The sequence below is a fragment of the Lacerta agilis genome, chromosome 2 (genome assembly GCF_009819535.1).
Source record: "Lacerta agilis isolate rLacAgi1 chromosome 2, rLacAgi1.pri, whole genome shotgun sequence".
NCBI lineage: Eukaryota > Metazoa > Chordata > Lepidosauria > Squamata > Lacertidae > Lacerta > Lacerta agilis.
Genome location: NC_046313.1, coordinates 59201424 through 59345602, shown reverse-complemented (window position 1 = coordinate 59345602; position 144179 = coordinate 59201424). Strand labels below are relative to the sequence as shown.

Here is a 144179-nt window from a genome sequence, read left to right as displayed (position 1 = left end):
GGAAGCAACTGGCCTCTGCGAGGTCGCAAAGGGACTTACTGGGAAGGAGGTGTTCGTGGAATTGGCTTTGTGCACAGCCCGCTGATTAAACGCAAGCGGAGAACCAGCAGGGCCCTGATTCACATCACGGACTGGTACCCAACTCTGGTGACCTTGGCCAGGGGCAACTTGTCTGAGGCAGACAGTTTGGACGGCTATAACGTGTGGCCAGCGATCAGCGAGGGCAAAGAGTCTCCCCGCGTGGAAATCCTGCATAACATTGACCCTCTTTATAACCATGCTAAATATGGCTCTTTGGAGAGAGGTTTTGGCATATGGAATACGGCAGTGCAGGCCTCGGTGCGGGTAGGAGACTGGAAGCTTCTTACTGGAGACCCTGGTTACAGTGACTGGATCCCGCCACAGACTCTGACCAACTTCCCAGGGAGCTGGTGGAACCTGGAGCGCCTGACGGACGGCCTACGCAAATCCGTCTGGCTCTTCAACATCACCGCTGACCCATACGAGCGCTACGATCTGTCGGACCAGCGACCCGACGTGGTGAGGGCTCTCCTCATCAGACTCGTCCGTTACAACCAGACGGCCATTCCGGTCAGATACCCAGCAGAAAATCCTCGCGCCCACCCGGATTTCAATGGTGGTGCCTGGGGTCCTTGGGCGACGGAAGAGGAGGACGTGTGGGAGGGAGGACACGGAAAACTGAAAAATAAAAACCGGAAGAAGAAGTGCAAGATCTGCAAGCTGCGCTCCTTCTTCCGGAAGCTGAACACCAGGTTGATGTCCAACCGCATCTGAGGGAGTAGGTAGGGGTGGTGCCAGACGCAGCCTCAAGGGGGTGCAGTTCCAAATAGAATCCATGGGACAGTTTAATCCCCCCCCATACCTAGTGCGTGAAATGGGTTGGGATGCTAGTCCACTTCTTTTCCAGTGGAAGTAGGGCCCCTCCAGGTGGCCTTTTTATTGTGCATTCATGATGGTTTGTACTCATGGTGGTATCTGGGGAGTTATATGCAATCCTGCTTTCAAACGGTTTGCACCTGCAACAGTTTTGGGGCGGATGGACTGCCTTGTTTCCAGTAAGCGCACGTCCCGTAACTCCCTGCTGAAATCCTGCAACTTTTTATCCACAAATATTCTGTTTTTGTTTGTTTGTGTGGGTCCTGGTTTTCTTGCGCTATAGTGCAAGAGTGTCCCTCTAGGTGGCAATAATGCACTAACATTGGGGAAGCACTAATAAAGCGGAATGTTGCGTGAACAGTCCAGTATAAACCCACCACTGATGTACTATTATTGGATCAATGACATGTTACGGAAAGAAATCCCGGTCTGGAAGGGCCTTTAATAAAGTTTGACCTAACCCACCTCACCTCCTTTTTTCTTCCACTCTAGATACTGTCCACAACAATGCATATTTTTACTGGGAAACCCTCCAGGACTTGTAATCTCTAATCTTTGAGAGCCTGCTTAGCCTCAGCAGGTTCTGGAGACTGTCCCTTCTCTTCCCTTCCTTATTTCAGAATGTTCCAAACCCATAGTTGTCAAGTGTCATCATGATTAATGAATGTGTGTGTATCATAGTTAATACAGTACCGCTATCCAGCAGCAGTCACGCTGAGCAAGGTCTTATCCACTACCCAAGGACCAAACTAATTGTACTCAAAATCACTGAAAGGTGTTTGAAAATGTCTGCAGCTGCTCTGTGTATGCATCATGAAATATCATAAATAATTTTAACTTATGTAACGCTTTTGTTCTGCGAATGCGTCTGCAGGCTCTCCCCTCCCTCAAGGCTGCAGCCCCAGCCCCCGATCACTTCAGTGCATGTGGGCGGTGATACAGAAGACCTAGGACTGTTATTTTTATCAGAGAGAGAGAGAGAGAGAGAGAGAGAGAGAGAGAGAGAACAGAGCTCAAACCGTGTGAATATTTTACCCGAAATATACATAATGCCTATCATCTCGTAGGCAGGGACATCAGTAAAGGGTGTGTGAGCACTGCAGGGATACAGTGCGCAGAAAAAATGTAAAATGACTGAGCAATATTTACATACTGATCCAACTACCGCATCATTTATGGAGAGAGAGATGTTTCCACATGTATTTATTTAGCCACTAAGTACAAGAGATTGAGAGGAAGCCACAGCTCTTACGGAGCTCCTTCAACTGCCCGGGTTTTCTTTCTCTTGGGCATGCCACAGGATTTTCTTCCTCTTCCCGCATCCTTCAGTTCAAGGGCTTAAGAGCATTGGCAAAAACTGCTTACATAAACCACTCGTGTTAAAAAACTTAACATGAGCAAGATGTATAAATATAATTAGTTCAAAAATCGTTAAACAAAGCCTGCTGCTGCTAAACTTTGGGAGCAGTTGCTTGAAGTCAGTGCTTTTTTCCTTTGGTGAAAATAAAACAAAATGAGGTGCCGTTATACGTCTATTGATAAAAGTGCTTGGGGTGTCTGCACAAATTGGGTGCCGTGGGCAGAAAAAAAGAAAACAAAAAAGGGATGGTACTCTGTAACATCTGTCACAGAAATGCCCTGCTTAAAATGTACCTTCTTGCAGTGCACAAAGAACTTGCGGTATTGCTACAAATGTAGTGAGGCCTACTAGTATAGCCTGCTTTAAAAATATGGACTTGTTAGCATGTTAGCCGTGATAGCAAAATAAACTCCCCTATATTTGAAAGCAGACAAGCAGACATTGAAGGCAAATACCGGTAAGAAATGGCCATCATGTATTACAGGTACTTGCAAGTAGAGATGGAATGATCTGTCCATTTCTTTCCAATCTTAAATTCAGTTCATACAATTTGCAGGGTTGTGGGGTTTTTTTTAATCCTCATGAAAATTCTTCACCATTTTAATGCAAATTTCTTCTAATAAATACACTTTTTTTGTATTTATGTGCATATTTTTTGCAAGCAATTTCTCCTCATATAGTGCATTTTGTATTTTATTTTTTCACCAGTACATTAATTTTAATGCACATTTCCCTCTTATATCTACATTTTTGTATACATGGATTGGTTGGAGAGCTGCATCACAAAATTAGGATAAGTGCAAATTTTGAGGGATGGCTATGTTTCAGTTCCCATACTTCTTCAGAAAGTGGGAACTGGATAGATTTGACTTTGAATTTCTCCCCCTTCCCTGCTTGCAAGTTTCCAGCAGCAGTGCTTGATTGGGCTGCTGGTCTGTTGCACAGGAAGCTGCCTGTTACCAACAGCATTTGTCCATCTAGTTTGGTACTGTCAACAGTGGCTGGCAGTAGAGTCTCGGGGTTCAAGGCAGCAGCCTCTCTGAGCCCTGCCTGGAGATACCATGGAATGAACTTGCTTGCTCCAACAAGACAATTCTTTTGATCTTAACATTTCAGAAGGAGCAATGTTGACCCATTCAAGAAGGCATCAAAGCCTGCAAGCAGCTGAAACGAATTCAATCACCACAGGAAAACAAAAATTAAACTATTCCCCTCTTTCACCTAAGGATCTGTATGCATGTAAACCAGGGATTGCTAATCAGTTCAGGGACCTGATTGTTCGCTTTTCGGCCCCCCTGAGACCCACTTCCCCCTGATTTTGGCTTGGCTCAGAATGTACATGTAGGTCTGTCATCCCAATGTAAATAATACCAGAATTGTTAATGTGGGATAACCAGCCCCATGTTATACATGAAAGGGTTAATACCATAGAGTAAGCTGTTTGCCAGGCTTAGCTATGTTCACTTCCCCTCACCTTGGGAGGAACTAGGTAATCAGGCCTTCCCAGTCAGCCTGAGAAGATCAGCATGTGAGGAGGCTGGAGTTGGTTGTTCCACATGGTTCTCATAAGCCACTCTTGGGTTCCCATACCAATAATTTAGGAATTTTCATCACTTTGTAATGAAACTATGTTTTACTGCCTGGGCAACTTTCTGAAGCACATGAATCTGACATTTGAAGAGTTTGTAAGTAGACCATTTATTATATTATATTATATTATATTATATTATATTATATTATATTATATTATATTATATTATATTATATTATATTATATTATATTATATTATAATTATTTATTATCAAATGTCTTTTTCTTATGCCGGGGGAAGGGGGGAACTTTGGAAAGAAACTTTTTAAAGGGACATTTTGAAAGGGCACATGCCTTAAACGTCTAGCAGCCTTTTTTCCACACTTTGCGGCATATTTTGTGACTTTAAATCTCTGCTAGGCTCCTCTCACCCAACAGTACTTGCCCCCAATTTGGCTCTTGGTTTCCAGGAAAATTCTCCTTGATATTTATACCGGCAGTTAAGACATAGGGCATCTGCTTTATACGTGCCTAGTTTGTTCATCATTTTATCCTGGGTGGGCACTTCAGGCTTGAATGTGGCCCCCCCCAGATCTCTCTGTTTGGCCCTTTGGACTCTTCCCAGTCCACACCTTTTATGTCCAGGCTACATGCTTCAGTGGCCCTGCTCTGCACTCTCCTCAAGTGCCGTTGTCTGGCTGGACTGTGTCCTTGAACTAGAACAACACTTATAGCTTGCTAGGATGGTGGAGGAAGGCAAGTGTATGTGTGGTATAGCTGTATGTGGAAACCTTTGACTTTCAGTGTACAGAGGTAAGAGCCATACTCTGGCTCCACCCACTTCTGCCTCTGCCCTCACCCACCACAGGCCAGTGGTGCCTGGTAGGCTGCCCATGAGGAAATGTGGCCTTGGGATGAAACAGGTTCCTTACCCCCGCTTTAAACCACTGTTTATTGAACAAACTATGCTTAAAGCAAAGGACATTCAGCGGGTTCTTACAGACATTCAGAGTACTGTAACTATCGCCTGTTTCATCATCCTTGGCCCTCCTTCCTCCCTTCAGCTGTTTCTCCACTCAACATTTCTTAAGTCTTCACGGCACCAAACTGATGGCATTGTCTCACCACATCACCATTTCCCATGTCACTGGTCAGCCGTGAGAGCGAGGGTGTGGGAATCTTCTCTGCAGTCTTTGGCAGTTATTCTCCCCTTCCTCCAAGAAGGAAACACCCACAGAGTTTGCGGTTTTTAAAAGCTTTTCTTTTCCATTTCTCTGTTCTAAAACCATAGTTTAGTTTTGCTTTTTTCCTTTCCCCAACCAACAATTGGTTGTTACTGGGAATGCATGCTTTGAGTTTAGTAACCCTCACCTGTGTTGGAGCCACTGCTTATCTGTCTCCTATTCCTCTACTGGGGTGGGTGTGTGTGTGTGTGTGTGTGTGTTGAAAGACTGCTAGCTCAATCACTTCCTAGTTTTCCAGGTTTTGAGACAAATGTCTTTACTAGCCCTACCTGGACAGCCCAGGGATTGAATGTGGGACCTTTTCTGTGTACATTTAAGTACTGTAGTTTAAACCATTTGTTGTAATGACTGCCAGGAACGGAACCTTATTTTGCACCACCCTCCATGATCAACACCTGCTGTTTCGTTTTGTGCCTCACGATTGAAGCAGAAAGTTAATGTGTCCCCCCCCCCATCTTTCAAAACAGGACTCTGCACTCTGTGCCTTTGCTCTGCAACCCATATGGGCAACCCTTGGTGTTTATATTTCTTTCTCTGTGTTAAAATGCAAACATTTTCCAGCTGCACAAGTCTGTCTGGTAGCATCCCAGCCTCTTCCCAGCTTTGCAACCCTGCAGTGCTGAGCACCCAGATTTTTGAACCCCACCCCACCCTAACCATAGAAATAAAACATACTCAGTAAGTCTCTTTTTTTGCAAGGACTTTACTTGCATGAGACAAACGTAGCTTCAAAAAACTAATCAGGAGCAGATGTTGCATGAGATATAAACGGGGGAGGAAATGTGTGTGTATATTTGTCACATGCAGGTGTGCTGTGGAGTTAGCAGCAGCATCAGTTTTAGGGAAAGTGCTCGCTAGAGGAGCTGAACGCTGAGAGCCGCTTTGCTTTACAGCTGCTCTTGCTTGTTGGGCGATGAAACAATCAAGACTTAAGCCATAGATAGAAAGGTGCCTATGTTCATACAAGACGCTAAGTCATGGTTAAGGGCAGCAAGCCAGCAACAAACCATGGCTTATATTCACAAACAAACCATAGTTAAGGTACTAACCCATGTTGTATTGCATTCAAATTAATTTAAACAATGGCTTAATGCGATGTGTGAACCAGGTTACTGGGTCAGAGCAACTGGTCCACCTAGCTGTACAGTGGAATTGAGGCTGCTGTCTTTCCTAGCCCTACCAAGATAGCTCAGGGATTGAATCTGTGTCCTTCTCTATGGAGAGAACAAACTCCTTTTTTATGTTAGCAGGGATCATTATTTGTGGATTGTTATCTTGAGAAAACCCTTTAATCTTCATGGTGTAAGAAAATTGTCTTGCACCTGCCTAGCAATGTGGACCCCTCCTTCTGATGTTGCATTTTCAAACACAGGCTTTTGATACTCACCTCGTCATGTCATTGAAAACAACCATAGTATGAGAGATTGCCCTTCGAAGTCTGGTGCTGAATGTCCTATCCTGTTTTGAGGATTGCTATCAATCGGTTCCTTAACGTAGCAGGTGCAAGTATTACTTGACTGCAGCTTCCAGCAGAGGCGGATTTAGGGGAGCACGACTGGTTGGCTGAGCCAAGAGGGTGCCGCAGCAGTGACTTAGAATAGAGCGCACAGGGCGCTGCTGAAATTTGAAAGCCCAAACTCCACCACTGCTTCCAGGGATAGGAAACCTATAATAATTGTGCTCAGGGGTCTCCTGAACTCAGAACATCTCTTCGGTTAGTGGACTATGGAATGCAGGTGCTTTAAGTAATATTGACTGCATCATTCTGGGACTTCCTGGACCACTGCAATGAGAACTTGGTTTCTCACCAAATATCTCTCAGCCTCACTTACAAGACAGTAGCATACATCATCTGACAGACATCACTGGAACGTTTATGGGGCAAACCGACATTGGCTGGCAAGGCCCTCTCCATTCTGCTTCTTTCCACGTATGCCTTTTTTGTGTCTGGAGACCACGTTATGTGTCCGTATGTGCACCACAGACGGGGGTAGGCTTTAAAAGCAGTTTCCCATGTGAGCTGCATTTACATTTACACAATGCATTTTACATTTTCTCCCCACAGGTTTTAAATGGTGTAGTGTGTGTAGGCGAAAGCCCTGCTGTGAAGTTTGAAAAATAGATATTTTTGTCACTAGGAAAATGAGGCCTTTTATGACTTGTCAGCTCTTGGATGAGTTGTGTGAGGGTCTTTCCCCCCCTTTCCTTAAAAATAATAATAATGAAATAACATGGATTTAAAATCTGTCACTGAAAGCTGTGATAGTTGGCAGCATTTATACTCTGTAGCTTTAAGTTTGCCTCTGAGCATTTGAGCAGAGTGTGGGTTTTTTTGATGGTGTTCTGAATAAATGCCCTTGGTAATCAATGATGCAGATTGAGAGGAGACAATGAATACAGTCCATCATTTACTAAGTGGCAACTTACCCTGTTCTGCAGTAAGCATGTTGTATACTGCTCATCTGAAAAGTCGTGTAAATGATGTGGTGCTGACCCAACATATACACCTGATCAGCAATGCCAGCCCACTCATGAGGCAAGGTTAGGCAACGGCTTCAGGTGGCAGGATTCATAGGGGCAGCAGATCCCGATAGAGATCTTGATCCAGCCATATTGTTCCCAATGTAGATCTTCACTCATGCCTTCTACCCTGGTGGGAAAGGGGTGCCATTTTGTGGTTCACCTCAGGTGCCAAAATGTCTTGGGCTGGCCCTGCTGATCAGAAACCCAGGGCTGAGTTTATAATAATATAATTTTTATTATTTATACCCTGCCCATCTGGCTGGCTTTCCCCAGCCACTCTGGATGGCTTATGAATTCAACAAAGACTTGACTCTTTTTTGCTAAATCTCTGGGAACTTAAAAGTATATTTTAAAAAGAGTTATTATATTTACCAGGCAGCCCAGCCACACAGAGGTGTCTTATGGTGGAATCTGGCCAATGAGCAGCATCTGATCATACATATATCATTTTATTTGTATGTCACCATTTCACAGTTCATACCATGCTCCAGGCGGCTTACAGCATGAGCAAAATACGTAACTACAAAAGTAAATTTAACAATGAAACAATAAATTTAACATTTTAAAAATACAAAACTGAACTGAACAATTTCAACACAAATCACTATAAAATCTAAAATAAAGATACAAAAAATCTACAGAAACAATCCCCCGCCAACAATCCCCCCCCCAATACCTCAGCCCAAGAGTCTGTTCAGCAGTGCAGCTTTTGCAGCTGGAGGTAGTCAGGGCACTGTCCTCCCAGGCCAGGTGGAAAAAAGCAGGCAGCAGGTCTTCCCAGACTCACAGCCAATATGGTCTTGGCAACATGATTTTGGCATGGAAGCCTGAAAGTGGGATGATGGGTGTTACTGCAGCTGTCTCTCTCCTTGGCTAAGCCACTGTCTCTGATAGTCCCATTAAGGCCCAGCTTGGACACGCTGTTCTGACTATCACTGCGGTGAGCTTGGAAGGCTTTGAATTCTTGGAGGGAGTCTGAAATTGCCTAAGGGAGCTGTCTCTGAAAGTGGCTGATTTCTTTCCTGCCTGGTGTCAATCAGTAAAGGGCAGAGCAAATGAGAAAAACAATTAAGTTCAAGGGAGCTTTGTGGAATTGCAGGTTTTCAAAGTGAAATGGCTCCTTTTGAGTCTGCAGAGCCATCACCCAAGATGCACTGCAGCCGTATCCCTGCCTGTCCCTGTCGCTGTTGTCACTTCTGGAATGTTCTGCACCAGCTTCATCACTCTATCTTCTAACAACTACAGTATACGCCTTCTTCATTTCTGTCTCAAATGCGTATTGTGTGAGCAATTCCGACCCCCCTTCTGAAATTAACACAAGATATTCTGATGGTTGCCTTGTCTTAAGATAATGGCACCGTTTGGGTGATTGACTTCTCTTTTCTCTTTCCTCCACATTTTCGTTTGATCCTTTCTCATCCATCTCTCAAATGTTTGGTTTCCAAGCCTGCTCCATTCTTTCTGCTTCTCTGGTCTGAGCTGCAAGAGAGATGCTTTGCAGTGAAAATGGAAGCTCTCCTTATACCAGAGGCTGACTCTGTGGCTAGAGAGGGGATATCGCCCTCTTTCATGCCAGTTGGTGAGGATTTATTTCCACAAGCTTCTAAGAAATCTAGATGCAGTGGAGCAGCTGATAATATATAGGAAGGAGAGTAGGATACCAATGCCCTTGTGGCAGTTTCAGCACCACAGAATCTGAGCATTTGCTGCTAGAGCTGACAGGCAATTAATTCTATGCTGTATTTTGGGGTGAACTTCAGATGCTATAAATTGGTATATGAACATAAGGAGAGCCCTGCTGGGTTAGTCCAAAGGCCTGTCTAGTCCAGCATCCTCTTCTCACAGTGGCTAACCAGAGGACATCAGTACTCTCCCCACTTGGGATTCCCAGCCATGGAAGATGCTTGCACAACAAAGGAATTAGTATAAAGCTTAGCTCTGTTCTAATACTTTTACCTGTCAAATATCAGATGCACTGAATGGTGTGAATGCAACTCCAATGTACGCCGACAGTTGGGCGGAACATGCGACTATTCTCGAAAAATGCTGTGAACTATCTAGCAGCATAATCTCCCAAGGCAACTAGCCCTAACTTTTCCCCTACAAAAAATGTCACTGCAGCCAGGAAGCTGCAGGATGCAATGCACAGGGAATTCACTCATTTTTTTTTTCAAGTTAGTGTAACACAATCAGTTATGTCAATTACCCAAGAATGAGAGAGTTGAAGAGGAAGAAGCTTATCGCATGCTGGCTAGTACATAAATTGAAACCACAAAGGATGGCACAACCTTTTACTCTGGATGAATTAATCCAGATTCACTACCTTTTCTGTCTCCATGCAAATGGCTGTTCTCATGCAGATTCTAACTCCTCCTCCTCCTATGGACTGAAATGTATGTGTTGGTGAGGAAGGAAATCCACAATTTTAACTCCATATTTTGAGAGTTCAAAACAGGTTTCAAGGCAACCGACAGGTGTTAATTTATGTCTGGTATGTGTGCCTTTAGATGCTCCTGCCATTTTATGCTCTCTGCATATACATCATCTCTTAACAACTCAGCCATACTTTCGCTCTGCTACCATGACAAACTCCTCCGTACTCTTATAACTTTGCCGGGAGTGAGGTGGGGGTGGATGCCAAAAGTGTATAAATAAAATGTACAGCAGAATGACACAGTATTCTTTAGTGACAGATTTATACATCCACTTAAAACACACTGCAGTTTGTCCTGCTTCTTATCAAGTCTGAAGAATAGAAAGCATAAGCCTCAATCACATCACTTGAAGTTGGAAGAGCAGCCACTTAAGATCTGGGTGTTTATGGTACTTCCTGGCTTGATCAGGTGCAGCAGGTATTCTGCACATTCTTCACATTTGACATTGCTACAGCTCCTCTCTCTTCAAGGAACTGTCAGCTTATTCCACATATACATCAGAGTGACATTTCCTATTTACCCGGTACAAATTCCATATCCCGTCCTCTCTTTAATGAGGGTTGCAGCGCCCCCTAGTGACATCTGTGATAAAAGATGTCTCTTGTTGGGGTTTGCGCAAGATTTGCAGCTGGCCTTCTAGCTGTGGGCATTTATCCATACGTGCAGCCCCCCCCCCCCAGCCTTCAAAACTCTTTCTCAAACTAGGTAGCTTTCAAAAACCATTTAAAAGTTTCTGTGCTCTTTTCCTTGAGAGGAACTTCCTGATTTTCCCTGCCCACTGCACACCCACAAAGTCCCTCTTACCATTTCAGCACTAAGTGGGTTTCTTTTCTTGCTTTTGGGAAGGCTGACAGCTCAGTGGCTGAGTGCATGCTTTGCAGGGAGAAGTTCCCAGGTTCAGTCCCTGGCATGCCTAGAGTGGGCTGGAAAATGTTCCAAGTCCTGTCTGAAAACCTGGAGAGCCATTGCCTTTCAGTGGCAGCTGGATGGATCAGTGCTCTGACCAGGTATAAAAAGGCTTGCAAATAGTACAGGAACTCTGCATTCCTCTGCCCTGAAATGTTGCTTATGCCAGCCAGGTTACTAATATTACAAACATTTCTGAAACTGAGAGCAGCTCAATGTTATAAACTCGAAGTGACTAGCATGAGTTTTGCCAAACTGTGGGAGGCTGGTCCATGGGGTCACGAAGAGTCGGACACGACTGAACGACTGAACAACAACAATATATATGAAGTAAATGTTCATAAATGTACCAAGCAAGCACATACATACAGTAAATGTATAGACCACATGTCTGAGACCCTCAGAAAAAGTCCTGAAACCATTTGTCTCTTCCAAATTGACCTCAAATGTGGTTGAAGGAAATGGGGAGCTTCCCCATTGTCTCTTTGCTCACAAATCCTGTCTCAAAGGCACAGTTAAGATATGAATAGGGTGAGCCTGTGACCTGCGACCTGGATTCAATAATTGAGTAGTTGCGTGTCGAGACCCCAAAGCCGCCCTCCCGGGAATGAAATAAAAACACCAGGACACAGAATATAAGGTTAATGTGATTGGGTAAAAATTTGGCCACAACTTTATTGGTTACAGCATGTGAGCGGTATTGGCTTAGGCATTGAGTGGACCTGACTATATCTGACTCCTGCCCGCAGAGCAGGAAGTCCAGTAAGGGTAAACCACTGATAAGGGGAGCCCCGTCGATTCAGACCAACTCGAGTTCCCCTTGGGTTCCAATGGGGTCGTGGCATGGCCCTAGCCCCGCCCCGGGCTTCGGACAAGATCCCACACCCCCGGATTCCTTTAACGGACTACCCTTAAGCTTGGAGGGGCAGGCGATGGCCCGGCCTCCCCTCCCCCAACATTAGGTCACTCAATGCCTAACCGCCACCTTACAAAGTTGTGACGATTGCTAAGTGGTAGGCGAAAACCAAATGGCCCAGCCAATCTGCCAAGTGGAAAAATTCCTACCAGGCCCCCGACAAGGGCAGGCGACCAACCGAAGTCCAAAGCAAGGCCATAGGGTGAAACCTGCCTACAGGGAAGGGAGGGAGGGTGGGAGATCCGAGGAAGCGAGCCGAAAGGAGGTCTCTTGGCTCGCGCCTCTCCTTTTGAAAGGGAGCCCCCGGCCACGCCCCCAGCCGGCTGATTGGCCAGTTGCCTGCTGACGCGGCCGGGGACTCCTCCGAGCAGCGAGGGACAAAGTCCCCCGCCCACAGGAAGTGGGGAGAGCGGCTCTGCGGTCCACCGCAACTCCTCCCCACAAGGAGGTGGAGCGGATTTGCGTGTCGAGACCCCAAAGCCGCCCTCCCGGGAATGAAATAAAAACACCAGGACACAGAATATAAGGTTAATGTGATTGGGTAAAAATTTGGCCACAACTTTATTGGTTACAGCATGTGAGCGGTATTGGCTTAGGCATTGAGTGGACCTGACTATATCTGACTCCTGCCCGCAGAGCAGGAAGTCCAGTAAGGGTAAACCACTGATAAGGGGAGCCCCGTCGATTCAGACCAACTCGAGTTCCCCTTGGGTTCCAATGGGGTCGTGGCATGGCCCTAGCCCCGCCCCGGGCTTCGGACAAGATCCCACACCCCCGGATTCCTTTAACGGACTACCCTTAAGCTTGGAGGGGCAGGCGATGGCCCGGCCTCCCCTCCCCCAACATTAGGTCACTCAATGCCTAACCGCCACAAGAGTCCCGAAAGGGGCTCGCCGCCACATACCCTCACAGCTGCAACCAATACTTCAATCCCTCCGCTATATCGGCCAGCCAGAAGTCATTTTCCTCATTCAGAAAGGTGTAAGCCATCATCTCAAAACAATGCCATCTTGCTGTAGGTATAGTGTGTAAGCCATCATCTCAAAACAATGCCATCTTGCTGTAAAGTATAGTGTGTAAGCCATCATCTCAAAACAATGCCATCTTGCTGTAAAGTATAGTGAGTAAGCCATCATCTCAAAACAATGCCATCTTGCTGTAAGGTATAGTGGGATGCAGAATCAACCGGCCACCCAGCATGTGCACCTTCTGTGCCACTGAACAATTCAAGCGTTTTTTTGGGTATGATCTGCTGCAGCTGAGGAACTACTACCAGGCCCAATGCGTCTCTCCAGAAGCTGCGATCAAATAAGAGTCATTTTGGAGAGTTCATTGACATAAAGCCCAAGTCCTTTTGATGTTTGTGAGCAAGTCCAGGCCTTTTCGACTCAGCAAATAGTTTTCACCCAGGCGCAAAACCAAAGCGTCGGTTGGGGGGGGGGCTTATGCCTCAGCCCTGGCCGTCACAATTGGCAACATCTCCTTCCACCGCATCCCAGGCCTCGAAATCCAAACAATATGGATGTGTGCAGGAAAAACCCCAGCTGGCACCACAAGCCACTGGCAATTGCCCTCACCCGGGCCCAGTGGACGATACTGCAGCCCACAATCCAGATCTCAATGCACTCTGAATCTGAAAAGGAAAGAAATAACAAGACGGAATAAGTCACAGGCCTGTTTAAATTCCGGAGCTGCCATGGATATAACCTTTGAATACATTGGATCACCATTGCCCCAGGTTTTTCATTCTGTCTGCTGTCAACCCCCAGTGGGCAGCGGTTGTAGCGGCCTCAATCCTAGAAGAGTGAGCAGCGAGTTCCCTAGCTGGAAGGCCGCATGCTTCAATGGCTCTACGCATTACACGAGTGAACTTCTGACTGGTTAGACTGGATCCATCCTCATTCACTAGGAAAGGGCCAGAACCACGGGGCCTAAGATGGAGATATCGTTTAGTATCTTTTACAGGGCAAGGGCCGCTATGCTTGATCCCTGACTGTACCAGCTGCAAATTAGTTTCTGGGCCTAATTCAAAGTGCTGGTTTTGACCTATAAAACCTTAAACAGCTCAGCACCACAATACCTCAAGGACTGCCTCTCCCCATATAAACCAATCCAGACTGTAAGTTCATCATTTGAGGCCCTTGAAGTGCCATGTTTTCTTTTTCTCTCTCACACATACACCCACAAAGGGGGACCAGAATACCCTTGTTTCCTTTCCGAATGTCTGCAATTTCAAGCTTAGACATAGACATACATTCCTTGGCACCCTGGAAGGACGTGTAGCAAATGAGACGGCTTCTGAAATGGCCATTTTGTACAGTATTTGGAAAGCAGCAAGCAATGTCATATGCTGTGCGCTGTTTAAAGCAAGACATTTAATTAAGATGCAATAAATCACAAAGCAGGATGAATGGCTGGTGGAGGGGGAATCCTCAAAATTCCAGGGCACTGAACCAAAGACAACAAGTCCTTAGGGCATAAGCTGTAACACCACAGGGGGCTATTTCAAAAGCCTCACTCAGCATGCAGGCGCTACCGAAGGCAGTGAAATTTGCCTTGAGCACAACTGGCAGAGCAGAGAGTGAGCAGCAAAACACCATGTGAGGTAATGGAAACCTGACTAGCCAGAAAGCAAAGGAAGCCCTCGTACACTGTAGATGAGCTTTGCAAGGCACATGGAGGACTAGCAATTCTCAGCACATAGATGTAGATCTGCTCGGCAGTGACAGACAGAAGAGAACAGAAGGTAGAAGCTAGAACAAAACTGGTAGCTAATAAAACAAAACAAAAAAACCAGCAGGGCTGTGATGTGAAGGAAGGATCAGGCTTCCCATTAGCATAATGATCTTTTGCTGCATGTGTGCAGGCAGTGCAGGCTCCAACTAACTGTCTGGGCAGTGAGAAAGGGGCATTAAATGGAAGAATATGACCTGGAGGTGAGGGTGGTATTTATTTATTTATTTATTTATTCGCTTGATTCATTAAATATCTATACCACCCTTCATCACAGGGTGGTTTACAATATAAAAGCACAAAAATGCATATCATCGTAACAAACAAAAACAATAACCCTACGACATGCAGTTTAAAAGGGCATAGGATGCTAATCAGCCCAAGGGCTGGTTGCAGAGGAATGTTTTGCCTGGCTGGAGCTGAACCTCCCTGGGGAAAGCATTCCACAAATGGGAGCCACCGCAGAAAGGCCTGTTCTCTTGTTGCCACCCTCCAAACCTCTCATGGAGGGGTACGTGAAGAAGGGCCTCAAATGTTTCGTTAAGAGGTGGCTTGGCAAGCACCTCTGGAGAGACTGTTCCCTATCCACAGCACCAACACTAAAAATTCATTGTTTGTTTATATTCCAAGTAGAAGAAGCCCAGGCCAGATGTTAATATTCTGAGAAATACACAATGCACAATCCTCTCATCTTCCTCTCATACAAAGATACAGAATGGCATATTGCTCTGTTGAGTGGAGAGACTAGAGATGGGTTCCAAAGGCTGGCATAATTTCCACCAAGTCATCCGCTGCACTTTCAATCTCCCCAAAGAGTTTGGTTTATCTATAGCTTCATCATTCTCATAGTGCTTCTCACTTTCAGCACAGCAATGAGTAAGATCCAGATGGCGTAAGGATTTTGTAGGCAAACACAAAAAACCATTATGAATTCTTAGCAATGATTCCATAAAGCCAGCTTTACAGGAAGTGAGAGTGATTTTTAGCCCTGTGAAGGCATTTAGCGAGTGGGTTGTGTGTGTGTTTGCATGTGCATGTGTGTGAGAGAGAATTGGTGTCATGCCTGCTGTCCCTACTCCCAGCCTCCAAGTGGCAAGCTAAAAGTCTGAAGATAGGCTATTGTGACGATCACCCAAACTTAGGATTGGCATAGAAGGAGTTAAAAGGAATAACCAGTAAGAACCTTTAGGGGGCGGAGTTATGTGGGCTATATAAACCCCTCTCAGCGAAGGCAGGGGGTCTTTTGGGGCTTGTCTTTTGTCAGGGTCATGGTCTTTGTCTTTGTCTTGGGGGCTTGTTGTGGGTATTGAGAGGTTGGAAGGAGGGTGGCAAGGGAAGGAGTAGGAACAGGGGTGGGAGAAATCGTTGGGCGCTGTTGTTAACAAGAACATAACCAAGAAAGTACTGTTTATTCAGAAACCACATGCTTATGTACCAAACTTCAAATAAAACAGTTTTGTTCCAATATTCTCCTTGACTGAACTGAGTGAAGTAAATACCAGACAGACTGGTTGGTGGCAGCGGTTAATTAACAAAGTGGTGAGTGCAGGTATCAACGGACCGTTAAACGTCTGGGGGACCTGTGCAGGTTGAGCGAACCGCCACAGCTATGCATGTACAGCCATGTGTGGATTGCTCGTACCTGCCGTAGGTTGGAAGGAGGATGCTTCTAGATGCCAGTTGCTGGAACCCATAGGAGTGGAGAGTGCTCCTGTGCTTGATTCCTGCTTGCTGGTTTCCCATAGGCTCCTGGCAGGCCACTGTGAGAACAGGAGGCTGGACTAGACAGGCCATTGGCTTGATCCAGCAGCCTCTTCTTACATTCTTACTGCTGGTGACTGCCTCAGTAGGCCTAGCAAAGTTATCAAGTACAGTGGTACCTCAGTTTAAGAACAGTCCGGTTTAAGAACGATTAGGTTTACAAACGCCGCAAAACCGGAAATAGTGTCTTGGTTTGAGAACTTTACCTCGGTCTAAGAATGGAATCTGAATGGTGGAAGGGCACTGGCGGCAGGAGGCCTCATCAGGGAAAGTGCGCCTCGGTTTAAGAACGGCTTTGGTTTAAGAACGAGTAACAAAACAGACAGTCACAGGGACAAAAAGTTTACAGAGACAAAGTGAACAAAAGCCGAGAAAATCTCTAGAATGGGTAGTTATAGGAAAAATACAACAACTTAACATTAAATTGCTTAACGCAAAAATATAAAGCCTTAATAAGGACTTAGATAAGGATTTTCCTGAACGAAAATAAACCTGATGGGTTGCCGGCTAAAAAAAATCCCGTTTCACCGAGATTATCAGTTTCCTCAAAGTAAATTAGACTTGAAAGAAGGTATAGGAACCTAAGTAACAGAAGCCCAAAGGCAAAGGTTTGAAAACCTCAGTTGTAAAAATTCAAATACTGCAAACTCAGGAGAGGTTTGAAAACCTAAGTAGTAAGAACCCCAAAAGGGGCAAAGATCAAATCTAAGCTATACTAGCTTTTATTTAGAAAGACTCAAAACTTGGGCTATATAAATTCTCATGATATGGATGCTGCTAAAGGTCGGCAAAGACTGCTAAAAGGTGTTCCTAATCACGGGTTTAAATACAAAATGGTTGTGAATTTCTTAACCTGCCCCTTTAAGAAATTCACAACCATTTTGTATTTAAACCTGTGATTAGGAATACCTTTTAGCAGTCTTTGCTGACCTTTAGCAGCATCCACTTGCACCCCAGGAGCTTCTTACCACTTGGAGAAGTGGGTTATTTTAGTTTAAAGTTGTATGTATGATTCCTATTCCTGGATTGTACACAGAAAATTCTGTGTGTTCTTTTTCTTTTGTTGAATACCTTGTATTCAAAATTTGGTCCTGAAAATCTCCTGCACTGGGGATCTTAAATAAAGGGTTTTTCCCCCCTCTGTCTGGAGATGGTCACCTCGCAAGTGTGATGTCATGTGCTGTTGCTGAACCCCTTTCAGGTTAGATTAATCTGAATATATCTATGTGTATTCCAGAATCTATCTGGACCATACCTCCTTGTCAGCACCTTCTGCAAATGAAAGCAAAACCAAAGAGCTTTAATCTCCTTAAAGAAAACCAACAACACCCCACCATCTTCTGTATTCTAATCTCGCTTACATTTCACAGTGCTTCACTGGGCCTGCTGAGTGTGATTAATCAAACAATTCTCCCCATCATTACTTCTTCATTAGCCTAATTTTTCTCAATGGCTGAGGCTCTCTCATTTTCAGTCCAGTTTCCAAGAAATGCTTCTCCGCTCCCTCCCCAGCACTGCAGGAAGAGCCTCGCTGCCTTGAGTTCTCATGACACATGTCATCACTCACTCAATCAGAAACAAGACATGCTGTCATTCGCTCACCTCAGCCGTTCTCTCCATAGCCAGTTTTTGCAGGCAATGTGCCGAATTGAAAATCCCACCCCCTCCCCCATACCAAGAAGCTGCTTACATAACTTAGTTTACTCCTTTTACAATGAAAAACAGCCTCCAAAGCATCTTTCTAATTATGTGTTCATTTATGTTTCATGAAATCAGGCCTGGCTGTTAGAGGCTCCTGGGGTTGGTACTGCAAAAGCAAGAAACAACAATCATGAAGGCAATTGTATAATCAGGTGGTTGGAGGATAATCACAGTTGCTCCTGGTTTTCTAAAGCAAACATAGGTCACTCAGCATCGTTTTTTAATGGTTCAAAATGTGGAAAGTAAAGAAAGGGAACCTGTAGTTCTCTGGATGTTGTTTGACTGCAACTCCCATCATCCCTGACCATTGTCTATGCCAGGGGTCCCCAAACTAAATGTGGCCCGTGGACGGTCTGGGAATCAGCTTGTTTTTACATGAGTAGAATGTGTGCTTTTATTTAAAATGCATCTCTGGGTTATTTGTGGGGCATAGGAATTTGTTAATATTTTTCCCCAAAATATAGTCTGCCCCCCCACAAGGTCTGAGGGACAGTGGACCAGCCCCCTGCTGAAAACGTTTGCTGACCCCTGGTCTATGCTAAGGCTAATGGGAATTGGAGTCCAACAACACCTTGACAGCCAGTGTGGTGTAGTGGTTAAGAGCGGAAGACTCGTAATCTGGGGAACCGGGTTCGTGTCTCCGCTCCTCCACATGCAGCTGCTGGGTGACCTTGGGCTAGTCACCCTTCTTTGAAGTCTCTCAGCCCCACTCACCTCACAGAGTGTTTGCTGTGGGGGAGGAAGGGAAAGGAGAATGTTAGCCGCTTTGAGACTCCTTAGGGTAGTGAAAAGCAGGATATCAAATCCAAACTCTTCTTCTTCTTCTTCTTGAGGGGCCAGAGGTTCCCCACCCCAGCTGTAAAGAAATAATTCCCACATTGGGTTGATATTGTGGCAATGCTCTAACCTCACCTTTGAAAGTATCCTGAAACCAGATTAGCTCCAGGCAGACACCATGGACTTGAACTGATGCAATAGTCTTTTCCTTCCCTCCAGGGGCCCCTTGAGAATTGTGTGGCTAGGGATCTATAGAAAAGTTAGGGAAGTTTTTAATGTGTGATATTTTTGTATCTGATTTTTGTTGGAAGCCGCCCAGAGTGGCTGGGGAAATTCAGCCAGATGGGCGGGGTACAAATAATAAATATTATTATTAATACTTACAATACATAGCAAATTCTTAAATTGCCAGCCTTGGTAACTCTAAATGCAGAAAGGTCATACATACTACAAAAAAAGAAGAAGTATTAGTATAGAGCAAATATTTAGCTGGCCTTGAAGAGGGAAGGAAGAGACTCCCTCTTGCAGATCAGCGTGCAGGATTGTGAGACTCAGTGTCCCGTTGTAATGTGTGCGCCTGTGTAAATGTGGGCATACCTAATTTTATAAGGGACAATCTCCTGGATTCAATTAGATTTCCATTGTGCTACCTCAATAGGTGCTCAGCCATCAGTCTCTTGCTGCTGGCAATGGCATACTTCTTTAGTTCAGATTTAGCGCTGATGGCATTAGACATAATGTGTCTCTGCAAGGGGCTGCAATTATCTGCCAAGGTATAAGCAGAAAAGTATAGACCGAGGCAAACTCTCCCAAGATGATTAAAATCACTTCCCTAGCCTCCATCCATCAGCTTGCCTGGCTCTGTCTTGCAAGTTTCACACGGCAATTTGGTGGAAGGGGACAGCAGAGGAGCCTGGCCTAGTTCTGGCAGGTGTCTGCGGACCAGAATGGCAGTGGTTTTCTTTCACTATGCCAATGTTTTGTTTTTGTCTAATCATGAAAGCGAAAATGTTGAAAAAGAGATTGAAGGCATGTGAAACAGCTTTCGATATACATTCACCATGGTTAGTTGGTGGTCTCTAAATCTATTTTTTTATTTGTTTTTGTTGTACATAGATACTGTTGGAAGTTGTTTTGATGTTTTTATTGACATATAAATATTTTATAAATAAATAAATAAAATACCTTTAAAGCACACCACACTGGCTCTATTAAAGCCCTGTCCAATAACTCCAGGTATTCATATAGTTGTGGGGGATTGGCTGGTTAGAAAAATGCATTTGGGGTGTGTGTGTGTAAGTTGATTGCAGCAGCAGGAGTGTGGGAGGCCTGATTAACACTTTACCTCTGGATTTACTAGTCCCCCTATTCCCCTTCCTGATTGGTGGAAAGCCCCCTTTGCTCCAGACTGACACCGCAGTCAACAAATTCACACCCATCACCTACAGCTTTTCACTTAAACAACCACCACCACACACGACAAATGTCGGGAGACTGAAGAGCAAGCATAGGCAAACTCCGGCCCTCCAGATGTTTTGGAACTACAATTCCCATCATCCCTAGCTAACAGGACCAGTGGTCAGGGATGATGGGAATTGTAGTCTCAAAACATCTGGGGGGCCGGAGTTTGCCTATGCCTGCTGAAGAGCAACCCTGCAGTCTACATTGCAGTGTTCTCACACACTACCCTATTTTAGACCCTCTCCTCAGCAAGGTGGGTATGGATCACCAACATGGCAGCCTCAGATGCAAAGGCTTCCATTGGCAGCCCCAGGCAGGGCCCCCGTCCCTGAACTTTCATTTAAAAAGTGAAGTACAGTATGTCTCTAGCCCTCTTACAAAGAAAAGGTGGTTTGCAGAAGAAGAGCTGGCCAGAGTGGAGTGACAGCTCAACTGCCCTGCTCGCTTGTGATGGAAGGTATGGGGTCTGTCCTAGGAATTGAGTAGCTTCACTCATTCTGGGGTCCTGTGTTGGTTATGCTGGCGGACGTGTCCAATGTGTTGTGGTTTCTGCAGCCCAAGCAGGAGCCTCTGTGTTGGTGGAACCCCCTCCCTCTAGCAGAGGCCAGTGGATGGGGATCTCTGCTACATAATCATTCCCTCCAGCTGGAAGGACCAGGGGTTAGGACTGCAGCCCAAAACACTTTTGGTCTTGCATGTGGTTGCTGGTCTATTTTTTACTGTGTGGGGCTGTTGATAAGTGATTTGTTGTCTTGTTTGTAGTTATAATCTGCTTTTACCCGATTAGGATATATGTGGTATTTTTACATTATTGGTACTGCAGTCTTCATGAGAGTCATGTTTTTGGCTATTTAGCAATGTGCCTGAATTTTTTCCAAGAAGTTCTTCTTGATTCAAACATTTCTGGGTGGATCACGAGGCCTCTTGCATCCCTTTAAAAGGGAGGAGGGAGCAAGAATGTTCCTTTCCATCCCCTTGTGGTTTCACCAGTTTCCCTCCCTAGAAAGATGTGTGCTCCTAACTTTCATCAGTGGAGTGTATGCCTCCCATTCATTTTTTACAAGTTGGATGTAAATTAATGTGGCCACGTGTCTTATTTGACAGAGGACAGTCCTATATTGGAAAGGCTATCAGAGTACAGTCCTCTGTTTTCAAGGAACCCTCTGTTGTCCAATCCAAGTCCTTGCTAAAAAGAAAGAAAGAGTGGAGACCATCATTAGCCCCTGGACAGCAAACAGAGCCTTCCCAATATAGTATGGTTTATTTCTATTTAAATTATAGTAATTATTTATAAATCTGCATCTGTACATATAAATTAGCACATGCAAATGTTATATAAACCTGTGCCATGTGCCTCTTTTTTGATGATGTGTTTCCTCTTCCTGGACAATGTGGAAGTTGTCTCCTTAGAGCACTTTCCCCCCTGGAAGCAAAGCAATAAGGGTCTTCTACTGTTTCTAGAAGGGCTAGAGAGAGCAAAGCAGAAAGGGAAAAGTCACTGGCCAAAACAGTCATTTGTACAAACTCTTCCAGGAGGGGCCAAGACGTCACCATCATGCCATGTTTGTGAGGCATCTGCCTAATCACTGTTGGTAGACAGAATGCTGGGCTCCTGGATCCATCGCTCTGACCTAACGCAGGAAGTCTGACATTCATAGATTCCTAGACATTCTAAGACCTGTGTTCCAAGCTGGGCCTCCTGCCATTTGCTGACAAATTGTTCTCAACACTATTCCATGCCATTTAAACAAACATCATTCGTTAGTCACTGCTGAGGTAACAATGTCGGGAATGCAGAGAAACAGAATCTGCTTTGGGCTTTAGATATATGCAGTTTTGATGCAGCCTGGCCCAGCTTCCCCTTTTGCAATGAAAAATAATAATTAGTTCTCCACTGTTCAGTCAAATGTTCTTCCCCTATGCTGGTGGACAGGAGCTTGATTCTTCTATGGAACATGTCATCTGACTGAAGTCTGTTGGTGGATGGAGTTGAAGTGTATTGTGTGGAGGAATAAAAAGCAGGTGTTTTTAGGAAGATGGCAAAAGTACAATTAAATGGAAAGCCATTCAGGATTGCCTTCTCCCCCATCTTATTCTTTCTGACTATCCTCCTCCATCCACTTTAGCATCCCACCCCACTCTGGTCCACTCTCTCTGCCTCCTTCTACCCCTGCTGCAGAAAAGCACCGTGGCTTGGGACTTGATTTCAGCCTGGTTAGTTTTGTGGCTTTCCCCCTTTACTTTACCATACCTACAGAATGGGGTGCAAAACCTCTAAAAAAGAGGTGGTGGTTGAGAGGAATCTCTGCAACAAGTCCACACTAGCAGTAGTTTGCTTCTTAGCATTACTGAGAATAATGCTGGCTGCTAACAAATTGTCCAGAATTGCTCCGGTCACTATGACACCTGCAGATGGTTGAGAATGGAATGTGAGTGGCATGATTCCTTAGTGATGAAAGCATTTTGGATCAGGCTGCAACTGCAATGGCCTGTCTGCCTTTCACCCTAGTTAGGTTTCTCTGTGTGTCTTCACTTAAAGAAATAACTCGGATCAAAATTCTGTGCCAAGGAAAGGTGAATTCTGTAAGTAGCATGAAACATGTCTGTTAAACCCATGTGCATCTATTTGCTGATTTCCCGATTCATGTATGGGATAGGATGGAAGTTTATAAAGGTATGTATGGTGTGGAGTAAAAACATTTCTCTCTCTCCCTCATGTATCTAGTATCATGATACTAGAACCCAGGATCATCCAATGAAATAAATTGGCAATAGATCTGGGACGGGCAAAAAGAAGTACTTCCTCACACAATACGTGCTTATTTTGTGGAATTTGCTGCTGCAAGGTCTATTAATGACCACTAGCTAGGTGGCGTTGTGGTCTAAACCAATGATCCTAGGGCTTGCCGATTGGAAGGTCGGTGGTTCGAATCCCCGCAACGGGGTGAACTCCCGTTGCTGGGTCCCAGCTCCTGCCAACCTAGCAGTTCGAAAGCATGTCAAAGTGCAAGTAGATAAATAGGTACCGCTCCGGCGGGAAGGTAAACAGCGTTTCCATGTGCTGCTCTGGTTTCGCCAGAAGCGGCTTAGTCATGCTGGTCACATGACTCGGATAAACTGTCTGCGGACAAACGTCGGCTCCCTCGGCCAGTAAAGCGAGATGAGTGCCGCAACCCCAGAGTCAATCGTGACCAAACCTAACTGTCAGGGGTCCTTCACTTTTTTATAGCTAGGTTACATGGTTTCAAAAGAGAATTGGGCAAATTCATGGAATCATAGAATTATGGAATTGGAAGGGGCCACAAGTGTCATTTAGTTCAACCCCCTGCAATGCAGGATTCTTTTTGCATGGGGTCAAACCCACAACCCTGAGAGTCTCATGCTCTACCTGAGCTATCTGGTTGGAAAGATAAGATTATTAATAGCTACCAGTGCAAGTTCAAAGGCAATATGCCGCTGCGGCTGCAATCATGTGCACACTTACCTAGGAATAAGTTCCATTGCATTCAGTGACAGATCCTTTTGACTACACATGTACAGGACTGCACCATTAATAGCAGTTGCAGGACAGCAACAATAGGAGAGGGTGATTACTTCCATTGCCTCTAGCAAGGGCACTCCTTCACACTTGGTATTCTATGTCTGTTCGTCATAGAAATGTGGTGTTATTCAAGGAAAGCTGTCTAATAATAGAACCTCTACTGTTCCCTTTATGGGTTCAAAGATTACACCAGACATTGCCCACACATTTTCAAGCTCAACTCGTGACATCATGAGATCTAGAATTTTTTGAAAAATATTAAAGGTCAAGAATGTTGATTTCTGCAGCCAGTACAATGCTTTGCATCATTTCCGGTACTTTTGAAACACCACATAGCTCTGAGTATAAATCTCTGAGTTGGTTGTCATTGTTTTATGAAAGAAATATTTCTTTATGTGCAAGCATCTGTTGAGTTAAGAGGTCTGGAACTCTTAGAGATCAGAACACAAACTGAAACCATGATTGTTAAATGAAGAGGTTTATTTTTTAGTACAGTGCTTTGCTTGCTCACACCTATAAGAGACTGGTGTTCTTCCTTCCAGAATTCTCTGCAAGCCCTGGCATGGACAAGTCTATGCTGCTTAGCTCAGAGCATTTTGGAATCCTGATCTGGATCAATGAATGGATCTAACATAGGCAGTACAGCATCTGGGACATTTAATGGCTGCAGTCTCTGTTGGAGCATGGCTCCCACTGAGCATGATGAATTCTTGTCTCTTTTAAAGCCTGCCAATAAGATAGCTTGCTGGGAAATGGGGGCACTTTGATTTTAAAATACAATATAAGAATGAGAAGCCCAGTAGTAGAATTTAGTATCTGAAGGAAAAGGAAATAACTCCATATTGGTTGCTCTTTGACTGTGTACACACCCATTTGTAGCGCAGAAATGTCATTTTTCTTGCTATTTTCATGCTCATCCTCAAGATGCTGATTTCAGTATAGATTGACTGTAGATCCTGCCATGCAGACAGTTGGGTGTGGGTACTATGGAAAAAACCCTGTTTGAAAATTCTCCTCTTGCAATCTTGGTATACGCCCACCAACAATATCATTGGGCAGGTGAGGATACACTCCCCATTAGTGGAGACTACCAATTATGCTGTGGGTTATGATGCAGAATCAATCTGCAATAAGCTTTTATTTTTGCAATGAAACCAGTCTGTCAATATGTTTTTTTAGGAGGGAAAAACAAGCAATAGGTCTAGGTTGTGTGTGGACTAGTTAGGGGGGGGTTGCTCAGTTTCCATGGACTCTAAAATAAAATGCCATGTGTGCACATCCTATGATTACACACCTTCATGGACGGAAATGCTGAAAAATAATAATATGAAAACTAGAAATAAGCAAGCATTTGCCACACAACTCAGGACAGTTAATATAAAATAGTCCTCATAAGCATTACAAAGATGTGGAAAAGCCTAAACATATTTAATATGTTTGTTCCTGTGTGGGCGACCTTTTAATATGTGAAAAGGCTGGCTCATTGCATTCCCAACTGCTAGAGAGGGAGGATTTCGGGGTTATTGGCAGAACATATGGCTCTCAAAATGTAGGCATACTTTTCCAGCATCCTTAACTCAGCCCACACTCCATATAATCACATCCACACAAGGACTGATGTCTGCTAGGCAACCTGTCCTTCCATCAGGATGCTTTTCCTCAACAGCAGCTGCATATAACTAACTACTGTATCATGCTGTTCTTGTTGTTGTTTTTTCTCTCTCTCTTTCTCCTCCTCCACTCCTCAGGAAATGTCCCCCCCCCCTTTCCCTTTTTCTAAGTTCCAATGGCAGAAACAGAAAGTGCATGAAATCTGGGCCAGACACCCTACTGGGAATAAAGCTCTGTTGCTGCTTTCCAGAAGGTTTTGCAGATTCTGAATTAGTTTTAGCTGCTCCCCCTACAGGAATTGGAAAAATTCAGACTGCTTTATACTTTATTTATTCAAAAACCATTGTGTATCCCTTTAAGGCACCCCATTCTAATGGTCCTAAGTAAGACTCACAGGTGCCTCCAGAAGCAGCCCCATATATCTCCCCCAAAAGTAGCTGTGGCTGAAGGAAGCATAACGTTCCTTTAAACCTTGAAAGTATTGCAGTTGCCTGGGCAACGCAGCAATACCTGTCTTTCTGGAGAATAAGATGCAGTTGCCAGGGCAACAGCATCCTGTCTTTCCAGAGACCATCCTGTAATGTGGAAACTGCAGTTTCCATAGTAACCTTTTTGCCCCAGTTAATTCTCAGTTGCTTGACTTAATTTGCCTATATATATATATATATATATATATGGTCTTCTCCTTCAAGTCATCTTCTGTTTTCTGGCTAAGGATGCAGTTTTCACAGTGACAGAGTCAGGGCGTTAGAGAGCTGCAAAGTAGCAGGCGAAGCAGGTGTTTGGGAAGCAGTTACCCAGGCAACAAAACCAGGGCGTTCCAGAGGTGGTTGCTATGGAGAACTGGATGCTGACGAAGGCTTGTGAGGCTGAGAAGACAAATTGCCCTCATCATTATCTCCAGGCTTGTCAATCATACATATTCGCTTATTTACCTCTGAGAAGGCGAGAGCGCTAGGAGCGAAGAGGAAAACGAGAAAGTGTGTGCTCAAGAGAGGAGAGGTGTTTGTGTAAAACTTCACGCCAGGGGAGGCAGTCACCATCCAGGATGGCAACCATCACCTGCACCCGGTTCACGGAAGAATACCAGCTCTTTGAAGAGCTGGGGAAGTAAGTTTAAGACAGATACAGTGTGTGTGCTTTGGGGGCAGGGATTGTACTGGAAATGAATGAGAGTACTGGACTGAGGAGTTGGGGGGGGGGATGGAGGCATCAGCCAGAATGGGAACAGCTGGCATCCCGGGGGGAAAGGGGGGGGGAGAAAAGGCAACGGAGTGAACAATAAAACAAACTCGCAGGAGAGCAGGGAAATGTAGGCTTTAAAGAGGGCAGGAGGGGGGGCTTCTAGGAAAGGAGAGCCAGTCTTGGAGCTGGCAAAACATTTTTTTTCCAGTCTGCTGATAAAATAAGGGTTCCGTATTCCTCCACTTTTGTAAAGCAATGAGATCAGTGTGGGAAGTGTTAAAATCGCTTGCTAACATCGTTCGCACTTGCTGTGTGTGTATACTGTACTTGTGTTGCTATCTCTAGTTCTGAGATGAACCAGCGGAAGAGGGCAAGGGCACTAGGATCCTGGTTAAAATCATTACGCTAAGTGCCACTTTCTTCTTGGGGAAGTTGATGTGCTTGATTTGCCTTCTAAAGAACAACTTTCCGGGGAAGTCGCTGTCTTCCCAGGGAATGAAGGACTGGTGATTTATAGAGCATCCCTGGGTTGCAGTTGCCCCGTTGCTTACATTCCCGTAACCCTCTTTTCAGGTGAGACAGTTTTAGAGAGAACCCTGAAACCTGTGTGTAAAAACACTCACAGGTATGCAATAGAAACAGAATGAGAGAATGCCAGTTGGGTTTTTGAGACTGTAATGAACAGTTGTGACAGTGTATAGTTTTGCATATTAAACCACATCTTTGCATGCACAGCTAGGTTTGCACCTCTCTTTTGCAGTCAGCTTGCATATCTCTTGTTCCGAGTATGTTTGTGTGCATATGACCACATGTGTGAATTTATATATCTGTTTCACTTTGCATATGCACTTCACTTTCATTAAAGAACCTGAGAATTAACTTTACATGATCAAGTATCTTAGATGCCTATCAGGCAATGCATATATCGTTCATGTGTCAGTAGTGTGCCTTGTATATGTGTGTATCTATATCTATAGATATGTAAATTGTTCATAAGAACACATTTAGATGTTCAAGACTGGAAGGATATCTCCTATAAATGATCCTCGAAGAGTGAGCGTTTATGAATTTTTGTGTGTTTATGTGCTTTATCTCCACACACGTTGACAATCCTAAGTGTCTGTATAAATAAGCCTTTGTTTGAGACCCTCTCGTTTGTGCTGGCATTTTTCTGTCTTTGCAACATATTGTGAATACGTGCCCCTGATTTGAATATGTAGGTGTGTCTATTTGCTGGCATTCGTGTTTCTCCAAGTCCACACAGTGGTACTTTGCATACGTATAAATGTTTGCGTGCAAGTACCTGGAATTTTGGATGCATTTAGTTGCATTCATGGCAAACAAGATTCAAGAAGGGGTGGCAAAGGAAATTTGACTCATGTGTTAACACATGTGGTTTAACACATGCAATTTAAAGCGGGGAACAGGACCAAGTGGGATAAATTCAGTAAGAGTCAACTCCACAGAAGTTGAACCCGTTTAAACTAGCAGGGTACATGTACCCCTCTGATGTGTGTGCACATATGCATTTGTGCAGGGAACATATTTAGGTGTGGTTCACCAGACATTGCATTTATTTCCACAAACATTTGGGCTGTTGAATCATGCATAGGTGGTGGAGTGATGAGTCAGTGGCCAGATCTCTGCAAAGCTTTATTTGAGTCCAGAAGATGAGTGCGATTCCTTCTTAATTGACACCTGGGAAAGACTCAAACCTATTTTTTCGGGAAGCTTTCTAACATTGCCCCCAGCCCTCATGCAGGCGCTATTTTGAGGGGTGCTAATGGCTGTGAGTCTGTGAAATGTTCACAAGAGCCACTGAATTGGATGGAGAGCTTATAAGGAGCAGTGTTTAGATGGTTCCTGGCTCAGAAAGATGGTTGCAAAGAGAGGGTACAGTGTTCCAACAGTGTGAGAATTCAGTGGCAAGGTTAAAAATAAAAAAGCTGGCTATCTTTGGTTACCTCACAACAGTTTGGTATGGTCAGCATCCATTACTGACTTTCCCCCTCACCCTCTTGGATCCTGGCTCGTTCCCTGTCGCTTCACCCAGCACTTCACTCAAACATTCCTATGGACAGAAGGGTGTGGCGGAACTTCCATTTTTCCTCCTCTGTTACAGCTTAGGAGGAGATGGTTGGTGCCACACAGGACCCCATGGAAGGCTGCATGTGCCTTTGGTTGTGAAATGTTTTTGACTGTGACGCAGGGAGGAAAGGATAAGTGTTGCATGGAATATGTCTCTGTCTGGCGGATCTGCCCAAAGCTCACTTCAACTACTGTTTTCCATAGTCCTTTGAGCAGTGAGCCACGTTGTTAAAATGTTTTCTGGATATTGCATTACATGTTACTCAACACGGTTGCAAGATGGCCACTTCCTCAGGAAGAAAGCCAAAACAAGTGGGATTTGCTGGAGAGGTTTTGTTTAACTTGAGGCACGAGGTTATGTATATCTTCATCTTAAGATATTTCAGAGCGTACTCTTATGTAGGACACTGTCAGAGATTGTTTTTACTAGACATGAAGGGGCTTGTTTGGCGGGCACCTTCTTCCAAACACAAGCAAACCCCAAGAATGTTATTTGCATCTTAAAAGCTTATCCATGCGTTTACTGAGGCAACTCATGTCCTATTCCTCAAACTGAACTATTCACAGAGGATCCACTGGTATGTAAATTATTTGTTTCAAGAGATTATTTTGAATACCGGGCTACTATCAATAAATTTTGGATACATCATCGTTAGCATTATTAACATGCATTATGTTTTTGTGGAAATGCCTAATGTCACACACCCTTCTCATATTGAGTAAATATGTAACAAAAATATAGCTCTTTCAGGGAACACCCCCACCGCTTATTATATTCTAGATTCACACAATGAAGAAATAATGGGTTTGCAAATCCCACCAGGATAAAGATGGCAGCACCAAGGGGGTAGACTTGGCATTTCTCATTCTCCCCACAGCGCTCCTAAAACATGGCTGCTTGAAAGATCTAACACACCACTGGCTATATGGAGTGTATGTTAGTTGGAAGATGTGGTGTGTGGAGGTTGCTATTTGTGTTATATAAGACAAAGGCACTCCAGGATGAGAAAGCAAAGTACATTTTGGCAGACTGCAAGCAATGAAAAGGAACTTGTGAGTATACTGCCCCTGGTGGAGACAGAGTGAAATGCCTCTGATTATGTACCTTTCCAGGGTCCTGTGGGGAACAAAGTGACTTGAGAAAGGAAAGATATTCAGCATATAAAATATTGTGGTTTGATATTTATGTTTGTCTTAAATTGGACTGAAAATCATTCTTGGAACATCACTGTCTCCAGGTGGGATTCAATTGCATACTGGCAAATTCAGGTTCCACAGTGAGAGTTGATTGGGAGCTCTTGCACAACAAAACCATGTCCCCAAAGGATCAGACCTTTTGCGTTAAGGAAAGTTCAGAATAACACTTGGATGCAACATCATTTCACCTCCCCGTAAACTTATCAGGCTGAATGTATAGTAAACAGGTTGTGTGGAAGCACCCTTGGTTGAAGTAATTTTTTTTGTCCAAAATCAAAGCAAAATAAAAATCCCACCAATCCAACATATTATTCTTATTCTTATTAGTAGCAGTAGTAGTAGTTGGAACCAAGCAACCCTACTGTTGGGCCATGGAAAGAACAATTTTCAGAATTGATATCAAGTAAAGGTAGCCAAAGTGGTAAGGTACATCCAAATTTGAATTCAGTCTTAATCATTGGAGAGGCTTCTAGTATATTCATGAGACACACAATAACTCCATCAGATACTGAGGGCAGCTTTTCAAGTGCCATATGATACAGAACAGTTGGCAGAGAAACATTAGGGTCTATCTTTCTATCATCTATCTATCTTTACCTGGCTATGTTGAATGGTTTTAAAGTCATTAAAAGTTAACCATTAAGAACATTGTTCTGAATTAAGATCTGATCAGTAATGGAATGAACTTCCTAGGAAACCTGCAAGTCTTCAGAATGCTGAATCAGCACATCTGAAACATCACCCCCCCAAGGGCACTGTGCTTTGTCTCCTCCTTGATCATTGCTGGTGCAAAGAGTGTAGTAAACACAGATAGCTCACAAACTAAAGTGTGCCAGCAGCGCCCAATTCTCCTACAGGTTGATAACTCTTTGTATCCCTTCCTTTTGGGTTATACCAGCAGTGGTGAAACTACCCTTCGGTCCCTTCAAGCTCTGTAGTTCCAGTTTGCAATAATATCAATATATGGTTAAGACCAGCATCATGCATCTATTCTAGATGCACATATGGTCCAGCTCCAAATGGTCCACATGCACTGTACGAAAGCACAGAATAATGAAAGAGCATGGAATTCCATATCATTAGCTCCCAGTTGTTGTCACCAGCAGAAATGCACACCTTTTATCCAGTAAATCAATATTTAAATTACTGTAAAAACACAAGAGCACCCTTATGTTCAAGGGCCTCTTCAGCATCCTCTTTCCCACAGTAACCAACCAGAGGACTATAGAAAACCCAAAAACAGAACCTAAGAGCAATAGCGCTCCCCAGCTGTTCTTCCTTTGCAACCGGCACCTGGAGGTGGGATATGGCCATCATGACAACAATAGCCATTGATCCCCATTTCCTCCATGCGTTTCTCTGATCTACTTTTAGAGCTATCTAAATCAGCGCCCATCAGCACATATTGTGAAAGTGAATTTCGTAGTTCAGCTATGAGCTGTGTGAAGAAGAAGCTCCTTTTGTCTGCCCTGAATATCCCGACATTCAGATTCATTTGCTTGACCTCAAGTTCTAGTATTATGAAAGGGAGTGAGGAATATCTCTAGAATACTAACAATAATTTCTCTATACTGTACTGTACATACTTTATACACAACTATCACGTTCCTCTATTACTCTCCTGCCCTCCCCCCAATCTATATAGCCCCCAAAGTTGTAACCCTTTCTCATGAGGATCATTTTTCTTGCCCTTTCCTATGCCTTTTCCAGCCCTACAGTGCATTTTTGTGAGATGCAGGAAACAGTAGTACACAGTATTCCAAGGTGCAATCACACCATAGGTTTATTTAAAGGCATTGCAATCTTGATATTTTTATTTGCGGTCACACGTGCAAATCCCTGTCCACGGTGCCCATCCCTTTCACCAAAACATGAGACGAGACCAAGGTATGGGTTCAAATTGGCCACAACTTTATTAATTTCAGAAGTAGGAGAACTTGGCATAGGCCTCGGCAGGCAACCCTCTCAGCCCGAGAGCTGAGGATATGCAGGATGTAGAGGCACAGTGGGTGGGGACTGTAAAGCACACACTTACACAGCATGCCCAGCCACTGGCCCTGGTTCGGGAGTTTGGCCTGTGCGCCGCCTCCAAGAAGTCAGGGACTCCCGAATTTTGCCCTCTAACGGGCCCCGCATGCGCCGCCGCTTGGGAAGAGGAGCATGGCCGCTCCCTTCCCCCAGATGATAGACTAAAGTTGTGACGAAATGCTGCGGGGGAGGCAAAACCTGCCAATGCAGGGAAAATTCCTTCCCGGTCCCGAATACGGCAACCATCTACGACCACAGCAGCGCCCGCTGACCTGTAACGCAAGAAATTAACCTGCAAACAAAATAATTATTGACTTGATGACCGCAACCTACCGCAGCAACTATAAAGAGAAAGTTGAGTTAATTACAGGGAGGGGGGGTGAACCTGCGGGAGAGAAACGAAAAGGGGGGAAAACAGGCAGCTCTGCCGCTTTTACCTGGCCCTTGACCCCGCCCCCGGCACTGTCCTTTGTCCCATCCTGGCCGGAGGCAGGTCAAGGGCTGACCTGACCCAAGGGGAGTGGAACCTGCCCAGGTGATCCCGCCCGGTGCCGCAAACACCGCCCACCTGGAAAGGGAGGGCGGGAATTGTTGATCCTTTTCCTAATGATCTCTAGCATGGAACTGTCCATTTATTCCTACTTTTTGCTTCTGGTTCTTTACTGAAGCATAGGAGGGCCTCTTCTCCTGTCCCAGGACTACTAAGCTTTCTCAGGAGCTTTTTGGAGAGGGACGTTGTCCAAAACATTTTGAAAACCTAAGTGAACAATGTGCACTAGATCACCCCACTGGCACTCTAAAAAAAAAACTCTGAAAGGTTTTAGAATGGAACTTACAGTTGTAATATTGAACATTTACTGAAGCCTGAGGCAGGAACTGGAGAACATATAAAATATGAGCCTGGAGAAGCTCCTTATAATTTGGTTTTGTTCTCTCTCTCTCTCTCTCTCTCTCTCTCTCTCTCTCTCACACACACACACACACACACGATCTAGTATCTTTTAGATTCTTTAAAACACGATATTCAGGGGGGAGGTTACGTTTTTATTTGTAATATCATTTTTTATTTCTTAGCTTTTGAAAACTGCATGATAGAGTTAATTTTTTTTTTTTACAAACTATGTCTTCAATGCAGTTTTCTAAAATTCAAATGATAAGTTTCAGTAAATTACACTTGTGATGTAGGGGGAAATGGTTGTAAGGTCTGACTTAATGTCATCTGTGGAAAATGTAATGTCATCTATGACCTTTTTGTATCACATATCCTCTATGTTAAGAAATAACAGGGGGGGAGACCATTTCTTGCGCTGTTCAGCAAGGAGTTTTTCATTGCGTAAAGTGTTATACAACTGCTTGGTGCTTTACAGCAGGATTTTTTTTTTAATATCAATCTGAATCCCTCTTTACAGAAATTCCCTTTGAAGGAATTATTCCTGTTACAATAATCCACTGGTGTGTTTGGCAGCATTATCTTTTCGATGGCCACTACTTTTTAATTATACATCTTGCCACTTAGCAGAGCCTTGGATTGCGCAAGGTCACACTGCTCCCATCCCTAGAACAAAACTAGAAGATAGACTTTCTTTTTCCTTTGAGGCACGGGGAATGGTGAAAATTTAAAAAAGCAGGGAAGTGCTGACACCACACCAGGAATATCCTTCTCAATGCTAGCATTACTGAGTGGGTCTAGTTAAACTGGCCTCCCCATCCCAGGAATGAGAAGGCAACATTTCCAGAATTCACTTTTCTTGCATCACTCGAAAATTTAATAGTATGGTCAAAACCCCAGTAGTTCCTTGACCTGGTGACCTCTGAATGATTTGGGCAGGGCGTTGTAGTCCAAAACATTCAGAGTGCAGCAGGTTGGGAGAGGCTGCTCTTATCATTAGCGAGGCGGGGAAAACTAGCTTCTCTTGGGGGGGGGAATGCCATTGATTGATCGCTCTGAATGCACGAGCTGATACCTGATGGAAGCAGATGTTTCCCACCCTAATGTTTGTCATAGAATTGTAACAATACTCAGTCCCAAAGAGGGTTGGGGAGGGGGGCAAAGAAGTTGGAGAAGGGGCATAGAAATGAAGAGGGCAGGGCTGGGGGGAATCGGAGAAAGGCAAAGAAAAAGAGCAGAACACCTCTGACTGAGTTCTTTGACTTCAACCCCCCCCCCCCCCGTGAGCAGGCAAAAGGAAGGGGCTGAGTGGAATTATCATGTGACAATATATAATCAGGCCCTTCATTCCCAGAGCTGCAGGGGGAAAGAAAGGATTTGCTGAACAAATAAGAAAGGGAGAAATTTCCCAACCCACACTTTTCTTTCTAGAAGGGAGATAAGCCGTGGAAATGGTTTGGAGGAGGAGTGGGAGGCAGACAGGCAGGCAGGCAGGTGGCCTCACAGGCTCACAAGTGTGAAGAACTGTGGGGAAGGAAGCTCTTTTTGCCTCAGGGATGCTGCTGCCTGTGTGGCAGGGACCTGCATGCACTCAGAAATTAAAATTAAGGCAGAAGCTGCTCTCCTCCCACTGACAGTTGGCTACTTCCCCCAAAGCCTCTTCTGATACGCAAGTTTATTCAGGAACATGGTGTGCCAAAACCTCCTTTGCCACTTTTCAGACAAAGGGAGCTTAGTTATCTTGTTTCCAGTAGTCAGAGTGCATGTTCTTTGCATTTATTTCCAGTTTGTCTTCAAAGGGGCTCAACATGGTGGACTTATGTCCCCTGGGATTATGATATATTTACAAGAGGCTGGGCAGACTGAGACATAGTGGCTGGCCCAAGCTCGTCTAGTGAGCTTCATAGCTGAGTGGGAACCTGAGTCTGGTCCCCACTAGACTTAGGACTCATCTACACTTGTAACACTAAAAATGAGTTTTTAAAGGGTTATGATAATGACGTTCTTTTAAAACGTCAATAATGCATTATTAAAATGTGACACCAGAGAGCGCTGTAGAGTTCTCCCCATGAAATAAGTGGGTAGGCCTTGTAGAAAAGGAAGCAAATAAGAAATCAAGATGCCTTTTATGTTAGAATGATATCAACAACATTGTTCTAAGAATGTTTAAAGAGTGAGTATAGATCCAGCCCTAGTCTACCACCGGGCCACAGTGGTTCTTCAGTTATAAACTTTGTGGCCTCCATCACTTTAGGCTTGCCAGAGATACAGGCCCGTAACTGGTCCCCTTGGTTTGCTCAGGTTGTGCCATGATGATGAGAGGGTGCAGTTCTCAAGTATGGTTCTTCAACAAATGTCCTGCATGGCATTGTTGTTATTTATTTATTTATTTTGTATTTTCATTTTCATTGCCTTGTTCTTTTTTGTCTGGGGTAGGCAAGGTAGTTGCTCCCAGGTGTTGTTAGACTACAGCTCCCATCATCCTTGACTACTGGCAGTACTGACTGGGGCTGATGGGAATCTGAGTCCAACAATGAGTTGGCTACCCCTGCTTTAGTAAAGCACCCCAGGAATATGGTGGAAGGGCAGTATAAAAATATCACACAAATGTAAATATGAATATATATTACACTGTAGCAGAGGGAAATATATTGCACATCCTCAAAGCATGCAGGCATTCTGGAAATGTGTGACCCACATGAGAAGAGCCTCTCAGGCCTCGCTGGTACACTTACATCCTCACCTCCCCTGTTTCAGGAATGAGAAGTTGGTGGTGCAGGCTGCATGGACATTGCTGATCCTGAACAAAGAGGTACCGGTACAAAATCAGCACTTTCCAAACACCTTAGAAACTTCTACTTCACGAGTGGAGAACCTTTTTTAGCCAAGTAGCCACATTCCCTTCTGGACCATGTCCTGAAGGCCACATGCCAAGGGTGGGCAGGGCCAGAGGCAAAATTAGGCAGAACAAAAAAGGAAGTAAAATTTATCTTTGTACAGTAGGCCAGCTGGCTTCATCACACACACCCTCTCTATTTTGCATCCCGGCCAGGCAAAAGGCAGTTCAGTGACACATTCCAGTCAAGGAGGGTGCAAAGCAGTGTTGGTGCCCTGGAGAGAAGAGGGTGTGTGGCTCTGGGGAGGGTGTGGGGAAGAGTCCTGAGGACCAGATAGAGAGGCTTGGAGGGCCACAGGCCTGAGGTTTCCCACACCACATGAACCTGCTTCTTGGAAATTCAACCATGAGTGTCAAATGCAGGTATCGTGACCTTGTATAGATAATGTATTTCAAGCATTTTTTGCTTTCAGACAGCGGGCTTATATTCATGACACCATCAACGGCAAGGCATTTATAGCATTGGCTGAATGTGTGTGTGTGTGTTTTGCATAGTCGTAGAGAGCTGTTTTCCTGTAGAGCCATGAGCCATAATCGTATGAGTGGATCAACACTGCTGATTATTACCAATGTTATCTTTCAGTACTATGACTAAAGCTGTGCTTGCCAAATTAAACCAAAGCTGCATGTAGTTCAACATTCAGTTTCCAACAGTGGCAAACCAGATGCTACTGTGTGTGTGTGTGTGTGTGTGTGTGTGAGAGAGAGAGAGAGAGAGAGAGAGAGAGAGAGAGAGAGAGAATGGACTTATTGGATTTATGGGGAAGAGGCACTTCCAAGATGCTCATCTACATCAGCTGTGAAAAGATGCTTTCTCTATATGCAATAGTGGTAACTGGTTCACATAGAATCATACCGAATTATATTGAGGAAGGGAAGTGTGGGTGTAATAGGAGTGAAGGGGATTTTATGGATAACTCTGGACCAGCCAAATTTGGTGGCAACTGGGGATTTTCTCCCAATGCAAATAGCAGGTTCAGAATGGATTTTCCTCAGGGCTGCAGCTGGGGAGGAAATTGTTAAACTCCTCTCCACTTATCATAGACTTGTAGTGATCCCAATAATTATCAGCCACCCTAGTGGGTGTCATATGCATTTTTTTAAAGAACAAAACCAAAGTTGTATTTAACGGCAAATCTAGTTTGGTCTTTCATCTCTGCTCTCTTCTACAGACCGCCTTTGCATGATCGTAGTGAAGGCTGAATGAAGGGATATATTTGCAAAGGGAGGGGGCTCATGTGAGCACTACTTGCTGTCGAGCTTTATGCGTGTCTGAATGCCAGCAGGGACGCATCACCCACTCAACCACCTACATGCAAACTGAAATATGGACACAGTGAATCCCAGCCATGGTACACAGAACTCTACGCAATATGCTCTTGCACACATTTCCTTCTGGTTCCTTCCTGAACATGTGCACACACAACCTTTGAAAGAAAAGAGAAAGACAGTTCCAATCTTACTGTATAACAAAAATGGAAGAGTGTCGCCACATGGCTCCCCATGGAGGGTTTGTAATGCCACATCAAAATCCTGGATTTGCATGAAGTCAGGGTGTGGCAGAGGAGCATAAGAGAAGGCAGATTGCCCAGCAGTAGTGGCCATGGCATGGGAGCTAGAAGAGAAGGTCACTGAGAATGGGAAGTGGTGGAAGAGGTCTGAATGGATATGGAATTTAGGGTTTTGTTTTTTTTTAAAGTTTTAACAAGAAGAAATAGCAGAAATGGATACAACACAGAAACTAACACCAAGAAGCTAATGTAGACTCTTTTCCAGTTCCTTTCTTGCTGTACTGAAACCTTGTTTTAAATTGCTAAACTTCTGACAAAGTTTAAAGCTGCCATTTTCCTCTCAACATCACTCCGCTCTTCCTCCGTTCTTCATACTCAAACATCTTCCTCTTTCTTTGTTCAGCTGCCTTACATGGGAGAGATAAAGCATGCAGAGCCCTCAAATATTCCACAGCACTTTCACACAAAGTATATCATTCCTGATATATGAAGTTCCAGATTCAATGTAGAACAGATTTTTTATTAGCAAGCAAACACCCATAATATGTGCAAAATCCACCAATTGAACCGAATATTTATTTATTTTATTTACATGCCGCATTTACCTTCCACGGATCTCAAGGTGATGCACATGGTTCTCGTCCTCCCCATTTCATCCTCACAACAACCCTGTGTGGTAGGTTAGCCTAAGAGATGGTGACTGGTCCAAGGTCCCCCAGTGAGCTTCATGGCTGAGTGCAGATTCAAACACAGCTCTCCCAGGTCCTAGTCCATTGGCTTGACAGTGAAGTGTAAAGCAGGGCTGCGGAACAGAAGACTAATTAGTTGTCTTTCAGGACTAATTGGGGAGGAGTGAGGGAAGGAGACCCTTCCTGGCAATACAGAAGGCCTTTGTGGATACTGTATATGTATGCCTACATATATGTATGCCCACATGGAGAATGCCTGGGCCACAGGTTCCTTTGTTGGTGCCCCTTGAGAACATTGATGTCTCAAGCATTTGCTCCTGAGCAACTTGTGAAGTTGTGAGGTGGTCCTGCATACAGTACAAAAAGGGCAAGCTGAATATTGCTCACAAGGAGTGAGTGAATGTGTGTGTGCGCTGCATGTGTGGAATGCATTGAATGCCTAGTGATAATGAGAGCAGTAAGCCAGAGAGAAGGGAAAATGCAAAAAAAACCCTACAGTTTCAATGAAGCTTGCCTATCCCTTTCATTATATCTGACCTGTTCGTGGGGGAGTGTCTCAATTTTAATAGAACAAGGTTACACAATTGTACTGCACATCATGGTCTTGTGTAATCCATATGAGACACTGGTTCCCCTCAAACACACATAATACTCAGAGAATGCTTCCTAAGCCAGCCACTTCCTCTCCCCTTACATACACCCATGCACATTCCTTTGTTAACAGGCACCTGCAGTGCTCAGATTGCTGTGTGCACACTTCATCCAAACATCTACCTTTCACCTGCCACCTCTGATTTCAAGCTACTTGAGTAAGGAGGAGCTTTCAGTGTGACTCCCCACCTAAACAAATTGGATAATGGTAGGCATAGGTGTGATTACGTGACAGATCTAAAGGGTATGGGAGTTTCCCCATCAGCAATTTTCAATAATCTTCAAATACACCTTTAACAGTTTGTATTATTGGCAGATTCACAGCATACATTTAAAGTACACCCAATGCACATATAAATGCACATATAAAGCACATGTCTCCCCCTAAAGATTCATGAGAACTGTAGTTTGTTAAGGATGTTGGAAATTGTAGCTCTGTCTATGAGTGAGGAAACTACAGTTCTTCGGAGGAAGCCGTGTGCTTTAAATGTGCATCAGATTGTAGAATCACAGAACTGTAGAGTGGGGAAGGGACCCCAAGAGTCATCTAGTCCAACTCCCCGCAATGCAGGGATCCCACCCACAGCTGTCCCTGGGTGGGGTTGAACCACTAATGTACTTTAAATGTATGGTGCAGACCCATGTTTTAAAATATACCAGAAACCTGGAAAGGATCCATTGCTTAGAGGCAGGGCAGGGTTTGCAGGCTTGACCATGGATGGGTTGCAGAGCTTGGTGGGAAGAAATGGCGAGGAACATGCAGTGGTAATGATCTAGTAGTGTCAGGGCCTGGGAAATCACACAGTGTGAGTGAGCTAGAGACCTTCGGGTGACCTGTTTATTCAGAATCCATCCTGATTTGCTTACACAAATCATACATGGTGGTTAGACTGTAGATGAATTCCGATGTGGGGAATATTGTCTTGGCTTTCCTGGTTATGCTGCTAGTGCTTCTGTCCCATTTTCTAACATTCCTTCCAGACTGAAGTACCTGTTGTGTTATGGAACGGTGTCTTTTTGAGCAATATACCCGCATGTCGTGTTGAATATCATTCACACCTGTGGGGGTGGAGTCTGCGGTGGCTGCAGACATATATATATATAAAAGATTGTTTTTGCTTAGTGGATTTTCCATGGTAAAGGGAAATACAGTGTGTGTGTGTGTGTGTGTGTGTGTGTGTGTATACACACACACACACACACACATATGGGCTGGCATTTTGGTGACAATGATGTCATGTGGTTGAGCAACAGCAAGTCTACAATAAACTCCTGCCTGGAAGCATCCTATATAGCAGAGGTGAAGACTATTCTTTTCCACCAGAGCTTCTTTCTTGGTGATAATTTGCATTGCCATAGCAACGAGTCTCCAGCTATCTAGGGGACTCTCTGCAAGTTTGAGAAACCTGTGGCAGATGGGCTGTTGGGGGCTCCCCTCCCACCCCACCCCCAGTTCTGTAAATGCTGCTTTATTTGCTTTCTTTTGTTGAAATCCTATCTGCATTGTTTGTTAGCAGTGTTCTAGATATCTGGGCCAAATACCCCATTGGGAGATGGGGGGGGGGAGGTAGAATAGCTCTAGAGCTCTGCGAAGCTTCCCCAGTAAAGTGGGGCGGGTGGGGGGAACTTGTGCCATGATGATAACATCATTTTGCATCATTGCATCCCCAGTTGTAAACATTCTGAGCGAGAGAAGAGGGAGGGGAGACTTGGAACTGCTATATTCAGGGCTGATGGGATATATATCAGGGCTGATGGGATGGGAGTTGTAGTCCAAAATATCTGAAGTGCACCAGGATGTGGAAGGCAGTAGATCTGGCTCGGTCACTGTGTATATAACACATGGAAGGTACCAAGAGAGAGAGTGTGTATACTGTACTTGTGAGAAGCTCAAAGCTTTGCAGCCGCTGTAGTTTGTTAAGGGTTGCTTGGAATTGCAACTCTGTGAGAGGTTAACTGCAGTGCCCAGAGTTCTTTGAGGGAAATAATGTGCTTCCCATGTGCTTTAAGGCTATCGCGTGTATACAGCCACAATGAGCTTTAGAACCGAGAGGGAATTTGAATCTGAATTTCACATGGCCAAGCCTAGCGCTGCGTCACACTGGAGCAAAGCAGCTATGACAAGAACATGGAGGCAGGAAACTTGCAGTCTCATGCACAGCTTATTATACTTGCAAAGGCTCTGCGGGTATTAAAAGATTGCCATCTTTCCTTCCGCCCACTTGCCCTCCTACCCTAGCCAGGTACTGGAGCCCGTTGTGGAGAAATTGTCAGGGAGTTGTTCTCACATCCCCCTCTCCTGCTGCTGGGAAAGCAGATGCGATTAAAGACAAAAGCGCAGGGAAGGGGAACATAAAAGTAAAATCTTCAGGACCGAGAATGGATTGGTGGGCCCCTCTGTGGAGAAGAAATGCAACATTTATTTCCCTTCGTCCAAATTAAGCCCTTGGCCCTCTGGGTGAATGAGATATTAATAGTCCACTTCATACACAGGCAAAGAATAATTTTCAGGCTCCTACAGCAAAGACAGCCAGCAAGTACTCGGCCTCAGTCCCCTTTGCATAGTTAGTACACAGCTACCTTAATTCTTCCAGAAGTGTCTCCTTTTTCCAAACCCCGCTCACTGCCAGGCCTGACTGCCATGTGACCCAGAACGATGGTTTCCAGCAGGGGTCCTTTGTGTGTGGGTTTGCTTTGCTACGTGGATTTCAATGAACATTTTGCTTCTGTTCCTCACACCCCGCCGCTTTCCTATTTGACTAAAGATTCATATTCATGCCCAAATTGCCCTCATCCTTCCACCCCACCGGGAAAATCAGTTACTCTCCATTCTCCTCAGAGGCTCTGGAGCCCCCTTTCCTGTGTTTATTCTTTCCTTCTCTATATATATGTTTTGCTGTGGGGAGAGATTGCTTTTGATATTTGTAATTCCTATGCCCACCCCCTCCAGGCGGAATAGATTTGGCAGAAATAGTGCTAGATACAAAGGAGCTTGATTATTTCCCAACTAAATGGAAACTGGGTGCAGGGTGGGGGGAGAAGGGTGCCTCTGTTCCACCTCTGATATGTGGGCCTATTAGGGAGACAAGATGCACAGACATCACACGGGGTATTTCAAATAGGCGACCCATGATTTATACCTACTGCGTACGATGTCTAAGAAAGCGACTTACTCCTTCTCCCATTTTAGTTATTTCTGTCTCCAGCCCCCAGAATGCAGAATGAGACCTCTGCATCATAAAGGCCCCACTTGAGAGACCCCCACATTAAACGCAGCGGGATCATTCCTGCACCACCACCCTGCACTGCATTTCAAGCTACATTTGCACAGAGTTGTTTTTGTAAGAGAGGTGGCAGGGATGTGTCCCCCGGATGCCCCCCCAACCTCTTAGGTTTCCCCACCCCTTCTGCTCTGCTGTTCATTAAACTGTTGCCTGCACTCATCTGTGCCAGTGCAGCGACTGTTAGGGTAATTTCACATTACCGCTTACTCCACATTCACTTTTCTAATTGGATTGTACCTGGTTTGAGGGCGGGGGGGGGGGGAGAGAAACATCAAACAACAGTGTTCGTCAAGAAACTGCAGGATCAATATGGATTGTGTGGATGTGGCTTCAAAAATCAGCTGTGGGAGTGCAATGGAAGTGGAGTAAGTAGTACTGTGAACACCCCCGTACTTCCACCTTCCATTGCCCCCTGGATGCAGATCCCTAGACATCGTGAATGGCAAGTAGGATACTCTTGTGGTACCATCACTGCTTAATCTAAGCCAGGGATCACCAAGGCTCATTCTGTGACACCATTATCAGTTGCTGGACACATGAGTGGTTTTTTTGTTTTTTGTTTTTAAATTCTGCAAAGGGTGCCTTTTCACAGCACTAACATCTAGGCACCTCAGCTTAGGGAGAAGGACTTGCAAGGCAGTGGTTGTGGCCCTCAGGCAGGCCCTTGCAGAGCCAGGCAGAAGCCCAGGCCATGTAGATAATGTGCCCCCCCCCTTTTTACCCTGGGAATCTCCGAAGTCTTATAAATAAGTAAGTACATAAATAATTTTCACAAAAGTTATGCTGACAAATAATTTTATTTCAAGGCTTGAACTGTATCTGCATAGAAAGACAATACTGAAAATATAGATATACAATAGTGCTTTTTAAAAATACATAGGGAAAAGGATTATTTTAAGTATTTACATTTAAATAATGGTGAGCGATTGTGAATATGCTGACCGAGGCCCCCTTTGGAATCGGAGGCCCGGGCCAAGTGGCCCATATGACACCCCCCCCCTCTGTTTGGGCCTGGTCCCAGCACTGCTTACTTTATGCCCTTGGCTGGTATGAGCCGTGCCTCAGTTTCCATCAGTCAAGCAGAAAGTATAGCTTCCGTTCTGAGCTCCATGAGATTCATCAGGAATCTGGTTTGCAGTCCCAGGTGCAGTAGAGCTGCAGGCAGTGGGGCCAATGAAAGATGTAGAGGCAATAAGCACAGGACAACCAAAATGGGATTTAAACAGGCCACAACTTTATTGATTACAGGTGTCAGCAGTTTTTGGCCTAGGCATTGGGTGTGTATCTTGACTTAACCAGCTTCACTGCTGGTTGGTTTTTGGCAAGGTTAACCAAAGTTAAGCATCACGCTATAACATACATCAAATCAGGGTGACCCATCCAAGATCACTATTTGGGGGTGCTGTGGCCCATCAGCCCCTGTCTGGGCATCTGGACAGAAGCATCTCCCCAGAACCACCTTAAGGGGATATGCTGATCCCTTGGGGGGAGACACCCCCCATCCAATTAAACTAAGGATCCAGCTCAATGTCATATCTGCCACCTGAGTGGGTTGGGGTTGAAACCAGTTGTTTATTATAAGTGGTTAAAGGCATAATAAAAAACAAGAATGGTTAAGTATATAATTAGGCACAAAGTCATCTTTCCCTTAAGAGCATTCTCACACCTGTCTCTGTGGGCCTCTCCATACCATTTGTGCACATGTGAATACTGTTAATGCAAAGTATAAAGAGGAACAGAGTGAAGGTTATCCTACAGGTCACTGTAGGGTTTTCCAGGAGTGATATTTTTGTGGGAAATGCAAGCGCCAGTTTAAACCTCACATCCGGAAACACCTTACCATTCAATTTTAGCAGCAGAGAGCCAAGAAATGACAAGATTCCCACTGCAAATCTTATTTCCCAGGTAATGAATATAAGCGTACCTTCACAGCATGCCTCATTCCTCCTTTGCCTCTACTTGCCTCCATTAGCAAGAGGTAGTTAACTCTACTCAGTAAGGTGATTCTTCTATTTCTGCAGAGGAGGCTCAGATTAACAGAAGCCAAGCTGTTTTAGAAACTAGCAGGCCACTTCTCCCTGTAGGTAGATGACACTGGTCAGGTCAAGGTTGAAAAAGTCAAAGCTTTGCTTTCTGGTTGAAAAGTAGCTGCCCACGAAGAGGAGAAAAGGATATTCAGTCTTCACCTCTGCTTTAATGTTTACCATCAGGGGTCAATGAAGTCTTGGCATCTACAAATCCACCAGGAAAAGAACTACATGCCTGGTGTGGAAGCATCCTGTAGGAAGCATGTTTCATAATACAGTTTCACTTGTGGGAAGCCTGGTGGCATCACAAATCATCATCTTCTTAGCAGAGCTCAAAGGTCTCTGTGTTTAAACAGCTCTTGCTTCTCTATAGAGCATTCCTTCTCCAGCCACTGTGGATGTACTAGCCTAATAAATGAAATGACCAGTCCCATAAAAGACTGTGGTGCAGTGAAGTTGTCACAACAATTAGGATCCCAAAGGGATGCAAAAAGTAAGGCAAGTTTTGTATACCTATGGTTAGGGTTATGGGTTGGGGTACAAGTTTTATTTCCAAAGCTTGATCTTGTGTGTGCTTTAAGCCAGAAAGTAGTACAAACCCCCAATATCTACAAATTTGGGAATTACAAAAATATGCCACCCCCACTCCCCGAGTCCCCTAGACAAGTCTTCCTTGCACACCTTAAACTAGACACCTGTCCCCAGGTATAGAGAAGGATGTTGCCTCATCCCCAGTGCTGAAGTAGGAATCAGCTGTCAGCCCAGTTGGATTCCATACATGGAGTGGAGGATACCACCATCTTTACCTCTGACAGAAAAATATATCGGCCAGGCACAAAACAAATTATATGAAATAAGCAACCCTATGCAAATTTTCTTAACCTGGCACAATTTATATAGACCACAGAATGCAAGTTTCTATTTCTTTAACATGAGAATATTTTAGCCCTGGTAGCTGCTGTCGCTATAATCTTTGCCGCCAGGTCATACTGTATTTTAAAATTTCAGCAACATCAGATTCAAGTTGGGTCTTTTGCACAAAAACTTCATTGGTGTCAATCTTTCCTTCATTAAAATGCATTATTATTGGCAGGCACTGACTGCCATTTGTACCAAGAGACATTTGATAAGACAGAAGGTGCTTAATGCTTTCCACCAGTGGAAAAAGTCACTATTCAGGAGGCGGGGAGAGAAGACAGTGTGAAAAATTGGAAGGGGAAACATGCCAAATGCATGACTGAAGGAGACAAATTGTCACTTTTTATAACAGGGATTTTTTTTCTTTATTACATCCACATTGCTGATTTTTCTTTCAAATGCCATTTGAATGGGGAAGTTTCCCTAAGTGGATCTAATACACATTGAATCTCTCTGTTGGGAAAATCCCGACCCCTCACCTCACCCCAGTGTTTCAACTCAAGCTACTGGTAGTTGTAAACACCTGACCATTCTCTAGAACAGTGGTTTTCAACCAGTGTGCTGGCGTGCCTTGAATGATGGTCAGGGTGCTGCAGGCAACATTGGCCTCTGTTCCTCTTCCCTTCCCTCCCTCCTCTGATGCCCTCTCACATCTCTGCCTCCCAAAGGCTTTCACAGATGTTTGTTGCAGTAGCCCTGGCTACAAGCCCCCCAGGGCGAATGGTGCTTCTGGGGCTGGCCAGGGCGTGGTTCTCAGGCCCCAGTGGGGTAGTGAGAGGACGCACCTCTCTTTGGGGCGGGGGGGGGTGCAGCTCAGAGACCAGGGGCGGCAGCCGCGGCAAGGAGAGGGGAGAAGAGAGGAGGCTGAGGGAACACCCCACAAGTGAAGGTGTTCAAAAACGGGTGAGGGGCTGCCAGCTCTGCAGGCAAGGGGTGACCTAACTGGGCTCCTGAGCCCCACAGAAAGAATGTAGTTGGTCAAGGGAGCCGTGGACCCCAAAAGGTTGAAAACCTCTGCTCTAGGTTTTAATGTGCTGTTAATGAAAAAGGAGCATCAATGACTACTGATCATGATGGCTTTATACTACCTCCAGGATCAGAGGACACATCTGTTACCTTTTTGTCTTGCTTGTGGGCTTTCCAGAGGACCACTGTGGGAAACAGGGTGCTAGACTGTGCATGGGCCTTTTGCCTCCGCCAGCCAGGCTCTTCCTAACGTTCTTTTGAACATTCCCACTTTTAAACATGTAGGCATGTGGGGTACGTGTGACTTTATTCAGCAAACATCTCATGTATTGGGGGTTTCTCCCTCTCTTCTCTTCTTCTCTCCAACAGAGGTGCTTTCTCAATTGTCAGGAGGTGTGTGAAGGTGTTGTCAGGACAAGAATATGCTGCCAAGATCATAAACACCAAGAAGCTCTCAGCTCGTGGTAGGTGCTGCCTGATCTTACTACATGTTGGAAAGGGATTCCTCAGACCTATGTGCTGCAGTGAACGGCACTTATAGTAGCCTATATTTTTTTACATTCTTTGGGAACTGATGTGGTGACAATTGCTACAAGCACATGTTTAAAGGAAGAAGTCTAGGCACACATTTTCATACATGCTAGAACCATTACTTTTACCCATTCATCCATCCGTTTAGTGTAGGACCAGCTGGCACCTAGAAAGGTAATCCCCCCCCCCCCAGCTGTAGAACTAGAGTGGCCACATGCAAAACCCTGTACATGACTGAAAGCCATACTTTCCATCAACATTGCTGCTCCATCTCCAACAATCCCTTTGCACCCTTCTTTCAGTCCCTTAGACCCAGCCCACAGGACAGCATTTAAAGCAAAACAAAAACCTTTAGACATTGTCCGTCCCCACCTCCTTGAAACTGATGCGCAATGAAGATGAGAAATGGAATGAGAATAGGACAGAGGGAAAATCTCAATTCTGAATGGTCTTGAACTGCTTGAGAGCTATATATGGTTACTATCCCTTACAATCCCTGATCTAACATTTGAACTGCAAAGAATGCTATGTGACTAGTTTTCCAGCCTTCCCACAACTACGTGGTTGCTTTTCCTATTCCATGGATGGAGAGCTGAGGCTCAGATAGTTTCTTGTTCTGAGGCTCATAGCTTTGGCCTGTGCACAGTAACTAGTGGCCACACTGCCTCTTTTGGGCTTTTGAGGTTTGGGATTTTGTGCTGTCAACACAAGAGACAGTTAAGAAAGAGCAGCAAGCAAACATTTCCCAAAGAGATTCTTTCTTCAGTTATAACAATCAGCTCAGGGTTTCTGAATTACAGGAACTTTGCAAAACTATTGATTCTATTACTGTGGTGAAACAACTCTAAAATTTTACAATTGCTAGCCCTTCTTGCTTCTTGTAGCTAAAATCCAACTTTTATTGGTTTCTCCAATTACTTTTAAACTAGGTAAAATCAAGAGTGTTTTCGCACATCACTTTTGAGCCTCTGTCTCACTATTGTTGCTAAGTGGCAGAGAGAGCAGAGGGACAGCATTTGCAATGCAAATAGGCATTCTGGTGAATATAAGTTTTGCATTTGTAATCATAAAGCCTGCTTTAAGAGCTGCTTTAGGTTTTGTGTATGAAAACACTCACAAGAAGCAAGTCATCTTTCCTCCAGGCATTTTTGAAGAGCACATTGTATTATAAAACAGCAAACATACAGACAAGCCTCATCAGAGTAGCATTACATGGTGAAATCACCACTTGGATGGGTGTCAGTAAGCAGAGGCTTTGGAGAATGTCAAGCATCTCAGTTGTGGCCTTGGTGATGGTTAATGTCCTGAGCTGCTTGCCTTCCAGTAGAAAAGCCATGCTCAAGGGCCAGTCAGAGCTCCTGTCTTCAAACCCACCCTTTGAACTGTCAAGCCCTAAATGCTTGCTGGTGGCCCACCCTCATGCCCTTCCTAATTCAATGTCCAGGACAGGACTCATAAATTTGCATAGCATGATGTTTTCCCTCATGCTTCCTAATGGGACTTGAAGGAAATTGCCACCACAGTTTCTGTATCTGTCAATCATACATTGCATGCAGGAGGTCTGAGGTTCAAATTCATGTTGAGAAAGACCTCTGCATGAAGATCACTGCCAGTCAGAGAATAATATCGATCAATAGACTGATTCAGCAGCCACACTCAAAATATGTCTCTGCTTAATATGCTGAGATCTGAACGAGTTTCATGCACCTGCACATAGCCCCTTTGTTTCTCCTTTTGTCTGAGTGGGCAAAGAACCCAGGAAGTCACATTCAACCATAGTTTCCCATTACATCTGAATTAGAATTATGGTTAATGGCTTCCAAACAAGCCAAGATCTGGAAACCAGCTTCATATTCTGGCTAGTTTGGACACTATTAACCATAGTTTTCTGGTTCAGACCTGACTAAAAGCTAGGGTTAAATGTGGCTTGTTTGCTCACTCAGATAAAAGGAGCCTCAAAGCAGTTTGACATGGATGCATGAAGCTCATTAATATATAGGCAACGACTGTTTTGCATGGGAGTTGCGTTCCTGAACACACACCCCACATTGGCATGTAAGCCTGCCCCCCACCACTGTGACACCCCCTTTTCTGTCTATTTCTGGGTTGCAGTGATGCGTGCATGCACGGTTGTGCGTTCTTTGAATGTACGCAAACCAGGAGTTGCCTGTATACTTTTTTGCCCTTGCCTTTGACACCTGAGATGTTTTTAATACAGAATTTTAAATTTTTATAACCACCCACATGACCTGCTAGTGAAGGGTAGGTAATAAATATAAAAATAACAACAAAGCTCATTAAGGCTTTGTCCAAACAAGGCCAAGTGTAAGGGAGCTTCATAAGCCTCTCCATTTACCTCTCTGTGCTGCCCTGGAGAAGTGGGACAGGCTGTCCGTCCTGCAGGCTCCTTGCGCTCCCCATGCAGAGAGAGGGAATCTGGAAGGACTTATTTAGTCAGTTAATTAATATGTATTCCCCCAAACATGCCTGCTGTCAAGGGGATTCAAAATACCACCTTCCATTTAAACCTATTAAAGTGGTGTAGCATTGACTCTAGAAAAGACACAGTCAATCAGTATTAACCTCATATTTTAAAAAGGTCATAACAGATTAATTAATGCGGTGGTTATAAACCTCTGCACAGGCAAGTGTTCAGCTGCAACGGAGCAGATTTCCCTCAGTCTTTAGGGGGAAGAAAAGCAGGGAGAGAGATATTGCTAAACATCCTTCTGCAAGAGATTCCTCGGCCAAAGATGCAGTGCCCTGGGCTTAAGCTGTGTCACAGAGCGTAGTCCGGGGGCAGCAGCCAGCCAATTAGGTGACAGAGGAGCCAAAGAGAGGGAACCAGATTGTGTGCAATGAACTGCAAAAGGCAACTGAGGAAGTCAGAGGAAGCTGGGTGACAAACCGTCTGAGGCCGGGTCTCTGGGGTTTCTGTGACAGAGATCACCAGAGGGAGTGGAGGGCAAGCAGGTCAGCTGTAAGAGTTGCAGAGTTTGCTTCAGAGGGCAGAGACAACCTGGGGGCCCTGTACCCGTGAGAGAAGCATAATTTGAGACTCTTGAGTTAACAATGGTGCAAACAACGCCTTGTATACTTAGTGCAAGTTGAAGAAAGCATGTTCGTTGTAGTTTTTACCTGCAGGAGTATAATAGGTTACTCTGAATGGGAAAAAGAAATGCCATTTGCACCCAGGTGGTGGGGCTCATAGTTCAATGGTTAGAGGACATGCTCTGTGCTCAGAAAGCCCCATGTTTGATTTCCTGCATCTTTGGTGGAAAGGATCTCATGTTGCAGGACTGGGAAAGATGGTTTCTTGAGGCCATTGGAGCCGCTGCTTGTCAGAGAATATGCTGGGCAAGATGCCCCCAATGACCCAAAGAAATCCATATGGGATAGACCCCCAAATTTCAGTTTTGGCACTCTGATTTACAGAAGACTGTATTCTAACTGAACGCCCACTCTGACACTACTCTATTTGAAGGAGCCTTCTGTTCGTAAGGTGTACAGACAAGTCCAGTCTAAAGATAAGGAGCCATAAGAAGGGGAAGCAGCAGGGGCCTGAAAGTTGTTCATCAACAGTTGGCAGCTGGACAATAGTTTTAGCAGACACACAGGTCACCTGGTCAGTCTTCCCAACTGGATGTATTGTATTTCTATTTGAACTGTAGCACCTATTTCTAAATTTGTATATTATATAATAAAAATGTAAGAGTGCTGTCATGCTGCAGTTTGCTTGGCCACGGAAAGGTGGCACTGCGAATCACAGTATGATGAAAGGCGGTGGATGGGCAGCTGAGATGAGTCATGGAGGGACAGCCAAAACAGGCTGCAGTAGCTCCCGCCCCCCACCCCAATCCACAGGCTCCTTCGCCAGCCAGCCCTGGGGGCCCTGCCTCCAGGATCCACACCTGTAGGCTAACTGGCACCGCTGTTGGCCAGCTTCATCCTCCTCAGCCCACTTGGGGCTCTGCTGCTTCTGTCACCACCATTTAGGATGGCGAGCTGGGCTGTCAGGAGCAGCAGTGCAGGAAGGAGGAAGGTGGCCAGTGGCCAGCCCCTCTGGTAATCTGCTGCCACTACCACCGCCACCACTGTATCTGGTGGTATATTACGTGAAAAATGTGTATATATCATCACATGCAAATTTCGTGCAAACCTGTCTCTTCTGTTTTGGTGATGCATTTCCTCTTTTTTAGTGATAGGTAAGTGGCCACCCTAGCTAGACCAGACGGACTGGCTCCTATTGGAAATATTAGATGCTCTTGTAACAAGTTGAGGAGTTGCCGCCCACTACTATTTCAGGTCTGTGCCTGTTCCAACAGTTCTCCAATTCATTAAGGGTGCATGATATAACTGAGACTTCTAATGCACTGAGACCTTTGGGCATGTGCTGGAGGCCAAGGGTGGCCAGGGACGTCCTTAGCCATGCCTTAGGTGTCTTTGTACATATGCTGATTATAGAACCCATTCCAAATCATCTAATCTAAACTGGAGTTCAGGTAGACAGAAATGGTCTCATTCTAAAATATGCCAGAACTACTCATACCATAGTGTACTGCACCTACCTTTGGCTGTTTAGCATTGAGTTAATGCTGAGGAATCATTTTCATTTGGTAACCACAGTTATTGCTTGTTTACTTGCAAAACTGCTGTAGACTATAGAGCTTTCTCTCTTATCTCCAGCCAGTGAACTAATGAGAGGCAAGCCAGGGGATAATAAGCCTATCACAGGTGTCTGCTCCTGCTTAAGGTGATTTTGTGAAGTGTTCCCTATAATAACTATACAAGTCAGGAGCAGAATGTATGCACAGGCAAAAAGAGGAATATTAATTTGTTGAATAGCGCTAATCATTGCTGGATCAAAGGTTTAAAAAGCCATACGTTATAGATTTTATTTTTCTTCTGTTGAAGCTTGGTTTACATCAATGGATAGTAAGGAAAATGGAAACCCTAATAAACTCTCCCTTTGTTCTGCCTTTCCTTTTAATTTGCATTTACTACTCTCTCTAGCTCTCTTCAGGGGAAAAAATGAGTGGGCTTGACAAAGTGACAATTACCGAAGGAACATTATCACTCTGTGTTATGAAGCAAGGTTAGCAAGCCTACAGTGGCCTTTTCTTGATCTCAAAACCCCATCACCCTGTACCAACAAAGCCATGACAGTCTGTTACACAGAGCTTCCTCTCACATAGTTTTTGACATAATTATGTGAATTTGTGTTCTCAACATCAAAATATGCCATCTTTGATCAGGAACCATGCAAATGTGTGGAACTATTTCTCACCAATGTGGGGATAGCTCCATGCGTTCGGTGGAAACACTCTGCATTTGGACCTCACCATAGTTGGTTCCAGCTGTTATTTCTAAGAATTTACTTTGTGTATGACTTTCATCCTCCCCAAATCATGCATTTTCCTGGATTTTCTGGATTGAGTTTCAGAAGCACAGAGTACGTGCATTTGGTCACTGGACTAGTTGGCGACATAGGCCAATATGAAGAGATGAATGGGGGGGATTAACAACAAAAACCCAGGATGATGGAGTGATATCATTTCTAACTAATCTCATACCTGTTTTCTTGGGATGGCTGTATATTTTACATTTCCAACATAAAAAATCTCTCTCTCTCAACAAACTGAGTGGAGACGAAAAGCGCAATAATATTAGAAAGAAATCTCCGAATTCAATGGCTTGGGCATTCAGGCTGATAGGTTGCTCAGTCTAGCCAGGATTGACACTTGACAAACACATATCAAAAGCAGGATAGAGAAAGAAACATCCAGTGGTTTATATTGCTGGGTTTTCCCTTTTTTATCCTTTTGAATGGGTTTGAGCAGAGAGACTGTGGGTGTGCCCAGGTGTCATTTTTATTGTGCATTTATGATTATTTATGCTCATGGTGGTATTGGGGCATTTATACGGGATCTCACTTTCAACACTGTTTGCATTTGCAAAAGTTTCAGGCCGACATAATGCTTCATTTCCAACAAGTGCATGTCCCATAACTTCCTGCTAAAATCCTGTAATTTTTCATATCAGAAATGTTTCGGGGTTGTTTTTTTTTTTTTTTTTTGAGGTGTGTGTCCTGCTTTTGTTGTGCTATAGCGGCGTGAGAGTGCTTCTCTTAGATGACAAAATTGAGGAAGCATTGCAGCAACCAATAAAGCAGAATTACCGGTATGTGTGGTTGGTCCAGTATATGTCGCCCACTAGTGTATTATTATTGTGTTCCTGTTATGTTGCAGAATCCACCCTGTCCCAGTTCAATATTCAAAGGCTCATGCTTCTGAAAAGTCAAATGAAAGATTTTGCATAAAGCATTTGTGGTTATATACACAGTTTCCATGCAAAGCATTCAAGGCTGATGGGTTCCCAGTACAATGGGCCTAACTTGCCTTGGTATCCTACAAGGGCAAGACAAAGCCAATGGAGGTATGGGTCACCAAGCGCCTTCCCCCACCCCCCCAACCTCCAAATGGAATCCAGTGTTATTTCTGTTTAAAATCAAGTATAGCATTCCATGCTCTGGTTCGCCAGAAGTGGCTTTGTCATGCTGGCCACATGACCCAGAAGCTGTCTGCGGACAAACGCCTGCTCCCTCGGCCTATAGAGCGAGATGAGTGCCGCAACCCCAGAGTTGGACATGACTGGACCTGATGGTCAGGGGTCCCTTTACCTTTTTATAGCATTCCATTGGCTTCCACTCCACACATATCACTTTACCTGGATCAGAAAAGTTAACAAAAAACTCTTTAAGATTTTTTTCAGGGAATAGTACAAATATGTATTTGTCAGCACTGAATTCCTTGACTTTCCACTTGCTCAGCTAGCAAAACAGCTGTTTCACTCCTCAATCCACTCACCATTCAACAGTCTTGTGACTTTTATTCCTTTTGTGCTATGAATCAGGAAGCTGCCCATTCAGCTCTTTCTTGGTGGCCTTAGCAAGGCATTCTCTCTGAGTTTCAGTATACCCTACCTACTACCGGTATATGGGGATAATAACACTCCTTCACCTTACATTGTTGTCTTGAAGGTTACAACATGATAGTGCACATGGTGCTCTTTCAACACTTGGAAGTGCTTTACAAATGCCGTGTATTACGATACTTATTATTAGCATTGGTGAAACTTTTTCTCTTCTTCTGGAATGTTTAGAGAGAATTGTAGGCTTAATTCCTATTGGATTGTATGTGCGCAATACATTTCAAGTACAGTGGTACCTTGGTTGTTGAACTCTTTGGTACTTGTACGTTTTGGCTCCCAGACGCCGCAATCCCAGAAGTGAGTGTTCTGGTTTGTGAACGTTCTTTGGAACCTGAACGTCCGACGTTGCTTCTGAGGCTTCCGATTGAGTGCAGGAAGCTCCTGCAGCCAATTGGAAGCCGTGCCTTGATTTTTGATCTGAAGAAGTGTGCATGCACACGAAAGCTCATACCAGGAACAAACTCAGTTGGTCTCTAAGGTGCTACTAGAAAGAATTTTCGATTTTGTTTTGATTTTTGAACGTTTTCGGAAGTCAAACGGACTTCCGGAACAGATTCTGTTCGAGAACCAAGGTACGACTGTACATATAAACACATCCCACCCAAAGAATCCTGGGTATTGTGGTCTGTTAAGGGTGCTGGGAATCTGGCCAGGTCCAATACATTTTGGCACTTGAGGTGAACCACAAAATGGCATCCCCCTCCCCTACAGGAGAAAAAAGATAAGTGAAGATCTACATCAGGAACAAGGGGGGAATAAAGATGTGCATCGGGATCTCGACTGCTACATAGTCTCTGCTGTGCCTTATTCTCAAAAGAAAGCACAAACCCTGGGTAAGCGCCTGGAGCCCCTGGAATCTCGCACTGCTTGTGGAGATTGGGGTGGCGTGTATCACTACTGCTATGCCCTATGCTCTCTATAGAGCTATATAAATTACAGCATAGCAGTCAGCAAGTTGGCTTTTTCATTGCTATTCCCAGGGGTTTAGATTCATGATTTCCACCTCTGCATACTTGAGAGCCGCAGGCTTAAGCTGCTAGTCATTTCTCTTGGGAGTTATCCCAGCAGCACTCCATCAATACCCATTTCTTGTGGCAGCTTAGTTTGATGTTTTCTGTCAATATCAGGCAGGCTGCGTGTCAGAAAGGAAATGCCTCTAAATGCAACTTTGGGGGAGTTTGAGAGTCATAGGACAAAAGCTTTCCAGCTATGGAAGATTTATTGGTTGGAGCTCTAAGCTGGGAGGAACTGCATTGTGTTTCATAACTGGATGGCATTCAGTGTAGAGCATATGAAACTGAATTGAGCTTTACATAATGCATTTCATACCCGAGGTGTCAAGACACTTTATAAGGCAGTGAGTAGGAGCAGTAAGTGTGCAAGCAAACAAGAGGAGCCTGTATGTGCGCAGCTGTCACTCAAATACAGCTTTTAAACTTTCCTTCTTGCAAATGGAAGGACTGGCCCAAGGCACCGTCAATTATTTTCTTCCCAATAATTTTCACAAGTTCCTCAACTCCCACCTGAACAATCAGAGAAACATACTGGGGTGCTTTCAGACATCCTGTTTACTTTATATGGTTGCCAGCCAGTCATGATATAAATCTGACATTTATATATAATGCTGCAATATTTATGTTTCAGCCTAGTGTGATGGAACTTATGCTTCAAAATATCTGTGGCATGTTCCTCTGCAGAGATTTTGGCCCATTTCCCACTTCTGGTTTCCTCAGTGGCAATGCATGGGTGGATAATTTGCCGAAACATCTAGCTGCCTGTACTTCCTGTAGTCCTGGTGCAACAGATCTTTCTGGTGTACCTGGATACATTCTCAGGGCTGGCTAGAAATTTCATCATCACCAAGATACTACTAGATTAAAGCAACGACAGAAGGGTTACCTCTAGGGTTGCCGTATGCAAGTGTCATGACGTAAGTGTAGATTTTGGCAAATTTTCTTTAAAATAGCTCAAAAACTTCCAGCAACTTCTGTGTCCAGATGTTCACTTTTTGAAATATGGCAGCCTTAGTTGCCACACATAAATAATTATCAGTGGAATGTGACCTGGGCATAAGGGCATGCACATGGCTCTGAAAGTAAAATTAGATTTAGCATCGTTACCAAATAAATACATTGCACTGGGTTGGGGGAAGTCAAGCAAACAGCTGGGAGATGTCTACCACCACTCCAAATGAAACACTTAAATGATTTTAATTGTCCTTGTGCTGTTTTGATTAAAACAGTGAAATGCAATGCAGTTTACACCAAGGCCACTGATATGACATACAACAAAATGAAATGAAAGCCCATAAATCCTTTCTATACATGTTTTAAAGGGAGAAAGTAGGGAGACACGGAAAGATGGGGAAGGGCAGTGGCTTAGTGGGCTGGCTTTGCATGCAGAATATCCCAGGTTCAATCCCTGGCATCTGTAGGTAGGAATGAGAGAGAGACTCCTGCCTGAAACCCTGGAGAGAGGCTGCTAGTAGTCAGTGAAGACAACACTGAGCTAGATGGACCAATGGTCAGATTCCGTAGAAGGCAGCTTCCTATAATCCTGTGATACATCTGAAAAGGAACCAATGGTAGGTCATCAAAGTGCCCTAGGAATAAAAAGAGCTTCAGAAAGGAAGGAGTAGGAGTTCCTCCATCACAGCAACAGGCTGTCCTCTTAGTAAATACAACATAATAGCTAGGTGCCCAAACTGGAGCTTGACAGGCACCACCACTGAAACCTTTCCTAGGCTCCCTTTCATTCCCCGCCCCCTGTCAGAGTGCTCTAAGCAGCACCAGCAACTGAGTCTAGCTGCCATTTTAATTTCCCACAATGCCCCTGTCATAGTGTTGCTCTGGGGAACTGTGGGGAATTTAAACAGTGTCCTTCAGATGGCTGACATTGCTTGAAGCACTGATTCTGGCAACCGTCATTGCCATGAAATCTGCCAGGGCCTCCCTTAAGAGAAAGAAGGGGACCTACTGGAGGGTCCCTTGCCCAGGCCCCACTCAAACTCAGAGCAGACCTAGATGAACACCATGTCAATCATTTTGGAGAGACTGTATAGGGATGTCATTTTGGGGGGGGGGGGTCAACTTGGTTACATATCACTTTGCGAGATTATCGGATGACTCATTTACATCTCACAGCTGCCCCATGGAAGCCATTTTAAATTTCTTCACTACAGAGGATGCCTCTCCGCAGTGAAACACTGGTGTGCAGCTGGATTTCAGATCTATTGGGGCAAGGGAGCTATTTGTAGTGGCATGGGGAAAACCCCTAATCTATGTGGCAAGGTAGCTCATGGCTCGTTACATGATAGCAACCATGTGTAGCAGACCTCAGCTGCCAAAAAGTGACCAGGCATCTCTCGAGTTCCGTGCATTGCACGTGAAGAGGCAGCGTTAATGGGGAAAGAATGGCTGGTGTGCTGCTGCTGCTGCTGCTGCTGCTGCTGCTGCTGCTGCTGCTGCTTTTGGGATTCATTTTGACTTTGTTTTCTGAAAATTCAAAGTGGGGGCGTTCCCTTCAGCAGAGCTGCTAGTACTTAATTAGTGTGAATAAGAAGCCTGGAAATGGGCAAAGCTTTCCCTTTGTTTCTTCATGACACCATTATTCATCTCTCCAAAAGGTAAAAAAGAATGAAATAAAGGAGCTACTTTCAGGCCCCCAAAATAGAACAGTACTTTGCAGGCTTCCCACACACAGCCCTGCCAGTGTAACACAATCCCCAGAAACCACAGCATTGCAGATCTTCCAGCCTTGGTTCATTGCAAGGCTCGGCTTCAGTCTGCTGGAGAGACCGACCTGGTCCTCCCACCTCCCAAGTAGCTTCAACCAGTGGGGTGAAGTGGACAAGTATGTTAGACTGCAACCAAGGAGACCTATGTTCAAATCCATGAACCTCACTGAGTGACCTTGGTCCAGTTGCTCACTCTTAGACTTAAACCAACTGCCACACAGGATTGTGTTGAGAATGAAGTGAGAAAAATGCAGGCATGGTGGAGCACTGGAAGAGGGGGAAGCCTCTGCTAGCAATTAGTTTAGATTTCTGGAAAGGACGAGGGTGTGGCAGAAGAAGAGGAGAAAGGGTGTATGTGGGTGGTGGAGGGGTGGCAGAGAGGGAGAGAGAGGAGGTTGGCATATTCACTGCTGGCATGAGGCTATGTGGCCATTGACATAAAAATCAGACCATTGATCTTTCTGACTCCGTATTGTCTACAATGACTGGCGGCAGCTCTGCAGGGTTTCAGAGTGGGAATGTTCCCTGCTGTACCTGGAGATGCCGGGGATTGAATCTGGCACCTTCTGCATGCAAAACAGATGCTATGACCCTTCCCCATAGAGGACAGGTGTCTGCTGCATGCATGATGTATCACATTCATCATATCCAGCCACAAGGTGTGCTAGATTCATAAGAGATTCACTTATCCAGGTTGTTCTGGTGACCTGGAAGGCTGAAGGAGCCATTTAGACCTGGGCGTTGCACATCCTGCAGATACATTCACTCCTGACATATTTCACAGGTTTATTAGTAATGATGAAATATTGGCTGATAAAATATTGTGTGTAGACTCTGGCATATTGAGTCCTTTTCATTTCCAACTCAACTTCTTCCAAAACATTATGGCACAGGACTTAGATAACTTGCTGTCCACTAAGAGCAGATGGTGTGATTCCTCTGAAGGGTGCGCCCTCCTGGACCGAGTGCTTGGATGCTCCATGTGAATGCAAGTTGGCAGCAGGCAAGGGAAGGAAACACAACAGTCTCCAGATCTTTCAGGAAGCACAGATTGAGTTACATTATTTCTTTCCTCTCCACCTTAATCCATCCACCGTTATTTTTAAAATCTTTCCCCTCTTCTCAGACTTGCTATAAGTAGTACATCCTTATAGCAAGAAACATCTACAGTCCTCTGTACATTTACTCAAGAGTAAATTCTGCTGTGCTCAATGGGGCTTAGCCCCAAGCACGTTTGTTTGAGATTGCTGCCTTAGGTGCAATTCAGATGAAACAGGCAACCATGGTTTCTCACTATATAAACAAGGCATGGTGAGCCTTGACTCATGCACTTCCTGTTCAAGTCCTGTTTCATGCACTGGATTAGAAAATTGCTACAGAAGGAAATTATATTCACACAGAACAAATACTTCCCCAGTTATTTGTGATGTCCAAACTCAAGGAACTGTAATTTAAAATATAATTAGTGAGAATTGCCAGGATCTAACTGGGCTGGGATTGAACTAAGTTGTTTGCATGCATGGAACAGAGTTGGCTCATGCAACTGGACTCCCCCCCTCCATCTCCTTGTCTCATGCACCTCCTAAATATACTCTTCAGGGTTTTTTTTTGGGGGGGGGGACCCAGAACAGGTTTAGGTTTCAGATACAGACTTATTTTCACTACTCATAGTTTACAAACCGCAGTTTCCTATTTCAATGAACTAGGATTAGTTTAAAACTCGTAACTGGATGTTCCCAATCTCCTTCTCTGTGTGAGGGAGGGAGGTGGTGGGAAACAAGAGCCTGAAGTTTGCGGTGGTTGATTTGCATAGCAGAAAAAAAACACTGCTAAACACTGTCTGAATCAGGCTTAAGTGTACTTTGCAAATGACCTTGGACAAATAGCTATTGACGCATGGCAATCCTCTTAAAGTCGGCACGACAATATTCCTGGATAGCTTGCTCCAAGGCCGCTACTACGCTATTGCTGTGCCTCTGCATGCTACCTGGGAAACTAGGTAAGGGGACAGCATCATTAGAGGAACTTTGGCTCTTACTTGGGCATTGATGTCGGGAAGAGAGTGGGATGCAGGCCAGGTTCACCAGCTGCAGCTCCCCTCTCATTAGGGTCCAGCAGTCAGCCAAGTAAATTGCAAGCTTCAAAGGTAGCTGGTTACAGTGTAAGAAAAAGTCCTGCTAGTTCATGCCAATGGCTCATCTAGTCCAGCATCCTGTTCTCACAGTGGCCAACCAGGTGCCTATTTGAAGCCAGAAAGCAGGAAATCCTTGCTTTTTACTTGCCCCATTAACAGCACAATTAGACTGCAAAGCACCCTCTCCCTCGCTGCAATCTGACAGGCAGTGGAATGGACTCTACCTTATAATGCATAGTGTGTGCTGTCATAAGTATAGCCTGGTACACCTATTTCACCCACAGAACCCTGCAGAGGGCAGGGTACAATAATAAGAACATTCTGCTCACTGATCATGTACAACCCTGCTGTTCTTCAGAGCAACCCTCTTTCAAGTGGTCAGGACACTTGCATATATGAATGCATGAAAATTTGTGCTGAATCAGACCAGAAGACTGATCTGGTACACTATTCTGCTTCTCACCATGACCAACCAGATGCCTATGGAAAGCCCATAAAAGCAGAACGTGAATGCAATGCTGTTCTCCCATTCATGTTCCCTAGTAACTGGTGTTCAAAGGCATGCTGCTTCTGATCCTGGAATTAGTATATCATGATTAGCAGCCATTGGTCATCTTATCACCCACGAGTTTTTTCTAATTCCATGTTGAAGCCACCTTAATTGGTGGCTAGCACCATGTCTTGTGGCAGTGCATTCTAGCTATGTGCTGCTTGAATCATAGAATTGCAGAGTTGGAAGGGACCCTGAGGACCATTTAGTCCAACCCCCTGCAGTGCAGGAATATGCAGCTGTTTCATATGGGGAGGGAACCTACTACCTTAGCATGTCAGCACCACTATCTAACTAACTGAGCTATCTAGCTGATTGATGTCAGGAAGTACTTCCTTTCCCCTAATTCTCCCACCATTCAGTTTCATCAAATGAGCCCAGATTTCAACATTAGGAAAGAGAGGGGGGAAAGGTGCTCTGTCCACTGTCTCCATAATATACATAATTTTATATGCCAACTCATCTTTTTCTCGATGCCTTGGATTGCGATTATAAAAGATGCATCCCATGAATTAATGTAGGGTATTATTTTCCCTCTTCTTCCCTTTTATCCATTCTGCTTCTCTCTCTCCCCACATTTGTATCTGTATATTCAGTGTTGTTTGTATTTTGTCTTTACTTTAAAAATTAATAAAGCTTCTTTTCCTTTTAAAAAAAAAAGTTTTTTCCTAAGCTGAAAAGCCCCAAAATGTTGCAACCATTCTGGCAGTTGCTGCAGCTCCTTGATCCTTTTGGCTGCTCTTTCTTTGCAGCTTTCTGAGCAGCTCTAGAATATTATTTTTGAGGGACTGGACCTTCAAAAGTCATCCTGGTGAATAGCTTGCTGCATAGACAGAGATGTGCTGCGAGGAAGGTGGGTGGTTAGGTGTGTTGCTTTAGATAAGTAAAGTAGTGGGAGAGAGGTGGAAAATGCAGGGTTTGCCTTCCTTCCAGGTCAAAAGGGTGTTTTGAGTAAAGGAACAAAGCAGGCTTTTCAATTAGCCGACTAGTTTAAAAACTAAACTCCCCCACATACTTCCATTATTCATTTGCCATCAAACGCGGAGACCATTGTTTCAAGTGACATGTGCAGTACCCAGAAATCAGTAGCTTTACATATTCATAAGCAGAAGGTTCCCTGCTGCCCTGCCATGCTTCACGGTGACACTAGCTTTTGTTTGAATAAAGAGGGATTCCCCCTGCCTCTTCCCGCCTCCCACCCCCAGTGCAGATCCTGCCAAAGGACATGGTGACATGCTGTACTTAGAAACTCCCTTTCCCATTTCCTTCTACAGTTTGTGTTTGGATTGGGTTTTTTTAATGCACAGATTTTAATCTGTTGTTCTTTTTTTAAAAAAAATTCTTAACGCGTCCAGGGACTGGTAGCAGGAGGGAACTATCATCCATCGGTACTTGTGAATATGCGAAAAGTTCTTGAGACCTTTCAATACCTCTGGTTTTGCTGGACATAGGCATGCGTGTATGAGCTGCCCCTATGTGGAAACTCTAAATTAAGCCATTACTGGGAAGCATCAGATATTAGCTATTGGACTAGGGCAGCATGGAAGAGAAATGGTCTAAATTCCCCACAGCCCCAACCCCACTGCAGATAAACTCAAACATATTTTGCAGTGAATGTGGGCATGTCTTGCAATGATTTCAGATGCTTGGGCTGGGATTTGGTGAGTCTCCTGAGAAAGCGGGGTTCCTCAGTTACTTTGTTTTTATTTCTTTTCTGCCTTATCTGAAGGGTTTAGAGTTAATTACAACATGTCATTGCTGGCAAATCCTGCTCACAGTCCCTGTGTGGTGTGAAGAGTAGTTCATTCAAGTAGCTGGTCTCAATTGATGTTAGAGACTGACATTGGATGTAGGAAAGACTGTAGTATATGTGTGTGTGTCTTAGGCCCAATTAATATAGTATCTTGGCAACAGGGTTCGAAATTAGCATGGTGCCAGGCGCATTTTGCACCTAAAGATTCTCCATTTGCGAGTACTTCAAAAAGTCTGGGTGCCATTTTTTGTGCCTGGCTGACACTCAAGCATTACTGAAATGTATGTGCTTTGAAACCTCGAAGTAGACAGACAATATGTTAAGGAGTTTAACAATAAAGAGTAGAGTGTTTTGAAAACTGAAGTAAGGTACCAATATTTTTATTATAAACATCAAACTAAACACGTACTGTATCTACAATTGCTGATAAAAATGTGATATTAACAATATGTCTCTTATGTGAATTGCTTATCAAAATAATAAATAAAAAGTGTTGCCAACACTCCGCCCCCCAATGGCCACTAGACATTCTGTTTTGGCGCCCAGAACCCAGGTCCCAGGAGCCATTTGGCTCCTAGCTTTTCTACCCCAGTTTCTAACACCACTTGGCAACATGGTTGCTGCCATGAGGCCACTTCCCCGTCACACTCATCAGCATCAGCTTGGATCACTCTGGGTGCTTTCCACATCAACACCACCTCAAGAAGTACTTGATCTGTGCTTACCTATATGATCAAAGCATACATTATGGATGCAGTGTGTGAGCCAGGTGTGGGAGAACTGTAGAAATTATGCTGCATAATCAAGCGATGTATGAACTGGATTGAATGATTCTGCTCAAATTGTTGATGTGCATTTTTTATTGCATAGATATGTGTGAGCACAACTTTGCGGCACAGTGTGCCACTGTAGAAATGCTAGGAGGAGTATTTATACATGAGTGCAAGTGTGTTTACTGCCAGCACTGTGCCAGGTGTTTATCTGAGCAGGTGGATGTGGGCAGGTACCTGTAAGGAAGGGTGTTTCAGCTTGCCATATGCTGCACGTAGACTCTAAAGCAAAATAAGCCATTTTATAACTCTTAAGGTGGCAATTCTAGTAGGGAATAAGAATATATTAAATACCACTATACAAAGAAGCTCTGGCCTCATTTAGAATCTGGTTTTAGTCAAAATAGAGAAACTTAAATGGGAACAATTGCAAAGAAGAGTGATTGAATAATTGCTAGGTTGTCGAACCCTGTATGTGGAATTGCAAAAAGAGAAGAGAACAGAAGAGAACAGAAAAGTGGTGTCTTGTCTATGTTGTGAAAAGAAAAAAAAGGAAGGCATTACTATAGCACACAACAGATAGGGGAAGAGGTATCTATATTAAAGTCATGATTCCCCAAAGATAAAGGAAGCACTTTGGGATGTGAGAAAAAAATTCAATCTGGTTCATATTTACCAATACAGTATGTAGGCTGAACACAGCTATTCTTCCAAATTTTGCAGTGCAGTTCCCCAACCAAAAAAAATGCCCACAGGGGAAAGTGAATATACTAGTGAAGATAACACAAAAATGTTGAAAGTGACTTGCAAAACTGTGTGTATTAGGAGAAATCAACAACAAAAAATGCTGACAAATTCTCATGGGGATGTAACGCTTTTAAAAAAATAAAAAACTGATGCAGAAATGTAATTTAAGATTGGAGAAATGGGAAACTGAGAGAAACTGAAATAGATGGATTCCCTAGAAGTACTTCCCCCCAAAATGCATGAACAGAAGGTATGTGAGGAGTTCCCTGGATTCTCCTCCACAAAAGCATGGCTCTGGACTTTACAAACAATATTCCCCAGAAGCTTACCCTCCACATCTCTTTTACTTAAGACAGGCTTTGTACAAATATCATTCTAGAATGAAGAGCGACCGGGCACTTGGTTTTCCTACCTAGTCCACACACAATCAAGCGGTATTACACTTTATTTTTGCCCTTGGAAAATGCTTTTTGACAAGCTGGATTCATTCCAAAAAGAAAAGCTCATAGCAGATTGATTCTGTATTTGCCCATCTGAAAACAGATGAAGGCGGTCCCAGCAATGCCTGCCCAGTGACATTGTGGGTAGGCATATATCAAGATCACAAGGGGAGAGTTTCAAACACATGCCAAGTAAGCACACTCACCTGTCATAGGCAAACGACCCTCCAGATGTTTTGGGACTACAACTCCCATCATCCCTAGCTAACAGAACCAGTTGTCAGGGATGATGGGAGCTGTAGTCTACACAATAAATCTAGACTGAAAGCAGCATGTTAAGAATGAGCACAAATGGTCCCAGACTAATACAAACCACATTTTTGTGCTGCGTACAGGTACCTTTCTTTCCTGGGGGTGAGGAAGGAAGAATTCTTCTGTGCTACAGCCACTGACAGACAGGACTCTGCACTGGAAATTGTGGGGGGAAATCTAACAGCTTCCTTTGCATTTTCCTCTGGGATATTGAACACAACTAACTTTGCCAATGCCTACTTGTTGCAGTAGTTTAATTGTAGGTGCAACTCCAGCTGAATAGGAATAGGTATAAATGAAGCTGCCCTGAAACCTGTACCAATGCCTGGAGAGGATGCCAGACTGAGCAGATATGAATGCTAAGGAATGCAAAGGGAAGTTCCTCCACGGATCTCTTTCCTTGCGGCTTCTCTGCATGTGAGTTCTTAGCACAGATGCATGATAGTGGGTTGTGTGCTAAAACTTGCTCCACAAGTAGATAGATGCTACAGAAAACCTGGTCACGTGGCTTTCTGTATCCTGGCAACCATGTTGGAAATAGTTTTCAGTATCCACCCAACAGCTTTTCTATATATTTTAGGGCTGTTTCACACAGAGGTAAACCAAGGTTGCTACTGAGAGCACGCTTTCAGGGTCATATTTTATCCAGGTAACCTTTCTCACAATGTTCCCCAGATGCTGCATACATATTCTGGATCAAAATAAGAAAATGAAAATGTCTTGAGTGTTGGTTTTACTGAAAGCTTCAAACCTAGCCATTTAAAATCATTCCATTTTAATTTCAGAGGGCTTTTGTGTCATGCTTTATACCTATGTGTTGTAAACTGCTTGTGTGCGCAGCAGTGAAGAGGAGGGACAAAAATTAATAGTCACAACAACAACATTAAGAGGGAGAAGCAGTCATATGAAGGTCCTTGATCAATTTGCTTATGTGGCAATGTGTTTATAGGTATTGCTTAAAATACCTATAAATGTAATGTATGGAGTTGGCCCTGAAAAGGTAAGCAAAGCAAACTCATAACAACATATTCTGCATCAGTCTGGTGTGGATTCTGGGGCCCAGTGTGACAGCCGGATCTATTCTGGGTGGACCACTAAGGCTGCATCCCTATATCCACTTATATGGGAATACGCCACATTGAACAGGGTGGGGCTTACTTTTGTGTAAGTTATGATTGTGCTGAACAGCTGCTAGTCTGTACATGCCTACTCAGAAGTAAGCCCCATTGAGTTCCATTACTCCTAGGGAAGTGTGCATAGGATTGTAGCTTTAGTCTCCAGAGATATTGTACCTCCTCCTTTCTTAAATTTGTGTTCCATTTTACTTAGTGTCTCCTAATCCTTTGTACCTTTTGTGTTTTAAGAAGAGCTGGATCTGTTCTGGCCGTCTCCTCCACACTAACTGCTGCTCCTTCTTTTCTCTCGTTTCATAGTGACAGATTGCAATAGCAGAAACAGAAGGAGAGGTTGCTTTGAGGAAGAAGGAGACATTCATTTAGCATTTCAGTCCATATGACAGGAGATGGGTAAAAGTAAGGGAAAGGTTTATAATTGTCTGGTTCTGGCTCTTTCCAGATCCCATATTTGTGGCTGATGATCTCAAAGTATTCTGCAGACAGTGATGTAGAGACCCCATATACTTCTCTCCCACATGCACCTTGGGTACACATACATGTGGACTGGGGGTGGTATTCAACTAAATAATTGCGCTCATGGAAGGACTGCTTCTAGTGCAATGGGACTTTCCTTCCTCTCATGTGTGTCCATGTTTCTGAGACAGGTTATCACAAACAAATAGATTTTTTGCAATAAAAGCAAAAATAAAACAAATAAATTCATATTTGTTAAGCACCGGTTTGTCTCAGATTGTTTCTGATGTTCCCAAGAGACAATGATGTCTACTTAGGTCAGTATTGGTGCTTAAGGTTAGAAACAGGACTCATAGTGTTATTTATGTATGCATTTATTTATTACATTTCTATACCACCCTTCATCCGAAGATCAAAGGGAGGTTTACAGTATAAAAACACAACAATGCATAAAATAATAACCAACAATAACAATACCCCCCCCCCAAGTTCATAGTGTTCTGCACACTCTACTTCCCCAAACAGTGAGAAATTCCAGAGGCACAGTTGGCTTCCTTTGGAGGAGAAAGCTGTGAACACTTACTGTGGTTATGTAATATTTTGTTTATTTCACTACCACACACGTATAGCAAAAATGGAAGTTAGCAGCATGTGCACTCCCATCAGCAGATCTGTTACCTCACCTCAGGTCTTTCAGAGAGAGGCATCCAAGATGCTCTCAGCTTTTCAGCTAGACTCATCTTCATCCACTCACACTTTATCCAGGGAGAGGGTTCACTTCTCAAAGTCCTGATAGCAAACACTCAAGAGAGATAATCCCATTAGTTCCCATTGAGATAAAGCCTGCGCCCCAGTTACCAATGCAAACCCCCTAGTGATAGACCTGTTCGCAGGAGCCCAGAGAACTAGGAACTTACTCTGTATGTCAGAGAAAAGGTATGTCTGGTTCGGTAGTGGGGGAACTTGTTTTTGCTGAGCGCTGCCTTCACTTGGCTGTAGTCTGTCAGGGGATGGAGACCAGAACCCAAAGTGTGTGACGTTTACAGGACTGCAGTTTTGCAGAGCCACCTTTCCCTCCATCTATCTGACCACCTTGGGTACCTTCTCTCCTTCATTTAACACATGTTAGCACGGGAGCTCCTGGTTCCCTGCCAGTGGCTCTAGTCCAACAGACTATAGACCTCCAACAGCAGATGCAAAAGGAAGAAGCGGAGTTCTTGATTCCCTGCCATGTAGGACAATCTTTTAGCAGCCTAAGGTTTAAGGGCAGTCTAAACAGAAGGGTGGACACTCTGCTGCCTTTCACGAATGCCTTTGACCCCTCTTGAGTAATGATAATAAGAATAATAACCATTTTATTATTTATACCCCACCCATCTGGCTGGATTGCCCTTCTAGCCAGACATCTGCCACACATGAATCAACTGTTTGCAGTTGAAACTAGGCCCGTGTTTCAAGAGATGTCCTATAGAGCCTCCTGCCTATTTCTCCCCCCCCCCCCGGCACCTTCCAACTTGCAATTGTATAGAAGAAGGGTTACATTTCTCACATCGCTTTCAGTATTAAGGGAAGGAAGGAAATACCACTGTATAAAAGGGCAGAGTGGGAGAATAAAATTCCCTGCCTCTTTGTTCCCTGGCTGTGAAGGTAAAATGAAATGCTTAGCGATCACTTCTTTGCAAAACAGGCAGCATCCAAGAGTGAGATCTCACCTGCCAGTCACAGTTAAAAGAACAGGTGCACCTCCCCCCCCCCCCAGCTATCTACAATGGCAGTTAACACCCTGCTGTTTGCAGCTTTTGTACTTTAGGCAGGGAGCATGCTGTGCTTTGTCCATCAGCAAATTTTATTGGCCTGTGACTGCTTCAGGCAGGATGCTGGGGACCACTGATTCCTTGGAGAAGTTTCCAACTAGGAGAATGACCTGGCTCATTAACTAAGAACCCCAACCAAACGAGGCTGGAGTGACCTCTGGAAGCTCTGCAAAATGCACAGTTATAGCATCCTCTGTGTGAGGCAGGAGGGTTTGTTCAGGGGGAGAGTCGGGGTCAAAGCGGAGGAGTGAGCTGTGGTCTGCGGAATCGCTCCTGCTTGCATGGGCTCTGGGATTTTATCCCCACCATGCGTAGCATTATTATTATTATTATTATTATTATTATTATTATTATTATTATTATTATTATTTTATTTGTACCCCGCCCATCTGGCTGGGTTTCCCCAGCCCCTCTGGGCGGCTTCCAACAAAGATTAAAATACTTTAAAACAAAATTCTTTTTTTCTGATTCTATTAAATGGAAGCATTTGCTTTTGGTTTTAGTTAATGGCGGCTTCCCGTATTGTCCAAACCAGAAGGTTGAAATTTGACACAAATTAGTTTCCAGACAAGCCAATTTCTAACCATGGATTATTAGGCTGGCTTGTTGAAACTAATAATGGTTTGTATTAAACCATGATGTGTGCTTACACAAAATGGGATGCTATTGTTAAATAAGACAAACAGAAAAGGCCTAAAAATCCTCCTCCTCACCGTGTAGGAGGAAGGCAAAGGAAGGAGGACTTCCCAGTGAGCTGTGCCCATTCATATTACACTGAACCATGGTTTGGTATGTATCTAAATGATGCCATTATCTCCCTGTCAACCCACCCAAACACTCTTTGTCCCAAATTCTCAGACATTCTGATACAGAAGATGGATCTTCTTCTTCTTCTTCTTCTACTACTACTACTACTACTACTACTACTACTACTACTACTACTACTATTTAAACATAGACAATCTTGCTGCTGTTGATAAGTGAGTGACAATTTGCAAACCTGGAAAAACTACAGATTTCACATAACAGAACAGTACTACTACAGGACCCAATGCAAATTCATGCCATGTCATGTGTTTGATATCATAGCACCTCTTGGGCTTTTTTTTTTTTTTTTTTTTTTTTTTAAAAAAAAGCATGAATAGAAGCAATATTACCATGTACAACCAAACGCACACTATGTCCTTTCTGTAAAGGAAGAAAGTCTCCTCTTACTACTTTGCATCGCTCCTTGCTATATCTGAGTATCCCCACACATTCCGTTCACACAGTGATCTTTATTTCCTGTTGGCTCTCCTCAGAAACTGAAGGAGGGTACTTTCTTCTTTCACAATAGAACAAGTGGAGTTTGCAGCAAACCCACACAGGATGGCAACTGGAGTTAAATACTGTACAGCAAACAGCCATCCAACTTGTTGGAAATGACATGGCAACCGCAGAACAAAACATATTGTTCTACCGTGCTGCTTGGTCAGGGGGCTCAAAGAAACATCCCTCTCTAGAAATAATGAGCATTTTAAAGGATTCAAAGCAATTCACACATTTATAATTGACGTGGGAAATGCTTGGCCCGCCAATGGTTGCTGAACCACAGGTCCCATCATCCATAGCCATTTGTCATGGCTGCTGGGACTGATGGGAGTTATAGTTCAGCCAAAATTGGTGGGCCAAAGGTTTCCCATATCTCCTTTATGACAGCCCTGGGTAGTATCTCACATAGTTATTATTTGCACATTGTAGGTGGGGTAGCTGAGAGAGTTATTAGGTGCCTAAAGCCACCTAACAACTGCATGTAAACCTGAGCCAAGTCTACAACATTGGGTTTACCCCAAGATAAGCCTATTCAGGCATTATATGCCTGAACAGGAAATATGAACAAAATCAGTTCCTTGCATTTCCAGGTACGACTAGCAACTGCCATGCTTTCAGACCAGTTTAAGCTGAATACAACCACACCAAACATTTAAAGCACTTGACTTCCTCCCAGAAGCGCATTTTCAGGCTGTGTTCTTGTGTGGCGCCCAAAAAACGTTAATTTTTGGGCACCGTGTGAGATCTCGCGCTGAAAAAAGTGCGGCACGAGTCATGTGACTCACCTGGGAGCTCATCTCAGAAGGTGTGTGTCCCAGTTTTGGCTCCAAAAAAGCTGGATGGTATGCAGCCATGACAGGAGACTCCCTCCCCTATTAGTGTAGACAGTTGTGAGGTGGACCGACCGGTGCTTCCACTCAGTATAAGTCTGCTTCCTATTTTTCCTTCATTCCTTGAGAAGGATATGGTTGGCGCATGCCAATAACTCTGACACAATTGGAAATACATGGACAGACGTCACAGGGAAGAAAGCCTTCTCTCGTGCTGCTCAACCATTCTTTGCGACGTTTTGTCAGCCAAAAGAGGAACATTTGTTCCCACGCTAGGTGAGAGGTGTACTCCTCAGGACACTGTGAGTGGTATAAGCAAGCTTGATTCCCTCCTTGGCAGCTGACAGAACCCACTTGAGAATTTTAGGAACCTACACTTATTGTATTTATGTACCACTTAGGGATTATTAATTTCTTTTTTAAAAAGTACTACAAATGTGCATCGAATGCGACTTTGTATTTAAGCACTCACTGCTGGCATCAAGGAATTGCATGGAGGGTCGGCAGAGGATGAGTCGAGAGCCCAGCCTCCCCTCTGTGCCCTGCATAAAAAACAAGTGGGTTGCCAAAGGAGGGGAAAGCCCCTCTTCTCCACATTCAATGTAGAAATTGCAGTGGGTACAGGAGCCCTTTTGCATGCCTTTGACAGCACTAAGCAGGCTAGTAGAAATTTCTGCAGGATTGAATGGACTTATTTACAAGGTTGACCTAGTGCTACATGCATGAGTCCTTTCATTCTCAGGGATGGCATTTCATCACGGGGCAACCTTCCAAGGGCTTTGTGCCAGTGGTGGGCGGGACCAGAAGCAAAAAATGGGCGGAGCAACAGGTGGCGATCTTTTGCCTTGAAACACTAAAAGCCAGATGTTTCTACATATGCTCACCCACTACCCAGCACACACATCTTTTATCCTCCATCAAGGCAAACAAGATGAATTATCCTAGTTTAAGATTAGGCATTCCAGCCAGGAAAAAGCATTTGAGGAGAATGCAAAGCAGGGCCCTTGGTAGCCAGGATCGGGGTGTGTGGATTGTGAAGAGTACCGAAGGCCAAGTAGGGGAGCTGGGTGGAGAGGGCACCGTGTTCAGTCCTTGGGCTGTTGTACACTGATCAAATAAAATATTGAGCTGTGCATCAGCAACATCATTAGATGTGTGTGGGAGGAGGGAATCCAAGGTAGATATCATTTGACCTGTCAAATTGGTACAGTTGCATCTTCGGTACAAATTCAGTACTGAATCAGTACCATTAAGTATGCAGAAATAGACACTGCACCTCCTCAACCAGTTTATCATAGAATTAAAGGTTTATTACCCTTCTAGATTGAGGCTGCAATCCTACGCATACAGCATAGTCATATGCATGTTTACTCAACTCATGGTACCTCCTCTGACATAAGTGTGCAGAGGATGGTGGCAACACCTCAGCTGCTTAAATCCCATTGAAGTCAATGAAGTAAAGATTATTTCCCTTTGCGAAGAACAAGGAGCTCTTGCTGGAAATGGGAGGCCTGCGTGGAGCTCCCCACTTCCCTCTGCAATGTCTAGTCCAGTTAACCCGACATTCTGACATCGTTACGAGGTGCGTTTCCTTGCTCTTGTTCCACATAATTGGCTGCCGTTGATGGAATTGCAGCCAGAACTGTAGCAGAGAGAACAAGACTGGCCTATAATGGCTTAGACCATTGATGGCTCTGCAGTCTTTGCCAGCTAGTGGCACCAATGGTATGGACGTATTGGAAACTTAAGAGCCAGTGTGGTTTTTCCAGAAAGCAGATTAGAAGAGGTGTAGTGTGCCCATGAGAAGAAGAAAACTGTTGTTGTTGGCAGGGGCGTCTTAGCCATAGAGGCTAGTGGTGCAGGGAACCACGGTGCCACGTTCTGGAGGGCGCCAGGGAAGAGGTCCGGAGGTCACGTCGGCGGCTCAGTAGGAGCGGCAGCCTGCCCGCCGCCAGGGGAAAGGCAGGAGGAGGCAATTGGTGACGGCGAGCCTGGCGTACAGCGATCAGCCCTCCATCCGTCCCTCTCCGGCTGGTGTGCGTGCCCCCACTGGGAGGCAGGCGCGATCCCCAATGGCCGCCCCTCCTCTCGGCACCGCAATTGGTCGCCAGAACGCTTCTCCAGCCTGCAGCTGCGCAGGACTGGAGGAGGGCGTGGGGTGGCCAGGAAGGAGCCCGAGGGGTCCCCGTGGAAGGGATCCACGTGGAACGCGAGCCGAGATCAATCCCTAAACTGGAGACCTCCCTGCCGGAGGAGCTGCCCTCCAGCTGCTGCCCACCTGGAGGGAAAGGTGGGCATGGGGGGTGCCGGACGGATCCTTGCACCACAGCGCCAGATAGGCTTAAGACGGCCCTGGTTGTTGGTTCATTTTTGTTGGTTTGCCTCCTTTGTTTCTTGCACACACACACCCGCACTCACTACAAGCATCAGAGACAAAGCAATGGGAGGGAATTGTAAGCAGGGACAACAATGAATTCAATGAGGAGGAGGTGATTTAGGTGGGAAAGATTAAGAGCTGTGTCTATGTCTGCATAGCTTAGCAAGAAAATGCCGCAATGATGAGTCTCTAGATGTAAACGCCAAGGATTGAAAAGGATTATTCAAAGCTTTACATGGCAGGTGCATGAGTAGAAATGCAGTGGAGCCGAATTAAGGAAAATGTTAGCTTTGTATTAGGAAGAGCTGCCTGTCAGACTCAGTGACATTAGCCTGCGGAATCGTTCTTGCATTCAAAGTACCAGAAGCTACAGCATCCAGGAATCCCTCCGTGGCCAGGGAGGCCAGTGCAAAAGGTCTGCTCCATTCTCAATAGCCGCTAAATGCAATGGCTGAGCTGTGCTGTGTTCCAATAATGATGATGAAACACTTGCTTCAGTTGTTGGTGCCTGGTGCAATAAAACACTTTCATAAATGCTAGCAAGGGGAGCATTCTGCTCCCAGGAAATTCATTCTATGTACTAAGAAGCCAATAAAATGTAGAGAGATGGGCACAAAGCACTACACTGTAAAATGGAAAGAAACAAATATAAGATTCTATATTTCAGTGTTCTAGAAAACAGCCATTGCTAGTTCAGCTAACAAGGCTCAAGAGTGTCGAAGATATCTGAGAACCTGTGCGCAACCCTTTTTTTTGTTGAGAATGCAAAGTTCACGCTGGTGCTGAGATCCCATGGCTGATATATAATCTTTAATCAAATTAGGAGTATCATTGCCAGTGCTAGGGAGAGGATCGAAGCCAATTCTGTATGAAGACCCGCATTTAAAATCCTGCTATTTTTCATTTTCACAACGCCTTCCTACTTACGCAGCTGCAAAGGGTGAGCGTTGTCAGTAAAAGTCACAGCTTTGTGGTAGGACTCATGATCTGCGTCCATAAAAGTTCAAGGTTCAAGCTTCAGCACCTCCAATTAAAGGATATTTATCATCCAAACTTGTTCAGTTCTGCTCTTTTCCCCTTATGCAGGGAATGTCCTCCAGAACAACTGTGATAACTCTCTTCTCTCTTGATTCAGAACAAGCCTTTGGCTCAATCCCTTAGACATCATCCCCTATTGAAACTTAGGGCCCATCCATACTCCCATTTCTCCCGTGATTTCAAGTCATAGCTCCAAGAGGCTGTTGTTGTCCTGCTGCTTTCCCTGGGAAAACTTGCTGTTTACTACTGAACCAGGACAACCATCAATTGGGTCTTCTGCAGTATAAAGCAGCTTTGTATAGTCATAAATGGAAACTGTTCCTGAAGAAGATAGAAGCACAAGTGCCTTGTAAGGAGGGCCCTATGATAGACAAATCTGGGACTGCCACAAAGCTTGAGGAGCAAATTCTGTGGAACATCAAGTTCCAGCCAGAAAGGTGATTGCTCACAATCCTTTTTACTACTGATGTGAGGCCAATATATTTTTGCTCCTGAGGTGTGTCGGAAGGGTGAGCATAGGCAAAACAGTGAAGGATGGGTCAACAACTTTCTGTTCTTTCAAATGTGTTTGTGCAAGCACAGTGATTCCTGCATATTCATGAGTGTAACGGTTTTGTGGATTTATTTATAAGATTTCTTACCCGCCATTCACCCATAAGGCCCCAGGGCAGGTTCCAACAATACCATATGATTAGACCCTACCAAGTGTCCCTATTTACCAGGGACAGTCCTGGATTTACAGAAGACGTCCTAGTTTCTGGTTTGATCCCAGAATGTCCTGCTTTTCCTTAGGAATGTCCCTAGTTTCATTGTAGAAATGTTGGGATTTATGGAGTTATGTGACCCCCAAGCCAAGGAGATAAGTAACTACACAGCCATTAGAAGCAGTGTTAGAAACAGAGATATGAAAGCTAGGAGCTAAATGGCACCTTAAACCTAGAATATGGGCACAACAATGGAATGTCTAGGTGCACTTTTTTAATAACAAGAATAAACCAAGAATAAACTGGCTAGCATATTTCGAATTCAAAGCACATCATACATTAAAAGTACATTTAACAAGGCAACTAACACCTAAACAAAACATGTTGGGTTGAAAAGAAAAGAAAATAAAGTTTACAGGTCCCCAATCCATGCACGTTTTACTTGGGAGGAAGCCTCATTGAACTTGGTTGGGATTTACTTCCTAGTAACCAGGGGCGTAGCAAGGGGGGTGTAGGGGGTGGGCCGCCCCACGTTCCATAACAGAGGTTATCAAGGAACAATTACTGCCCTACTAGGGTGGTTCATAAAAAACTTTAAAAAAATGCCTGCTCCAAAGGTCTTATCTTACTACACTAGGGATTATATAGCTATATATGAAATTTCATGCATATCGGTTAATATCTTGACCCTCCTCCACCAAAATAGCTGTTTACTTGGCTGTTTTCCTATGTCGTGATGGCTGAAATTTCAGTTCAGTGGAGGACTTACTGTGCCCAACCCTAGCCCTGTGGAAAGCCATCTAATTAGACTTTAATTTGATTTTGAGATGTTTTTAGGAGGTAATTTAATTATTGTTTGATTTTATACCAACGTTATGTATCTGATGTTAGCCACCCTGAGCCCAACTTTGGCCAGGGAGGGTGTGATATAAATAAAAGGGTTTTTTATTATTACTTGTTATAATTCCTTTGTAAGAAAATATGAAATAATGTAAAACCATTTTTGCAGAGGGGGGAATCAATTGGGGGGGGGGGGGGTTGACAATAAATTTTCCTCACTGGGTACCACCTGACCTTCCTACGCCTCTGCTAGTAACAGTGGCAATTTTAATCTGAAATCTTAGGCGCAGTACTGCGCCCAGAGCTCAGAAACTGCTTGCGTTTATGAAATTCCCTGTAGCAAAATGCATCTAGAACAATGGGAGTTTTGAACGATGATTAGAAGGCATCTGAAGGCAGCCCTGTATGTGGAAGTTTTTTACTGTTTAAATTCTAGTATCTGTATATATAAAAATGTAAAAGGGGTGGATGTTTGTTTGTGACAGCCTTTCTCCTAAACTGCTGGACCGATTACCTTCAAAATTTCACACAACGTTCCGTGGGTATAGGGGAAGGTTCTTAGCCAGGTGGATCGCAGAAAAAACACACTTAACCCACCTAAAATGGTGAATTTGTGCCAGCCAATGAGCAGCTCCTAGCCCCTCCTCCTCCTCTCCAACATCCAATCAACAAACACCCCAACTACCTCTGTCCATCCAATGAGTAGCTACTAGCCCCTCCTCCTCTTCTCCAACATCCAATCAACAAACACCTCAACTACCTCCGTTGTAGGCTAACTTTTGCCACCACCTCCAGCCTACATTTTTGGGTGTTCACTTGCCTCCACCTTTCTCCGTAACCGCTTGACCAATTCCGTTCAAATTTGGGCACAACATTCCTTGGGCATATGGGAAGGATCTTATGTACTTACATTGAAGAAAAACCACACCTATCAAACCTAAAATTTGTATAAAAATAGCGCCCTCCAGTGGACGTAAAACGCAGCACACTATAGAACAACACACAGACAGGGAGAGGGAGCAGAACTTGAGGTCAGCTCAGCCAATAGGCTGCTGGCGGGGGAGTGACCGGAACACGCTTCAACTGCCGCACAAAGACAACTCCTTGCCTCAGGCTGCGCCATTTGCAATTATGCAACAGTTTCGGGGTGACCAGGGAGAGTGCAGGGGTGGCAAACAAATCACACCACAGGAGTTCAACAGGAGAAGCTGTGGTGAGGCAGGCAAAAGTGGGGGGGGGGAGACGGAGAGGTGCCAGGCAAGAGTTCAACAGGATAAGCTGTGGGGAGGAAGGCGAAAACGGGGGAAAGACAAACAGGAGGCAGGTGGAAGTTCAATGGGAGAAGCTGTGGGGAGGAAGGCGAAAACGGGAAATACGGAGAGGAGGCCGGTGGGAGTTCAACGCGAGAAACTGTGGGGAGTCATGCGCTTTCTCTTTTACATCTTTCTTTTCCATTTCACAAAATGAGCCACAGCAACGCGTGGCCGGGTCAGCTAGTGTTTTTATATACGTTGAAAGCAGGCCAGAGTGGCTAGGGCAACCCAGTCAGATAGGTGGAGTATAAATAATAAAATGAGGGTGATGATGGAATAGGACATCCCTATTTTCAACAGAGAAATGTTGGAGGGTATGTACAGTATTAATTTAAAAGAAAGGAAGTAATTCCAAACAAAAGCAGCACAGTGTAGGTTAAACAAAAACAGAAGAGGCCCATCCTACAAAAAATAGATTAATTGTCAGAGGCTAGAGGCCTGTGTGTGTCTTCAGAGTACAGGGGAATGTATACAACAGATACGCTAGATGCCCCTCTGTGGGGAGGGAATCTGACAATTCAGAGGCTGCCATGAGGCAAAAGAACACCAAGGAAGAATTAAACTTGCTTTTCTTATTGCCATATGCCTGTTGGGATAGGCAGGCTAAAAGAAAACAGCAGTGAAAGATCAGTGCTGTGCTCGCACATACATAGCCATTCATGGTCTGCTGGAGCTTGTTAAGCTTTTGATGTTTGGCACCTCTGGCGGAGTGTGAGACTGTTGTCCCCAACGCTCTGAGGCACATTTGCAACACAATGGGGAACAGGCAGCAGAAAGTTCACACTGCTGGATTCCTCATATCTTACTTCAGCACAAACCTAATTGTGTGTGTTTATCTCAAGAAAAAGGCTGAGAGAAAAGGGACAAGTGGTGCTTTGTACTCTGAAGGTGAGCAAGGAAAATGGGAGGTGGGGGACATAAAGAGGCACATGGCTGTTTATGCTGCTACATCAGAACAAAACCGAGCTAGACATTTAGGCTGTTTGTTTGTAGGATGCTATATTCAACCAGCAGTCAGTGAGCTTGCTAGAGAAGAACTCACATTTGTAAAATCAGTCTTTGCCAAGAGACCCTTGTTTTTAAATTTAAATGCCAAAACAAAAGGTTTCCCCACTCCCATTATCTGCAAATGAAGTTGTGCAGTGGGTATTTCCACTCACTCATCCACCTTTGTCAAAAATCTTGTTGCTATTGTTGCCAGCCCTGCCTGCTGTAATGCAAAATAGCTCCAGATTTTTGTGTGGCTTGGTCCTGAATGAGCTGAAAGTAGCCAGTACCTGTACTGGTTTGACTTGTGTTTTAAAGATGTGCCTTTGAGGTTGTTTACCCTTTACCTTTGAGGTTGTGATTTCTGCTTTGTAGAGGGTTGGACTAGGTGACTCTGTGGGTCCCCTCCAGCTCTACAATTCTATGAGGTGCCAGGGGTTACAGCTACCTGCAGAATCAGAGGATAATTTGGGTTTTTTTATGACTATCGATTCTCATTGTCCTGACTGCTTACTTGCATTTTTTGTGTGTTGCAGATAAACATATATTACAAAAGGTGTAATTTCATTGAAAGGAAGTAAGCACTATGAAACTGTCCCTGGAACTTCTTGTCCCTTGGGAAAGTGGCACAAGCAGAAGCGTATTATAAATTAGCATTAATTTTTAAAAGTGGAACGTAACACAGGAGATTGTCAGCTCTAGCTTAGTTTCAAGATACTTGTGGGTATTGCCAAGAAATCATTCCTGTATCATTTTTTTCCTAGAGTTCAAGGAAGTAATTTTATTTTCATACAGAATAATCATTTCCAAGTTGGTCATAGAAGAGCTTTTGGGTGAATAGCCACTACGTGGATGGGTGGGTGATTTAGATTTCTTAAGGACGTTAAAGGCTGACAGTTCTGACAGAGGCTGGAAAAGTTTGCCTCAACAATTCTGTAGATACTTGCCCCTTAGCTGAATATTTAGATAACTTTTGTTAAATTATCCCAAGTTCTTATTGCTGCCTGGATTTGCATGCTATAAATCCCAGGGGAATAATATGGAGAGCTAATGACTAGCCTGTGATCAGCTGAGGATAGCATGCATGCTGCTCTTTCAGACACACTGATTTGTTGGCATCTTTCCCTACAGATCATCAGAAGCTGGAACGAGAGGCTCGGATCTGCCGTCTCCTGAAGCATCCTAATATAGGTAGGGAAGAATCCTCGCCTCTCTTTGGGATAATGAGTCCATTCATCTGATGGGAATGTGTCAACTCCAGTGTTTGTTCCATGAAAGTTGAGGGTCACCTGTATTTTACTTTTTGGTATGGAACAGCATTCTATCATGTGAACCCCCCTTTTCAGTCTGATGTGGTACAGTCCTGAAAGATGATGACTAGACCTGTGGGCAAGGCTCACTCTAGGTTTGAGGGGTCCCTGAGCAAAGTGTCATTTGGTGAGCCCCTCTTGTGTAAACAGACTTGTCTGTCTGTAGTACCAGCTCAGTGCGGCTGGGTCTAGATTTCCCACAAAACCCCAGATCAATGGCAAGTCAGGGTGGGAAACTAAAAGAGTGACTAGATTCGGTTTGCAGTGGCCAAGATTTTTGGTTTTGGGAATGTGGTAGGCATCAGCAGTGGGCCCTATGAAGGTGCCCAAGGATACCTGCCTGTATGCCCAAGGATGCTAGCCCTGCCTGTATGAACTGTTTTCCTGTTTATGGGACTTTCTTTCAAACATCAGTTCAGAGGGGCGGGGGTGCCAACTTGCTTGTGTAATGAAATGTTCTTTCCCTTTGCTTCCCCTAAATATGTTCTAACCCTCTGGAGCAGATCTGGGAATGGAAATGCATGTGGGGAGGAGAAAGGAATCAATTCTGTTGTGCAAGCACAAATCCTTATGCTCATGAAATACTGTAGCTGAATACCTTTCCGTATCTTTAAAGGAATCTGGTTCCTTTGCCATTAATTAATAAAAATTGCATATTTATTAAGCAACCCTCTGCCCTCAGAAAAGCCTCAAAGAGCTGGATTATAATGCTGCTAAAGGCAAGAAGAACCAACCAGTGACTTTAATTAGCATTGGATCAAATCGAGTAGCTGGGCAAAAAAAAAGAGGGTAAAAAGGCACAAAGTAATAATAATCTGCACAGTTTGGAATAATACCTAAATGGGGCTAATATTGATTTCAGTTTTGTTTTCTATGACTGTTTCTATGTTGGTTGAGTTTTATTTTCTTCTATGCATGATTTTTTTTAAAAAAAAATGTTGTGTTTTTATAATAAATTTCATATATGTTAATAAATAAACGAACAACTCTCAGAAGCATTAAGTTCAGATTCCTAACACGTAGGGGCTAGCTTCTCCTTTAACCAACCAATTCACCCACAGGACAGAATAGTGATGGAGGTGGGTAGTAGTAGTTATTCTCCACGCATTGATCCATAGCACTGAGAAGTAATTGGATGAATATGTGTCATATGAAAGAAGCAGGCTAGAAGAGAGGGTGGGAGAATTAGCTTCAAAAAGCTAAAGCCATGATGCTGATTTGCTCTGTCATGTTTCTGTGCTCCAAGAGCTGGAGTTGTTCATGCCTTGACCTAATGGGAGCATTCGGGCCCAGCTAACAGACCTTTCCATTATATGATGGCTATTAGTCAAAGCAGCAGTATCAGCTGCAGAGAACCTGCCGGGCTTATGTACGCTGCGTAAAAGCTAAACACACTTAGCAGCAAGCTTCAGTGCTGTGGGATGATAATGCACACATAGACCAGAATTAACTTATAAGATGGATGTTAGCACAATGAAGATTTGGGGTGAAGGAATGGGACCTGATTTACCTGGCTCTTTCACATAATGATGAGGATGATGATGATGATGTTGGTCTGCCCTTGAAAGCATAGCTTGCTCCCAGTCAGTTAGGAGCTGGGGATGAAAGCAAGTGCTTGTGAATAATTCCCAGTGAGACTGTCTCCTGAGACATGTGCCTTGGACTGCATAGTAGCCTGATTTTTCAACCCTGGACTACATCCTAACATCCAATGAGAATAAAAAAGAATGTTTTGTTGTAGTCCACAAATGGAGGCGTGCATATTCACTTCCAGTTGCTACTAAAATCATCCGCTTTTTAAAATGCTTTCTCCTCCAGGTGCCTGACATAATAGGGGAAGCTTTTCTGGTTACTTACTTTTTTATAGAAGGAAATGCTTCAGGTTCACCTCCCACCATGTTTCAGTAATGCTGTCCTTTATTAGGAGCTCAAATTTGCCTTGCTTGTTTCCCATAATCTGTGCATTAGTACGTATAACTAACACAAGCCATTCCCTCCAGTTTATTTTCAGGTTCACCTTGCCCCACATTTCCCACTCGATAATTTTGATTTGTGAGACTGGCTCCTCCCTTTAACAACTGCTTGATAAGCAACAAGCTTTTGAAGCTTTCATGGCAAGGAAGCATTAGCACCTGCTAATGTCTACAGATCAAGTGCATAGAACCAGGGCTAGTTTTAAAAAGTTGGCAACCCCATGTACTGTGTGCACCAAGGCTTTCCATCTTTACTTTTCAGATCACTTTTATTCACTGACAAACTGATTTCTTACAACTTTAAAGGTAAAGGGACCCCTGACCATTAAGTCCAGTCGTGGACGACTCTGGGGCCGCACCGCTCATCTCGCTTTACTGGCCGAGGGAGCCTGCGTTTGTCCGCAGACAGCTTCCGGGTCATGTGGCCAGCATGACTAAGTCGCTTCTGGGGAACCAGAGCAGCGCACGTAAATGCCGTTTACCTTCCCGCCAGAGCGGTACCTATTTATCTACTTGCAGTTTGACGTGCTTTTGAACTGCTAGGTTGGCAGGAGCAGGGACCGAGCAACAGGAGCTCACCCCGTTGTGGGGATTTAAACCGCCGACCTTCTGGTTGGCAAGCCCTAGGCACTGTGGTTTAGACCAGTGTTTTTCAACCACTGTTCCGTGGCACACTAGTGTGCCGCGAGATGTTGCCTGGTGTGCCGTGGGAAAAATTGAAAAATTCAAGAGAATTACTTTATATATAGTCAATATAGGCACAGAGTTAATTTTTTTAAACATTTTCTAATGGTGGTGTGCCTCGTGATTTTTTTCATGAAACAAGTGTGCCTTTGCCCCAAAAAGGTTGAAAAACACTGGTTTAGACCATAGCGCTACCCATGTCTCTCTTGCAACTTTAGGCCGCCCAATAACAAAAACGTCCTCTGGGTGGCTTACAATAATAGTTGAAACTGCCAGATCTACAAATAAGCTGATAAAAACCACAGAATCTTAACACAGCCTCAAAGCACTTGGTTTATGAACCACAGTTGTTTGCAGGATCCATCCTTTATCCAGATGCTTGAGTGCAGAATATGTTTTGGTGGAATGTGCTGAACATCCTTGGCTGTTCCTCTTGCCCTCTTTCTGTCTGTAACAGTAGTCTGTTGCCATTGCTCTGATTTCCACCTCACCCTTCCTTCTCTGCACACACACACACACACACACACACATGCTCACACACATGGCCCCTGCTTTATAAATGTTTCAGATCATAAAGAGCCTGTCAGGTTCAATCTGTCTTGGGCAAATGCCTGCACAGTAGCGTCAGGTCTCTTTTACATCAGGCAGAACCACAGACTGAGCTGGACCAAGCTGTTACTATGACAACAGAGGCCTTTCCTCTTTCCCCCTCCCTTTCTTTTCCTTGCCCCAACTGAAGGGATGCTTCTCTAGAGCTAAAAAATAAAAATCCACATAAGAAGACAATGGAATTTGGGATGCATGTGGGGGTAAGAATCAGGTGCTGGGACGGCAAAGGAAATGATTATTCTCTCTTTTACTCCCAATTTTCTTTTTGAATATATTATTATTATTATTATTATTATTATTATTATTATTATTATTATTAGCATAATGTTACCCACTAACAAGACCAATACTGTTTAAATTGAATGTAGACGCCAGTGTGGAAAAACTCATTCTAATGGAAAAGAAATGTAATTTGTCTATTTATTCAGTGCATATGTCACCACATGCTTATAAAAAGCCTCAGGCTAGCTAGCAGCAATTAAAAACAACCATTAAAAAATCTCAGCAATACAATAAAATTAGTTAAAAATAAACAGCATTGGCAATAATGCCGTGGCTCCATCTGGCACCGAGTTCAGATCTCTGCCAGGCTATTTTGGTTTCTTCAATACACATTGTGCTACCAGGTGGTTTGTTTTTTAAGGTCATCTCCTATTTTACCAGCAATGCTGCTGTTCATTTGCCCAGCAACTCAGTATACAGAGATATATACATTTCTGAGTGGAAGGCTGTTAAAACAGAGGTGTAGAGATAGGAAGAAAAGCGGAAACCCTATTCACGAAATAGATTTTATCACACAATTAAAATATGCAAACTTCTAAAAGAACAACATATCAATACCTGATCTTTTATTCTGTGGTCAGGTGGTCAGTATTTTTGCCAAAAGTTTTAGAACTCAAACCATTACATGCATAATACAATATATTCTTGTGTGTGTGTGTGTGTAAATCACAAGCAACCCTAAAATGTTCCCCAAAAATTGGTGGAATGGATCACCCTAGTGCAAGGGTAGGGAATCTCTAGCCCTCCACATGTTGCTGGACTACAACTCCCATCATCCCTGCCTGTTGGCCATGGTGGCTGGGGCTATTGTAAGTCCAACAATACCTAGAGGGCCATAGGTTTCCCCACCCACCCGAATGCATTGGTTTCAGCATCTGATGCTGTTTGTCTTTCATCATCTTGCCTCTGTCTCCCAAATTACCCAATGTCTTTGTGTGTGGTTTGCATGGGTGTCATGGAAGCAATGCACACAGAAGAATCATATCCATACATCCAGGATATGATGCCAGTTGCACTCCAATGTGCTGTATACAACCATCAGCTGCAACATCTCTGGTATAGGAAGCAACCAAGGATAGACCAAGATCTGTCAATTTCAGTTCTCCCAGATTTTCATTTTCCAATCTCATATTCAGTTCTCTACATTTAAAGCACACCCACCCACCTGGGAATTACAGTTGTTAAGGGTGCAGGGAATTGTAGCTCTGTAATGGGTAAACTACAGTTCTTAGGATTCTTGGTGTGTGTGTGTGTGCACACACACTTTAAATGTATGGTGCATATCATTAATCTTTTCACTGGACTATCTGATACCCTATTAAGGTTGCCAGCTTTTCAATGAGCCGAGTCGCTGTAACGCTGCTTTTGAACAGCAGCTTGATTTTCAGAAATTAAACAGATTACACACACACACACACAAACACCATGGAAATAAGGGACGCGGGTGGCGCTGTGGGTTAAACCACAGAGACTAGGGCTTGCTGATCAGAAGGTCGGCGGTTCAAATCCCCATGACAGGGTGAGCTCCCATTGCTTGGTCCCTGCTCCTGCCAACCTAGCAGTTCGAAAGCACCCCCCAAAAGTGCAAGTAGATAAATAGGTACCGCTCTGGTGGGAAGGTAAACGGTGTTTCCGTGCGCTGCTCTGCTTCACCAGAAGCGGCTTAGTCATGCTGGCCACATGACCCGGAAGCTGTACGCCGGCTCCCTCAGCCAATAAAGTGAGATGAGCACTGCAACCTCAGAGTCGTCTGCAACTGGACCTAATGGTCAGGGGTCCCTTTACCTTTACCCTTTATACCATGGAAATAAGGGCTGCAACCTACATTCCATCTCCATATTAAAAAAGCTTCACTTGCTGATTTTCACAGCTGCATTAAAGGCACAAGAACAGGACGTGCCAGTGTTCCCTCTGGTCATCTGGCAACTCTGCCCCCTGCTCCTTTTTTGCCCTTCTCTCCGGAGACACAGATGTGCGCTGCATAGAGTGGCAATGCTTCTCTGTGGGAACAGACAGGATTGTGTTAACAGAGCAAGATAACTGAACAAGACCAATCTGGTAGCTATTTATACCCAGAAAGCCATTCTCTCCTCTCCTCCCCTCACACCCCCACTGTTCACTGCTGCCTGGAAACTCAGGAGTACAGTTCCCAATGAAAGCAGAGCAGCACAAACAGGGTAATTATCTACTGATGATCTAAAATGAACCAAAATGCTGCAGGCTGGAATTAAAAAGGAGAATTGATGCTGCCAGGAGGAGCAGAGTGATATCTGTGGTGGCACAGAGCCATGTGCAAAGGGCTGAACCCCTGGCTTCTGGGGCTGGGTTGACCCTAGTTTACGAGACATGTCCTCTGTGTTGAATCTTCACTTTATTTAAAATTGTGAGGAAGGCGATCACTTTGACTCCATCCCTTCTGAAACATAATAAAAAGAGGGGTACTCTATGAAGAGATTTGTCCCTCTCAAACTACATAAACAAACAAACAAACAAACATAAAATGATAATAGCAGAATAGATTAATGTTATCAATCAGTTTGCTATTTTATGCTTGTGTAGTGTTCATGCATCCTGTTCAGTGTGGGGCAGTGTTTTGGCTTATAGTGTGTCAAAATAGGCCACTCACTGTGGCCCAACATCCCTTGCGTCCTGCAAAGCTTACCCCAGTAGCCTATGTGTTTTCACAATTCCCTGCTGGAGAGCTTCCTTGCCCAAGGCTGTAAGTTGGTAAGCAGCAGTCTTGGGTGGAAGGGAGGACTAGGTCCTAGTCGAGGCTTCCTCAACCTCGGCCCTCCAGATGTTTTGAGACTACAATTCCCATCATCCCTGACCACTGGGGATCATGGGAGTTGTATGCCAAAAACATCTGGGGGGCTGAGGTTGAGGAAGCCTCTCCTAGCCTGTTGCATCTAGCTCTGTAACTAGCTTTACCATGGTGGCTTATTCCCTCCCTGCAGCTGAATTCCTTCACTCAACACATAATTGGCTAATCTTCCTTACAGTGTTGCTGAGGGGAGAGAAAAAAATGTAGCCGTGGTTCAGATGCTGAATTCTGAATGCTCAGAGAGGTGTTTTGTATAGCATCACCTGCACCTATAGTTAAGCTTAGTTTTGGATTTATGGTTGAATATCTATTGTAGTCATTGATGAATGGGTCCCCTAGCATCCATCCCCCCCCACTTTAAAGTGACTCTGCTTTAATCCAAGTGGTCAGTTCTAGAGTCAAAAGGCATCGCTCTAAAGTGGTCTCCTTTATGCTTTGGTGGTGCTGCGTGTTAAGGAGTCGTTCTGTTCTGCTCTGCCTCTAATTATAACAGTGAAGGTCTGGTGTGCCTTTTCCAATCCATCTATTCAAACCTTTTCATGCTCATTGAATAATTCAGTTGCTCGCTATTCATAAAAGAGGCATGCCTTTTATGCAACTGCATTTATGTTGTGACTTCTAGAAAGATGGAGAGCTGAAAGCAGGCGAGCAATTTGGACCCTTCCTGATGGAATGAGTGGGAGGTTCTGGCTGAGCAGAGCAAGAAGCAAAGAGTCCTTGTTTTTCTTTCCCAGAACGACTCTTCATTGACTGGAACAGCTCTTCGAGGAGTCTCATGATCCCAGGGCCTGTTGGTGGACGAGTCTGAATAATCTCTTAACAGAGTATTAAATCCCCATAAGTCTGCACTTTCTGAAACAAAGCCTCCATGGCCCATGCAATCATTCAGCTGTCCGTTCTGGACTACAGCATCTCCGGGGAAGGCTGGGAAGGTCTCCTGCCTGAAAGACAGGAAAGCCACTGCCTGTGTGACAGCTAGGTCTGACTCCGTAAAAGGCATTGTATACAGCCCAACCTGGAGATTTCAGGGATCAAACATGGAACCTTCTGCATGTGAATGTTCTGCCAAGAGCAGAGGTTCTTTTAGGGTTCAGACAAGGCATAGAGCACACAGGTTGTTCCTTGAGAAACAGATTTTATTTACAGGCAGGATGAGAAAACAAAACAAAGAGCAAAGCAAAATGCAGGCAGTTCTGAGGGGGTTCCATTCTGTTACTGGGAACCCCCTCAGAACAACTATGGGCGGACTCAGTGGCATGCAATTAGTGGGCTGGGGGGGGGGGACTAGGCTAGTGCCCTAAATGGTTCCCCTGGTGCCTCCTTCCCAAAGCCCAGGATGCTTCTGCCCAGCTTAGGGAAGGAGGGTGGGTCCAAGAGCCCTTCCAACACCTTCCCAAAACCCACCCAGCTTTGGGAAGGAAGCAGGAGGGCCCCAGCATCGTGTCAGAGACCTGGCACCTCCTTCCCAAAGCCTGGGAAGCTTTTGCCTGCCTTTGGAAGGGAGGCGCAATACCCATGCTTGCAACACCCCCCCCCCAATCGTCCTCACCAGCTGGCGCCTCTATGAAAAATTTCACCACATGCCACAGGTACCTTGTAAGCTGGCCTTTGGCTTGGCCTTCTAAGACCTATTGGAAGACACTGTGCCATTGCCTGATGTTTTATGGTGCTCAACTGGTTCATTGTTTTTGTAAGCTGCCTTAGGAGACATTTTAAATAAAGGATCCAACCCTCCCTCACTTTATCCCAGCGGTGCTCTATCCCAGCTATCACTTTTCTCCTAGCCCAGCTCAAATACTGGAGAGAGAAATCAGACAGAGATATTAGAGAGGATATAATTAAGGGAAAGACTAAGGTGTTAGACTTGGCAAAGTGAACTAAAGCCTCTCCTCTTCCCAGGGGGGGGAAGGGGTTGCGAGCAGGAGCCATTTCCCACCTGGGCAGGGGTGTGTGTTCAATCCCCTGCCTTGGCCCCTCCTTCCTGCCACGTCATGCCTCATAGCCAGCCAATAGGGCTGGCTGGGGGGCGGTGTCTGGCTGCATTCAAGCAGCCCGGCAAACTCCATCTCATTCATTCTGCTCCTGCTCGCATCGGATCTCCCGCCCTCCCTCCCTTTAGGTTTTGCTAGGCTTTTTGACCTTTCTATGGATTCGGTTGGTCGCCTTGGTTGCCCAGGGGGCCTGGTAGGAGTTTTTTTTTATCCATTTGGCAAATTGGCACCGGCCTCTTGGTTTTTTCACCTACCTCATAGCATCTCGTCACAACTTTATGGTATTGGCGGTTAGGCATTGGAATATTCAATAGGTGATGTAATATCTGTGGTGTGTTGGAGGTCAGTTGGCGGCCATCACCTACCTCCTAGGGGTATCCCTTTAAAGGGGTCTGGCGGTTGTGGATCCTGTCTGATGCCCTGCTGGTGGCTAGGGCCATGGCACGACCCCCAGTGACGTCAGGGGAAGCTTCCAGTTGAATTTGCACTAACAAACTCCTCCCACTGGTTGTTAACTCTAAAGTGACTCCCCCCCATGGGGTGGAGTCTGGTGTTGCGCTCTTATCCAATGCCTAAGCCAATACCACTCACACGCCGTAACCAATAAAGTTGTGGCCTTATTTTACCCATTAACCTAAAATTATGTGTCTGTGTGTTTTATTTACTCAACGCGGGTGATGGGTCATTGACTCGCAAAGGAGATCTTAGGTGGCAATTAAGTAACAGTGTGAGAGTTGCTTGCTCCTCTTCCATGGACACATATATAGGAACACTCATGTCTTTGGATGGAGGGCTGAATTTTAATAAGTGCAATCAGGAGAGAGGTTATCATCAGAGTGAGCAGGTAAGGCATTATCAAGAGCTGGAGAAATTTTGGGGAAGAAGTTCTGTGGGGCTGAATGGGTGGAAAAGATAGCTTAGAATTAGAGAGAGGTCAGGAGTCAAAGCCACCTGGTGGAACAAAGGATGCCACTTAAGGTTGTAAAGTGTGTGGGGATAATTAATGGTGGTGGCTCTGCCCATGTAGTCCTCATGTACAAGCACATAATTGCTGCACGTGTGAATAGGGCCTGCCCAGGTAAGGTCTGTCCCTAAACCCTCCTGCACAGCACACTGACTAGTCAATAAGCAACTGACTAGTCAATAAATCAAAGCCATGATAGCTCTTCTGCAACTTCCTTACCTGAAAAACTATACATGTATAATAGCAGGCACCTCCGTGTCTTGTGTGCAGATATGTGTATGCTGTCTCAGTTCACCCCAATGTGCTTAGAACATCCAACTTGGTCATTTTTAGGGGGGGTCCTTCTCTTCCTTTAGTGTTCAATTAACCAATCTGATTTAACCAACATCACTTGACTGGAATAGCTGGCATTAATTTACTGAGGTGTGAAATCCAATTATGGAACCATTTGGTCCTTCAAGAGAGCATAACAAACTGAATATATGTAGAGACAGCTTCTGGTGCCCTTCTCTCTCTATGTCAAACACCCCCCCCCTTGTTTCCTTTCTAATTCTTGTGGCAAATTGGGATGATGGAGGAGGAAGGACTTTGATAGTGCCTGGTGAGTAAGCAGCTGCTTGTAGGGTACATTGCTGCTAGCATGAAGGAACAGCTCAGCCTCTTTGCTTGGGACCTGAAAGGAGCCTTATCCTAGGCCAAGCACTTGCAGAGCATACTTCATCTCACAGATATAATTCCACAGCCCTTGAGCCAAAAGTAAGGAAGTAACTAAGGCCAGTTCAATACATTTTGCTGCTTGAGGCGCAGCACAAGATGATGCCATCCCCTTCCACATACAGAAGTCAACTGGACTGGCACAGCATGGTCCACCGCAACTGAAAGCAGCAGGGCACCTAAGGGGGCACACACAACAAGTCACCTGACATGTACACAGCATAAACTATGGAATTTGCTCCCACAAGAGGTAGTGATGGCCACCAACTTGGAAGGCTTTAAAAAGAGGATTAGACAAATACTAGTAGCTACCAATAGCTACTAGTCAACAATGCCTATGTTCTATGACCACTGCCAGAGGCAGTATGCCTCTAAATACTGTTTGGGGAGTGTTGTTCTGCTTTCAGTGGTTTACCACAGCATGAGAACAGAGTTTTGGACTGAGTATGCCTTTAGGCAGGTCTAACAGGGCCCTTCTTACCTAGATACAGGTAGGTAGCTGTGTTGCTCTGCCGTAGTCGAAACAACAACAACAAAAATCCTTCCAGTAGCACCTTAAGAGACCAACTAAGTTTGTTCTTGGTATGAGCTTTCGTGTGCATGCACACTTCTTCAGATACACTGAAACAGAAGTCACCTATATATAGTGAGAGAGTGGGGAAGGGTATTACTCAGAAGGGTGGTGGGAATGGTTGATTGGCTGATAGGTGTGGTAAACCTGTTGATGACTGTTAACGGCTACAATGAGTCTTACAGGAAAAAGCAAGGGATGAGATGGCCAAAAATAGCTTTATCATGTATAATGAGATAAGAATCCAATGTCTCTATTTAGACCAGGTCTCTCCATGGTTTTAAGTTTGGTAATAAGTTGTAATTCGGCAACTTCTCTTTCCAGTCTACTGTATTTCTGAAATTCTTTTGTAATATGACAGCTACTCCGAGATCTTGTATAGAATGTCTTGGGAGATTGAAGTGTTCTCCTACTGGTTTCTCTGTCTTGTGATTCCTGATGCCTTCTTACCTGTTCTTCTGTACCTCTTCACTGCTCCCTGCCATTCAGCATTCGCTGCCAGAAGCAGCTGCCTCACTGTACCCCAGAATTAAGTGTATACTGGTGCTAGCAGGACAATTCTAAACCCATTAGTTCAGCTGTACTGATCAAGACTTACCTTTCGGTGGAGGTATATAGAGGAAGACTTCATCGCCTTTTCAGCCATGACTGAACACCAAACTAGACATAGAATAATATAGAATGTAGAGTTAGAAGAGACATGAGCATGGTTCCCATTGTTTGGCCTCGTACAGGTTTGTTTGTTGTGTTTTTTATTTTGATAGGTGTGGTGGGGAAACATTATGTTTACATAAATTTATTAACATTTCTATTAAAATACCAACAAAAAAGAGGAAGTAATAACTCTTAACACAAATGAGGGAAATTGGGTAAACACATATCTCTGAAAGTTAGCAGCAAAATGCAGAAGCCAAAGAAGAAAAATAAAACAAATAGATAGGAGTAATGGCCATGCCTCAAATCTTCAAATACACAGAGGTGGAAAGAAAGAAAAAAGATTCATTCAAGCATAGCAAAGCCCATCATTCTCTGAAATAATGATGTGATAATTTTGAATGAAAATGCCATGATAAATCTCACAGCAAGTTCAGTGCAAATTAAAACTAGATGGCAACATTTTAATAAAGGTTGTGATGCATTTATGATAACTTTGAAAAACAAATTTCATGTCAAACTTGCAAGGGGACAAAGATGAACTGTTGCAAGGGGAAGGATAAAGTGTTACAAGAAAGACTCCTTGCCAGAGCAACAAGAGGGCAGATTTTTATTCTTCTCTCATCTCTGCCCTACCTACCTGTCTTTCAGGTACTGACAATTTGTTTCTTCTTTGTCCCTCATTCTGCTCATATGTCATTGTTCCTCATCATGTAATCTATTAAGAACACAAGACATAAGGACAAAATAAGAGCCATGTTGGATCAGACCAGTGGCCCGACTAGTCCAGCATCCTGTTCTCACCAGATACCTATAGGAAGCCCGCATGCCTAGGGTGCCAACTTGAATATAAGTATTGGGGGTCCCAGGTAAGCCCTGCCTCGCATAATCAATCATAATACCTGGCACATGCACACCATTTACATGGCACTTCCCATCAACTTTGGGGCCCCTGGCCGCCTCAAATATTTTTGGGCGGTGGCAAAGGGACCTTGGTCACTAGGAGTTGGCTCCTGTGGCATTTGCCCCACTTCTGATTCCCAGAAACTTGTATTCGGGGAATTTATAGATCACTTTAGACTGGCACTTCACATGTATTATTTCAGTGTTCCTTAAAACAATCCTATAAGAAACTATTACCCCCTATATTGTAAATAGAATAATTTTGTGGTGAGAAGATGACTTGTGGATTTTTTATTTTTTTAAAAAAACATTTTTTCATTAGGCAACATCAGCACCCTCTTTATCCTAGCCTTTTTTGGAATTATGTTCTAGTGGGTAATATTAAAAGTATTAAGAAATATGGGAAGTAGAGAAGTTACCTCCTTCAAAATAAAGAATGACACGCATGCCTCTAAATTATGTGAATCCCTTCCTCTGTCTGTTCAAAATAACCATTTCTGTTATTATATGAAACAACTCATATTCTGCTTGTTAAGGATTCTTTGGGTGTCTTCCCAGCCTTTTTGCAGCTGATTGTTAGATTGTTCTTACATTTGGAAATGTATCTTAGCACAAAATAATTTTCTGGTGATAGCAGGAATCGGATAACTGGATGTTTTCCAAAGGTTATGCAGAAGTTGTGATTAAAATTTCAGTAGCTGAAATTGCTCTGCTTAGATTTTTCATAAATACATATAAACCCATTTCCCCCCTTTTTTGTTTCTCCCTCCATTTTTTTTGCCCACCATTGGGAATATACATTCACACACACACACTTTTCAGAAATATCTAGTCATTCTAGAACATACTGAGATTAGATTAAATAGTAATATTTAAATATGCATGGGTCAAGGGATATTTTGATAATGTGCATTTATCTAAATGGCATTGTGACATCCCAAACGATTGACTAATCACATTTTCCGCAGCTAAACCAGGCTGCAGTAGTGCAAGCTCTACTGCAGAGGATAATAACCATTTCTGTCAAGTTTACATCTGTGGAAATCGACTGTAATAATTCTTGTCAATTTTTCTTCTAAGGGCTATTTTTTTCATCACAGTATTTTCCCTGATGAGAAAAGGCAAACCTGGTGAAATTGTCTCTTCTATGCAACCCTTAAAGGTGCAACAATATTCCTTTCAGTAAAAAATATAATGGTTAAATTTAAGCATAGCCCCCACATTGTGAAAAATATAGAATGGATTCCCTGGAAGTTGTATGTGTGAAGTCTCACACAGAGAACATCAAGGCTGTTTCAGCATGTTTCTCATTCCATTCCCGGTCTTTTGCCTCGAGTTGTGGATGATGGAGGAGGAGTGTTCCGTCGGCTATGGAAGCAATCCTTGGAGGATGCCAGGATAATTTGATATCTGGCACCTAATAAGGAGGGAAAAGGTCACAGGGAATGCCAAGCTGCTGGAGAAACGCTGCCCTGCCTGCCAGAGTACTGTCTTCGCAAGACTGCCTTTGAAGCTGTGTTTATCAAGACAACCGAATGGCAGCAATCTTTGGGATATGGGGATATGGAGAAGATATTAGGCATTGATAGCAGGGTGAAGGGAGATATAGAGAGGTTGCTGTCACCTGGGCTGGGGCATCTACTGGCTGTTATTAGCTGCTGGGTTCTAACTGTACAACCCTGAATAGTGGGAAGAGCCACTTTGGTCAACCGTGAGATTTGTTTTTTCCCTTTGAAGAATTTCAGCTTTCACCCTAATCCTAAAATGGAAATCTGTTGGATGTTAGTGTTTTATGCTGCATAGAATTGCAGCCCAGTTCTTAAAAGAATATAAACTTGGGATTCCCAAGCTAGGCCTGACTCATTCTAACAATGGCTGGCCCAAAGCCTCAGGGAAGATTATAGTCAAAGTGAGATGCAGTCATCCATTCCCTGTTGTGAGTCTGCCCAATCTAGCAGCTAGAGGTAAATGATGGAGGTTTTTTTGTGGGGTGGTGGGGGTAAGATCACAAAACTCTTGTTGAAATATCATACACATAAGTCATTGGCAGGATTTTTTTAAAAAAAATATGCATCAAATTTACATGGAAAGGGTAAATTTGAATTAAATGGAGAAAACAATACAGACTGGCATTTTGATGACAATGATTTCATATGAATGCTGTAAAAAAAAAAAAAAAAGAACCTTGTATGCATGAGATGCACCGATCCCACAACAAACATCTGTTGTTTTCCTGAACATGGATGAGATATGGGGAATGGTGGATTCAAACTGCAGCAGAGTCCCTGGCAAAGCTGCCTGATCATTTCATCCAACTATCCAGTTAGCCATCAGTGAGCTGAATGGAGAAAAAAATGTACTTGGCTCCACTGTGTAAGGCTGACAAGTAATCCAGGCACATTATAAACAAATAAACGAGCACTTTAGCACATCCTCAGCTGAAATGGAAATCCATTCAACCCGCATCTGGGCACACACACAATTGGCCTGTAGTCTGCCTTCTTTCCACTGAAATCCACTTTTTCTTTTCTCCCTCTTCTGTGTTATATTGAAACCATTGTTTCTGTTACATGGTGGTCTGCAGTCATAAAAACGGCAGCGTTTGCCAAGGTTGGTAAAGACGACTTCAGTGATCAGAAGATACTCCCTGGGTGTGTGCAAATTTTAGGAAGCAGAAGGTTTACCTCCTTTTCAACATTTGGAAGCATTGAATATATTGCAAGACAAGGAAGGTTCCCAGGACATGTTCTGAAGGTATATGAGGCCGCCACCTTGATAAAGCTAAGTGGGCCTGGGTCTGGTAAGTGCCTCGATCAGTGGCCCTCTGGGAACCACACGAATCTAACCTTGGGTTCAGAGGAAAGGCTATCAATGTAAGAAAATAAATTCATACATGAATATAGGTGAGGTGAAGTGTGGTTCCACTTTATACACTTGCAGCCTGCATTGCACTAGGAACTATTTCAGCTCAATGGACCAAGGTGAAAGACCAGTAGATTTACCTCTGAATATAATAAGTTTATTCTGGCTGGTAACCTGTTCCATTTTCATCTCTGCAGTGAGGCTTCATGACAGCATATCAGAGGAGGCACACCATTACCTGATATTTGACCTGTAAGTAATGGTGGGACATGAATAAATCTTCATATGCATGCTAAGTACTCTGTGAATCACCAGGGGGGCATTACCTCTCCACCATCTCAGGACACACACACACACACACACACACACAGTCTGAGAGCAACTCAGTCCAAAGTGGACTTAGATCATAGAGTTTCTCCACCCACCTACTGAAAAGTGAACATGGTGTGATGGAGCCATTTTTCCATATGCCTCATGCACACATTTTCTGTCTCTCTACCATCACGAGGCAAACAGATATTTTGGAATGAGTCAAAGCCCCGCAAAAGCCATTTGACAAGAGACAAATAAATTGGTATGTAGTGCATCACAGACTACAATGGCTCTGCCAAACAACCTTCAGCTTCCTTAAAAGCTGTCTCCAGGTTAAGTTGGTGCCCTATCACAGTTGGATATCAGTGTTGGGTAGTTTGTGTCCAACCCTTTTAGAAAGCGGAGCAGCTAAGTGGCTTGAATTTCACAAAGCGTTTTTTCAGCATCCAGCTTTAAGAGAATTAGCACTGCTCTTTATGCAGATCAGCCCTTCAAGCTTCTTGGAGCAACAATTAGCATATTGAATGTGAAGTCCCTGGAGGACCAGCTGCTCTTGCACTGTTCTCCAAATCCTTAGTTTAAGAGATCCTGCCTGGCTGCAGTTTTCCTTCCTTACTCCTTTGAGACAGAGGGGTCTGGCATCCAAGACAGTGCTGATACATCTCCCATTCCAACCTGTTCCTTCTCAGGCTGCTCTTAATTTCTCCAGCAAGCATAATCACAGTAGGAATGCTCCACTAGAAATTCTAAGAAGGCTGGCGAGGAAGTAGTGAGGTTGGCAAGGTCACTTGAGAGGGGATTGCTGTTCTGCATGCTTAGCATATGGCCCACACGAGGCAAGATATTAAGATAACAAAGGGGAAATGGTGATAGCCTGTTTCATCATTTCCTCCAGAATTACAGTCCTACAGTTTGCAGAATTAGGCAAAAAAATCAAAAAAATCTGATAGGATGAATAGCACTGCTAGCTATGGTAGAATAATAGAATTATAGAACTGCATGGGGCCCTGAGAGTCATCCTAATCCAACCCTCTGAAATGCAGAATCTCAGCTAAAGCATCCATGGCAGATCCAATCTCTGGTTAAAAATCCACAAGGAAGGAGAATCCACCATTTTCCCACCACTTTTCCACAGCTCTTACCATCAGAAAGTTCTTCCTCCAACCTTCTGCATGCAAAGTGTGTGCTCAGGAGCTGTTTTCACTAATAAAATACATTTTGTATGTCATTGCCACTAATACAGGCATTCGTATGGGTGCTTTACACCAGTATATGCTTTAAAAAATATATATGTATACATTACTTGGCGGCAGAACTGCATTGCAAAATTCAGAGAAGTGTGCATTTCAAAGGATGGTTTTTTTTGGTTTTTTTGTGTTACTTGGGAAAGTGCAGGTTTGGCAGACTCTCGCCTTTAAATGTGAACTGCCTTGACTTTCTCCTCCATCCCTTGCAGCAGGAGGATGTCTGGAGCTGGGACTGATTCCTCTTTAATTTATTCACAGGGTGACAGGCGGAGAACTGTTTGAGGACATCGTTGCTAGAGAATACTATAGTGAAGCAGATGCCAGGTGGGTATGGGGGAAAGAATAAAGTGCCTAGGAAAAACTGTACAACACTTCATCTCTAAGGCTGGCAGGCAACAAGGTTGAGAACCTGCTGCTTATCTCTATCTCTGTCACCGATTAGTTTTGCTTTCTAATCTTTTTGTATTGCTGTGCTATGCTTCCTGTCATGTAAGCAGGCAGTGTCCAACAATACAAAATACAGTGCATGTTCAGTGTGTGCGTGTGTGCGCGCATGCATGTACATATATGCAATATAAATACAATAAAATTAAAATTAAATAAAATTAAAATCCAAAGACAGCCAGTAGTCCAAATAAAAGTAAGATTCATGATGACAGACATCAAGGGCAGCAAAGGTCAGGGTAAATGAAAAAGTACTGGTGTGTGCAGGGCCGTCTTAGAGGGATCGGCCGCCGTGGCGCGGCGATCCCTCAGCGCTCCCGCCGTGCCGCCTCCCCGTCCGCCTCCCTCCTGCGCTGGCCGCGAGCAGGGGATGAGGGGCGTGGCGCTGGAGCAGCGCGGGGCTTTGCGCGCCCTTCCAGCGCTCCAGCTGGGGCTCCGGGAGGCGAGGGCGGATGGCTTTCAGCCCGCCCGCCCGCCCGTGGGGGTGGGTGCGGGGGCGCCTGGTATGCCGGCGGGCTCGTGGGGGCGCCCCTGGGGGGCCCGGCGCCCTGGCGCAGCACGCCACCAGCCCCTATGGACAAGACAGCCCTGGGTGTGTGCCTTGTTTTGGGGTGGGAGTGGAGCCATCACAGCTACCCATACACAATATAGGAACAATCTGTGATAAGTGTGACTCTAGGTGAAGGACTGGGAACTGATGGCTCACAGGCTGCATCTGGTCCATTAAACCTCCTTAACCAGCCCTTCTTGGCCCTGCTCCCTCCTTCTTGATATTGGCAGCAGCGGTGGGAGCAGCTACAAAAACAGGCACTGCAACTGCAATGCCCACTTCCACCTTCCCTTTTCACCCTTATCTCAGACAAATCTGTTCCCTTCTCAGCACCGGCAGCCTCTGTCTTTCCCTGGTCCTTTCCCAGTGATTGAGAAATACACTGGAAAGTGTAAAATGGTACTTGCTTTGATGCAATGCCATTTAACCTCTGAACAAATGTATCGGGACAAATGCTCATCAGATAACCAGCATTGTATGATTGCTCTGCAAATAAATCTGGATGCATGCTCAACAAACAGGTTGCCCTGAAATGCCCTTTTAATTTGGATAATGACTCTTGGGCTGGGGTGGAGGGTGATTCTTTGGCTTTGTGGGACAATGAATTAATCTAGTAAGATGATGATTGCCATGCAAAGATGCTTACTTGGAAATAGGTCACACCAACTTCAACTAGACTTACTTCTGAGTAAGTACGCATAGACTTGCAACCTTAACACCACACACATGCCTACAATCGCCTGGCATATTAGACTATCAATTTGGTGTGCTACTTAGCAAACAGCTTTTATTAAGTTTCCTGTATGCCCAGAACATTATAAACGATTGCTTTATTAGCATCTGCCAAAAACGTAAACAGAGCCATTTTGTTGTTTTGCAGACAGCTGTTCCGGCACCTGGGCCTTAATTTTCTGTTTTCCACATGCCTGCAACATGATGTGTGTGTCTCATCAAGCTGTTGTAGTGAGACCTACCAACATGAGAACAGTGATCATGAACTTGCCACCCCATCTACTGCCATAATTTCTGTGAGAAACCAATCTGATGGTTTTTGCTCATTAGCTTCTGCAACACTGCATGCTAATAAAGCAACCAGCTTTTCTCTTTTTTCCTCTCATGGAAGAACCTGAATGCCTCCAATAATGCCCTCCTGTAATAGAGTTTCAATGGCAATCAGATTACAATGGTTACCGGTATTTCATTTCCCGTCCTGTTGGTAAGCCTGGCTCTGCAGTGAAAGGCACCGAGCCATTCTTCATGGCTGCTAGCAGGAAAGGGGAATAGGAAAATAGGAAATGGCAAAAAGATAGTAGTGCAGACAGGGCTTTGCTGCGAAACCTTGCCTCAAGCCATCTCCTGACCCCTTCCAAGGTAATGTGATTGTGTTTCCTCTCTCTAGTCACTGCATTCAACAGATCCTGGAAGCTGTCCTACATTGCCACCAGATGGGTGTGGTGCACCGGGATTTAAAGGTAAAATATTTATAAACTGTAAGACTTAAAGTGTATCCCTTCTGCAGCCAACTCCTACACCCAACATACATACCCGGCTTGATTTACTTTGATAGAAAGTAGATGATAGCATGGGGGGCGTGGCTGGCACTGTGGGTTAAACCACAGAGCCTAGGGCTTGCCGATCATAAGGTCGGCGGTTCGAATCTCCATGACGGGGTGAGCTCCCGTTGGTTGGTCCCTGCTCCTGCCAACCTAGCAGTTCAAAAGCACGTCAAAGTACAAGTAGATAAATAGGTACTGCTTCGGCGGGAAGGTAAACGGCGTTTCCGTGCGCTGCTCTGCTTCACCAGAAGCGGCTTAGTCATGCTGGCCACATGACCCGGAAGCTGTACGCCGGCTCCCTCGGCCAGTAAAGCGAGATGAGCAGCGTAACCCCAGAGTCGTCCGCAACTGGACCTAATGGTCAGGAGTCCCTTTACCTTTACCTTTAGATGATAGCATATCTTTGATAGAAATAGAATTGTTAAGTGGTTGAAGTCTTTAGATTTCAAAGGTCCTAGTTTTCATAGGTGTAGTAAACTTTTGGAGCTGTATGAACTTCTAATTACATTGGACTGAATGCTCTTCCTCCGAAAACAAATCCCTGTCCATAGAAAACTAGCATATCAGGGAGGAGGCTTGATTAAAACCCTTCTTGCTGATAAGAAACCAAGGGGCGTTTTTTTGCTGTTTGCCTTGGGATTACTGAGCCAGCCAGCTGCTTCCTTGCTAGCGACTGCAATTGTAAGCATGCAACTTAATGATAATTCTCTATAGTGGATGCACTAATAACATGGTTGCTGAATGTGATCTGGGAGTCAGGCAGCCAACCAGAGAAGAAAACCTGATCCATCTTTCTTCAATCAGTGCTGTTGGCAATCCTAGGTCCTGAGGTGCAGCTGACAGCCTTGTTAGTACACTATTGTCTGCCAAAACAGCCAGCCATATGAGCTACCTCTTCACTAATTAGGGAGTTGTTCTATCTGTGGGCTGGCTTATTATGGGATGGGAGCTCACCATGCATGCAAAATCTTCACAGCATGCATGCCCTGTTGTTGGGATCAAATCCCACCCCCAGTTTAACCCTTTCCAGGGAAAATCAAATAAGTTTTTAAAAACCCGTTTGTGACATGTGAACGTTGGGCCATTCTAGGGGATGCGGGGGCCCAGGAAAAATCACACCCTTTGGCTCTCCCCATTGCCTTCATCTCCCTTTTGCCTCTGCCACCTCCTCCACCACCTCCCTCCCTCCCTTGCTCTAGGAAGGGAGGAGGCGGAGAGCCTTCCCAACTGGGTGGAAGGTAGCTGGGCTGGCCAGGCAGCAAGCATGCTGACTGTGACTGCCACCATCAAGTACAGGGCATCCAACATGCAGTACTTGGGGCAGTTGCCCCTAGAGACAGCCCTGCCTGAATGCCCTATTTCCAAATCCTTGTCCCCACCTGCAATCACCACCATAAGCGATTCCTTTGCCTGTTGCTTTAAGAAGCACACGCTTAATTTCTGTGATTTCGCTCCTTCTTCTCCCTCCTCCAGAATACACGTCACCCTCTATATTTCTCCCACCTACTGAAGTGCTGCTTAACTCCCTGCTCACACTCATTACCAAGAAAAATGGCCCACGCAGCCATGTGACAGGGCTCCCGCTAAGTGGCCAGGAGAGAACAGAAGCTGGTACATAAGAAGAACCTTGCCGGGTTAGACCAAAGGCATCCATAGCTCGACATCCTGTTTCCCACAGTGCTAAGGCCATAAATAGGACACAGACCCCGCCTCTGGTTGTTCCGCACCAATTAGAGTTCAGGCAGATACTATTGCTTCTGATCCTGGAAGCAGCATATATAGTGAGCATAACTAGTAGCCATTGGTAACAATAGGCTTTCTAGGGGGATTTTTTTTGCCCCATGTTGCATCAATTTATACTCACTTGGAACTGCAGTTGCCGTCCGGCCACCCATTCACTTGGTTTGGAGAGCTCTGAGCATTCCAGTTTTGTTTTCATTTACACTGAAACACCCTGGGCTTGATATTTAGTGCTTGAATGTGCAAGTGGAAGTTCAGGAAACTGTCTTGAGGGAAATAAATATTGTTGTATACCACACTTTCCCATGGCGTGGGGTGTGGGGTACATAGGTATCTGCATTTCTGCTGAGCGTGGGGCAGAGAGACGAGAGCTGCACCATAGACTAAGGTTACCAGATTTTCCCCCCCAATGAATCCAGGGACACTTTTCAACTTCCTCCTAAATAGATGGATTTTGTTAGGGGACTGATTTGTAAATCCGGGAACTGTCCCCGGGAAATGGGGACGTCTGGTAACCTTACCATAGACATGCTTTCTAACCAGCATGGTTATAACTGAAAATGTGCAGGTGGTATTTTTTACAGACTCAGAAACTAGAAGAGGGCTAAGCAGATTTGACGGGTCCTTCAGAGTTGTGCTTCTGTATGTTTATCCTCTAACCGATTCCTCCCTTAGCCGGAGAACCTCCTGCTGGCATCCAAGCTGAAGGGAGCTGCTGTAAAACTGGCTGACTTTGGCCTTGCCATTGAAGTGGAAGGCGAGCAGCAGGCGTGGTTTGGTGAGTGGGGGAAAGTTGGGTATCATGGGTGTAACACTTCTGTGGCTCTAGTTACGCTCATGTAACAAGGGACTCAATTGCTCTGAATATTTTACGGATCTTAGGAACTTAAGCCAAATACGTTGTATAAGCTTTAGAAACCATAAACATGGTGATTATTCTGCTGCACCACCAACCAAAAAAATATTCACCTTTTAAAAAATATTTTAGAACTATCACTACACAGAGAGGTGGGGGTCACAGATGCTAGGAGTTGTAGTACAGCAACATCTGCAGGACCACAAGTTAGCCACGCTTGCCTTAAGCATGGTCTGTGTTATTTTTCTTCTATGGGTCACTCTGGTTTGGATCACATCAAAGGTTTACCTGATATGTGTTCCTTGCCATTCAGGATCTGGAAAGCTATATAATTGCATGATCCTGTAAATCTGCTAGGTGAGACTGGATAATCATGTCCAATATGTAGAACAGAGAGAGGTTCAAAGTAGCACAGCTGCCCGTTCATGTATCATCCTATTTGTCAATAAAAATATAACCCATGGACCACATTCACACAATTAGATAATAGAATCTTAGAGTTGGAAGGGACCCAAGGATCCAACCCCCTGAAATGCAGGAATCTCAGCTAAAGCTTCCATGACAGATGGCCTTCCAACCTCTACTTAAAAACCTCCAATGAAGTATATAAATGAGCTTCCTACATCTGCACATTTGCTCTTCTCTTCACACAAATGGACAAACAAGTCATGAAGCCACAGTTAACTATAGCTTCCCTGTGACCTGGTTCACATGTGATGCTAACTCAAAGTTTATTAAACTATGTCTTAGTATTATGTGTAAAGCTTGCCCAGTGTCTTAGCCATGGTTTGTTTACTACCAACAAACCATGATCTGAAGCCATGATTTGTCATTCACTTACAAACTTTAACTATGGCTTGGCATTCTGTGTAAACCCAACACCTTTCCTTAGCCATTGTTTGTTGGCCTGCCCCACCCAGGGCACTCACCAAAATACAAAGGCACAGGGTGAGAGCTTGGGAGAAGCAAGTCATGGTTTGTTTTTTGTCCATGGGACAACTTGTGCTTAACTTGTAGTTGTTGTTTTTTAAACAAAGCACAGTATAAATAAACCATGGCTTTGCATTCAGTGCAAATATGGCATTAGAACCATGAAGCTGTGATTAATGGTTCCCATGAAAGCCAGCTTGATCTGGTAGCTACCTTTAAACCTTGGCATCATATACTGGCTTGCTTAGAAGACATTTGTGTTGTAAAGGGAAGCTATGGTTAACTGCAGCTTCCTGGCTTTTTTCCTTGTACAGCAGGAGTGAAGGAGCTGCATGGAAGTGAATGAGGCTTGTTCATATCTCAGCTTATTAAGCTTCAATTTGATAATCAAAATATGGAACAGGATTGCTGCACTTCTAAATGGGATAATGCACCATAATTAATGCAGTGTAAATACATATTAGATAGGAACATGATAACCTGCAGCAGTGTTAAAAATGTCTGAGGGGAACTCCTGTGGGATCCACTACACACTCCATCTTCCCGGAACACCTGCCTTCCAGAAAGGAGCAAAATGTTTTGCTGGAAAGCAACAGGCATCAGCCTATCTGTGCCTGAATATGGGTGCAATCAGTGAAGTACACTCGGACCAGGAAGCCTTCATTAATTGCAACTGAAGAATCCAGGCATATCAATTACAGTACAATTTTATTACTAATTAGGCGTGGGAGCACATTTGATGTGGTTGATGCATTTGATTGTAATCTTGGCAAATCATAACTAAGAATTTAAGAACCTCTAGGCTACGGACGCGGGTGGCGCTGTGGATTAAACCACAGAGCCTAGGGCTTGCTGATCAGAAGGTTGGCGGTTCGAATCCCCGCAATGGGGTGAGCTCCCGTTGCCCAGTCCCAGCTCCTAGCAGTTCGAAAGCACGTCAAAGTGCAAGTAGATAAATAGGTACCGCTCCAGCGGGAAGGTAAACGGCATTAACATGCGCTGCTCTGGTTCGCCAGAAGCAGCTTAGTCATGCTGGCCACATGACCCGGAAGCTGTACCCCGTCTCCCTCGGCCAGTAAAGCGAGATGAGCGCCGCAACCCCAGAGTCGGCCACGACTGGACCTAATGGTCAGGGGTCCTTTACCTTTAGGCTAGGAGAAGGAGAAGGAAGGGTCTGAGAGTTATGGTGATGTGGCATTCAAAGTCCCAGTTTTTTCTGGCTTCCGTTAAGAAATTCCTTGCCATGTGTGTGAGGTCAAGGTGTGGGGAAGAACAAATGCCAATCGTGTTTTCCATGGATTGACGTTTGTTCTGATTCAGCAGTAAACAAAAGACCCATGTTTCCATTTATCTGGTCCCTTTGGAGCTCCTATATGGCTGACAGGCAGGCTTGGTAAAAAATATTGAGAAACGTTCTAGCCACCTTGGTTCCATAAATAAGCTTTTGGAAACTAAAGGCTGAGAAAGCAAACCCCCAAAACGGCAATCTGTCATGCTTTGTAAGAGGCTGAGTAAATATAACGCTGAAAGAAACGGAACACACCAACCATTTGTGGTTTGTTGCCGTTTGTGTAAAAGGTGTGAGGATTTTGTGTAGCTGAAATATACAAAGCATTTTTAGATCCAGTTGCTCCAATAAAGTCTTCAGTTCTAAAAATGCCACCCACCCTGATTTTGACTACGTAGAGTCCCCTGACTTAACTGAGTTATGATGGCCAATATGTTTAGCTAAACTGTATTAGTTCTTCTCCCCTGAGGTTTCTTTTACTGAGTTAGTGGCATATCTTCAATTTGTTTAGCCATTTAATTGCATTTTCTAAAAAGTCTGCTTGGGTACTAGATGTGGTTTAATGAACTCACGATAACTTGCAGCTATAAATGTAACTTACTAAGGTCATCATAACTTACATTGCTAGTGTATCTTTGAGCTGTAGACATAGGCTGTTAAGGGAATCCATTTATAATTTCTCAAACCACAAATACATTTTGGCGGATGCAATTTGTTAGGGAAGGGGGCATAACTCAGTAGCTCATCACAAACCTTTGCATGCAGAAAGTCCCAAAAGGATCTCAGTAACAAGGCTAGAAGAGATCCTTCTGTTAGCTCAGAAAATGCTGTCCTAGATGGCGTAGCAGCCTTTTTTCTGAGGGGCAAACTAGGGCTGCGTAGACACTAGGGAAAAACAAACATGTCCATTTTGATTTCTCATTTTACAGTGTTAAATTCAGTGCTCCACTTTTCTACATCAGTTTACGATTATTATTATTTTTTAATCCTCACAAAAATTCATCAACCTTTTAGTATGGCTTCTACTATACACATTTTTATATGGGGCAGGCTTAACTTAGTGCAGTGAGTGCTTCTGCTCCTTAGCAAGCAACCTAACATTCCGCCTTGAAGGCAGGATCTCTCCCATTTGTTCACACCTCCCTTGGTACCTCCAGGAGCTAGTTGCTGGAGGGAGTGTCTCTGCTCCCTCTGGAGAGGCAGGGGTAGATCCAACATAGTGAAAGGCATTGCGGAGGTGTCGGAGATAGCTGTGAAGCTGGCCATTGAGTTCTTATGGGGCTGGTTTGGGGGCTCCTCCCCTTTGGACTATTTTCTAAAGATTATTATTATAATTATTATTTATTGAATTTATATACCACCCTATACCTGGGGGTCTCAGGGCAGTTCACAAAATAAAATAAAGATCTAAAACCACAAACTACCTAATGAATATAAAAACAACAACCCAATACCCCCCAAAAGAAAACACATTTTAAAAGGGTAAATCGGATCAACCAAATTCCTGGTTAAAGAGGAACATTTTTGCCTGATGCCTAAAGGTGTATAATGAAGGCGCCAGCCGAACCTCCCTGGGGAGAGCATTCCACAGATGGGGAGCCACTACAGAGAAGGCCCGTTCTCATGTTGCCACCCTCCAAACCTCTCGAGGAGGGGGCACACGGAAAAGGGCCTCAGAAGATGATCTCAGGGTCTGGGTAGGTTCATATGGAAAGGTAGTCCTTGAGGTATTGCGGTCCTGAGCCGTTTAAGGCTTTATAGGTCAAAACCAGAACTTTGAATTGGGCTCAGAAACCAATACCAGGTTACCACAAGACTACTTACACTTTTCTCTTGTGGATGGGCAGTGAGATTGTAGCAATAGCTCTACAAGCACAGGAAGACTCAAATCAGAGATGTTAGGAGTGATTTTCAGCAAAGGTGCTCCAGGATAGCATGTATCTAGTGCAGAACAAACACCAGGTTCGGTGGGAATATTAGAGAGCAATTCTCTTTTCCCATTCGACGCATAGCTGCCTTGTGCTTTTTGCTGCAGACTCCGCTGGACCCCATGATGTGTAACTAGCTGCATATTGTAACTCTTTGCCTTACTAGGTTTTGCAGGTACTCCAGGCTACCTTTCGCCCGAGGTGCTCCGAAAGGACCCCTATGGCAAAGCTGTGGACTTGTGGGCATGTGGTAAGTGAGGTCATGTTTTGAAAGTGGCTAAACAGGCAAAATAAAACTTGGAGGAATGAGATGGAGGCCGCTGTGGTTCTCTCACCGTCTTCCGTACTGTGTGCAGTCCCTAGCTTGTTCACAGGGCTTGGTTACCTCTGAGATATGTCAGTCAGTGCTGCTGTGTGAACTAGTGTCAGTGGACTGATAAACTCTACAGGAAACAGAATTATAGTAGCACATCATGAAAGAGGATGTGAGCATTCATTGTCATCCTCTGCCGTGGATCAAATGGAAAGCCAGAATTCTTTACCCCCATGCAAGATGTGAGCCAGTGTAGTGCAATGGCAAGAGTGCCGTGTGACCTTAGAGCAGTCACCGTCTCTCCACACAGCCTAGCTCACAGGATTGTTGTGATGATAAAATAAGGGAAGCTCTTTGAAGGGAAATATTTTATGCTCTGTATTTGAATGCAATTGAAAATGCACTGGCATGGCCCCCTCCCCACTTGAGCGCTCCCTCTGATGGGTTGTTGTCCTTAAAGCTCTTAGTAAAAATAGCAAAGCTTTTCTGGTCAATATGACAAATTCATGCATGAATCTGTGACTCCACAATCATGTGTACTAGAGGAAACCATATAAAAACTGTTTTGTAAGTGATGGGCTAAAAATCTTACAACCAAAACCTTACTCTTATGACCTGTGGGAGGAATGGCTAAGAGCTAGCTGAATGAGCTTTTAGCAGCCAGGAAGCATTATGCTATAAAGTTTATGGATTTATGGGATTAGCATTCACCAGAGAGTAACTTCCACAAGAGCAATTTGGAGATTAAAAATTGTGTTTCTGGATGTTTGTGAAGTTGGAGAGTCCATTATATTCCCCCATCACCATAGCATCAAGGAGTCTCTCATTCATTAATCTATTTATCCTCATCATTCTTTTGAGACTCAGGGAAGAGCTCTTATCCTTATTGTGCAATGAGAAAAGGAAACATAGTAAGCCTAAATCACTTGTGTTACCCAAACGAGTAGTTACGGTAGAGCAAAAAGCGAACGCAGGTGGCCTGAATTAAACTTTATGAATGGCTGCTATTTCAGATGGAATGTGTTTCTTTCTGGCAAAACACCTGGGTTCCTATGGCATGTGGTATATATATATATATATATATATATATATATATATATATATATATATATATATATATATATGATGCGAATAATGAACCACAAAGATCTTCTGAATGGTAGGAACTGAAACTTTCCTGGTGCAATGACTTAACATACGGTCATCCCCTCAGCAGGGCCACTTCTGAAGAATAAGAGTCTTAAGTGGAGTCTCAGGCAGTCTCTATGAGAAAGTCTGCTTCTCAACAGTAATCTGTTGCTCATCACACAAGTTCAGTGATTATTATTTTAAAAATATACCGGTATATCAAATAGTGCTCTCAAAAAAGTACAAGCCCTCTCATGAGGCCAGATTGTATGTGTATGTTGCCTATTTGGCATGTTGATGCATCAGTGACTCACTTAATTAAACGTTTTACCTTCAGCCTCATTTTCACAGCACACGCATGGAGGGAACAGTTTTTCCTGTGTTGGGTTGCAGAATGTTGTAGGAAACAGATGAGGAACATACACCTGATGTTACATTTTCATTCCAAAGGAATCTTTGAGCTCAGACGCAGGGTCTGATGTGTCTGAATGTTGCATTACTGCTGCTAGCATGCATAACGGTGCCAATCCTTGCAAAAGTTTGCCAAGGCATTCCCAGATGTTCAAAGTTCAATATCTATATACAAAAAAAACTATTAGGGTGGGAGAAAATTTCCTGGGCAGCATTTAAGCAGCACAGAAAGAGAATGGGGCATTGTGATGTGTGTTGTTGATAAAGAAAGCTCTTCAAAATAATAAACCTGTTTTGGGTGTCCGAGATCAGACATAGGGACCTGATAGTGTGTAAGAGAACAGGTAGAAATGGTAGGTGAGGAAGATAATAGGTTTTCTTCCTTGTCCCACCCAAGTTCAACTGTATGAACTGATATGGAGGAAAGACTAGGCTTAAACAAGCCCACAGAGCAGACTGCAGTGTTGATGTTCCTGGATGTTGTTACTTAGTCAGGATGGATGCTGTTCTGGAGACTTGACAATATACTTTTTACTAACTGGATTCAGGGTACCTGACAATTAAGTGGCAAGTGATTTCTTTGTTTGGGACAGAGGGTGCTTCCCTCAGATAACAGTTGATTAGCAGGTCTTGGACAAGAAATGGCTTCCTCAAAGCATAGGATTTTTTGCAGTAAGGAAGGTGAGGGGAAACACACTGAAAATTGTGTGTTAACACTTGCTTTGACTCTAACCTACCCACAAGTTAATGAGTGAATGCTAATTAAATAGCCAATTGCTCAATGAGCTGGTCCTTTGGAAGTGCCCCCTGTCACGCATGTTCTTATGCTAACTGACAGCTCAGCCTGAACTATAAAAATGCTCCTACTTACCCTTGACAATTCAGTCAAGAAGGAGCCTTTTCACATCCTCTTCAGTTCTGAGTCTCACAGACAGTGTAGGCCTGCTGCTCCAGTTTTCTGAGTCACTGAACTAACCTCTTTTCCCACCTGTGTGTGGCTGGAGCTTACATAACAATGCCTGTCCCTGTCTCACACAGGAGTTATTCTGTATATTCTGCTGGTTGGCTATCCTCCTTTCTGGGATGAGGATCAACATCGACTATACCAGCAGATCAAAGCTGGAGCCTATGATGTAAGTGATCCCACTCCCAATCCCTTCATTGTTTTCTCTTTCTTTCTCACATACCGTCATTTCTTTGAAGAGTTCTCAGCTCCCGCTTTGCTTTGTACACACACAGACACAGAGCACCAGGCCTGAAAGCTTATTTGAGGACCAGTGTGGTGAAGTGGTTAGTAGGTTGGACTCTGAGACCTGGGCTCAAATCCTTATTCACATGTGATGCTTCCTGAGTGAACTTGGGCCAGTCTCAGTCTCTTGGCCTAACCTACCTCACAAGTTTGTTGTGAGGAAAAAATATAGTGAGCTAAGTGGGAATATTTCTTTTTTTAAAGGAAATAATTTGTATCTATTTATTTCATGGGTTTGTATATGACCCTTTAAGCAATTGGTTTACAACAATAAAAGAAAGAAAGAAATCAGAAAAAGCAAGTTAAAGCACAGGGCCCCCTAATAAAATGAAAGCAGAGGTTCAAATAGTTAAAACTCAAAGCTTAAAAAGCTTGGGAGGATAAAAGCTATTTTCCTGTTGTTGAAAAGATAGCCAAGTGAGTGTCTCTGGGGAAGGGATTTCCATAACTAAGTGACAATTAAAATATCCCTTTGGTTGCAACTTCCCTCACTTCAGGAACACCCTTGCTGACCTCAATGTGCAGGCAAGCTTATGTAGGAACAGGTTTTCTTCAGGTACCTGATCCCAAGGCATGCAGGGCTTTTGATAGTGTTGTGAGTTTTGTAGGGGGAGTAGACTGTATGCCAAGCCCTTTCTAATACCTGCCTCCCTACTCCTATTTCTTGGAATAGTCAGGCTAGCTTCCTGGTGAGGCAATCGCCTGGGTGATGGGCCATTAAGGGAACAAAGAAAGTGGATCTGGGCCAGATGGCAGATGGGGGCGACCTAGAATGAACATGCAAATTGCCACCACGCATCTGGCTCTCCTCCAGCTTTACCCACCAAGTGGATGAACGTAGAAAATAAAAGTTTACAAAATTCAGTTGTGAAAATCCACACCAAAAAGATACTGGGCAATGTACTAATAGTTTCTAGCTGCCAACCTCTTCCACCCCACCCTGTGACAGTTCAAGGGCAAGGCCTTATGGCTTCCCCTCAGTGCACACAAAGGCCAAATGGGTCGTGCAACAGGGCTGCTCTGTGGATGTTTTTATTTTTTGCTGTGTGTGTTAACAAGCTGGCAAACCTGCAGCTGGATGGCAATTCAGCAGAGAACAGGGTTTGGCAGAGCATTTTCAGCACCTGGCCCCCACCCAGTGGTCATTCTGTGCTACGTTTACTGCCTTGTATTGACTGTGATTAGCAAGAAATGCACCCAGCCTTAATGTTGGCCATGTGAAGCTTTTTTGTTTTGTTTTTAAGAAAAGCTGCTGGGTGGAAATCAGTGGTAAAAATAATAACAAACTCTGACAGTATCCTGTGCATGTCAGAGACCATTTCCTACAACAATGGATGCTTTTATCCCTTCCCTATCTCAAATCCGCATTATTGTATAGTGTGAAAAAGAGAGTGTGCAAATAGGCCAAACTGCATGGTGCAAAAAAGGAGGGGGAGCTCCTGATCATATTGTTATGAGTAGTGCTGTCCCTTTGCTCTTACAGTTTCCTTCTCCCGAGTGGGATACTGTCACTCCTGAAGCAAAAGATCTCATCAATAAAATGTTGACAATCAACCCATCCAAACGTATCACAGCGGCTGAAGCTCTGAAGCACCCATGGATATCAGTAAGTGCAACTGCACAGATCCTCAGGATTGTCTGGATGAAAAGCAGTTATTTTTTAGAGGGTTTCAGTGGGTGAAAATACATTTCAGTTATGTAGCACATGCATAGCAGAGCAATCCTTTGTTTGCATGTTGATTAATAAGCATTGTATCACATGAGCTCCATGCAATGGTTATATGCTTGGGCAACTGGTTATGGGTCATTCCATGGTAACTCGCGTTACATTTGACTTATGATTACTACAATTAAGTAATATCTAAACATAGTAAATGAGAAGCAATCTTGAATAAAATAATTGTGTATATAATACATACCTGGTTATTTTAAAAACCTATTACCTTTTTCATATTAATTTCAAAATATTAAAAATAAAAATTATTTTTGTGTGGTAACTCGCGTTACATGAATTGGACAGCCTAATTTTATGTACCCACGTTTTTTCTTTTTCCTCCTCTTACGAGGAATTTAGAAAAAAACTTTTTAGGCAATAGTATTACAGAAATCTTGCCTTTCATAGCATAGTGGTCAGGCATTTCAAATTTCAATGGTTATTAATTGAATAACTTTTCTCATGGTAACTCACATTACATAATATGGTAACTCGCGTTACTTTTCAAATAATAATTTCATACATTGGAATTTTATGAAGGTAAATAATTATTTTCTTGTCACTTAGGAAATTTTGACTAATATTTATTTAAACATGAATGTTAGAGACAGTTTAGAATCTATAATAGCCTCTTGAATTAACCATAGTAGGTGGGGAAATAACGCCAATGACTTTAGATCGGATGTAAAATATTTCATCAGCAGGCATAGGCCATGTCCAGAAATTTCCAGTTTTTTTCATAGCACTAACTTTGTACTCCTGCTGCTCTTCAACAATTTTAATGTCTTTCACAGTTCCTGGAAAAAACATTTCCCTCATAACTCACTTCTACCCAAGATCCAAGCTTAATATCAGCAGGAACTGTTGAACTTGCAACAGTAGGAAGTTTAGAACTAAATGGAGGTAGAACTCCCACTTCATAGGTCTGCTTAGTTACTGCATCACTATTTTTAGAAAGTATGGAGCAAATAGGTTTGTGTTCCAGAATCTTAATATGGTGCATCTTTGATATGGCCTTCACTGGCTGCGCACTTTTGAAAATATTCATTGTATTCAGCGTAGCGTTTCTTTTAACGATTTGGCCTGGTGTGATCACTATTTTCACCATAGAGACTTTAGTTGCTGTGGTGACAAACTGAGTGGCACTGAAAACCAGGGGCGTAGCAAGGGGGGACGGGGGGCGGGCCGCCCCTAGTTCCAGGGGAGGGGGTGACACTTTGGCTGGCCCTTCCCACCCCACCCCGCCGGGCGGGCGGGCCCCGAACGAGAGCATGTCGCCTTTCCCCCCTTCCCAGCGGCTATTTTTTGGCGGAGGGTGGGCCAGCGAGGAGGGGGTGTCACGCTGGCATGACACCCCCTCCTCGCTGGCCCACCCCCCGCCAAAAAAACCACTGGGAGGCGGGAAAGGAAGCAGAGCAGGCGCATTCAAGCGCCTGCTCTGCTTCTCTTTTCCCCCTTTCCACCGCTTTTTTCAGCGGGGGTGGGCCAGCGAGGGGGGTGTCACGCTTGTCACTGGCATGACACCCCCTCCTCGCTGGCCCACCCCCACCCAAAAAAAACCGCTGGGAGGGGGGGGGAAAGGAAGCAGAGCAGGCGCATTCAAGTACCTGCTCTGCTTCTCCTTTTCCCCTTTCCGCCGTTTTTTCCGGTGGGGGGTGGGTGGGCCAGCGAGGGGGGGTGTCACGCTTGTCACCCCCTCCTCACTGGCCCACTCCCACCAAAAAAAAGCCGCGGAAAGGGGGAAATTCCCCCTTTCTGCATCCATGTGCGCCGTGACGTCACGATGACGTCACGATGCACGCGTCGTGCCCCTCCCCCCAGGGGGGTGCCTCTGCACCGCCACCGCCCCCAGCAGCGCAGAGGCTTGCTACGCCACTGTTGAAAACTATTTGCTTTCTTGCTCTCACTGCATTCCAAACTTGACGCTTAATGGTCCCTCCTGTGCCATCAACTGGGCCTTTGCCATGCGATGTAGCAAAGTAGTTCCACCTTATTTTCTTGTGGTGCTTTTCTTCAAGAGCAGCAATTGCAGCCACAACATATTTGTTCTTAAATTGTGAGCTTGGTCCATCAGACCATACATTAATTATGTCAACTTCTTTACGAATCTGCTGCAAAATGAAATCTATGTAACATACCACTGTCTCCTTTGAATGATCAGAATTGTCAAATGCAAGAACCAATGGGTGGTGCTTCCCACTATACCACATTGAACAAGTAAACAAGCTTACTTGGTTTTGTTTCCAGTGAGCACTTTGAATATCATCCTGTGCCACACAGGTGTAATTTTCCAAAAAGTAATTTTCCAAAAAGAGCAATTAGAATGCAAAATTTGAGCACTGTAACGTGAGTTACCATAATTGCGGTAACTCGCGTTACACATGTTGATAGTGTTTGTAGGGCACAAACTGTAACATAAAATTATAATGTTTACATGATTACATTGCATCTATTGCCTAGAAGGAAAATGCAGAAAAGTTTAATTCTGAAGCTCCAATTCAGGAAGATATTCTAAAAATAACTTGTTTTGGTAACTCACGTTACAGCTTCATCATCAATAATTAGAATCAATCAATACCAATGAAAAATGTAATTGGAGCAATATAGATTATTTGCAATCAAAAGATGACATTTTAAGCTTTCAGTATACATATTACAATAATTGTTTACATGGTTTGAATAGATTTTATCTTACCTTTAATGTATGTCTAACTTCAAAAACAAATTCATTTGCAACATGTGCTACATTCAGGTGGTGGCCATCTTGGAATGAAGCATTCTGGGAATAATTTGTTTTGTTGCCAAAACAATTTGATATGTGTACACAAACTTAACATGTAAAAAAAATATTATTATTATTTTTAAAAAATTAATTTCCCCCCCTCATTTTCATGGAATGACCCTTATGTGGCTCCAAAAAAACAATGAACCATTTGCTGATGGCACTTACTAAGTGTCTGTGTTCATGCAGTCCACTCATAGCAATCAAACCAGGAAAAAAACAGCTTCAGAAGAGTGCAAAGCACATAGTTTTTAAAATCACCTTTCCTGATTTCCACCAGACCTAGTCATTCTGATCTATAGAAATAACAGTTTGAGATGCACTTTTACTATTTCCACAGCCCGTATTGTAACTCAGCTGTGCTCTTGGAATAAAACTGTTATAGAGGACATTGACAAGTTTTTTTTAAAATAAATAAAAAATAACTAGCTCTCATCCACTCAGAATCAGGGAGCCTATATAGGATGATTCCCCCAAACCCTGCTGCTTATCATTAAAGCAATATGCTCAGTTTATTTCCTGGAACATTTTTTACTTGTGCCCTTCTGTCTATCAAGTGTTGCTGCCACAACTACATAGATAGTTAATCTATGGGTTTCCTCCCCAAGGGGCTGGAACATTTATATCCAGGTCTCTGTTTTGAATGTCCCTTGCACTCAAAAAGGACAATAGTCTGAGCCATCAGTGCATGAAGAATCAGACTGGGGAGGGTTACCCAAGCCGCTAACAACCTAATGAACCATCTCCAGAATCTCTGGTGTAGCAAAATAAGGAACAAATGAATAAGCAGGAAAACTAGTTTGCACAAACCATTAAAGTTTTATTTGCTATTGCCTGGAGAATTCACACATATGCCTAATATATGAGTGCACATTCAAGAGACACAGAGATGGTGCAGAGTTTAGACTTGTATGTGTAGCCATGAAATAACCATCCTGCACAAAGGTGTAAGAAGCTGAGAGTTATCTAGGCTAACCCACTCCACAAAGGCTGGAGTCTCAAAATACAGACTCCCCAATAGATTTCACTGATCTTACCTGGTTACAGTGGGCAGGGAACAAGTGCTGATCAGGACACATGGGTTCATGCAAACCAAGGAATACCACAAGTAAAAGAAGGCAGGTTGCTAAAAAAAAAGGCAGGGGGGGAGACCTCTCTATTTTATTTTCCCTTCCATTTCTGAGCAACCTTCTTTTTGCCTTACAGCACCGTTCCACCGTGGCATCTTGCATGCACAGGCAGGAGACTGTGGACTGCTTGAAGAAGTTCAATGCCAGAAGGAAGCTAAAGGTAATCCATGCCTCTTCTCTGACTTGTAGGTGGTCTTCTAGGAAATGGTGTACATCACCAGACTGTTTTCCATTTCATCTGCCTTCCTGTGTTCATAAAGGCTTCCAAAGAATGGACTTTCCAAGAAAGCTATGAGGCTTCCAATAAATTGGCTTTCAGAATGGCCACCTTTGTGCTGAGAAAGGAAAGGCCTTCCTAGATATCTTAATTAAATCTTCAGGTCATATGCACAGAGGATAAAGTAGAGCAGTGGCTCCCTGCTGCCCCCATTGATTGTTGTTGTATAACTAGATGCTAGTGTCTGCAGAAGGAACAACCCATTTCAGGCTCACTGGAGCGGTACTAGTGCTGCAGTGTCACTATTTCGTGGCATGTCAAGGACCCTGCTCTTTGATAAAGTCCACTAAAATAATTCCTGATAAGTGAACACTTATTAGACTAAACCCCCTTTTTTAAGGATTCTAAGGCAAACTCAAGTTGCTTCCTAGGAATCCCTGAATCTGCATTCCTTAAGGGCACTTCCATTGATTTCCATGGAACGTCCTTCAAGACAATGAAATTGGGATCAGTGTCCAAATTCACCATTTTCAAATCACTGTCCGCCAGCCCTATGCCCAGCGGGAAAGTTCAGTGTCAGCTAAGACGTTTATTGCCACCAGTGCTATCATCAGCACCTTCCTCCGAGGCCTTGTTGGATATCTCCACATGCTGTTATTCTTCCTCTGAATACTGTGCAAGTTTCCAGCCTCAGGGCTGGAGGCTAATAAGATTACTGAGCAAGGAAACAGATAATGATTTGTGTTTACTTTTCCTCCAGTAATCTGTTACTGCTTCAATTATGTTAATGTAATCCTATTATACATGTCCTCTTACTAGCTCATGAAATTGATTGGGAAATTGGGAAATGCTCTGTGTGTCCGCACCCACCCACAAAAATGACCAAGAGTATCAAAGAGGCATAGCCCAGTTGACCTTTTTCACTTCCCCTCTTGGAAAGTTATATTTGGATGGAAGTTTTGAGTCCAGTGCAACCAGCGGGAGTAAATGCTAAGTTTCATGCAGGGTGTATCCAACGTGGCGCTTTCTAGTCCCCTAGTAGTGGTACACTTGTTCCACTGGTGAAATGTTTTCCAACTGCAGAACGTTGTTGCGGAAGAAAAAGGAATCAGCAGGTTGCTTGTAACTTTGTTGCACAGGTTGAACAATCTGCTGCTCAACAAGTTTTCACTAGCGCAGCTGTTGCACAGGATTTAACTGTTGCGCAACCTTAAAACTCACCTGCACCTTAGTATAAGAAGAGCTCTTGTGCAAGTGGACAGAGAATGTCCAGGTACAGCTCAGCATCTTTATCCAGTGGCAATATGTGTGTCTACATCCCATTTTTCTTTGACAAAGTAGAAACAGTTTTATGCACAGTGCTGCCCCTTCCTTTTGTGAGGTGTTTTCTTTTCCAGTAAGAATAACGGGCAGTCGTAACTGAGAGATAGTCGGTGTTAAATGCTTGGCAAAGGAGAGCAGAGATCTATAACCAGTTCTTTTATTAACTTGCAGAGAATGGCTCTGAAGATGTTACTTCAGTACTGTACCTTAGTCTTCCCATCTATAAAATGGATGTGAAGAGACCGATCTGCTCTTTGACATCTATGGGACAGTATGCTATGTGAGAACAGATATGTGTAGTAATACAGTAGTAGTAGAAATAGTGGTAGCTGTGGTAAATTTTATTATCAGGTGCTAAAATTGAATTGCTGTTTTAAAACAAACAAACCATGCCACATATATAGATCTGTCTCTAAATGTCCAGTATTTTTTAATTTCACAATACAGTGGTGCCTCGCAAGATGAAATTAATTCGTTCCGCAAGTCATTTCGTATTGCGAAAAATTCATCTTGTGAAGCACGGTTTCCCATAGGAATACATTGAAATTTAATTCCCATAGGAATGCATTGAAATTTTCGTCTTGCGAAGCATGACCATAGAAAAATTCGTCTTGCGAGTCACCTAAAAAATTGCAAAACCCTTTTGTCTAGCGAGTTTTTCGTTGCGCGAGGCATTCGTCTTGCGAGGTACCACTGTATAGCAAGTAGGTTATTCTCGAGGAGGGCGGGGGGCTTCTATCGCTGATGTATCTAGTAGAGTCCAGCTGCTATTGCAGCTTCTATGGGGAGATGAGATATGGGGAGTTGCCCTCGAGACGCAATGGGAAGCCCTCATCAGTGACTGCTAGAAACTTGTCAGTTGTCCTGGTCTCATCAGAGCGTGGATGTTGCTTGTTCATCAGAGGATAAAATCCCAGTAACACTGCAAGAAAGCAAACTGAGTCTCTATAAGGTGGTTATAATAAACCCCTGCTGCCATCATTGAGAAACTTGCAGAGTAGTTAAAAATCCCTGAGCCACTATCCAGTGACTTGTTTTCTGCAAACAGTTAGCTATATCTATTAATACTACCTCCGAACTATATTCATCATACCCCTGGAACCATGCCAAAGATCCATCCCTCTTGGAGCCCCAGCCAGCTCCATTTTCCACTAGATGCCTTTTAAGAGGAAGGAGGACTAGGGTTGGGGGAAGGGATGGGTCTGATTCTGAACCCAGTGATGTTTCTTGCTTCCCCGTTTTCTTTTTGTCTTTTGTGTATTTCAGGGTGCAATCCTCACTACAATGCTAGCAACCCGGAATTTTTCTGGTAGGTAACCCAACTCTGTCCAGGACAGTATTGACTTGCTGCCTCTTCATATGTTGGATGCTGGTCATATGTGCTTAATATGACCGGCCAGTGTGACAGGCTCCCTAAACTATGTCTCATTGGAAAAGACTGGGCAATAGGGCATTTTCATGCATGGCTCTAAAGCAGGAGTGGGGAACCTCTGACCCCGAAGATGTTGTTGGACAGGACTCCAGTTTCCATCAGCCCCCAAGCAGAATGGCCAATGGTCAGGGATGATGGGAGTTGTGGTCCAACAGCAACTGCATCGTCAGAGGTTCCCCACCCTTGCTATGATAGCATTTTGGAATTCTTCTGCCATTTGTACCTGCGGCTAAACATTAATGCAGGAAAGAAAAAAACTGAAGAAGCATTTTAAATTTACATTCTGACCCTTGTTGGTTTGGCATTAATGAAGGTCAATTTGTATTGTGCGTGAAAATGCCTTCAGACCCCTGTCCCACACTTGCTCAATGCATAAATCCATCTGCTGGATTTTACTCAGTAGACAAGGCTGCCTATTGGTTGTCTTGAAATTCTGACTTTTCTGCACCTTCCATGCAGGTTGCTACTTTCGGCACTGTACAAACAGATACTATTTGGAAAGCAAGATACTGGGACTGCAGTGGAATCCTGTAGGGATGTTTTGACTTATGCTTAAAAATCCAGGGTTGTTGACTTTTGATTTACTAATGAAGATCACATGCTTTGGAGACAGCTTGCATTTTAATATGTTTGGGTCTTCCTGGTTGCAGTGCAGTTAGGGGAATAGAGCATTGCAAAGTCTGGATGTGGTTGGACTGATACTGTACTCTTATTTTTCATACTGACACACTGCTAATACTCAGGGGGTTTATTACTAGGTAAATCACAGGCAGCCAACCTGCAGCTTGTCAACCACATGTGCCCTCACTGCTTGTGCCAGCCATACCAACTGGCATGCAGCACTTGACCACTTACCCACACCACCACATGAGTCCCTGGGGGCAGTAGGCAGGGTTTCTCATCCCTGGTATAAACCAGCACAACTTAAGGTCCCCCCCACACACACCAAAACCTTTTGGATGTTTGGGTTGGTCTGTTTGCACCATGTTCCTGTTCTATAACATTCCCCAGATTTCACCATCCTATTGGCATTACATTTTAGGAAAAGAAGCTTGACAAATGGACTTGATAAATGCACCAGCAGCCTGCCTCTAAGTTTGGGCTCCAGCCCTGTTATTAGTTATGCTTGGGAAAGTGGCACAGAATAACTATCTGTGTGTTCCTGTGCATTGCTTCTCAGAAGTAAACTGTGTTTAATGGTGCTTACTCACCTAGAAGATAGCATGCGTAGAATTGCAGCTTAGATCAAATGCCTTGGTAAAATAATATAGTTTGCTAATGGCAAGGGAGTACTGATGTATAAACAATCATTTTAAAATTCCCTAAATATTCACGACATGCATTGTCGCTGTCTGCTATGTCAGGAACTTCATCCAAGATTTGTTTCTGTGCACAGCCTCCTTTCATTTCACTGGGCATCTAGCTCAGCAAGGCTTTCCTTGTCGTGGCAGCCTGGAAAGAAAGCACTTGATGTCTTGTACTGTAGATCTATTCCTGGAGTATGACTCAAACGTTTGGTGTCCAGACATAAATCACATATTACTTATTTCAGGAACTTGTGGCCCTCAGATGTTGCTGGACCTCCAACCATTGGGCATGTTGGCTGCAGCTTATGAAACCTGGGGTCCAACAAGATCTGGAAAATCACAGGCTTCCCACCCCAGACCTATTTCCAAAGGTCCCCAAGCAGCACAGTTTGAACATGGGAAGAATGTATGTTAGAGATGCTACAGGGTTGACAAGGATTTACTATATGGCTTAATAAGATTCATGCATTCTTCCACTCCACGGGTGGGAGGTATTGAGGGATGTTTGCTACTTAAAAGTGAGCACTTCGTAATTTTGAAAGAGAAAGAAAACTACTTCTTATGCATAGGACCTCCCACCCTACAGTTCAGCTTTTTACACACACACACACACACACACACACACACCCCTCCACTAAGCTTCCCCTCTTTCCTTCCCTCCCCTGGTTCCACGCTGTGATAACTACTCAAAGTGAAAAGCTCACAGTTTGAAGGTAATTATACACAACCAGGACTACAATTGATCGCAGTTAGGTGAACTTAAGCTGCAATCCTGTACACAGTTATCTGGGGAGGTGGGGAGTAAGTCCTATTCAGACATGTACAGTTGTGCAGTACTGCACAACCTACTTCTTTCAAGAGGCTTAAGTGTGCCCGACTCTGTGCTGGATTGTGGCTTAGTTGTCTACGGCAGAAAGCTCATGTCAGTCCTTAACTCAGGCACTGACTTGTCTTTTCTCACGTCAATTCATAAATAGTTATTAATCGTTTACCCATAGATCACAAAGAAGTGACAAAGCACAACTAATCATTCCTAAAATGCTTTGTGACACATTGCTGGAAAGGCTGCTGTCAGTGGATCAGTGCAGCTGCCAATCCTCTTCCCTTCACACAACAGAAGATTCGCAACATCACCTTGATTTAGCAGGATTTTACATTTGCTTTAAATTATGGATGACCCAAAAAAGGCGGGGGCAAGATTTAATCTTGTACTCTGGAGAGGGAGCTATTGTGCGGACGTGCAGCTCCACCCGAAATATACCGTATGGGGAGAGGGGGGATTTTAGGGGAGAAGCATTACCAAATTGAGATTGCCTCTTTGGAATACAGGTAGTAGATAGGTTGAAGGTTCCTTCCCAGCACACAGGAATTGCTTACAAGTGTCCTCAAAAGGCCAGTGTTCAGAAAAAGCCTCTTCTAAGTTGTTTTTTAAAATTTTATTTTAAGGTAGGCAGTTAGAATTTGAAGAGGCTTTTCCAAGAAGCACTTTATGAGGACCTCCCAAGGATGGCTTCCATCTGCTGAGATTTTTATTGAAACACGGCAAAAAATAGCTCCTTGGAAAATACAGGGGGACAGTTGTTTGTGATTACATTTAATACGTGGCCAAATTATTAGAAGTAGTGTGGCGTGTGGCCCCATAAACTTGTTCAAAAGGGAAATGTGGCCCTCAAGCTGAAAAAGGTTCCTCATTCCTGCTTCATGTAGGAAATAATGTACCATCTGTATGTACACAATCACAGCTGATAATAATCAAATATTTGGTATTCCAACATGGAGTACATGCAGTGCGAAACCATAATTGGTTGTGACTTCCTACAGCATGCACATGTAGTGAAGTACACCTGTGCAATATACGCATGTGACAAACGGGGCTGCATATTATAAGCTGGAACACTTAGCCACAATGAGCACTTGGACGAAGGGGAAAGGGCTGGGTAAAATTTAAATAAATAAATGCTAAACTGTAGGGAAAGATAACATAAGACGCTTAGCTAATGCAGGCTGGTTGCTTATTGAATGGAGTAAACAAGGTCAAATGGGGACATAATTAAATCACTGAGGAAAAATGTAGGAAATTAGGGTTGATTGTCTACCATGACACTCTTAGGAAGTTTGTATTTTAAAAATGAAAAAATGTGGAGGTGGATGTGAGTTACCGTAATCAGCTGAGACTGCTCTAAAAGTGATAAGGGTTCACCACTGAAATTCAAATCAGGGAATTCAAATCTTGATCCTTTATTTAGTTTTCTGTCCTCCATGTTCAGATGTGTGTTCCCCCCACCCAAAACCAGAGTAGTGATTGTTACCGACGGTAGGGTTATCCGGGTCATCTTTTGCTCAGAAGCTGCAGTCAGGCCAAGCGTGTTTATGCCATGCTTCATATCTCTGTGTTTTATGCATTCAGAATCTATTTGAAGGCAACAGAGGGAAGAGGGAGGGATTATGAGTGGGCTGCAGTCCCAGGAGACGAGGCTGGCTCTGGGATAGTCATGGGGGAGGGAGGCATGGGGGAAGATGTCTGCTTTTCATCATTGTCAAAATGTGGGCTGCAGCTGTCAGGATGTCATAATTGTAGCACATGACCCCACCAGCATGGGGGTCTAAAATTAGCGAAAGGGGCAGAGTGTGAGAAAGCCAGGCAGGCAGGCAATTGCACGCTGATCTTATCATAGTTGAGCCATTAGCGTTCGTATCTGAGACCGCGAAACGGAGCAGGCAAGCCCAGGAGGTGAGGGTGATGGCACAGGGCAGGACTGAATCCCTGTAAGCCATGTTGAAGGATCCTTGAGCCCTCTCAGGAAGGAAACAAGTGTCAGAGAATGCTCTTTCAGCTCCCTTCTCTCTCTGTCGCTGGCCATTCTGCTGGTTCCTTCAAAGATTTGGGAGTCCGAGAGTACAAGTGGCTGTGGCTTTTCACGGGGAAGGATCCCAATAATCCAGCTGGTGAGCTTCATAGTTTTCTGAAAGAGACTTCCTCCAGAACTCTGGATCGTTGCAAAGCAAGTTCGCTACCAGCAGAGGAGGCGGTGGCATTGAATCTGTGATCTTCGGTTCCTGCGTTCTGCTGCTCCCACACAACTCCCCCCATGTTGCTGGTTCTCAGTGTGCTGACCCTGATACCGTGCCTGTTCCTCTTGACGTGGTACTTTTTCTCCACAGGAGGGAAAAGTGGTGGCAACAAGAAGAACGATGGTGTCAAGGTAAGTCCCAGGCTCATAAAGCCACCAGCTTGCCTGTACTCAAGAAGGCAGGAATGTTTGGGCTGGTGGATTGTGAGGTCATGGGTCCCTGCGTGGCCCAGGCCCTTTGTGTTAAGGCCTTGCATTAGTGGATCTCTTGCATCATCCTCTTCTCATCATGAAATACATTTCCACGCTCTGAAAGCAAAAAAGGAAAAACAAATACCTTTACCTAAGCAAAGTTTGCTGCTTAGAGTAATGGATGACTTGACTCATGTTCAATTTGCTTGGCTAACTCATATCCCATTCCTGCTTTCTTTTCATAAAGAGGAGGAAAAAAGCTTGTGCCTTTCTCCTACTGTTACTGTTACTACGCTACGGTCATTTTGGGGAGGTACTCTAAGCTGCTAAGAGCCAATCCAAATGTTTGGAGGCCATGGTGAAACAGCCCCACAAGAGGACAGTAACTCGCAAGTCCAACTGATTCAGAAATCTGGAGGTTGATGCTCCTATGGTCCTTTTGTGGGAGTGAATTGTCCCACAGTGTTCCTCAGAAATCAGGCAGGCCTTCTTCCTCACAGGTTATCTTTCTGTGTGAAGGAATATCTGGACAAGGAAGCACTTCCAAACAAATCAACACCTGAGTGAATTTGGAGGTGTTATGTATCTGCCAAGAGAGCTTTACCACATCCCCCTGCCCAACAATTTGAATTGGCTCTAGGGCATTTCTAAATACTGTAAAGGGGGCTGTGACAGGTAAGACAAACTGAAAGACACTTAATATGGAAGAGAGGGAGATGGGATGGGCACTGGGAGCAAGGATGACTCTTTCTTTGATTGGCTCCTGAGGACATCAGTTTAGACTGAGCCTCTGAGCAGCGGCGAGGGGCCTAGCTGCCACCTTTTCTTTTCAGATAGGTCATTGCTGTTTTATTTGAGTCTGAGTCTCCCACGGTGGCCTGATGAACTATCTTCTGAACAACTGAAAACCTGGGAGGGATGAGGAAATGCAGAGGTTTCTGTTATCAACCCAAAAGGAGGGGAGAAAGGGGTTAGCACTGAAAACGGAACTAGGGACACAAGAAATCCTCCCCAACACACACACACACCCCACCTCCAGGTTTTTGATTCTACATCGGTCCCTTGGGTTTGCAGCACTCATGTCATGCCTTGAAACCTGGTTCATTGATTTGGCAGAGATGCAGGTTAATGGATGAACAGGTTTGCTCATTCCAGTGACATCACCCATTCCAGCTCTGAAATATTTGTGAAGTTTGAATACTAGCATATGAAAGAATGGTTTTGTGCTGATATTATAATGATTTTCTTTTCTGGAAACCAAACTGGAGTATTCTGGACAGGTGCCTGGCATCTCTTTTCACAGTGCCAAATTGAGACTTGGTGGCTATCTGAGGATGTGGCAAAGGTTTCTTCAAAGAATGAAGAAGATTCTGACAACAGTGTTCCTTGGTCAAGAGATATACTTATGCTTGCCCATCTGCCACTCCTGACACTGTCATCTCACCCCCATTTCCTTGCAGAAATACCCCAGATGGACAGACCTCAATCCCAGCAGTGGAATCCCACTTGGCTTAATTGTCAAATTGGCTTGGCTGCAGATTCTCCTTCCCCCTCACCTTGTTTGATTTTGATATCCCCCTCTGTAGAAGGAGATGGCTGTTGGCACCACAAATTGTGGGGTCTAGTTCACGATCTCATGGTTACCTTGCCTTTCTGGTGAAACTCTCTGGTTTAACCAGTTCATGCTAACAGAAAGAACCTACCTACTGTGTTTGAAGTAACATGGTAATGGCAACACCCCCATTGCAGAAAGGATATTACCCCCTACTTTGGTTACACCTTTCAGTGAAAAAGTAGATATTTATGTGCCACCTCTGCAAACATGCTATCCATGGAGAGTAGAAAAGACGACGGACCCCTTTCACCAACAGTTTATTGAGAGAAGAGGCTTTGCCCCTCTTGTAACCAATGGATACTCAACAAGTTCACTGCCCTGTGTCACATCCTGTTACATTGTTAATTAATGCAATCACTGCCCCATGTCACATCCTGTTACATCCTAAATTAATAAAGTCACTGCCCTGTGTTGCATCCTTTTATTGTATGTACGTCCTACTTTAATAAGGTCACCACTTTTGTGTTGCGTCATGTTGCGTCAATTGCTTCTACAGTTACCGCCTGGTAAGGTTTCCTAGACAGTTCTTTCTTGGTTCTTGCTATGTTCTCAGTGGAGCCACCATGCATCTGAGCCTAGCTACCGCCATCATATATAGCTTAAGTACCAAATCTAAGAGATGTAGTAGAGTCTGTTCTCTGTCTTTTTGTTGGCTTTGGAGAAGAAGCTGTAGAGGGCTAGCTGAGGATATCATATGATGAATTAAAGCAGTCAGGATCGCCAAGTGCCAATGGACTCTTTCTACTGTAGCTCATAGAACGCATTTCATCTCACCAGATATATGCAGTTTTGATACCTTTTAAAATAAATAATAGTGAAGAAGGTTAGGATGGAGGCTTCTACACTGCCTATGGTAAGCCTGTTTAGATGCTGCATTTCTGGATTTCATCTAGATCCATTTTCCAAGTTTCATTTAGAGGACAGAAAGAAGTAGTGTGAAGAAGGCAAGAAGAAGCCAAGAATGGATTTGTTGGGTAGGAAATAGAGAACTTATTCAAGACACTTTTGAGTGATAATTAGGGATCTGACATGAACCTCTCTTTTGATGTACATTAAAGCACTGTGTTGAGAGAAGCTCATCAAGAATCAAAAGACAAAAGTCTTAAATCTTGAATTATTTGCAGGATTTTCTGCTGTGAGCTGTTCAGTACTACTTTGAGGCATAGAAGGAGCTTCTTAGATCGTGTCTGCAATGCAAATAAACTCACTTCCACCATTTGACATTGTGTTGATTTACCACCTTTGATACAATGCTGGGATTATATGAATCAGACTTTCCACTCCTAAAAACTGCAGTCGTAGTCCACATAAACATTGCAGTTTGCCTGTGGTTTCAGTCATTCTCTCAAGGTTTTATCACACTTTTAAAAGAAATCCCCGGTGAAAGCTATGTGATAGCACATTCCTGCACACTGTTCTGTTTTTTCTCACCCAGATACTTGTTGCTGCATTTGCACAAATCTAGAAAAGGGGAGTCACTTGGCTGAAAGTGTGACCATCATCTATTTCATTTGTATTTTTCATGCCTTAGCAAGCCTCTCCCAGCTCTGATAGCAGCATTCACATCCCACCTAAACAACCCCCACTCTGATTTGGTGCAATGTATAGCATTATAACTGGGCTGCTCCAAACAAACACTGATATTATCTCATAACCATTGCAAATGGCAAGATGCTTGCATCTTACAGTGTGGATAGTGAAGACTTTTAAGTGCTTTACTGGTACCCGAATTATCATGCCAAAATGATGTGCAGACATGACCTTAGAAGAGTGATCACTGAAGACAGGATGAGAAGCAACAAATTTCAATCACAGTGAGAATGCAGATTTAGATTAGTGAATAACAAGACTATTCAGCACTAGTGTAACTGTCTATGAAGGCTTTCAGAGATGCTATAGATGTAAAATGCCCATCCTCATTCGGTGCAGTAGAGGATTATTTGGATTTCTTCTGGCTTTATTCTTTTAGGATTCAAAGTGAACAATTCCAGTCTTTAATGCCTCCAGCTTATTGCTGCCACGAGTAGAATGATGCAAATTCGCATTGGCAAGGAGGGTTGGAAAAGTATAGCATTTCATTTACGGAGGGCTGTATTCAGATATTGTTGTGTCCACAAGTGAAGTTGGTGTGGAAGTTTTAGCTTGATGACTAGTGAGTATTTGTGGATCTCAAAACATGATTCCTCTTTAGCTTGGAAATCTTTTGTTGGATTGGATTAGAAAATGGCAGGCGAGATGTTAAAGTGTAGCCCTGCCCTGGGTCAGGATATTAAGGTTCATAGGGATGCAGACATCTGTGGGTCCAAACATGGAATAGTGGACAAGGCTGATGGATTTGTTAATTGTGCTGGAAAGTTAGATTGGCATGGTTTGCATTGTGGTAGTTTTGACTTCTCTTTGGCATTAAGCATCAGATTTATTCACAAACTCTTCACCTTTCTAGTAGGATCGCAAAAAGGTGTCCTAGGACCCACTGCATCCCATGTTCTGCTCTCTTCCTTCTTTCTCACTCTGTGTCTCTTCTTGTCCTATCTCTTCTCCTTGTTTTTCCAGAAAAGAAAGTCCAGTTCCAGCGTTCAGTTAATGGTGAGTGTCCTTTGTCTTCCTCAATGCTGATAATGTTGGGCCTCTCAACATGTTCCAGCCCTCCCTGTTTTGGGAAATCACTCTGAGGTGTGGAAAGCAGGGCTGAAAGTAATTCCTTCAGAGCAGCATCCTCCCCTATGGGGATCCTTCTAAACAGGAACGGCTGGAGCAGAAGGATAGTTGAAGCCCAAAAGCACTGAGAACCTAATTCCATTTTCTAGCGAAAGGTTCTCCATGGAACTTCTCCTCTAGCAGATCTGCAAGCTGCACCAGTCCAAGCAGCCATGAAGGAAAGGCCATCTTATATGGCTTTGCTGGAACTGTTCGGTCACAGGAGACTAAAAGGCTGGCATGGCCTTGGTCAATCTGCTGTCTAATATTGTTTGCAATATGTCTCTGGTGGGATGAACTGGTGGTTGCAGTCCAGCTACCAGAGTTGTCTTGATGAGAAGCAAATGGTTCCCTTTCTCTGTGTTAATCTGTGTACCAGTTGGCTGTTTATGGAAAGAGGTGTGTGTCAGCCTTTGGCGGTCCATGTGGGTCTTGGCAGCCCTCTCTGTTTGAGTGTACATTTCTTTCTTTACTATGCGGTCAATGTGGTCTCTTTCACTCCAGCACAATCTCCCTCACTCTCTCATCCTAGCTCCCTCTCTTTTGTTAATTTGTACATTCCTCTCCCAACTGTAGTCAACATGGTGTCTTTCACTCCTGCACAGCCCTTCTTGCCCCCTGCTAGCTGTAGCTGTAGGAGACGTCAAGCCTCTCGCTCCTGATAGTAGTGCAGTGGAATACTAGTGGATTCACTCCTGCAAGATTCTTCACAATCGGACCTCCGGCTCAGTTGTGGTTTCAAAGCCAAGACAAGTATTACAGTCACAAAGCAAAAGCCGTGGTTACTGACAAGTGCTTTTATCTGATGCTTACCTGGTTTTCGTCCCTTTGCAGTGTTTGGTCCTGTTGAGGTAGAACCTGGGTGATGGGTTACCGAATGGTCAGGATTTTTCTGGGGGGGGAAGCCATTTGGGTGCATCTTATTTTGCTTCTGTCCTCTCCATTCTTTCTCCAGGAATCTTCAGAGAGCACAAACACCACCATTGAGGATGAAGACACCAAAGGTATAGTATAAGACTGTGGCGGAAGAGGTAAAAGGAAACCCCTTTTAGTCAGTGACTTCCAAGAAGCATGAGCTGTGAGACTATGGACCTCTAGGCAATTCTCGCTGTCAGCTGTTCAAATACTAAAACGAAATTTGAAGTTTAGGGTTTTATTTTTCATCCATTTTTAAATGAATGAAAACTTCATCCTTACCCTATAGCCCGCTGACCAGGATTGGTCAGTAAAACTGTTCAGCTGTCACAAAACTATTCTGTTGTGAATTTGCAATCTAAATCTTATTTTGTGAAGTAAAAGAAAAATCAACTGTGTGCAAAAATTTCCTGTGATGCGTCTAAAAGACTCAAATTTCATTATAAGTGACCCTGTATCAATTTATGTGCAATGTGCAAAATTCTCCTGCAGAATAATACCGCTGTTGTGACTGCCATTTGTGAATTAGCAAGGCAATTAGACCTCATTTGTACATACCACTGCACTACACCTACTCAGGGACATAGCGTTGGGGGGGGGGTGCTGCCGGGGTGATGACCCTGGGCACATTTTTCTGGGGAGCACTGCGCATTTGGCTCTTCATGCCATCCTGCCAGCCCTGCACCACTTGATGAGGCTGGGAAGAGATCTGAATGATTTGCCGGGTGAATCATTCAGATCAGATCCCAGCCTCGCAAAGTGGCATAGGGCTGGCAGGGCAGCATGCGGAGGACTCAACAGTCATGCACCTTTCGATCCCAGCCTCACCTTTGCCATTGTCTTTGGCCATTTGCTGTGCAATGAGAGTTGAAGTTCAGCAATATCTGGAGACTCAAGTTTGCAAAAGGCTGCTCTGGATACTTAAATCCCTTGCTCTCCCTCGGTTCAGTTTGCAGTGTGTTGTGATTTTTCTAACAACTTGGCAAACACTGACTTTTTCATTCCTCTTCTCCACCGAGTCTCTATGGAAGTACCCGGTAGTTTCACTGTCACAATTTTAAACCAGTCTTTGGGAAGAAACTTAGTGAGGCCTCTTTCTTACTGCCTGACAAGGCCACAGCGTTCCCATAATAGCTTGGGAAATCAGTGTTAATTTGTAAAGTCTCCCCAAATGAAAGGAACTCATCTGCTGTGGAGATGGACTTTGGCCTGACATTAAAGTTAATTGAAAATTTGTCTCTCCGGGAATAACTCCCACAGGAAAGGCAGGAGTGTGTGTGTGGGTGTGGCAAATTAATATGAAATGATAGAAACATTGCTGATGAGGAAAGGCTTCCCTGCGCATTTTATCATTAACCACTTTGTCTCTTTAGTATAGGGAATTAGATCTACCCACAGGACACCCATATTTTAGCCTTATTAATAAGCACATTGGAATGCTTTGGCACAGTCTTTTGGAAGATCCAGTTCCCTGAATGTGTTGCTGGATTTCTAAGAGATTTCAGCCCCCTTGCAGATCCAACAAAAAGCAGAGGTAAGGAAGGAGGACAGAAAAGAATCATCCTAAAATTTGTATTGTCTTCAAGGCTTCTTTAAAATAAAAAAGAGTGAAAAGGAGGGTAATGGTGAGGTTTCTGTGTTTGTTTGTTTTTAAAGAAGTTTGTTGTTCCAAACTTTAAAGCATCTATCTTTTGAAGGGCAGTGAAAGAAACCTGAGGAACTTGACTTGGCACATTTTCTCATTCCTTTGAGGTGGGGGGGGGGGGAGTGAGGCACAAAGAGGCTGTTCATATTTTGTTGTTGCAAGCAACCCACACAGATTCTGACACAGAGATCCAGTTAAACCTCACAGCCACAACTTCAAGCCTGCCTTTCAGGAATAATAATCCCATCTAATCGGGGCACACAGCCTCCCATGACAAGTCATTTGTTCACAAGGGTGTAGGGGCTAACAGCGCGTGAGATGCAAGTACTTGTAATGAGTCCCAGCACCATTAGAAAAGGTTTGTGAGGAAGGCTCTCTTTTTTGTGTGAGAAAGGCTTTGGGCAGAGAAGCCAGTGGCTTGGAATACTGTGTGCTTAATTCTTTCCCTATCTGGCATTTCTCAGCTCATCAAGCTGCCATCCCCACAACAGCTTCCGTATGCAGAGATCAAAATTACATAATTTACCAAGGTTTTGAACCTTTAGAAACTTAAAGGAAGGAAAAAGTTGCCTTCTCCCATATCTTGAGCTTTTAAACACAAGCCCGAAGAAGGGAGCACCTTGTAACATGTCATTCATTTACACATTTTATGCTTGATATCTATTAATACTAATCCTGCAATTCATCCTAATACTACTACTACTAATAATAACAAAACAACAACCACCAGTAGTTTCTAAAGAAATCCTGCTGTTTGGTGTGTTTTCCCTCACACCAGCTTCCATCTGATTTGAAAACATAAGCCACAAGCACAGTTAAGTTGAGGTGTGTACATTTGAGACCACCATCGCATATGCTCAGATGACAACTTCATGAATAGGAGTTTGGCAGGGAAACCACACAGGTAACACACATCAGGTGAAGGCATCCTGGCCCCCTTTTTGGTGTGTACAATGTACAACTGCAACTTGAAACACAGCAAGCCGGTGGAAGGGGACAACCTCGCTGTGCTTTAGGCTACTAAGAGTCTCAGGCCTCTGAACAAAACAGGTCCCACTTGGCACCTGTGTGGGTCTCCTGATTGGTGTGACCAGAGCCATCTCTCCAGTGAAGATGCTGCTACTGGTGTGGGAAGCTCCCACAAACTGGCGAGCCGTGTTTGCATATGTGATTGTCGCACCCCCTGGCCATAGTCTAAGACGGTGCTCTCAACTGTGCAAAAAGTTGCACATGCAAAGGAGATACCACCACGGCTATTCTAATAGTGCTGATCAGAGTGCCAGGAAAGCAGCCTGCCCTGCTGAAGTTACAGGTAGGTAGACGTGTAGGTCTTCCATAGTAAAAACAAAATAAAATAAAAATTTCCTTCCAGTAGCACCTTAGAGACCAACTAAGTTTTTTCTTGGTATGAGCTTGTGCATGCACACGAAAGCTCATACCAAGAACAAACTTAGTTTGGTCTCTAAGGTGCTACTGGAAGGAAATTTTTATTTTATTTTGTTTTGCCCTGCTGAAGTTTGTTATTAAATGAAGTGGCAGCCACTCGCTCATGGCCAAAAGTGAAAACAAGCTGCTCTTCAGCCAAGAAAGGTGTCATTTTGTAACAACGCTCTCCTCCGCCTTCTCTCAGTCCTTAGTCTGCACTGATGCCTTTTGTTCTCATTCTCCCCCCTCTTACTATCTTTCCCCCACTGCCAAGGTCTCCTTGCTGCTCCGTTTGTTTCCTCTGCCGGTTCCTCTCCTTACCGGGATGTAATGTAGCTGAGCAACAAAAGCTTGCCTCCCTAAGCCCTGGTGTAATTGCTTGTCTGTGCCTCAGCCACCGTGTTGAAAGAGCTGTGCAGGCTGGCAGGAAAGCACTAGCCATGTCTGTAAATGCCTCTGAAGGCTGCTTGTGTGTCACCTGCCAAGCACCACCACAGCTGAGATGTTTATGGTAAGGCTTGCCCTGCAGTTGATTCTTCCGAGGCTGGGAACTAATCTGCCACCTCCAGCCTGCATGGCTAAATGGACAGGTGTTGTAGTCCAGTGACATCAGGAGGGCTGCATGTACCTCACCCCTGCTCTAGGCAATCACTAAATACTGAGCTGGCCTTTCCCTCAGCCCTTCCACTGAAAGGTAGGAACAGAACCAAAGATTTCTAAATCTTCCTCATTCTGGAGGAGTGTCTTTTCCCAGCCGTTTTTATAATCTCTCCATCTAGTAAGTCTTTCTTTAAATTCCCCCTTCTGCCTGACTATCCAGGGCTGTCTGTACATAAAAAAATAAAATAAATTCTGTATGCAAGCAATTCAGTTTTCTAGTTTTGGTAGTTCTGAGAGGGGCAGAAGCAAAGAAGCCCTGTCCTCAACCTCTGATCTTCTTGGCCGCCTGCTGAGATTTTGAAAGGCATTGCCCCAAAGATTTTCAAACACATCTTCACACCAATAAGGGCTAGAAACTTGAGGTGCTTTTTTAAATGAAAGCAGGCATTGTTAGAAAGTTTTTAGAAAGTTGCGTTCTACGTGCACAACCACTTTTTGCAGTTCACAGCACTGTGACATCCATACAGCTCTAACAATGCCCTTTCTCACTGTCTTATTTACATTCAATATTTTCTTTCCCTTCTCTCCCCCCCCCCCTTCTTAAACCAACAGTACGAAAACAGGAAATCATTAAGGTGACGGAGCAGCTGATTGAAGCAATAAGCAATGGGGACTTTGAGTCCTACACGTGAGTGTGCCCAGTGGGTGTTTTGACTTTAACAAGAGAGCAAAGTATATTCCTGAGCTGGCCCAGTGTGTAGGAAGAGGGTTAGCAGGAAATCCTTCAAATGGCCTTAACTGTGAAAAAACAGTTTTGAAATGTCAGGTTGCTCTGAAGGCAAGCAAATTAGTGGTTTTCTTTTATGGGTTTTCAAAGCACAGCTAGAAATGAACTTCAAGAACTTGTGTTTTCCGTTTCTTCTGTTCACACTGAACCACTCTGTCATTATTATCTCCCATCAAAATTAAAATGGATGGATTCCTTTTGCAGTCTGGCCAAGGATAAATCGCAGCTATTACTGCTGAGTGAGCAAGCAAAGGCCCCAGATTCCTGGTTAAGAGAACAAAGAAGCATGGGTTTATTGATGAAGAGTAGAGGCTGCTGAGTTTGTTTTTCTCCTGTCTACAAGAAGGGCCTGTTTGAAAACAAATGTGCAAACAAAACCCCTTTCTATCTTTATGAATCAACCAGTTAGCACAGTAATGTTATGGGAAGGAGCACAGGTCAGTGCTGGAGCTTCTGCATTTTGTGCAGAAAGTTCCATGCTCAATCCCTGGCCTTCCCAGGTAGAGCTGAGAGAGAAACCAATAGGCTGACTCAGTATAAGGCAGCTTCCCATGTTCCTGACTGAATTTTACTTTACACTCATCTCAGCATAACTTCAAAATTGTGAGCACTAACTCATTAAAGCTTAACAAGATGACGAGGAACCCAAAGTCAGCTTCTGTAATTTATAATAGTATTTCCATTGTGGGTAATGGGTTAAATGAGTGCCTTTAACCTATTTTTTTTAATACATTATTTGAAACCTCAGTTGAAACCCATCTGTTTACTAATGCAGGATGCCAGCACCAGTTGCATTTCAAGCCAGCACACTGGAACTGATACATGTTCTGCTAACTTCAATAAGGCTGGATATATTTTATTGATTTGTTTTGAATCTGCCCAAGGATGGCTCCATAAAGTCCCCCACGCAATTAGCATAAAACAACAATTAATACAAACAATATGAAGCAATATCGGATTAGATTACAGATATAAGACAACAAATCAAGAACGAATCAGAAGGAAGAGTCGACAGAGAATCTTGCCTAGTAGATTTATGAAACATAAAAATCTCTGCCAGCTCAGACAGTCAACAAAACGACCCTCCCACCTTCCCTCCCCAAAGCCCACTGGAACAAAATGATTTTTTGTCTTTTAACTAACTTTCTAAAAATAAAAATGAGCTGATGTGGCAAGGCTTCAGGAAAACAGCGTTCCATAATGAAGGCGCTACTTACAGTTGTTTTCTCTCTAGCCTCTGACAAAGATGAAAGTTAAAGCAGAGACCTGTCAGATGATTTTGATGTATTGGTGGGTGGTCTCATACAGGAGCAGGGAGTGTTCTCTAATATGAAACAGACCATAACCATTCAGGGCTATTAACACCAGCCCTGCAAATTGTGCTTGGAAAGACATTGGGAGCCAGCACTGCTCTGAGTTTATTCATACTTACCTGGGCCTAGAAAGAGCCCACCTGCCAATACATCAAAATCAGAGCAAATGCCAATTCAGATTTTTCATGAATTGCCATTTGCTCCAGTTGAGCTTTAAAGAGCGAGTTTTTGCAGGGGAAGCTCTGGGGCAAATAAAGGGCACTCAGGACATGGAGCTTGTCCATCCTGCAGGAGGATTTTACAGATGCTTCCTTTAACCTGCTACCAAAATGACAATTTCTTCAATCCATTAGGAAATTATTGCAGCCCCTCACTCTTCAAAACTGAGAAAAACATGTCCTTTAAGGTCGCAGCCCAAGAAGCAGAGAAAGTATTGAAGTATGTCACTGAGCACAGTGGTATGCATAAGAGCTAAGAGAAAGAAATTAAAATATATTATGAGAAATAAATTATGTATTTGTATTGCATAGACAGGTTAACTTCATTTGTGTTAAATCCATAGGAATGAAGACATGTGACTAGACAATGAGGTTATTTCACTTCCTTTTCTCTCTCCACCCTGACCCTGTTCCTTTCATGGGCTCTTCCAGGAAAATGTGTGACCCTGGGATGACAGCTTTTGAACCAGAAGCTCTAGGGAACCTGGTGGAAGGGCTGGATTTCCATAGATTCTACTTTGAAAACTGTAAGCACCCTCTGCCTTGTCAAAAGGCCCTTTGACTCTCTTATCAGAACGGAAATATTTGCAATATTGGGTCACTTCATCAGCCCGTCCAGCCCAGTGTAACTGCAACCAGATTGTTTTAAAATAAAGTACCGTGTTTCTCCTAAAATAAGACACCGTCTTATATTTTTTTCCGCTCAACAAAACACAGTATGGCTTATTTTCAGGGGATGTCTTATTTTAACCGTGTTGCATTGGTACGCTGCATAGCCATGCCTCTCCAGGCTGTTTTAATGGGAGGTACCACGTCACTATGGCTTATTTTCGGGGTATGGCTTATTTTTGGGGAATGGCTTATATTTCACAAATGCATAGAAATCCTGCTATGGCTTATTTTATGGCTATGTCTTATTTTAGGAGAAACAGGGTATGTTAAGAGATTTGAAGGCATATAGATGGAATCTATCCTGTTACCCACCAAGATTCTGCTTGTCAGAGTAGAAATTTCATCCTTTGAACATTTTGGTTCGCAGCAATAGACATCCCTTTAATTTGTCTTATCTCTTTTTGAGCTTTCTGAAAAGATAAGGTCAACTTGGCTGAACTAGCACATGCATTTAAGGGCAGGACAGTTTATCAGAGATACAGCACGAACTCAGATTTAATTGCTGACACCTCCTGTTAAAAAGCATATCTGTATCAAGGCTAAGAAAGACCTCTGTCTGCGGCCCTGGAAAGTCATTCCCAGTCTGAATAGACCACGCTGGGCTGGATGAACCAGTGGTATGTGTCAGCTTTGTAGGTTCATAGGTATGCATTTGAAGGTTTACTTCTGAGTAGACTTGGTTAGGCTTGTGCTCTTAACCTCTCACTCCTTTCCAAAGTTTCAAACCAAATCATAAATGGTTGAATGTAGAGTGGACGGGCAGGATTCTATAAAGATTAGAGAAAGATGTCCGTCCTAGTTATGTGGAGACGCAGGCAGCATTGATGTCACTGGCTTTCCCCTCAACCCCCAGTGTGGTCTAGAAACAGCAAGCCAGTGCACACTACCATCCTGAACCCTCACATCCACTTAATGGGAGATGAATCTGCCTGCATTGCCTACATCCGCATCACGCAGTACGTCGACACCAGTGGGATCCCTCGCACTGCACAGTCGGAGGAGACCCGAATCTGGCACCGCCGGGATGGCAAATGGCAAATTGTTCACTTCCACAGATCTGGAGCACCTTCTGTCTTACCACAGTAAGTCAACCCCAGGCCTTGGTGATCCATCTCAAAGCCACTCTTGTCATACCATTGAAAACTGAATATTCCGTTTCCACAGTGTAAACAGGAGTAGCTAAGTGTAAAGTAAAGGTGTGAGTATAAGCAAGGAATGAACAGCAGCGAAGGCCAAATGTAACGCATCTATGCATGGCTTAACAATATCTGTAGCTAGGTCAAAACCTTCCCGAAAGAACTTTTATCTATGTCAGTGGTCTCCCACCTTGTTGGGCCTGGGGGCGCTTTTGGAAATCTAAGTAACTGTTGTGGGCACCACAAAATAAAATAAAATAAATTTCCCAGAAGAAAAACTGACAGTGCTCAGAACCCCCCCCCCCCTCAAAATCAAACACCTACACCACCACTCCCAACAAATAAAACAGATTTTTTTAAAAAATGCAACACCCCCTCCAACGCAGGTACCTCCCCCTCAAACAACGAAAAGCCCCAAACCACAATTTTAAAACAAAACTTAAAATTGGAGGGGGCCTTGACAGATGCCTGAGAGTGCTGTAGTGCCCGCAGGCACCACATTGGGAACCCCATATGGGGATTATTCATTTGCCTTTATACAAGGATGCATTCATGGCATTAAATTACAAGAGATCGTAAGGCAATTCATGCATATTTAGTTTAACCTCCCACCAGTTACAGTCACACATTATTGTTTGATGATTTGCTAAGATCCATATGCATGCTGCCAGAATGGAGAAGGACCCCCCCCCCCCCAATGTGGTAGGCTCAGAATGTTATTTTATTGGTGGCAATGACATGCATGGAATAGAAGTGTCTAATGACTGGAATCTGGTCACGTGACAGAAGATATTTATTATGCCAGAGCAAGCCAACTTAATTGCAAAATACCAACCCAATCTGGTTTATATTAGTTTAGAAGTTTCAACTTTTAGTGATATCATTCAAAATTGGGGCTCCCACATTCTTTTCCCCATCCCCATTCATTTTCTTACTGTGATGTTATGACTGTCATAGGTGTTTTCTCAATAAAGAAAGATGCATCCTCGTATTTCATGTTAACTAATGCACTGCCAGTTTAAATCATCAAAAGAAATGAAAATAACTTTATTATCCATAAGGTAGAGTTGAAAGTGAAGAGGGGAAAACTGTGTTATTTTATCACTCTCTAAACTTCTTGATAACAAGGTGCGAAGGTGCAGAAATGAAGTTAAGGGTATACACTGTTTGTTTTTTAATAGGCGGGAACATTCAAACACACAAGCCCCCACCTGCACTCTGGAATGATACAGTCCAGCATCAGATACTTCACGTGTGTCTGATCATCTGTTTCTGATGTGAGTGCAAGAAGATTCCATATGGGCATCCCTGATAGCAGAGAAGAGTATCTTTTGTCCAGGTTTGGTGAGACTCCACGGCTAGCCCTTAGTGGCCAGCGTGATAGTGGTTACTCACTCTGTTGAAAACTACTACAGTACTGAAGTTAGAGCCATTCATTCATTGCTTTTATGAATTGCCTCTCTGCTTAAATAAAAAAGTGTTCAAGATGATGTACAAGAACACACCCCACTGGGGCTTAAACAAATTTGTTTGCAGTTAGGGATGGAGGAGAAATGTCATGCAAACCTGTATAATTCACACTTGTGAAATTCACACTTTTCAGAAAATGTGAACAAAAATATGTCTGTTAGGGGAAAGTGTGCATAAAATACATATATATTAGTGAAAGCAACATGCTAAAATGCATTACATTAGATAATTTACTTGCAAAAATGTGTATATTAGGAGAAATGTGCACTAAAATGCAAGCAAATCTTAATGAGGACTTTTAAAAAAGAAAAATCACAGACTGGTACATATGTGGCGAACTTAAATTAAGGTTGGGGAAAAAACAGAGGAAAAAGTGAAACTGACAGAATCATCTACAGTACCCTATTTGCGGTAGCTGCTTTTCCTGTTTGCCTGCACACTGTTTTCTGAGGAATTGCCATCCTTCCCTCATTTAGGTACCATAGAGAATCCAGATGACATTTTTGTCAGATGGTTGCCTTCTGGTGTTTTCTGTGTCACCTTGCCATACCCCTATCCCATATCTAATTTGTGGCAATTTTTCCAACTGAACCGGGGACGACGACGACGACCCACTAGCTTGTTCAGCATGGTTATGCAGAGAGCTATTGATTCAACTGGCTTTCACTTCTGTCCATGTGCAGCCCCTGTTAGACTTTTTTTTTGGGGGGGGGATATTTTTGACACTTCCTTATTGCACTGCTGCATGTACAGTAATAGTTGCATGCAAAAATTTGGGGTGGGGAACCACAACAGCATTGTGATGCTCCTTACAGTTTCAAGCCAAGGAGGGTTAGGGAGACTTCTTACTATTTTACAAGCCTCTCTGGGGCTCAGTGCAAGCAAGGGGATTCCCTCCCATCATTATCTGGTTTCTCTCAGCTGTAGAGCTTGGAAGTCTAATGAAAATGCCTTGCTGCACTTGCACTTCAGCATAACAAGGAAGGACCATTTTTTTAAAGCACCTAAAATGGTATGTCAGGCAATACAGGCCTAATCCTTCCTCTGTCCCCTGCTTCTCAGAGGTGCCTATGTCATTTCCCTGGCATGTGGGAATTTAAGGAAAAAAAGTTAACTGGTGCTCTAGAGTGAATGTGCATTCATAAGGGGGTGAAGGAACCCTTCCCCCAATATTTTAAAACAAAATTAATTCCCCTCCCATTTTTTTCAATAGCTGCCATGCCCTGTTCCTCCTTCATCATGTGTATAGGCATTGCAGGATGCTAATGGGGAGATCTGTGCTACACGGAACCGCTATTTTAATTCCCTGTCCAGCTCGCAGTGCAAGAGTGTTATCTCAGCAGCACTAAAGAGGCGTACTGCTTCTTACGCTTGTCTGAGGCTACCGTAATTCACAATCTAGATGTATACTCCTGCCTGTTCTTTTCATTTGGGTTGCCTGAATGCTCTGTTCTCCCCTTGAGAGATGGTGGCACTTAGCAGTTTGGGGTGCAAGCGGCTACCGGGATGGTGCAGCCCTCACCCAGCTCTTCTCTTATTCTCCTCCTCCTCCTCCTCTCTTTTCAGGGAAAGGCTGTTCAAAAGTAGTCGAGTGGTGATAGCTGTGGAAAGAAGGTGGCCCCCTCAACATGAGTCACATCCACCCCATACATTGAAAGCACTCCTATACCACTTTTAACAGTCATGTCTTCCCTCAATGAATCCTGGGAACTGTGGTTAGTTAAGGGTGCTGGGCACTGTAGCTCTGTGAGGGGTCTCCTACCCAACTCTCGACACCCTTAATGAATGACAGTTCCCTGGAGTCTCTGGGACGAAGCTGTGACACCAAAGAACTCTTTTAGTGTACAGTGTGGGTGTGACTGAATGTTTTACATTCTCCTGGACATCTCTTCACTCCTTCACCCCTGCCCTGCCACAAAGCTTGAGAGGTGGATGCCAGCTGTAGGCTTCACAAATAGAAAAGGATAATTATTTGGGGTGGGGATGGCTGGGGTTGGGGGGAAGAACCAGATGGGAAGATCACCATTTTGGTGGAGTAAAAAGCTGTTTCCTTTTATGTTTTTCAGCTGAAGCACCAGCCCCTCAGGCCAGGTTTCTCACTGCCTCACTACAAAGGGAAGATCCCTGCTATCCTTTACCTAGGGAACTTGGCTGCTGCTGCTGACTCTCCTCCTTGGTTCTTGCTGGAATTCCTTTCACACACAGAGCTCCTCACCAAAATAAACCAAGAATTTAATAGACTTTTTCTCCTTCTGTTTCACACGCTCTGCGTTTTGCCACTTTGTGCCATTGTAGTAGAACAGGGCAAGACACCCTATTGCATGAAAAAGCTTTTCTGTGGTTAACAGGAGAAACCGAATGTGGGAGGTAGCCTTCAGCCACTATTGCCCATAGAGCTCATGGAACCACCCTGGTTCAGTACTTAAAATTAACTGTGTTTCTCACAAGGACATGATTTATTTTGGTCTCTTTGCTGTTTTCCACTAAGTCTTAAGGGGCCTGAGAGAAAGGGGAGCATGTTCCAGGGCAGAATCAGAAGCCACCTCCTTGCAATGGCAGATTGATGCCCATCCACACAATGGAAAGTTCTTGCTCGATTATGATCTCAGCCAAAATCAGAAATACTTTTATACTGCCCTTCGTTACCGAAATTCCAGATCAATAAGCATACATGCAACGCAAGATTCTTGCTTGATCATGACCTCAATCATTTTATTTATTTTTAAATATTTCTACGCCACCATTCATTATCTAAATCCGGAGCAGTTCGCACTGCGCCGCTGTAACTCATACCTACATCTACATCTTCTGTTCTGTGTGAAGTTAAAATTTTACAAGTATCAGCCTATATTCATTAAAGCCTAGTAAAATTCTGCTGGGATGAATATGGCTTTATGGCGCATAAAATGCAGAATCCATTTCTCTTCCCAGAGAATGTACCTTTTTGTGTGCCTGGACCAATAGGGGTTCATGACAATTCCTTTCTCTTTTCAGAACTTGCATGGAATGAAACTGTTAACACTATATTGGCATTATAATGTGTCTAAGAGCACATAAATAAATGAAATGATAGGTTAGAAATTCAGCATGGCAGCAGGGTATTTTTCACCTTATTTGTAATGCAGTGATATAGTTGAGGCAGTTTCTGCCACTATCCAGCACACCATAGGAACTTCCTTTATTCAGCTTAGTAAGGATCTCCTAGATGTTTCATTTTGTTTAGAATTCAGTTTTCTTTGAACTGGCCTTTTGCTCCTTTCTGGCAGGATTTTGAGTCATGCTTTTTCCCTCTGTCCCTTCAAGACTTAGATTCACCATTAAGAGGAAGAGGGGAGGCTGAACCTTTTTAGACCCACAATTTCCCACATACACACTTCAGGCAATTTGACAGCATTGAAGATGCGGGCACTATGGAAACAGAACTGCCCCATCAATTTGAAATAAAAATAGAGGCCAACACTATCCAGCAAAGACAGAGAATGCAAGCTTTACTAATGACGCTTTGAGGCGTTTTGATTATGCTTTCAACAAACAAAATGAAATCTTTCGCTATCTCTTGTACTTTGAGCGCATGCCTTTTTATATGAAAAACAAACAAACAAAACCCTTCCGTGTTATTTCGTAAATGGATTTTGAGTATTTGCTAAAATTGATCTTTATGTAATACCTAGAAATATCAATTGTTTGGGTTTGTGGCTGATTTTTAATGAAGTTGGGGTAGGGTGGGTGGGGCTTAATATGTTATTGTTTACATTTGGAGTTGACTTTGTGGCAAATTGTTCTTGAAAGTGCAAAAGGGCACAATCAGCTGGACATGTTGGCAGGATTTCTGATGTGGGCTTCTGGCAAATCTCAGAGTGCTTTACGCCATAATAGGACTCCTTGTGGTGGTGTACTCTCTATATGCCATGGGAAAGGTTTGGCAATCAGAATCGCACATCCTAATGAAAGGAACCCAATGGAGAGACTGAGAAAACTTCCAAACTGGGGTCAAACGACAGCATCTGCTTTTAAAAACACTGGAGTCATCTTCAAGGAATGCAGGAATGGGTTCTTCACAAGCCAGAATGTCCCTGACACCATTGTTGTTTTGATGGTATATGGAGGGGCGGAAAGATCTTCTATTTTTGGCATCACCTTCTTGCCTTCTAGTACAGGTATGGGAAGTGTGATGGTTGTTAATTTTTTGGCAGTCTTTCCGTTTCTTGTTATCTTTTATTTTATTTTTTTGAAACTTTAAAAGTCTTTACTCTTTGATGTGAGATTAACTACCGTGCACTTCTACTACCAAGGGAACTTATAAATGGCACTTTCTTCATTTGCATGACATTTAACTTTATAGACAGCTACGTGTACTTCAAAGCAAACAAACATGCTTGTTTGGGGACAGTAACAACAACACCAACAGCAACAACAACAACAACAGTGGGGGAAACTCTCTGTGTAAATTTTGAATGGTGTGATTTTGCCTTTTCCGTGGTTTGAAGTGCTTAGCTTTCCATCTTGTAAGGCAGGGCGGACATCTGTCAATATAAAGCCAAGTTTTGCAAAGTGCAAGAATAACTTCCCATTGGAGATGAGGGGGGAAAGTGACTAAGTGGAAAGGAGGGCCGTTTGACAGGATCTGGTTTGCCTAAACAGGAGTTTGCTTTTTACTCAGAAGGGGCTGTCAGTGTACCATGTTCCAATTTCCAACAGAAAAAGTATAACATAATTGAATCATTGGAGTTTTTTTGATGCTCAATTGAATACAAAAAAATTATACTGAGGAGAGAAGGGCTTTCATATCAGGGGGCCTTGCCATAAAAATATAGACCTGAGGACCTGTGCATTTCCCCACTCAAATTACTTTGATTTCAGTCAATTTGTTTCATTTTTGTTTCATTATCCTCACCTACTAGTAGCATTTAAAACATACATGGCAGTTCATCTTTACATATCTATAACTGCAGGCCTAATTTTTCAGCTGCCAATGCTCACATGTCTTGATCTTTCTTTGCACTTCAACAAAGTTCTCTCCTTTTGAGTTGAGCAGCACTGAAATTTCCTGGCGCATTTCTCTGTGAAAACCTCTGCTCAGGTGATGAATCTGATAAACCTTGATAGCCTGGCCTGTCTGGGCTGTACCCATTGCACCGGGATTTTGCTTCCAGAGTATTATGACAAGTACTTCAGGAATGAGGAGGCCCTTCCTTCCTGTTTCCCAAGCACACATTCTGTCAAGCATTAGCTGCCTTGACTGTGTTTCTTTGGGCAACATTAATACTATTTCCTGTACTGAATTTATATTTCGTAATTTCTTGCATCCTTTCCAAACATAAACCTCAACATTTCAAAGAGAAGGGGTAGTCTGTCCTAGCAGAGCCTGACTTCTCTCAAGTCTTCCATTAAAGAGGGGAACCTGACGGGTGACAAGGCATCCAATCCATCCCATTAAAATTTTGCCCAAAACATCTGATTAGGCACCTGCACTTTAAGGAGCGGCCTCCTACCATGAAGTTCTTTTCAAGGCCCTCTCATGTATTCTTCACCCTGATTGCCACTGGCATTTCTGAAACCCTGTTTTGACCGTGAAAGCAATTGTACCCAGATTTTGATCCGATGTCTGTACCTTCCCAAACCCTGCCTTTACTCTTCCATATCATTGGCATAATACCTATAGACAAACCAGTTCACCTTTCCTGGCTTCCACAATAAAGGATGCTTGCATTTTCTCTGCCATCATGGAGGCCCAATGACCCATGAATCCTAATCACTTCTGGAGCACATAGCCTGGGTACCTCTTCCAAGTGCAATTCTGGTTCCATAGGCTACAGATGCCAGTAAGGCAGTACATGTTCCACAAAAATGCACGTAGCAAACCCACAAGCAGCATCAAGGGGCTGGGATTTTGAAGGCATGGTAAAAGGGAGAGGAATGCTTTCCATCTTTCTGCCCCAAAGACACCCCACCTCCCCGTCCTCCCCACAATAGGGTTGAAGGAACTTTAGGAGGGTAAACCCACAAAGGTGAAACAGTTTTGTGTGTAGTGTTGGTGGGTGGAACACAGCGAAACACCTGGCAGGGCATGGGTTAAGCATTCCATTCCTCCTCTTAGTACAACACTCAAAACTGTAGACTCTTGAAGCTGCTTTTCATTATAAACATTAGCAGGGCTTCACTGCATGCATTTGTGTGTAATGTAACACAGAATCAGAGAACCATAGAGTTGGAAGGGACCTCGAGGGTCACCTATTCCAACCCCCTGCAAGACAATGTGTAGTTTGCCCCTTGGTTTTAGGCAGTGAGGCAGATTTCAGATGGTGAAAGGTACAAATGTAATTGGAATTTCCTCTCTAGTGTGCGGTAGGCTGTTAGCAGCATCTATTTGAACACAAAACAAGAAGCTCAGGCATAGGCAAACTCGGCCCTCCAGATGTTTTGAGACTACAATTCCCACCATCCCTGACCACTGGTCCTGTTAGCTAGGGATGATGGGAGTCATAGTCCCAAAACATCTGGAGGGCCTAGTTTGCCTATGCTTGAACAAGATCATGGCTCCATATGAGCTTTATGGAGTCCAACAAGAAGGGATGCTGTTGGAAAATGTGTTTTGACCATTCATCACCATCACTGTCATTATCAGCCTACTCAAATGTTCATTGACATCTTCCCTTTCACAGCCTAGTGATATGATCCAAGAGGAAACACCAGTTAAAAATCCTAAAGTTGTGCCTGGACAGGCCTCTTTTGTCATGGTTTGTCTTGGGGAGGAAGTGCTGCAAATGGCTCGCACTTTTATCTTGCAATCTGTCCAAAATAATGTGACACTTCTGGTTTGGGTTTTGCTGGTATCCGTGCTAACCTTCCCCACCACAATGTCCTTTGCTAATGTTTATTCAAACATCTTGCTATTTCCCTTATCCAGAGCATTGTCCTGGACCTTCTCTTGCATTTTTAACCACAACCAGAAGTTTTTGTGCATTTCAACCCATTCCCCATAGAAACCTCACAAACACCTTCTGCTACCCTTTGTGGAAGTGGAATAGACGGGCTTTCCCACAGCACAACCTCAGCTTCTACACAACCCCACAAAAAATATTTCAGTCCCTCACCCCCTTTGGCATCCCCCATCACAGTTATTGGTGCATGAAGGGCTGCACATCTATATTTGTGCTTATTTTATAAAATAAAAATATCCCTCGTCTACGGTCTTAAACAGAAAGAAATGATGAATGTATAGGAAAGCAGTGAAGAGCAATAAAAGGCACAATAACCAGGAAGGAGAGGGATAAGGAGGGACAAACAAATCTGAAATAAAATCTAACAGAGCAACAAGAGGATACCTGGCTTGGACATCTTGGACATTACTCCTCATAACAATCTAGAACCAGGATTAAGGTGTGCTGCATTTATTGGCATTTTCTACAGCTGCACAGGAGTAATCTCCATATTTTGTTACTTTCAAGATGAATTGGGATATACCTGTATCAGGGACAGTTTATGCCTTTTGAATTGGACAAGGTGGGGGGAAACTGGGCTACCTCATCTAGCATTCTACCACTGATGTGAAAACAACTGCAAAGTTAGCCTGCTCCTTGTTGAGGTCTAGTCATCTTAGCTACTTCACAACTGATCCCAGAAATTAATTTCCAGCTAAAGATGAAGTTAGCAGCAGGGAAGGACCTGCTTTGGCTGCAGGAGTTCTCAGATCTGATCCCCGGCATTTCCAGGTAGGGCTTGGAATGATTCCTGCCTGGAAACCTGGAGAGCAGATGGCAGTCAGTATAAGTGAAGTTAGATGGAGCAAGGATCTGATTCGGTAAGAGGCAGCTTCCTAGGTTCCTATGTGTGACAGAATGATTCCTAAGAAACCCTTTCCACTACACATTACAGCTGCCACTGTGCTGGTGGAATGAAAAAATAAATATATTCAAATATACTCCAGATAGATGGAACCTGGAGCAAAGCCTTATATGCTCATACTTTGCTTCCTACCTAACTGAGAATACCAGTTGTCTTTTCTCCTTCAGTTATGCCACATGTTCTCCTTTTTGTTAGGATGGCTTCACTTCCTCATCCTTAGTTCTTGCATGGCTGCAAATCAGCCACTTTTTGTCCTGCTCCCTGCCCCTTTTTGGTAAGGGAAAATCCGCAAGAAGGCAAAGTTTGGTATTTTTTTTCTAACTGTTGCACAATTTTTTGGCTTTTGTAATATTTGGGGGGAGAAGCTGGAAAAGTGGTTTGAGAAGGAAGTATAAATGTATATTAAAAAGATATATATATATATAAAGATATAAATATATATGCATATAAATATATGAAATCTCTATGGAAATATTTATTTCACATGATTGCAAAAAAAAAAATCACAAAAAGAAGGGAAGAAAAAAAGCAGCTTTGTAATGTAAACAAACAAAACAGTCAGAGAGCGTCCCTCTCATGTTTGTTAACTTGATGTGACTGGAATATTCCAAAATCCTTCAGTATCTTTTGTAAGTGAATCAGACCTGTAAAGCGGTGTGACTGTGTTGGATTCATTGTTCCAGTTTTTTGAAGCTGTGGCTGTGAACAAAATGATCACTGCTAAAATTTTATGCTATATTTTTGGGGTGGGGGAGATGGGGATTGTCAGTTTTATTCTTGGTGTTTCAAGTGCAATAAAATAGCTACAAACTCTTGAGTATGGAAAATGCTGATTGTCACTAAATGACTCCCAGACTCTCTTTTACTTTCTATTTCATTGTGATGCTTCTGTCTTCGTATCTGGAATACAACACTTGGGGACAGAGCAGAAGGGAGGACTGAAACTTCTCTTCCTCTTTGGTGATTTAGGGCCTGTCTTCTACTCCTCAGGTGCTTTTTCCTGGTTGGGATGTTTCCTTCAATTGTGAATATACTTCTTGATATACTTGGATGGAAAGAGGGGTGGTGGTTTAGAAACCTCTGGAGGTTTACTGTAAGGAGGTCTCTTGGAGGCTTATTCCTTTAAAATATACACAAGTTGGGTGTCCACTACAATTCTGTCCCTTGTTTTCTTTTCACACAGCTCGCCCTCTCTTGCTTCTTGAGGAGGGAATACCGGTAATAAAAAAAACAGCACTACTACAACACCTCTGCTGCTGCTGCTGCTGCTACGACGACTACTGTCTTATATCCTGCCTTTTCTCACACATAGCATGGGGTGGCTAACAAAATCTAAAAGCCACAACATTAAAACAAAAATCTAAAATACAATATTCATCAGCACTATTTGATCAAGGCTGAGCTGCTGGCTGTGTCTTTCTTCATTCCACCCTGAAACCCCTACTCACAGGAATCTGATAGGGACCCTTTAAGAAAAGGGAGCAATGGAGGCTGCTCCAGTAGTATGAATGGGGCACTACCTGACTTCTTACTTACATTCAGTCCAAGGGGTGACACTGCCTCATCAGCCTCTTCCTTAGCCTCAGTGTTGTCCCTTGCAGATCTGAGAAAGGAGGATGGAGGCAAAATTAGAATGGCCTATCCTTGGCTCTGCCTCCTGTGGGCCTCCCTGCCTTCTGTGCTACCAGTCTCAATGGGCACTAGCCACCACAGCCTGTAAGCAGCAACCTATGGAGGGGCACAGGTTTCCCATCCCTGTGCCAGGATAATCAATATCGTAGCTTTTAGAAATGCTGCAAACTGTAGTGGTCTTTGGTTTCCTGCATGAGTGGGGAGGGTGAGTGTTTTTGGTCAGGTTAGCCATATTGATTTGTATGCTGCCCACCCC

The 144179-nt window shown here is 43.9% G+C and overlaps 2 protein-coding genes and 1 long non-coding RNA gene across 7 annotated transcripts in view; 2 read left to right on the top strand and 1 right to left on the bottom strand.

Moving 5' to 3' along the window:
- Nucleotides 1-1362, top strand: part of ARSI (arylsulfatase family member I) — a 6996-nt gene extending 5634 nt beyond the window's left edge. The window contains exon 2 of the mRNA XM_033140293.1: nt 1-1362. This exon is cut by the window's left edge and continues 604 nt beyond it. Coding sequence (XP_032996184.1) covers nt 1-795 — 795 coding nt within the window. The 3' untranslated portion in view covers nt 796-1362.
- Nucleotides 1363-26160: 24798 nt separating this feature from the next.
- On the top strand, nt 26161-138154 carry CAMK2A (calcium/calmodulin dependent protein kinase II alpha). 5 transcript variants are annotated; one of them, XR_004425969.1, is made up of 21 exons: nt 26161-26507; nt 46096-46190; nt 50457-50462; nt 77624-77683; nt 93031-93085; nt 94651-94716; nt 96786-96858; nt 99358-99460; nt 103851-103934; nt 106575-106669; nt 108269-108391; nt 112488-112571; nt 115218-115260; nt 119853-119893; nt 124122-124154; nt 125221-125269; nt 129463-129538; nt 131601-131695; nt 132694-132922; nt 134158-134253; nt 136513-138154. XR_004425969.1 is itself a non-coding variant. In XM_033140292.1 (20 exons), exons 1-20 carry the CDS (start codon nt 26446-26448, stop codon nt 136514-136516), a joined length of 1476 nt encoding a protein of 491 aa, XP_032996183.1. In that variant the 5' UTR covers nt 26162-26445; the 3' UTR covers nt 136517-138154. The 5 variants fall into 5 exon arrangements, 1 of the variants encoding a protein (XP_032996183.1); XR_004425970.1 differs by lacking the exon at nt 50457-50462; XM_033140292.1 differs by lacking the exon at nt 134158-134253 and having other exon boundaries at nt 26162-26507.
- LOC117041453 lies at nt 119852-125222 on the bottom strand. The gene is made up of 2 exons (XR_004425973.1): nt 125079-125222; nt 119852-120070 (listed from the first exon to the last, which is right to left on the bottom strand). It is a non-coding gene; the product is annotated as an uncharacterized LOC117041453 (long non-coding RNA).
- Nucleotides 138155-144179: the final 6025 nt, after the last annotated feature.

Coding starts and splice junctions, on each gene's coding strand:
- CAMK2A (XM_033140292.1), top strand. CDS start 26,446: ATGGCAACCATCACCTGCACCCGGTTCACGGAAGAATACCAGCTCTTT. Junction 93,086..94,650: donor CATTACCTGATATTTGACCT/GTAAGTAATGGT, acceptor ATTTATTCACAG/GGTGACAGGCGGAGAACTGT. Junction 124,155..125,220: donor GTTCCAGCGTTCAGTTAATG/GTGAGTGTCCTT, acceptor TTCTTTCTCCAG/GAATCTTCAGAGAGCACAAA.